Here is a 132,144-nt window from a genome sequence, read left to right on the forward strand (position 1 = left end):
GCATGCCATACTTTTTATGATAATGGATGCTTGTTGTGCAGTTCGTGAGAAATTAAGTGCTCCAGCTCTACAGTACTCTTAAAAAGCTGTGTTTCTCAGGGAACACTGGCTGAGCATGCACACTCTTGTTCGTCATTATTCCTCTCGTTTTCAGCTTGAAGCTGCCCAGTTCAACCAAAGGCTTCTGCTGTGGCCTGTGTTACCTGTGCTGGTGCAGTATGGGTTAATTTAAAGTATTGTTTTAAGGGATGGTAGAATGTTTTCTATGCAAATTTACCAGACAGTTTTTGAGAATTTAGTATCCTTCTGGTTTCACCTTATAAATCCAAAATAAAATAAAATAAAACCCTGGACAAACCTGATTTCAGTGATGAATCACAAACATCCACAGGAGGAGATTTAGGCAAAAAACGGTCAATAGTTTTATTGAAATTTGTTGAAATTCAGTATTTACAAAGAAAAATACAGAATGAAATATTTATGAAGGAGATAAAATATTCTACATTGTCTGAGACTTAAATGAAACAAATATTACATAGTGCTCCCTGAATACACGCACACAGAACTGAACTGAAAGACAGCAGGTCTCAGTGCTCAGCTGGTGTCAAACCTGAGACACTGATGGATTTCCTGTGTCAGCGTCTCTCTGAGAGGATAAAGGCTGTGTAGAAATGGTGGCTGGAGGCAATGATTGTCTTAAACCAGGCCACCTCTCACTCACAGGTCCAGGTGAAAACTCTGCCCCAGGCATCGCCCGCCAACAGAGTCGCATGGCTCCTACACAGAAGAGAGTGTGCTCAAATCACATGAAAATCGCTTCAAATCAGTGATGTGATGCAAATGTATTCTGTTGTTATACATGCAATACGACACATGACAGTGTGAGTTGGTGAGAATTCAGCTTCCGATCAGTTATTTCCAGAAGTGCATTAGTTTTAATGACTTCAAATTAAATGTTTTTCTTTAGAACAAAGAGTTAAAACTAGCTTTAAGTTGTGAAGTGGAAACTAAATTGCTCTTCTCTTTGCTGTGAGTGGGTGCACAATATTTACTGTACCTGGACATGGCCAGTGCTGTGATGGCTGGATTATTCTTGTAGCGCCGTTGCGACGCAGCCTGACTTCTGCTCAGCTCTTGACATAACACCAGATGTCTCTTCCAGCCTTTAACCTGGCATGAGTTGCTCACTGTGGATACATCATCAGAGTACATCAACCTCCATTTATTACTGAATCACAGGGCAGGTGTCCACCCTGTCTGTAACCCTGACCCAGCGGTCCCCACAAAAAACTGAAATGTGCATTAATACAGTGTTTATCTGTGGTCAGCAGGTGTTAAAGGGAGAAAAATCCCTCGAATATAAACGCTTCAGCGTTACGTAAAGACTTGTCTCAATGTAATTTACCAAGCATAATACTCCTATGAGGTGACGCGAGGCTGTAACCAACGTATGCCAAATTGGATCTGGGTATTATTGCTTTCTAAATTATACAAGCACACACACGTCAGCAGAATTACTCATCAGTGTTTACTGCCTCTATGTTTAATAACTTTATAACAACATAATTCCTGCTAGCCCTAATGCTAGTGAGGGATGGGTAAGCATTACAAGCTCTCATCTGGAAACCACGCTGTCTAGCTCGGAGATGAGTGGTTAAAAATAATCATCTCACACTTAAGGATTTATCTAATTAGATAGCAAAGGGGTTCTTTTTGAAAACACAAAACACAAGAATCATTTCTTTCTGTGCAGTCGTATTTTAGTCTAAGAGTTTCACTACTGTCAGCCACTCCCATCATCTGTGTTGTTATAAATACAATACCTATATGCATATCCTATCCTACTGTCTGTAACATTACCGTCTCTCTCTGTTCGGTCTTGCCCTGGGGACACAGGCTCTTCTGGAGGGCCAGGTAATTGTGTTCCGGTGTACTCTGTCTTCCATATCTGTATGAGAGACACATAACGAGTAGCAAAATCAGACATAATTCAACATAATAACGAACACACTCACATACGCACCGGTGCACGCACACAGCCCATAACTCAAGGTAATAATAAAGTAATAATACCATTTGTGTGTGTGTGTTGTGCATGTGGCATAGGCACCCACTCCAAAGTGAAGCCCAATTTAGAGTTTGCAGCTTTGATTGCATAGAGGCGGCATATGCTTCTATGCAGTCACACACACAACCCATATGCTGTTATTAATACCTTGATGGACATCCAAGCTGCTACCTGAGAGGCTAATACCAAAATAATGACTGCTACATTGGAATACTGTGCAGTATACTGTATAAAAACAAAGCTACCTCTCCTGCTGATCTATTAGTGCTACAAAGAGCTGCCAGACAGGGACTTTAAAAAGACAGACATACACTCTCATACACACAGTAACCATCACATTTTTACACGCACAGAAAAAAAACTCACCCGTATGATGCCATCTGCACAGCCAGTGACGATGGCGTTCTTGGCATCCCACTCGTGTCGCTGTGTGAAGCTGACACACAGGACGTCTGGCTGAGGCCCGGAGGAAGTATCAGTGCAGGTCAACAGCTGACCCTTCATGGTCCACAGGTAGAGCACGGGTCCCGCACATGACGCAATCTCACCCTTGGACAGAGTGATATGTTGTTGACGCCCAAGTGCACAAAGAAGATAGATACAGTGCAGAACAAAAAAAGCAAAACACACACACAAAGAGGATAACGCTGTCAACGGTGAGAATTATTTTTTCCTCACGCTGTGAGCTGATTGAAGGGGAACAAGATGACAAAGAAGAGGAGAAAAAGAGGAAAAAGAGGAGATTTTGAGAGGAGAGGAGGTAGAGAATTACAAAGGAGATCAATGTGGTGGACTTACGGTGAGGTCATTGATAGCCAGAGCAGAAATGCTGGTTGTGTGTCCGGCTAACTGGGTGATGTAGCTTAGCTCCTCCATATCCCACAGGATACAGGTGAGGTCATGGGAGCCACTTACGATCATGCTGTGCACCTCGGACACAGCCAGGCATGTCACCGAGTCTGTGTGGCCATATAACGGCTGTGAAGAAAACAGGGTCAGTGTTTTTGTGTGTGCAACTACATTCTGGGTGTTACTGTTAAATCTCACAAGCAGAGAGACACTAACCTGTCTGAGTTTCATGTGAGTGACTTTGTCCTTGTTGACAGCTACATCCCACACACACACCACAGTGCTGGTTCCTGCAGTGACGATGGTTGTGGAGTTGGGACAGGCGGCGCACAGCATCTCCCCCCAGTCACACAAACTTTCACACACAGCAAAGACCTGGAGAAGGACGATGAACAGTTGATATTTATGGCACTGTGATTATGTATGCATGAAATATACGTGATGGAGTAAGTTTATGGATATGCTTTAGCAGTTTAATACTAAAATAAAATCATTATCTCTTAATATTAATTGTACACTTTTTTTTTTATCTTTTATCTTATTGCCCCCCCAAAGTATCTTGCAGCATTGAGCATAGGGAGAGTGTTGGAAAACGCCTCAAAGGCCGAACAAAACAGAAACCAAGATATCGCTGAGATACACAGAGATTGCATTGGCAGGTATGGTAAATAAGTAGTTTATTTTAAATAGTTAACACAGCGGTTTGTAGCACTATGAAGTGAGCGAAAGCTTGGAAGATCATAAAGATGAACTCACTGTTTTGATTGAGCGTGACTCGCGATTGTAAGACTCAGCTGATACTGATTAGTGGACGGTGTGTGACGCTTGACCCACACCCAGTGAGATGTTTCATATGTATGTGATTAAACTTAAAATTCAGTTTCTAGAGACTGAGCACTATCAATAAAGTAAAAGCTGTATATTATTAAAAATGTGTTACATACACACCTTTTCTGTGGCAATGTTTCCAAAGGCACAGCTGTTGTCAGGGAAGCCCCAGCTGAAGAAACAGCCCGAAACAGGCGACAGAAGGAGACGGTTTTTCTCTAGGACGATAACCTCTTTTTCCAGACACAGTATCTGACCTACTGGGCCTCTTGGCAGCTCTGCAGAAAGGTTTACAGTGTTACTGAGTGTGTGGAAGAAGTTATGGAAAAAAAGTAAGAGGGTGTTTTGTTTCTCAGTTGTCTGTTGTCTGTATAGGTGCATATGGTTTATATGCACCCATAAAAAAGTTATTATTAGTTAAAAATAGAGAAAAAGTGACCTCATTCTGCCTTTTGTGTAACTGAATAAACTTACCTGGACAAATAAAGGTAATAGCTCTTCAGAAACATCACATTAAAGAGTTTGGTAGCTCAGTAAACTTCATTAAATTGACCATAGAAAGACTGGGCAATTAAAACAACTATTCCCAGGTTACAACAAGCCGAGGCTCCGTCCTAGGGGGACACCTGCATCCTGGACAGCCCCAGTTGTACGTGTGTGTGTATGAGGATGAGGCAGCGAGAAAGAGGCTGTAATTGTGCCTATAATTGACCTATTCATGCAGGAACAGGCAGAAATCATTATATCCTATCGCCTGTTCTTCTTCTAGAATACACAGAAAGAAGTTGTGTCTGCATTAGTCTTAGCATTCTTCCTCCTATTCATCTCTATCTGCTTATTGATCAGATCAGACACTCCAAGATTTAATATGAAATGTAATTTGCAGGAATCTCTCCCTGAGCATTCGCAGATTCATCTCCTCTCCCTCAGTGGGCCTGTAGGGATATTCAGATTATTAAGTAGGGCTCAGCGGAAGAGTCATCTCCATATTGTAGCTCTAACAGATAGCTCCTTCCACCCTTCCATAGTGTAAATTAATCTATGGACGTTCTCGCTCTGTTTCAACGATTCCCCTGACACACTGGCACATCCAGTATATAATAATTGACATCAAGCAGTGTGAGATAAAATAACAGAGGAACACTACAAAACAGTACCAAATGCAGATGTCTAGAATTGAGTACATTTTGTTTACTCAGCAAAAATAGATCTGGATATAGTTGTTTGGAAATATCCGTTTATAACGCTATATTATGACTTGCTTTAACACCTTCATGTAAAGGAATAGACATTCTGGCTGACAGTACGCTTAATATGAAGCTACAAGCCAGCAGCTGATTAGCTTAGCTTAGCATAAAGACTGGCAGTAGGTGGAGACAGCTAGCCTGGCTCTGTCCAAAGCTTATAAAATGTCCCTACCAGCACCTCTGAAGCTCACTAATTAACACATTTTGTTAATTTTGGTTAATGTGTATAAACATTGCATTGTAAAAACAAGCTTTAGAGGTGCTCATAGCCAGATTTTGTTTTACCTTTGGACAAAGCCATGCTAGCTTTGTCCCCCTGCTTCCAATCTTTGTACAAAGCTCAGCTAATTGGCCACAGGCTGTAGCTTCATATTTAGCGTACAGACATCAATCTTTTCATCTAACCTTTGGAAAGAAAACAAAAAAGCCAAGTTTTTGTCCAAAATGTCGAATAATTCCTTAATATTACGATAACTTATTTGCTGTCTGAGCTCCTCTTTAATTGTCTAGCAATACCTCTGAATGGCTGCGCAGTGGTCTTTAGTTTGTCCAGTTTGAAGAAAAATGGAGTCGGGTGGGGTGGTGAAGATCCCTCTTTCTTAGAGCCACTGCGAGGTGGATGCGGCTTGGTGAAGAGCTACAGGTATGACACAGATAACTCACGAATAAGGATTATTGTTAAAAAGAATAATACACCTACACGCAGGAATCTTCCCCCAATTAGTTTGTTCCTTTTACCTGTTTGGGAACTTGGCCAAAGTTACTGACGTATCCCAAGATTGTGCTCTTGATGATGGGGTCTTTAGCACCCTGGCGGCCTCTCTGAGCATAGAAATAAGGGTGGAACATGTTCACGCTTTCCACAGCAGCGGGGCCTTGTTGCCGGTACCCGAAAATCAGGTCAATCCATAGGTGGAGGTGGGAACTCACATAGTCACTTTCCAAAGCCTAAGGGAAACAGTGCAGGAGATTGTTGCACAAACTAAGACCACCTAGTAAAGTAATATTACAAAACTACTATACATGCACTGTGCAGTGCAGTTCTCATTGTTATTACAGTGCAACCAAAACCATCAGTCAAACTGTTAATATGAGAGTTTAGAAACACAAGAAACTTCTATGAGAATGCACAACCAATCAAATTATTCAGGTACAGTACGATTTCTTCCAAAAGTCAATTTAGAAGTCTGGAAGAACAGGAAGCTGCACAGCTGTGTTATGAGCGTATATTCATGTTTGAATTAAAGAATGATTTGGGTAGAATTAGCCAGAGATTGGTTTTGAAGAGTTAATAAGGAAAAGTGGGCATTATGACCAGCATGTGTATCCTTGCACCCAATCGTAATAAACCTATCCTGGAATATCAGAAACCGAAAAATAAAAAAAACATCATAACAAGGATATATTGTCCTGAGTTAATTTGTCTATGGAAGAAAAAACAATCTTCTAAAGTCACTAATTTTATGAGAATGGTAGGCGATATGAGTAGTTCAGTAGATTACAGAGTGATAACCATCTTAGATGCCCCAGGAATGGAAAAAGGGAGGGTCAGAGAGAAAAAGAACAGAGATATACAATAACCCCACACATGGAAAGAGAAGAAAGAGTTGAGAAAAGAGAGAGAATATTCATCCCATAAAGAGCTGGCAGAAATAATGGCATTATGAGAAATAGAGTCTTGTCCCTGCCCTGAATAGTGTTAAATAGGCTTGTTGTCCTTCAATGTCTGTCATCTAAACTTCAGATACATGCCTTTTCATGCATTTTCATGATAAGAAAAACAACTGGCCATTATATCCGAAAACAGTGAGTACTAAAAGAAAGAACCAAACTCAACGAGACAAAATGGCCTTTAGAGAATATAACAAATGAGACAGTGGCTGATGTGAATAAGATCTGTCTCTATTATACTGTGGCAGCAAGAAAGAAGACACACAGACTGACTGCAACCAACACTATTACAGTGGATACTTGTTTTAAACACTAAAACAATACATCTTCTGTGTACATACATCAACTAGTATTGACAAACATTATTAGGTCTCACGGGAAAAGTCCCTGTATGTAACAGGCGAGACTGGCCAATGGTAACAGACAGGCCCGGTGAGGTCGGGGGTCACTGACCTCTCGATGGACTCTAATGAACTCCTGGGGGTCATCTTTCGCCCATGGAGGCAGCTCCACATCTCCCAGAGTGGTACCATCCTCCATGCAGCCTATAGAGATATGGATATACAGCAAATACAGCATGCTGGGTTACTTAACTGTGTGTTATCCTTTTAAGATACCCTGTGGAGTTTTTGCCACTGGTGGCACTATGGAGCAAGACTAAAACCAAAATAAAATTGTAGAAAGTATTGGCAATGTAGCCAAAAACTAATAAAGCTTATTCCTCTGTGTATTAAAACACGTAAGTGAGCCACATTGATGCACTGGGTGATATATTCTCATTATGATGAACTGTAGATAATTAATAATTTAATAATAAGTTAATTATTATTATTATTATTAGTCTAAACACACCACCCTGCTGCTGTACTCACCACCAAATGGGTGAAATAGTCCAACAACTTCACTATTCACTCTTGTATGAGTATTGTTGCTAAAAACTACAGTGCCCAGCTATTTGAAGAAATAACTGTGCAATATATTTTTGACCAGGTTCTATAATTGAAGTCTTCTAGAAACAAATGGTCTACACAGAGGATGATTTTTGTTCCTGACCCAGCTGGATGTGGTTGGAGTTGACCAGGAAGTCGGGCAGGTAGAAGAACTCTGGGACCAGCTCTCTGACGTCCCCCATGTTGTCTCTGGAGGCCGACTCCCACTCCTTCTTTATACTGTAAAACATCCGTTCTGGGATATCAAACCCTCCCTGTGGGAAGACGAGGCACAACACTGTCAGGCCCCCTGGCACACAGTTGAAGCAAACTTTGCAACAGGCGTATTAATAAAGAGTAGTCTGCCTGATTCAGTGTGGTGAACCATATTTTATATTCTTCATTGTATTATGTAAGCAGGAAATATTTGCTACTATTTGAAGGAAGCTTTTCATCTTTCTGTAAAATTCCATAATATATGATGGAAATCTCATGAGAGAGAATGTAATTTAGAGTAAAACAATTACCTCAATGAATGAAAATAGCATATATACTGGTAAACTTGGTTAGAGATGTAAATCCAGTTATGGATATTACTACACACCCGTTATGCGCTTCAGAAGACAAAAAGGCACTGTAATTCACCAGACTAACATCTTTATTGCTTTATTCTGACTATCAAATATGCATGCCTTTTCATTATAATCAATTGGATGCTGTATTGTAAATTGGTAACATCTGTGGCTATTTGCATTGGCTTCTTTTAGATGCTTTCTGTAATTATTTGCATATATATTGAAATCTCCCTACAATCTGCTTTCATACCAAAAAATAGCACTGAAACAGGATCTGGAGAGCTGAAAATAGCTCATATTAGAGTCATATTATTAGCAAGATAATGTCTGAAAGTAAAAAAAATGACAAAGTGATGAATGTGAATGGGCATGTGGAGCACTGGTTTTGCAGAAGGGTCTGTGGGTTAGTGGAAACAGACTGATACACAATAAGCTGAACTTTCTCCTATTTCTTTATCATGACACAATCTGTAGTGGATCAGCGGTCATTACATTCCTACACTATACCTTTATACATTACATATTATACATTTATCATTTACTGTAACATGTATTTGTGTTTCTAGATGTGTATTCATGTGTGTGAGAGAGTCAAGACTTCTGCAGAGCTCTAATCTATAGGAGGAGCCTTGCATTCACACCAAAAAGACACAGTAATTGTTCTGTTCAGAAACGCTTCATCATTCAGCAAACTTAGTGTATTCATTTCTATCATTCTAAGCTTTTATTATTGACCTTTTCATGTTTGCTGTGCCACTTTAGACTGTGTTACACAGCCTCGTGGACAGAACTGTAGTGTTTGTTTAGTATATTCTTCATGTGATGGATGCATTTAATGCTACGACACAAACCAATTCATACAATGATTACATTTTCAATTCTATGCTATTCTTAACTCTTTTAATTTTGTTGTGGAAATGGGTCAGTAAGCCAATAATTTAGGCCTATTTCTGGTGTCCAAGGCCTCACCTGAAGTGTCCGGAAGGTGTGTGAAAACGGCTCCATCCTGACAAGGAAGGAGGCTACGATGATGGCTGAGGAGTAGTGGGTACAGTAGTGGCATCGTGCTGACAAATCTTCTACAGAGTAAAAAATGCAGTGACTAAAGAGCACACTGAAAAGCAAAGAAATGAAGAAAAGTAAAGAGCTAAATACATACCTTCCCCCTCAATGTTCCCCACTTCTTCATATCTCTGGATGAACATCTGTCTCCTTTTCTCCGTCTGAGCTCCCATTGGCTTAGACAGGTCACGGAAAGTTGCAGGATTTGACAGATTGAGGGTCTAAATCAAACCCAACACTTTCATTACCATAGCCACCCTACAATATGAATGTTCAAAGACAAAGGCATCACTGTGTGTGATCTTACCTCTGACTGGTAGTCAGCTAGGACCCAGGGGTAAACTGGATACTGCATCAGGTCATTGTATGTCCTCCCAGCGATGGTGTTCAGATGCATCAAGTACTCAAAGTTACTTATTTCCCCTCTCTGGAGGACAGACAAGACTAATATGAGGCTGATAATGGCATTACAGTAATAAACAATAATCAAATATAATAGTTATAATCAAAAGTGGAACTGGCTTACTATTACTATAAGTCATATACTCAACATTTAAGCAATCTCTACTGGTGTCAAATAAGTAAAAAAGTGAATCTGTAAGCACAAACAACTCTGATGAGGATGACGTGTTTATTGCATTACCTGCCATTTACCAAGGGCTGTCTTTTCAACCACAGGAGTCTTCCTAAAGCACAATAAAAAAATAAAATAAAATACATTGCATTGAATTAGCATCAGAGGCTGATCACTGAACAGTGCCTACCAACACAAAAGTTTTTTTTTTGCTTGCTCTGTTGCCTGGCAACCGGTGTTGAAATGTAACACAGCAGAGTTCTGAAGCAGCAGAGTGGAGGTGAGTGAGTGAGACAACAATGTGTGTACACAGCTGTAGGAGCAGTTAGGGGATTGAGGTGAGCTACAGCAGGTAGCATAAATAGTGAGTAGAGATGTTCAGGATGATGTGCACGGTGCCATCCGTAGGTTGTGAGAAAATATACTTTAAGTAAGACTGTAACTTGTATCACTAGCAGTGAGCTTTTTAAAAGAGGAAGTGAAACATTCCCTGTGCAGTGAGTTTTTAAATGACATGCAGGGGTTAATGATTACTGGTCAAACAGGAACACCTTTCTTTTAAGTTTCTGTCACAGAAGAAAAAAAGAATAAAGATTTCCTGCTTCATAGCCAAGGTAAATAATATATTTTTTCCAATTTAGCTTGGTGTTTGTTCAAAGATTGTTTTAAGGTGATCCTTTATGAAGAATTCACTCAAACAGGAGGCACACACCTAGAAAAGGTGCCAATTAATCTACCAGAGCATTTGTTCAGCTAAAGAAAAACATCTATACTAACTGACAATGTTGCAACATTCATCAGCATTTTACTCCTGTAGCACCTATCTAACACTTGTTTAATCTAAATTAGGAAAGCATTAAACTGCTCCTGAAATCTCTTTTCCCTCTGTGGCCAGTAACATGGCAATAAAGTCCTGGCGCCAAGCACCCCAGTTGCTAAGTAACGCTATTAAACAAGAGGAACCTTGACTTTCCTTGTTTGGTGTAGGCAGGCTAGGGAAATGTAGATATACACAAACGGTCCATTCCTGATCTTTCCTCTTGACTTCACCACAACATTTTGTGAGATACGACTACCAGGTATTATACTACAACTTCTACATGCTGACCAAAGTAGTAGTTTTGTGCTGTTTTATGGGGCTTTTTTTTGTTGTTGCTATGCTATAACATTACGACTACAGTAATTAAGTTTTTCTGGCACGTAGGTGAGAGGCTTCGAGCTGGTTCACAGGAGCTAAAGCTGCTGGCATGTTCATAAAACTGAAGACAATCTCAACACTTGATTAACGTCAGCTCAGAGAGAAGAAGAAGATAAAATATGGTGAGTACACAATCTTCATTTATGCTGAAAATGTAGATGCAACTTTTAAACAAGAATAAAATAAGATACCAACTGAAGAATTAAATAAGGATGCATACAGTAAATGGGTTGAGAGAGCAAGGGGCTACTTGAAGTGTATCCAATTTCTAACACCTTCCCTCGTCCAATAACTCCTGACCAAATTATTTTGTAAAACTACACTAAATCAATCATTGCATTTGGCCCAGTATGTGTTATCTAATTGCAGGCAATAATTTCATGCAATAGTTTTCTATAGGAGGTTATAATAGGAACAAGCACCAGTGGATAACCTCTCTCATCCTGAGGATGATGAATGAGGCGAGAGAGGGCCTTGGGGTGTAACACAGACACAAACAGACACACACCTTGCTCTTTTAGACAGGGAGGGGAGAAGAGCGAAGCCCTCATCACACTCCCAACACTCCCTAACTATCATTTATCAAAGTCCTGATTTGACTCTTTGTGCACAGGCACACATACTGTAGTACAGTACACCCATGTCTGTCAACACACTTGCATGTGGATGTCAAACACAATCACACACACGCACGCACACACACACACGCACACACACACGCACAGTCTTTGCCTGAAAAGAGCCAAACAGCTCAATCAGTTGAATGGTGAGGGAGCATCAGCACTCATTTGTTTTTGCTGTATTACCCAGTGTCGCCTCTCTCCTATTGTTCCCCAGCATTAGCCTTAATTAGAGAGTCGTGCTCTTAAATACCCCCATGGGCAACACTGGGTGAGCACGCAATAGTGCAGACATAACACTGTGACACACACACACACACACACACACACACACACACACACACACACACACACACACACACACACACACACACACACACACACACACACACAGCTCAAGCTCTCATACCTCAGAGAGCATGCTTTCCCTACTGCCCCAGGCCATACATAAGCCCTTGTATCTGAATAAATCACATCAGCCTTACACACACATACTTACACGTAAACATACACACAACACATTTATTTGCTATAGTACTGTGTGGTGCTGTAGATTAGATAGAATATTGCAAATCAGTCTCTTGGGGGCAACTATCAGAAAAGTGAGGCCGAGCTGTAATTTGAAGCTGATAGTTCAGTAATTCTGTGTGTTGCAGTACCATGCCCAAAGGAAAGGGAGCCAAAGGGACAAAGGTGACCCTCAAGATTGCCAAAAAGGCGATACGGATGACCCCAGATGGACGGCGCAGACTCACTCTTTGCAACATGGGTATAACCATCTTCCCAAAGTGTCTCCTCAAACTGACTAACGTGGATGAGTTGGACCTCAGCCGAAACCTGATACAGAAACTCCCAGATAACATCGGGAACTTCTCGTCACTCAGAGGGCTGGATCTACACAGCAACAGGCTAGAGTCTGTACCCGAATCCATCGGCAACCTGGTGGGGTTGACCCACCTAAACCTCTCGAACAACCGTCTAACCTCCGCAGGTTTACCCTCCACATTGGGTTTTCTCTCCAGCCTCAAGAGTCTCAATCTGGGGATGAACCAACTTGACACCCTGCCTTCCACTATGGTGGCTCTAGAAAGTCTCCAAGAGTTAGGCCTGTTTGATAACTTCTTCATCAAGCTACCGGAGTTTGTGACAATCCTACACAACCTAACTAAGGTCAACATGAAACGAAATCCTGTATCATATGGTCAGGGGGATTGTGAAGGGCTGCTGAATGAAAAATCTGAACCAGAGCAGGATGTGTACTTGGTCCACGAGAGCAGTCTGTGTAGGACATGCCTTAAGAGATGTAAAGAGCATAGGGAAAGGCTTACGAGAGGGGGAGGGGGAGGAGGAGGAGGAGGAGGAAATGGAGGAGACATGTTTGAGGACAAAAGGATGAGGACTTATCCAGGACTGATGGTGCCAAACTCAGTGGCTACAGTCAATCAAGATGTGTGGAGAATAAGAAATGTGGAATACAAGCCAATCAAATGACCAAACAGCTGCTGACGCCATTTTAACCTCCATTTTTAGGCAGCCCTAAAAACTTAATTTTAAATATTTGCATAATATCTTATTATATGTCACACAATTATTTTTTGGATGTATTTTCCATTTCAATTGAAGCAATAAAGAGTATTTACATGTAACTGTCTCGTTATATTGCTGTTGGATGACTAACTGAGGACACTTACCTGGCGTTAGCAATGACCTCAGCAACCCCTCTGCCTTTTAATGCTGACACTACCGTGCACAATCTGTAGGGAAAGAGAGAGAGGAAAGAATAAAGATCAGAGTCATAATGCTAAAAAAATAACTTAACATCCACTTTATATAAATTTGGTACCTTTTATATGCAGACACATGGTCTCTATTCAGGAACACCAGGAAGGCTGAAAGTCCATTTTTCATGAAGACCTCAATGGCATTGTCCTGATAGGGAACAGAGAGACACAGTGGCTCTTTAGTTAGTGTCAAGTAGATAGTTTTATCCATTAGATCCCTTTTAACACGTGTCTTGATTAAAGCAGAAACAACTAATGTACTAACTAAATGCACAACAAATCTGATCTGATGTGAATGCATTCCAACCAAATCCTGTTTAGGAACATGTTAATTCAAGGCATCTGGATTAGGGTTAGCATTTGTATGTCCGACCTCTAAAAGGAAACGCATGAAGCGGGCCTCCTTGATATCCTCATAGAGCCAGCGTCTGCACCTTGCTGATGGCAGCTCTTTACTCAGCATGGTGGAAATAAAGGAATCCCTCACACTGGCAGGAAAGAAAGGGACACAGATGATGTCAGCTAAGTGATTGAGACAACTGAGAATGTAACATATGCTTGTTACATGTTTTGGTTGTACATGCACACAGCTGTACCTGCTGGGGTGGTGTTTCCTGCAACAAACATCTCCAGCAGGACTGAGAGTGAATCCCTCACACAGGAGAAGGCTCTCTTTCCCAAACAGCAGCACCCCCTCTGTCACTTTGAGGCCGCTCACCATCACTACGCACATCTTCGCCTTTACCTACGGAGAGAGAGAGAGAGAGAGAGAGAGAGAGAGAGAGAGAGAGAGAGAGAGAGAGAGAGAGAGAGAGAGAGAGAGAGAGAGAGAGAGAGAGAGAGAGATGCATTAAGCCCCATGTGAGAGGCACAATACACATCAGCACATTTCTCTCCCGGGACATGACATGGCAGCAACGCAGGCACTTCAGGCTTTCCTTGATTGATCATTTTAATCACATATTTTAATCATTATTAAAAAGACACAGTTGAACACTTCATTATCAGAGCTGATTGATGGGGAGGAGAAGGACCTGCCCCTTTTTCAGTCGTGTGTGTGTCTCATCCAGCGCCAAAGTGGACCCACATGCTGCTTTCAGCGCTGGCTGTAGCTAATGCTAACTGCATTGTGATAATGTGTGGCTAATTCTATTGTCTCCCCTCATTTCACAGTGAGTGTGTGCACCTGGCTGTCTCTCTGTGTTGGCCCCTCTGCCGGCCCTCTGGGACACAGCGCCCAAAAACCATATGGGGCCCCAACATACCCGCAGGCCCCTCACAATTTATACTAATCAAATCAGACTCCCTACCCCCAGACACAGAGTCACACACTTGGTGCAGGAGGAGGCCCTGCCTGGCCATTATTAGGAGAATTAATCACTGCCAAACACACAATAGGAAACCTGCTAAGTGATCAGAACCTCTTGTCTGAATGCACACATAGAGATACGCTACGATGCATAATATCACTTGTCATGTGAAAGCGTTTAACAGGAGTCAAGGTGAGCGAGTCTCAGCTACATGGCACAGAAATCTCACATTGAGCTAAATCATGGTCAGATTCATGGCAGTTTCCATCAGTGAATACTAACCGGCATCATGCATACTGTGCCTAACAATAACTAGATTTCAGAAAAAAAAACTAGTTAAATTTATTGTTATCAAAGATTAAATACATAACAATAAACTTGTTTCCTTATCTCCTTACTGTGCTCTGGACAGATATGAGTTATCAGTCTGTGGGTGATTTAGCTGATGATGGGAAGAAGGAGAGAAAAGGAGGACTTTTATTGACTAAGAGCCTAATGTCAGACCATTGATTTCTCCCCACACACATTACTGTCATAATCACACTATTGGCGCTGGCAAGCTAATTATGAGTGGGTCTCCCTTTGTGTGTTACTATGTGTGTGTTAGTCCATGTGTGTGTGCATTTTTCAGAGCTAATGACTGTGTTCATTTGACAGGAAGCTCAGCAGGACTCACACACTGAACCACTGCAAGACAACAGGACACACTTGCACACATCACACACTTACTAAGCGGATGTAAGACAGCTTGCATCACCTCCTACTGTTTTTATTAATACTTCTGTCAGAAACATTAAAAGCCGCGGCTGGTTGCCGGAGCGATGAGAGTCCCTGTCAACATGTGCCTTGGTTTCTAACTCACTGGAAGAATGAGAAGAGCTGAGCTGGGCCTCGACATTAAAACATTACACTAATGAGGAAAGATGAAATTCTGATAGCAGCGCTGGGCTATTGGAATCCCTTAGTCTACATCAGATAATTATGATTGTGAATATTAAGCAGGGTGAGAAGGAGATGTGCTTGTGTTTAGGCATGTTGTTTTTAGCCCAGCATGCCTAAACACCCTCCTGTGCTACAGTACCTCTGCTGCAGGGTGCAGCTCCTGCAGGATGATGCGTATGTCGGGGCAGTCTTGTGTGTGGGAGCAGGGTTCGGGGGTTAAGGGGTCGGGTGGACCCTCAGTGACAGCAGGGGTTTCATTCAGAACAGGGAAGAAGGTCAGACGGTCACAATCCTGTCCCCCTTCCTCTTCATCCTCTTTAGCCTCTGCACCAACTTCACACAGGATCTTGGGCTCTGTTATAAAGCATACACATTTTCCCATTGAGCTTACATCCAACACCCACTTTCAGTAAATTTTAAAAAATCAACTGGCAACGCTTTTATTTACCTGGGTCAGCTTCTATTTTATTTTTGTTCTCCTCAGCCATGCTGATCCTTAAACCCAAACACAGTGTTCCTTGCACCTGTTATAAAAACATAGGACACTGTTAGTAGACTGCAGTTAGACTGTGTACCAGAGCACTAAATAGGACCCAGCACCATTGATCCCGCTCTAAACTTAAAGGCTATACCCGTTTGGATCGTCTCAGAGCCTTCCTGCGGATGCGTAATCTGGTCCTGTTGGGTCCTTCAGCAGCATCTTGCACCCAGTCTCTGCTCAGCAGCACCCCAGGGCCAGGGCCGAACACAGCTCTCTCCCGCAGCAGCTCGGCCTCCTCATGCAGCCACTTAGAGCTCACTCGCTCCCACTCACTCGCTTGTAACTGGGGTGCAAAAACAAGCCCGGGATAATGGGAATACATGAGACAGAAATAAACATTATTACAGATGCAATTTTGGCTTTTTAATAACATTAATTTCAGTATATTCATGGTAACATTTCTGTCAAACCTGTAAGTGGTTTGTCCTCATATTCTCAAACATGCTGTGGCCTCTCTGTCGATGTGACTCCATGTAGGACAGAAACTCCTACAAAAGGAACGAGAGTAACCTGATGGGTGCAAATGAAAAGAGCGGGCAGCGCAATCGCTCTTCCTCTAGCTCATATTGTACACACACAACACACATCATGTTCACAGAGATTGTATATTCATAATGGTATTGTTGTTTCCTTATGCAATTACAATGCATTCATACAATTACATCTGTTCTAAATTGCATTCACTGGGCAAAATAAGCTAGTGGCTACAGTCTTACAATAACCCTGTCTGGAAATGTAATCATTTGTTGGTGTGATCTAATTAACATAAACATTAATATCACTGAGCCACGCCACAGTCAAGGGCAAGGTAACTGTGTGTGTGTGTGTGTGTGTGTGTGCTTTTATCGCGTGTGAGTGAGTGTGTATTTGTGAATTAAAAGAGAAAAGAAAATAAAAAATGGAAAAACCCAAAACAGAGCCGTATTGACACTGCAGGATGCTCATGTTCAGCAGACACACTGGGATCATATTCTGACTGTTAACTGCTTCATTAAGCCCATCATCACAGCAGTGCTCGCAGAGAGACTAGTGAAACAACATGTGTCCATCCTCACAGCTGACCCAGGAAAGCCATTTAATTGACTGAATGAACATGCAGTAACTCTTTATATCGAGTCTTATTTACAGATACTAATTCTGTGTTTTGTGGTATAACCCCATGAATGCAATAATTGATTCCAAGTTCAATAAAAAACACAGCTACTTCTGTAACACAAGAGATGTAAAAATTCAACATGATTTCAGAATAAACCCATGCGTAAAAGTTGACGACAAACTTTGACAAGCCCTCTGGAGAATGAAAACTGTTTCTCTAAATGACTGACTGCCTATTCAAATGAGAAGTTGTGCAGAGAAAGAAATAAAGGAGTAATTTGAGGGGAGATTATAGAAATATTACAGACAAAAAAGAGAGTAATAATGAAGTTTGCGAACTAGAGTCGTGTTGCGACAGATAAACAGCAAGTCGGCGTCATCATCTCCTAATTTCATTCCTTCATTTGGACAAACATAAGTAATATATAGCATTAATTACCCTATTTAGCAGATAGGAACCTCATTGGCTTTTTAAATGCTGCATTAAATACATAACTCATCTCTTCCCTCTGCAATTAACATCAGAACATCACACTCATTTCCATTTTAATGACTTCCCAACAATACGCCACCTTTGATGATAAGGCAACATAATGTCAACTTCATTCTGGGCTGGCAGTGAATGTGTAATGAACTTAACGTGATCATTAGTGCTGTTAATTATCTTTCTAATATGAGGACACAGATATGATTATGGAAACTGCATTCGCTGATGAAATAAATCTCTAGAAGGATTGCACTGAAGCTTGACTGAGGACACAGTCTGCCTATCAGTCTCTGTATTCTCATTCATTACCTACAGTAGGCTTTTAAAATATTTTTTTTGTAGAAAAGTAGATATCTGAGACTTGGAAACTATGCTCAGTGTAGAAATACATTAGTATGGATCCAATGACTGAAAAGAGACTCCCTACAAGCTCATGCATTGCCAACCAAAGGTCATAAGTTGATGATCCAGAAATTAATTAATGACTCACTTGTTTCTTCATGAGGATGAATGGAAAATGAACAGACTGTCTGACCACTACTGATCTTCTTTTTTTTTTTTAACTCTCTGCATGCTGCAACCAACTCAAAGCAAAGTGATGTAACACACAGCAGAGAGGGAGAAGGAAAACGTCCCTCCCTCTTTTTCTCTGCCTCTCAGATGGAAAAACAATTCATCACCCTCTCTGATAGCCTGTCAAAGACTGATATGATAAAGAATAACATCAAATGAATAATGTTTTCATCAGATTGGTACCACTATAATTGCCAACCCGATTTCTGTCGGCAAGAGGCACGCACAAACAAGAACACACACACGCTTTGTGGGGGTGAGACAGACACACAGACGCGGTAATTTCATGCCTGTGTGCCTGAGTAATATGTCCCCGCTCCCTGCTCCAGATGGCTCGACGTCTTAAGCGTTGTGGGGGAACTAATGATGTGGGCCACGTGTTTCGGGGGGAAAAACAACAATAAACGCGTCTTTAACCTTCAGCAGCAAACAGTGTGTTGTAGTGAGTGTTCCCATGGATAGGCCTAACAGATATCAATTACTATGCCCACTCAGGGGCAATCAGCTGTGATAATCCAAATCCATTTAAAGAAATAATCAAACACCCCCACAGGGCTGGACGGCCCACAGCACAAACACAGCAGTGACTTTGGGATGAGTGTTTGGGCACAGCGCTCTGGGATGCAGAGGCACCTGGGAAAAGGTAATGACCCCACACTCCTCAAAAGAGACAGTTACAAGCATATGCATCTCTCTGTTCTGTCCTGTGCAAGAGAACCAAACACTGAGGGAATGTGAGTAAGTTATTTACCTCTACTGTTACTGACTCTTTGCCTAGTCTGCCCAAAGCTGAGCGAAAAGCGCTGCTGATCATATCAAACGTCTTCTGAGAACTGCTGGCCGCCTTCTTCTTCTGAGACTCTGAGAATATATAAAAATAAAATTTAAACACCAAGAACATGGAGCTAAAGCATCTTCTTCTTCTGCGGTTATAATTATAGCGAGAGCTAACCTGTGTGTATCAGCCAAGCTTTGTGTGCCGTCTCCTCCCACAGAGGGCTGATGTCAGTCATGCTGACAGACTGCGTCTCTGCTGTGTGGCTCGCTGAGATCTCTATCTTATAAGTTTCTTCAAGCGTGTGTTGCCTCTCCATCATGACTTTTGACCAGCAGGCCTCCACTAAGGACACCAGCTCTCGGTCATCTGGAGCACACACACATTTCCAACTCCCTGGTGACCCATAAACCTCCACAGACTAAAAAAAAAAATCTACAAAAATGTCAGGCTTGAGTGACGAATGTAAATAAACCATTCACATACCTGTGGTAACGCCTGGTCTGCTGAGGGCTGCAGAATGTCTGGTTTTGGTAGCAAACAGGTAGGATGAAGCTTTCCTGTTGTGCACTTTTTGTGCCACACATCCAAAACCTTCTGGGTAGCTAAAAAAAAAAAATAGATATAATATAATACTGATTTTAACTACAAGTTTGTGTGTATCTGCATATGTAATTTTTTTTTTGCCATTACCTGCCAGAACGTATCAGTAACAGACAACGAAGAAGGCAAGTAATGAAGTTCACGTTTGAATTGTAAGTTGCCATGACAACATCCCAGCGTTCCATGAAGGTCTGTAACGCCCTGATGACCCCTTCCTTTTCTTCTTGGGAATGTCGTGGTTGAGACAAGAAATAAAGCAGGACTTTATTGGTGCACGAGTAGAGGGCCAACACGGTCTTCTCTTTCTGAGTTTGGCCTTTCTCCAGAGCCTAGAAGTATACAGCAGTGTATCTGTTATCAATTAGTATAAAACTTTAATTAAATATTAGTGACCAGTGCGGAGATTTTCACAATTCAGAGCTCCTATTGGATAAAAGCAACGGTCTCCACGTTGAAAATTATTTTTTATTATTTTTAACTTCAATTAACAGGTTTGAAATTTGCAGCTTTATGAATTCCAAATGTCAGATTTATGGTAAATATGTTTTTCATATCAAATATCTATTAGATGTGTGTATACTGCTGTATGTACATGCGTTTGCCTCACCACCACAATCTGATCTGCAAGGAAGTTGAGCAAAGTCTCAGAGTCTCCCAAGAATGTTCCACTGTAAAGTTTTTGCAGCAGCATCTTACTGAAGAGCACCACATTCTCTATCAACGTGCCCATCTGTCCTTCAGGCCTCTCACTCTGGCAGTCTGAAAAATAAAATTATTATTATTTTTATTTTTTTGCATGGACATGATCAGACCAGTTTGGGAAATGGGAGGGCATTTATTGTCATTCTACCTTGTGAGTTGAGATGAGTGCTGTTTTCTTCCTCCTGGCTAAGCATGTGGATAATGTCCATGATAAACTCCAGCAGCTCAGTCTGAAAACTCTGCTTCTGCCCCAGCGATGCACCATCAGGAGAAAACTGTGACATTTAGGGCAGCTTATTAGTTTAAATACATGACTGACAACAAATACATGGAAATTGATAGTGAAGGAAAAAACCTTGTCTAATATCTGAAGTGTGGGTGTTGGTGGTGGTGTGTGTGTGCTTGCTTATCTAGCTGAAAACACCTCTTCCTGGTCTATTGCTGTTCTCTCCCTCCTAGTGGCTAATGATTTAATCTCAACAGTACCTTGGCTCTGTCTTAGTAACTGAGCAAAGAGTGGCACCTTCTGGAGAAACGAGAGTTATGCAGTCCTATAGTATGATGAAGAGTCTTTTTTCGGTGGGAAGGCATTGTGCATGCACGTATGTAAATATTTGAGTGTGATCTGTGAACTAACAAAATACAGTAATTAATAGTGTGTGTGTGTGTGTGTGTGTGTGTGTGTGTGTGTGTGTGTGTGTGTGTGTGTGTGTGTGTCTCTGTGTGTGTGCGCGCATTCACCTCCAGCAGCAGAATGAGAGGATGCGCGTTGGTGTTGGCTGACACATTGAGAAGACTGTCCATCAATAGAATACGGATGAAGTCGCACACTGGCTTCCTGTTTGATTGACTATTGAATGTGTCCTCACCTTCAGTCGTTATGCAAGGCTCAACCACACCCTGAAGGAAGTGAACAAACCAGTGAATAAGACCAGAGAGATGAGAACTGTTTCACAAATCCAGAGTAACACACAAACCTCTAAACTGTCCGGAGGGTACACAACTCCAGCGAGAGCATGGAGGAACTCTGGTGACGCCCACAGTGGGTCTCTGGGCCGGAGGTTATGGAGAAGACAAAGGAACTGCATTACACTTGCGGGGAGCTGCGACTCCCACGATGCATCATTGTCGGACATGTGCTTTGTTAGTGGCTGTTACAAAATAAAATAAAAATGTATTACACATTATTAATTTGTGATGAAGAATACTGATAAAATGTGCAGGCATTACGTTCCTACCTGAGTGACGATGACTTTGACTAATTCCAGCAGTATTATTGCGGCTTCAACACAGAGCGGCTGAGCAGGAGTGTCTGCTTGGCTGTCAATAAATGACTGTAGGACATCATCCAAATTCACCTGCAGATGACACATAATGAAGCATTATGATAGCAACAACGAAAAGGATGATTTACAAAATGAATAATTACTCACTTTCATCTCTGCAGTGTGACTGGCCTTCCTCCCCAACAGCAGAGCAGCCAGGGCTTCATACACCTGAGGCAGGTGAGAGTGCCTGATCAGCAGGCCCTGTAGGACATCAAAGCCGGGACATGTGGTGCTGGAGCACTCATAAGACCAAGAATGAGCTCGAAGGTTGTCTGGCAAGGCAAGGCAAGAAATCAGTGATAGAGGTTGATTTTGGATTAAAGTAAGACACTCAAAATATTCTAATAGATATTAAATGACTTTAAGATGTTCAAACACATTATTAAAACTATAATTTTCATATTAATTTTCATATTCAAGTCATGATGAGGTTTATGTGTGCAAAATCATGTTAACTGATAATATAACTGCTGTTCATTACACTGAACGGCATGAAGCCAACATTGAGATGTAGAACAAAAAACACAAATTTACACATTAGAATTATGCATCAAATTAACCTAATAGCATCACAATGTGATTCCAGTAAAAGAGGCTAAAAAGACAACATTTAATTGTTTCCCTGGTTTGCTGTGAAAAATTAATTCAACTTGATGTACCCATGACTGCAAAAGGTTCCTCCATGCTGTCTATGAGTGTTGCTGGGAGTACCCCCTCTCTGAAGCTGCTCTGCTGGCTGGGACTCGACAGAAAGTGTGTGAGCAGGACGAGACCCAGTTTCAAGGTGGAAGGGTGAAGGTGGGGCTGAAGGAAGAGCAGGAACCAATCACTGCCCAGGGCATCAAATACGGCTTTCCGCCTACTAGTGAGGAATGAAAACATGACAGACTAATTCAGTTAATGTTTCCGCCATGACATTATGGCCATTTAATACTGGGAAAAATGTTTTTTGTTCCAGTTTTGGTTTATTTAAAAGAAACACGTGATACTCACTTTTTGATTAGGAGGCTGTCTGAGTTGAGGATTTCACAAAGAGAGAGTAAAATCTGGTTGCGGATCCAGATGAGGCTGGCTGGATCAGAACTCTGAACTACAGCACAGATAAGACAAGTCTAGGTCAGTGTCGGTAACAACTTGTGTCATCTGTGAGACATGTACTGTGGTTTTGTGTTATATGATGTACCTGGCGTATCTTGTGAAAGATCGCTGTCAGATATCTTGGTGTCTTCATTCAGGTTACTGAGAGGAGGAAGTGTGTAGACCAGAAACAGCCCAAGTCTGACCAGATAGAAAGACAGATATAAAAATACAGAGCTATTCCTAAAACCTTAATTTATCTGGTATCTTTATATGAAAACTGTATGACAGGGCCCCTTTGTTGTGGCTGGTGTAGTCCCCGACTGTACCTGCTGATGTCCAGAGGGGTGAAGTGGGCTTTTAGGAGGGATGTGATGACACAAGAAACGATCTTAACCTTCTGAACAGTCATGGCAGGATCAGAGAGCTTAAACAGCAGGTTTTGTAGCAGGCCCATACTGTGCATGACCACTGCATTCCTGCTGTCACTGCTGAGAATACAGAGAGAAACCCAGAGACCATTAATATCAATCACAATCTGTTCCCACAGACAGAAAATCTAATTCAGCAATCCACACACATGTTCAGTCATGCTCTTCTCTTCAGCCTCTGTGACTGATTCTGTTGAACATTCCCTTGACTACTTCAGTTGTACAATTCTGTGATATTGATGACAGGCTGCAGGACATGTTGACAGAAGAGCCGATAAACTCTGTCTACAATCCTGAACAAGACCCTCTTTATTGTGTTATGCAACTCATTGGCCATGTGAGTTAGTAGTAAATTAGATTAAAGCTACAGCGTATTCTGTGTTGTCTGGTCACATGCTGATAAGCTGTGGCAATTACCTTGAGGAATTCAGGATTTCAGCAAAGTGGTTCAGAACTGAAAGGTCCAGATGATCTGATGTTTTCTGCCACACCTGAAAAGCAGGATGAAAGTATAACGAGAAAGCAACAAAACTCTTCCAAATAAATACTGGGTGGAGATAAAAAAATATGGATTCCCTACATCTGCTAAGTTTTTATGCTAAAATCTGGATGCTTACCTCCAGGTTACACAGCAGGGCCTGGAAAGCAGGTGTGTTTTGTAGGCAACCAGACCCAGAGCTCGGATCCACTGAACTCGAGAGATACAGGACCAACTGAAAGGTTCTGTGACTGACCAGATTGCTCTTCATCTTGAGCAGGAAAGCTAGCAGCTACAAGGAGAACAAATCATATATATAATATCTGAACAGAGCATAACAGATGTATGTTTTATACATCATCGTGTGTAGCTACTCTGATGATTTTACAAGATCTGACACACCTTGTATCCATTGATGCGGTTCATTTCTCGCTGCATGGCAGAGTTGGTCTCCAGCACAGAAAGAAGAACTTTAACAGCTGCATACAGGGAGCTGTCATCTGGTGCCATTGCAACCAGACTGAGAACAACTGCAGGCCCACCGACATACAGGAAACCAATGGATGCACTGCTGGGGGTGAACGTACGCACACCTAATAGAAAGAGGACATGCACTTACCAAATGTGCCTGCAAGAATGAACTAAAGCGAAAATGAAGTTTTCAAAATAATACTTATTTACCAAAATGTCCAACCAGGGCTGCTCCTATTGTGCGAGCTGTACCGCTCAGGTGCTGGCTGATGTTTCGAGCTACAAGCACAGGGGTGGAGTGATCCCGAGATGTTATCCCCATCTGTAATTACACACAATGATTTCTACTCTGTATCAAAACAACAAACACGTAGGTTTAACATGGACTCATCTTACCTCTTTAGCAATTAGCCTGCAGTCTACCTCATTATAATCGTCTCTGATCTGTGCAACAGTTGTCAATGTAGAAATTGCTGGGTTGATGCCAAGTGAGATCCTCTCCTCAGGAACCAGCCTGAGAGGGAGAGACTCAGGTTCTGGATCATGACCTGGACACAAACAGAGGTGAGACAACGCAGGTAGGTAAATATAAAGAGTCAAATGTAACGTGTCACCATAAGCATCACTATTAAGAAAAACTAGTTGTGTAATTCAATTCAATAAAAAAATATTTCAATGTCAAACATATTTGTCATCACATAGCACAAATGAGAAGTATTCGATAGTTATAGTTGATCTGCATCAGTATAGATATATACTCCCATATTGAAGCACATCATCTGTTATGCAAAGAAAATCATGCATGCATGCAATGAGCACCATGACAACATAATTTACTGCATACCATGTCATGGTGGGAAGACATAAATAACACAACTAAGTGACCTGACACACCTAGAAACAGCTATATCTTGTTCTAGTAATATATTTGCTCGTAAATCACAACAAAATACATTTATAGATGTAAACATGTACAGCATGCATCCTATGTGATTATCCAGGATGACTTACAGGAAGTAAACATAAGACCTACTGTGGAAATCTGGTGAAATTCTTTCACAAGCTCTTGTGACTCACCTGTGTTGCGCAAAGCCAGGAAGTTGCCCACATAGGCGGTGCCTTGTGTATATATGACAACCACAGCCTCGGGGCTCAAAGCCTCTTCAAACAGGTAAGAAGGACCCACTCGCCACACTAGAGCAGCATGCTCCTTCCAGAGAGCTGGTGTTCCTATCAGTCCGTACACATCAATCACAGCCGTTGGGTCCATGGAGACATACTGACCAGGGAATGGCTGAATATACTTCATCTAACAGAAAATTCAGAGGCTGTGATACATGAATACATAAATGTCACATTAGACCTAGAATCAGTTTAATCATCAGCTCCTCAGTCTCTTTCCTCTCATCATACCTTTCCTGTCCCAACTGCCTTGCCGTTGAAGTAGGCTGAGGCCACACAGCTTTTCTTCACGTCTTTGGCCATGACCACAGCCAGATGGTGCCACTGGCCTGGGACCAGCATGCTGGAGCAGCGGAACCTCAGTGATGTAGGCAAAGAAGTGGGAGTGCTAACTTCTGGTTCCATCATATCTGTTAAACAGACATGGAGCAAGAAATTCGGTCAATCTCTGCAGCAAACTGATGATGTAATTATTGTGTAGTCCCACTTTAAACACAATTGATAAGGAACAGATGACAATTAGTTGTAAAAGCTAGAAAGCTAAACAAATTCATCTAATTTTATCGCCAATCAATAAATTATATGCAAGTTCACCAAGGGCAATCTTACCCAGGTATGTAAATGCTTCCTCCTCTGTGGAGATAACCAGACAGCCATCACAGGCTGAGAAGGAGATAGACAGACAGATGTACTGTTGTTCAGTCCGGGACATGTGGCGCACCACTGACAGCAGACGGATTGGGTGGGCATCACAGGCTGAACTGAACCTGTTGATCTGGAACCAGCAGGAAAACGAGAGACCAGCTGTAGGTGGAAAACCCCGGCATTCTAAAACATAAGAGGTAGACGATTAGCAATTTTATTCTGATTTATTCACAAATATGTGAGAATTAAATATTTTGAAATATCACTTACCTCCTCCAATTCCACCTGTTGGGATTGAATCAGCTGTCACTCCTTTCACTGTGGCCAGAGAGGGCAGGAAAAGACAGCTGCAAAGGATAACACATGCCAAGAAGTTAGTGAATGAATGACATTCTTACACTGTGATTTCCTCACAATTGAAACCTCCCTGAGGTAATTGCTGCAGCGCATACGTTATGATTATTTAATGCATAGCATATGTACGCACACTTCTGACACTATCCTATACTAAATTCTGAGCTTTATTATGAGTAATACTCTTGATAATCATCTCTTTCAATATTATATGCAACATATATTTTTGCTGCAACATTTAATTCAATTCAACAACATTAAAATTGTCCAATCCAGTCTATTTGATACTGCAGGACAACATGGAGCCAAAGTAAAACAAGGACTCACCCATATCCACTCTCACTCATGTCAAACTCTACAAAGGCAGGTGAGGAGGACACTCGGTGTGGTCTGAAGGTGCGCGGAGAAGTCATGGACACCAGACTGATAATCTGGTGGACAGGGATTGCAGAACCAACAGAGGATTCACTCTGAGTTGTGGACTTTAACAAGCTGAAGGTCCGCTTCAGTGTCTTTACTGGAGATCTCGATGAGGCATCTGCCTCTGAACTGTGACCTGGTTTAGAACACACAAGCAAAATCCAATGTGTGACCTGCTTAATGTCTGTGTTTGAGAGACCATATTAAACCTTGAGAGGATTGAATCTAGCATGCATCAGTAAAAAACAGGCATTAAAACAACAGAAAGATTAAGTTACTAAAATAAACCAAGTATGTACCATTTGTAACAGAAGGTTTGTCAAGTAGTTGCAAATGCACGGCCGTTTTGTCTGCCAAGCACATTAGAGGATCCCCTAAACACAGGTACTTTCTGAGGAGGAGAAAGTAACAAATAGATGTCAGACACATAATACTGTAGCACAAAAGAAAATTCAAAAGCATCTTCATCTTCGGTACAAAAAATAAATGCATGTGTCTGAACCTCAGAGGCTGAGTTTGTTTTACCTGAAGTCTGCATGTGTGATGGCCTGGGAGGCAAGCTTCTCCAGGATCCGTGTAACAGGTAGATGTAACGGGTGATTTGGAGCCAGCAACATGCTCGGACAGTGGGCTAGGAGTGTGGAGATGAGTCCCCCCTCACACATTATCTGGCGGTTTTGCTCTGATTTGACTATGGCCTGGATGTGATGTGCCAGAGAAAATTGGACCTCCATGGACAGCTGGGAAAGAGGGGGAAGAAATTTGGCTCATATTGGGGTCCTATTGTGTATTAAATAGTATGCAACATTAGGGTTTAAGTCTAGGAAGTTACCTGTGGGTCCTCAGGAGTAAACACTGATGGAAGGAGAGTCATAATAACTCTGATTGCTCCTGGATGAAGAATAACATGATCGCAGGTGAACCTACTGTAAGCCAATCAAAAAACACAAAACAAAGATACGAATGTAAAGCAAAATTCATCTTATAGGAATATGGCTAAATCTTCCTCCACCTCCATATGGTTAGAAATATCCACCTGTACTGAGACTCTGTGCAGACTGTGGAAATACTTGGAGCTGTGTTTCTGGATCTTGTATGCGTGTCCTCCATGGACTGCGGGCCTGATCCCAAGTGGACAAGGGGGGACCCTGAATACACTCCTTCAGGCCCTGCTGATCCATTTGGTTTCTCTTTATCTCCGTCACACCCATTCTCAGGCTTTAATTCAACACTTAATTCCAGAGGAGAGTAGGTCCCTGTGGCAAACTGGTCAAGATAGGAGAGCAGCCTTATACATGTCCGAAGAGTGACAGGAAGATTGGGCTGCGGTGTGGTGGAGGGTGAGGTAGGAGTTTCAGAAGTTTCTGCTAAGTCAACAAACTGGGAGAAGCTCTTTCCAGGAGACTGGTTCTCCTCTGCAGACCTGGGACAGGATCCCTCCTCTCTATCAAATTTCTCTTTATCAGGGCCTTCAGTGTGGAAGCAGCCCAGCTGAATTAGAGCCTCTGCTAGTCTTTCATAAAAGCCACCAGTCTCAAAATGGTGTGCATTTACTGTGTGAAGATGCACAGCCAAGGCCAGAATGTGGAGAGTGAGGAGGAGGAGGTCCAGCAGCTGTTGATGCCCCAGGGACTTCCACACTTCTGCCTGAGGAGGGTCAGACAGAGCTCCTTCCATGTCGATCACCAGAGACAGCAATCCGGTGAAGCCTCCCGCTCTCCTGAAAGCGTCCCAGCTGTTGGGGCTCTCCAGCACCTTCAGCACCGACTGAAATACAGAAGAGAGGAGCCATTTGGATCAGTAAGCATCATAGATGTGACAAGCTGATACTGTTTACTATACTTTGTACATAATGTATTTTGACACTAAGCTATGTTCAAAGTATCAGCTTTTAAAAGCATCTCCCTAGTAAATTAAAGAAAATTAAAAAAATGTCATGAAAAATAGATGAAACATATAGATATATCATAAATCATTTCTGGTAACTAGTTTTTGGAGGTGAACAAAATCACATTAGCTTTATTCAATTTAGAGACCTAATCCATCAGGTAGGTAATGTGTGAGGCAGAACGCACAGGGAAATGTGATTAACTGAAACTGGAGTAATCACAATGGCTCTTAACACTTGCCAACCCAGGTCGTACCCAATCTGATTGCCACCTGCTTTAACCGCATTAGTGCAGAGAACACACACACACACACACACACACACACACACACACACACACACACACACACACACACACACACACACACACACACACACACACACACAGACAAGCTCCTGCATGCATGCACAAACAAGCACAAGCACACACACATTGAATACACACAATATCTGCAACTAAGTGCTCTTCTCGCTGCCATCTATAAAAACGGACACATACAGTGGGTGTGTAACTTAGTTAAGCTTAATCAGATCTCTGTCCCATTCACTGATCTGATCGAGGTGGTAATCTTCAGCGTGCCACAGCACAAGGCTGCAGGCCTAATCAAATCGGTCCAGAGTTAACAGCTAAACCTGTTTTAGCAAATCAATCTGCATTTGTCTCTAATGTAATCAGGGTCCCACATGCTAAGAAAATAAATTCACTAGTTTATAATGTTTTAAGAGCATTAACATTTGTTATGATTTGATGTAGAGTGGAGACTACATTTACAGTTCAGCTGAGATCACTGCATATTTGAGTGTTTCTGGATGTGTACCTGCAAAAGGTCCCGTTTCAACCCGAGTTCCTGCTGTGTAGAGGAGCAGAGGGCTCCTATGGCTGTGCTCATGAACTCCTCGGGGTTAATCTCAGCTAGCTGCTCCAAAATGCACAGAGTGGGACCTCGATACTGATCTTCATCCAGGAAGATCTTTATATAGGGAACCATACCAAGGTCTCGCACTGAAACTGGAATACACATATTCAGGAACTTAAAATGACTGCAGATGGGGAAAGAGTACTTTAATTTAAAAATTTGACGTGAAAAGAAGTGAATACCTGTGTTTTTGATCGATCTTAAAGTAAGAGTTGACACAAGTTGAAGCATACAGGTAGTGAGCAGTTTCTCACTGTCCTCCACACATGGCAGCTGCTGGGGATCTATAGATCACAAGAACTTCAGATGCAAATTACAGAGTAAACATACAAGGTGAGAAGAAATTACACACACTGGCAGGCATTTTATTTTAAAATGACTCACTCTGAAAGTAAAAGTACTGCTTGCTAAATCCTAAATTCACTGTAATGATGTATTATGTCAAACAATGGCTCTCTGTCTGCTATTAGTAATTGTCCAATCACGATTACATCAGCGATTGAAGAAACTAATATGTTGGCTCATACTTATTTGAGGGAAAGAGACAACTCCAGCCTTCCTCAGGATCTTAGCTCTCCTACGAAGTTCACCAAGCAGCAGCTCCAGCAGACCCCAGTCACTTAGCACCTCAGCTAGCATACTACTGCGCACTGTCATCCTACAGAGGAGAATAGATAGGTCTTATTCAGCCAGCATCAAATAATCAATGGGTGGAAACAAAATACTTCTTTTCATTCATTTAAAAAGAATTATACCTACAATTGGAAACTTTATCCGGTCCTGTATACATCTGTCTTAATGATCAGAATAACCAAGCGGTTTCATTTGGACAAGATTATGTTTATAACTATTTCCTATTTAAACTAGCTCCCTGAGTGAATATGTCAACTGAGGGGAGAGCAGTAAATTCTGACTTGTATTAGAGTATATATTTAGGATAAAATATTTTGATTATTCTGAGTAATATGTTACCAACTAGCACCGGTCACCTGTGAAAACACTTGAGAGCCACCACTCCAAACTCTATCCCAGCCATTCCTCCAGCCAGTGTCCCAGCCCAGCTCTGCTTCAGCACCACCAGCAGTGCTCGAAGGGTCTCATGGGGGATGTAGTTCAACTTAAAGACCACCTGCAGGAAACCCAGCATTTAATCAGACCTCGTACGCATGTTGTGTCAAAGAAAAAGTATGCACAGGGACTCTGCTGTTAACATTAGAAGTCATACCATCTCTAGCAGTGAAAAGAATAGTTTCTGGACAGGTGCTGGTTTACGGCACACACAGGCAGCCAGCTGAGTCATCGACTGGACAGTCCATTCCAATAGGAAGAAATTGGCTGTGTCCCTCTCCCATATTGTCTGCAGGGTTCGAAGAAGCTGGCAGCACAGCAGAGAGTCCTGAGAACGCAGCAAGGAGGCCTGCAGCAGGTGGAAGGCGGGCAGGTTCTTTACTGCTGAACCTGGAGACAAAAGTACGTTAGGTAAGTATACTTCAGTAGTCAAAGGAGGTTTCAGCCCTTTAAAACAGGTCATATTGAGTAGAATATGCCTGCACATATTGAATTGGGAGTCACTGTATTCTTGTACTAGTCTATGACATAAAGTACAGCAAAACAATATCATCCTGAGGTCAATTTAGCCAAAGGATGTTTTTAATTTGAAGCTCAATTTATCATATTGTTTTGTCTAGCAAGGTCAGGCAGTTTATTGTTTTTGAAAAAAAGAAAACCAATAAATTACAAACAACCTTTAACACTGAGAACATTTTGAATCCCATAAACCAATTGAGTTACACATACATAGATAGATTGAAAACAAACAACATAACAGCCATGAAGGCAAAGGACAAATAGCATAATCTGCCTTGATAGAGTTTGCTCGCTGCATTGTCAAAATATTAAGAGGAGGTCTTAGATTTGGAAGCTTAAAACATACTTGTGTTTGTTGTGAATAAATATATACCTGGTTAGTAATAGGATTCATTTTCACACTTAGTCAAAATTGCATCAGAACCAAATAAGATCAGCACAAAACAGTCGCTGGTCCCTCTGCTGGAAAGAGCTCTACTCCTTGATGTGATGGATGGGTGCTGAGTGTGTGTGTCTGTGTGTATGTTTGGATGGGTAAGTGTGTGTTTATTATGGACACTCTATTTATGAGTGTTGGATGGAGGTGTGTGTGCATCTATGATAGATGGCTGGTTGCTGTAGGCCAGTGGTGAATGAATGTGGGGCATCCTAACAGAGTTAGAGAGGAAGCCTCCACTTCATCATCCCAGACATAATCACCTCAGCTTCCTGTTAACCTAAGGGGTGTTGTGCACTGCTGCGGGGTAGCAGTGGGGGAATGGGGAGTCAGGGTGTGTGGGAAATCAGGGAAAGGGAGTGGTGTAGTTTGGGTGGGTTATATGAGGCCAAAAGTGCAAAGGAGGGATGAACTGTGGTCATTTGGGGGGGCCCACCCCCTTCCCTAAGCCTATCTTTGCTGAGCTATGCATCTGATGATAATTAGATGGTTTGCAGTGTGAATTTGGAAAGGTTGTTTCAGAGTTCATCCCCTTGGTACAATGAACTGTTAGAGATACTTAGGGAGGGGAGGGCAGAGAATAACAATGCGGAACTTAAAGTGAAGATTTCACCTACCTTTGGTGAGTGGCGGGTCAAACTTAAAGCCTGGAGGCTGGGGGTTGGTGACACAAAGAGCCACTTTCAGCTCAGTTTTCCCAAGCTGGGTGAAAGACGCGATGAGAGCCAACAACTCTTCCACAGCCTGGAACTGATCCACAGAAACACCTTCCTCACAGCTTATGATGGTATAAAGACAAAGACATAAAAAGGTTTAAGTTAAATAAAAAGCACAGAGAGCAAACTAATTACGTTTGTATGAATAATTGCACGCTTTGAAGGGGCTGTATATTTAGACCATGAAATTCCACTTGATTTCTAAGAATGCCTGTTTACCAAAAATACAAAGATCTCATTCTTCTGATGGCATTTCAAACACTTTAAACAAGAATGTCCTCTCAAAGCGTACTCTTTGAACGAGTCTCATTTCCTCCTAATCCTGAAATCTCATAGTTGTTTCACTCTGTTTCTGTTTATGTCCTTTTATCTCACCGTTTCAGGATGTTCTCAAGGGCCTTGTAGCCGTTGTTGGTGTCAAACTCCATGAAGAGGGCCGGATTGAGAGCATAGGTGTCTCTAATAAAGCTGAACACAGCCACAGCCACCTCAGCTAGCAGTGGTCCTGAGACATCAGCACTGATGTGCAACAGGTTCTGGGTGCAGATACGCACACAGTTCTTGCCTAAAGACAGTGTTCTTGGTTAGTGAAGCAGTAATTGTTCAGAAATATACAATACATCAGAACAATAGCATCCGCACAGTTTTCCATTGGTGAAATGTATCACCACATACAAATAATGTTTCAAGCACACATCTCACACAGGTCCAGCTACAGAGTTATGTAAACAAAATACAATGCTGGAAAATACTGACGACAATAAATCAAACTCGACTTGTGTTTACCAGAACATTTAAGTGAATTATCTGTGCTGATGGGGGCATCATGTGAAACATACTTGCTGTATGTGTCTCCGCTGCGATGATTAGTCATGTGTCTCTGTATAATTATCTCATCACTGGAACAAAAATATCTGCTCAAATAACTTTCCCCCGATCAAATCAAATTATTCACTTTCTGTTATCTAATGCATTTAATAGTTGTCCTTGTGTGTTCGGTGGAATTGAGGGAATAAAGTCATAACAGGGAAGCAAAACAAATAACCGACTAGGAGATAAACAGAAAAGTTAACTTATTCCAGTAGTTTTGAGTTAAGTCACCTAACAAGTTCGGGACAGTGTTGCTTGTTGCTACAGCAGAGACTGCTTTGAGGACGCGAGAGGCCTGATGTCTCCAGGCGGCGCTGGTCTGGTCCCATAATGATGTTAAGCCAATGATAAGGCACTGCAGTTCCTGAGTTTCCACCAGTCTCTCCACATTGACTGGCTGCCTACACAGCTGAAGGAGAACCTGTAAAAGAGCAAAGGGAAGAAGATTAGAGTAACAACAAAGAGACGATAGGTAAGTAGAGCTTGTGTAATGAGGTAAAAAGTAAACAATGGTGTAAAATGAGGCTGTTGCTTCAATTAACCTGTGTTAGTGGCTCCTGAAAGGCCTCTTCAATGGACACATTCTCCTTTTTAGCTGGAAGGCACACTAGCAGGTACAGACATTTCACCAAAGCAGCAGGGAGCCCTGGGTTTATACAGGACAATATATCCTACAAACACACACATAAAGATCAGTGTTTATATTTTGATTAAAAGATGCTTCATCTAAAAAAAGGAACCATAACCATACTGTCCTAGTCTGGGGAAATCTAATGCATTGTGAAGATACGAGTGGTAATATGATAAATATGACGTCAATCAAAGACCTCACATAAATAAGAGTAATGGCCCCATGAACGAAGTGACTCCAGTTGTAAAAAGGTTGTAAATGCCATTCCACTCCAACACAAATTTACTGAAAGTACAGACACCTGACTTTGAAATTTCACTTTACTGTGAAACTTTGCAAACTGTCACTCACTGAGCTGTCAGCTGTCAGCAACAGCAGAGACTTTAACAGCAGCCATCCTTGATTGTCTCTCGTCTCACAGGTCGTCTCCTTTGTATCCTGCTTCTGGAAGAACCGCACCACCTCATCACGAGCCCCCTCTGAAAACACAAAACATTCAACATGTGCTGAACATTGACCCCGAAGACTGAGGGGTCATGAACAAGCCAAAGACAGCAAGAGTATCTACATGCTGCAGCCGCTTATTATCACAGTCTACTGTCACAGTAATAAGTAAAATCTAAATTTATATTTTAGTCAAGTGTACCAGTGTTTAAACAGAAAGCAAAATGCATAACTTAAAGACTTTGGGTGTTTCAGACATGTTTCACTTCTATTTTTATTCTAGAGGAAATTTGCATCGATTTTCTATTTCTAGTGTGGCAAGTGTATGTGCTAAATTACAGTTCCTTAAAATTAATTTTAATATGGGCGTGCTCCCAAAAAGCGAAGCCATGAAAAGTCCCACTTTCTGCGGGTAAAATAGTTAAGAACTAAATAGCTACTTCATGCTCTTTGTTAGTGCCTTAGCAAACTTGAACCCATACCAGAGCTGCATCCAAAATCACAAGTATCTGTTGTATCTCTAAAAACAAAAAAGCTTCTCCTTCCTCCAGAAAAATACAATTAAACATAAACAACCAGCAAACAAACAGAAAGAAGGAAATAAGACAGAGGGGACACACAGAGAGAGAAAACTGACCGAACAACCTAAGAAAGGAACTACAGATTATAATGAGAGATTACATGTGCTTTGGCATCTCATTTTCAGTAACATTACATGAGTGATACTGAAGTAAGTGAAAAAAAACCAGAGCACATTGAAAATGCAGAAGTAAGACAGAAGAGGTAGAAAGTCCCTCTACCTAGAAAATAAAACCACACTGTGTTTCCTCAAATGAGCCCTTTTAATACCTGCAGTCCTTTCTGCCAGTCTGTTGTGGATGTTATGGATGACAGTGTCAGCAGTGAGAGCTGCAAGCCCCTTTATGTTCAGACCTTCAAGTCTGCCACCATCCTCACAGACCTGGGATCAGAGAGGAGAGAGAGTCCATCATACAAAGATACCAGAGCAATTATCAATACACTGACAAAAATGAAACATGAGATGATGTCTGGAGCCGTCTACTGCAAATGGTATCCAAAGTATCTCTAATGTGAATTATGAACTGTTTAAGCGTGAAATTATGGGAATGAAATAAATGTAATTTCTTACATACACATTAGTCTTTATACCTGTACTGTATATTCATAGCCCTGTCTAGCCTATATTCCTTGCTAAATTACAGCGGTATATATATATATATATATATTTCTACAACATGCCACTACCTCCTGCTGTAACATGTGCAATATTATTTTTTAACTTAAATCTGTATAAAAAGAATACTGTTAATAGTGTACATACAACCCTAATTCTTCTTCTTGATAGCTTGTATTTTTTTTATTTTATTTTGTTATTTAATGTGTATTTCTTTTTGTCTTATCTGCTATCTTCCACCTGGAGCTGCTTTAACAAGTAAATTTCCCCAGTGTGGGGTCAATAAAGTCTATCTTATCTTATGAAATGACTGTATATACTGTATGTACATGCTGAAGGTTTCTGATCAACTGCATTTGATGTGCGTTATGAGTTGCAGTGAAACATATTTTATGATCATATTAAAGTCGGATGCTTGACTGCTTTGGCTAATGCACTACACTATAAATAATAGAAGCCAGTGTAGACTACATATGCTCTTTTCAGCTCTTTAAGAGGATATCACATTTCACTTGAGTTTGCTATTCTTAAGTGAGGCCCTATGTTTGGGTCAAATCTCTGGTCATGAGGCTTACACACACACACACACACACACACACACACACACACACACACACACACACACACACACACACACACACACACACACACACACACACACACACACACACAGCAGACCTAAGAGTGATTACGTCTGCAACTGTAAGCTCGATCAATGGTGTTACACACACACAGATCAGTGATGGAATTTACATAGAGTGTGTGCACGGGGTGAAAAAAAATAAAAGAGGGGAGGTTTCTTCATCAGTGTGACGCAGTTCAGGCATGAATGAGAAATTCCTCTTTTGCCAATTAATCAAAGTGAGGCCCTGAGGCCACGGGTCTGAAGCGCTTTTGTATTTCATGTAACAGCTCAGTAAATACTGTATAGATTTCCTGAAAAAGGCCACATACACACTTATTCAAGGGACAGTGGTGTGATCAGCTGAGGGCCAAACATCTGACTGCCGCCTCATGCTGTTGTAATTGTTCATTCAAGTGGTCTGGAACAGTTTGGGAAACCGCAGCTTCCTGAGGCATCAATTGAACCTTTTCAAAGTTGGGTATTAATTTGTGGCTCCACTTGTTGATTCTCCAGTTGATGTCTCTATTTATTTGTTTGATAACAGAAAAATAAAGGGTCCATACCTGTATGTAGAGAGGCAAGACTTTGACTAGATGCTCCTCTCTCTGCTCTAAAGGGACATGGTCAGTTCTGTGGTCAGGGCTCGAGCATCTGTGGATTCCCAGCTCCTGTAGTTGTGCTCTGAGCTCTTGTAGGAGTTGAGAGTCCTTGCAAGACCCCTCCACTTTGTCCACCTTTAACTCCACAGAGACAGATAACTCCCCTGAAGCACTCAGCTCTCCGGTTTCCTTATTGATCCTTTCCCGATTAGCAGTCTGGTCCTGGGGAGAGAAAAAAGGGGAAATCCTTAAGATTGTCACTGTTTTTCAGTTTACAAAATATCCAAAACATCTTTTAATTTGTCTGTCTCACTTCCTCAGATAAATTAGTTCCTTCCCTACCCCCCTGACCACATCACCAGACAGAAGGACAGACCACAGCAGTCATGTGCCATCCTCATTTACTGCTTATCAACGTCTGTGAGGACTCTGCATGGCGTAATTGATGCCCAATTCTCAGTAATGAGAAGGATTTAATTCAAGCTACAAATGTCACTTCAGGTGTTTTATAACATTGTACTATTTCTGTTTCTTGAAAACAAAAACAGTTACTTAAATTTGACAATTTGAGGTGCACACATGCAGAAGATGAAAAATTTGGGATCTTTTGTTCTTACAAAATCAAACTGATGTGACACTGACTCTAGGACGTCCTGTCCGTCTAAATGTTGCTAAATGTCTAAATGTCGAGTTACTGAAATAATTCTTCTACAGTTCGAAGTCCTTCACACGACAGAGCTGCTAATCTAAGTGTTATAAGTATATATAAATATAAGTACATCTCACCCCAGAAGGGTCAGAGAGGAGTTCACCTATTACTGTATGCCTGAGGTTTGACTACATCATTGTTTCCTCATCAAGATGATATAATTTTGAGCCACTTTCTGTTTACAGACTCATGATGAACAATGAAGAACACAGACTGCTACACTGATAAGCCAGTAGAATCAGTTATGACGGTAAGTAAAGGCAAAAGGCGGTTCACATTCCTCAGAAATTCATAAATACTTTGATGTTTCCTCATGTGAGGACGTCATGTGTCCAATACAAGTCTCTTCTTACTTATGCAATGGAACAACAAATACCTCTATTGAGTTCTTCAGTGACATATAATTAGGTATGTATGCACACACGATCACAGATACAGTGACCCTTCTGTCGCCTTCAATGTGCCTTTTCAGGAGGAAAATCATTCATGCAACACAGTTAAATCCTCTTATTCTTACCTGTACTTGTGTGAGAGCCATCTGGGGATTTCCTAGCTCCAAGAAGACACTGTCATCTGTGCTGTGTTATTCCAACTGAGTGAGTGGTCTGTCTCGGTTTCCATGTCAGAAAGAAAGACAAGCAGAGACCTGCTAAGACATAACTTGCGCCTACTGTGCAGACCCTCCTGTAAAAAAAACTCCCCGCCTCTTACTAATCTGCAACATGTAGACTGAACTTTGAACAAGCAGAGCAACTCACATCAGCTCGGGTCATGTGCCTTCTTACTTCCTTAGAGAAGGAGAAGTGAAAAACTGTTGTTTAGCTGGTTGGATGGGGCCCTCCCACTACAGCTCAAAGAAGAGTCCCATTGCTTTTTATAGACGTGTCATGTAAGACTGGCATGGTGTGAATCACAGTGGCAGGATCCCATGATTCACCAGAGAAGCCAGCAAACACACAGCTTGTGACTTACAGGTGAAACAATAAGAAACAAATTGCATTGTGTGTGACTGTCTGCAGATAAATGGAAAAAAAGGCCTAACAGTGTTTAAAAGGTTTAGTAAATAAAACATTTAACAGTATCAGAAAACATATTTACAGATGTTGTTTGTGTTATCTTTTTTTTCTTACATTTGGCTCAGGTATTGGACGTTCATTCATACAAAGTAGGTTATTGTGATTTGTTTGGTTTGTGGCGTGTAACTTAACTGAGATTGGGGAAACTGCGGTGTTTGTACTGGTGACAGAAAGATAAAGCAGTGCCAACAACATAACTTAGCTAAACGGTGCCATCTTGTGGGTTATAATGGTGTAGAAATATGATGAAAAGCTGCCAGATGGAGAGAAAATCCTAAAAGAAATAATAATAAATAGACAACCTTTAAAACCTGCACTCATGTACTTTCGACATTATGTTCACTTACGACATTTTTAGCATTTAAACAGGTGTAACTAATGACATTAATGATTCAGCCATTTTAAAAACTCATTGGCTTATTTGGGCACTGAAAGTGAATGACGCCGTCGTTTGACATGAAAGGAAACTGCAGACTTTCATTTGCAATAAAAAAAAAAAAAAAAAAAAAAAAAAAGGCAGACATGAAATCCCCTCATTAACACAGAAACAAGCAGACACAGGTGAAGACACCCTATCTGGTCACTCACGAGCTCAACGGCGCGTTATGTCCCCCATTTTCACGCCGTTTTATTTTCCTCTGCTGCCGTCCGGCCGATAACGTTACACCTCACAGCTGAGACAAGAGATTATGCTACCCTCAAATCGTCGGTTGGTTGCCACGGTGATAGCTAACTTTACACTGACAGCACGTGCAATGGATAAAATAACGCGTATGCCCCTCCACGAGCCACAAAAACAAACCAAAACACTTTGAGCCAGTGTCGCAAACGCATACAGTCTTTGAACTCTGCGGGTTTACGCCTCACAGTATTATGACCTCTAGCACATTAAACATCAAAGAAGAATCTAAAGGTGCTGTTAAGACCCAAACAGGTAAATAATCACAATAAATGATGCATTTTTTTCATCTAATAACTTAATTAATTCCATGCTAATTAGTTATTTATAATTATTTTCACCTAAAACTACTCTACAAAGTGTTTAACTATCAGCCCCAATACACACACACACACATATTAGTAAGACACTACTAATTAACTTTTAAGGTGTTATCTTATTTATAGGGACCACGTGTTTTGTTGACCCAGGTGACATCACCGGCCACGTGACCTGCCGCGACCAACCAGAGGGCCAGGGCGTGGTCTGCCTCAATCAGTATAGCACAATGAAAGCTCTCCCCCCCTCCCGTTACTTTGTTGCAGCGAAAGATGATCTCCCGTCTCGGTTTACATTATGATGTTGTAGCGCTTCGTCCGGGGAGCTGATTTTGTTTCCGTTGCAGTTTTTTTTTTCTGTCGGTGGGAATAAGAGCAGGCCGCGACCGTGCGCCCATCATCATGCATCCGATGCCCGTGTGCTCCGTTAGCTGCGGAGACATATTTGACTGTATACAGAGAGGAAACATTGAACAGTGTATACAGTTCCTTCAAAATGATCGATCAGTCCTCAAGCAAAAAGGTAAGCATGAGATAGAATAATAATAATAATAATACAAATAGTCACATTTTAAACTGGTCGGTGGTTTTATTTGCAGCATATGTGGGAAACTACAGGCCACTACTTCCTGCGCTCCTGTAAGCTTACACATAGTTTTTAAGCCTTTAACTGACAGTGATGGTGGTTCCTGATTTCATTATATAGCCAGAAACCTGCTTATAAACACCAACAGAACAATACTGTTATACATGTGTCTTATGTTTATAATGCACATTTTGCCTTTTGAAATCTGTATCAAGCAGATTAAGTTACAAAGTGTAAATATTACAGCATTGAAGAAGAAGAATTTTACATTATGTGATTAAAAGGACAGTTTTAAACTTGCAACAGTGTGTCCTGTGATCTGATTTTGTCACAATGCCAAAGAGGGGAAATGTAACCCTGCTGCTTCTCCTCTGTGAGATAGGCTGGCACAGATCTAGATGGACAGATCCTGTGACAATACGGCACAAAGTCACATTGTGCCAAAAGGAACCCTAACCTCCTCAACTCCAGAGGGTTTTAAAGATCAACAGGTTGACACAGCGTGCATTTGCGTCAGCCTTATATTGTTAGTCGCAGAGACTGAAGCTTCAAACCTGACTATGATGTGTTTGTCCTTATCCAGGCTGGGGTGGTTTCACCCCGCTCCACTACGCTGCCCTCCATGGTAACCGCGCCCTGGTCGACCTTTTCCTTAGTAATGGAGCTGACCCTAACCTGACATGTGACGCGGGACAGACAGCCTTTCATTTTGGCTGCAGGTGAGCAGTGGTTGCATATTTATGCCTGGATTCTCAAGGTGGCAATGTCCTGATGTGATGGTGATTACCCTTTTGTACTAAACCTAAACCTTTGTAATAACAGTTTGTACTTTTAACTCCCATCAGGCAAGGGAACATCTATATAATACACCAAATGATGCAGTATGGAGCTGATTTGCGGCTCATAGACCTGCAGGGAAAAACGTCACTGCATCATGCAGTCACTGGGGGCAACATGTGAGTGAAGGACACAACACATTGTAATGTTTGATGTTTTTGTCTTGTGTTTGCATGGCACTAACTGTTAGATGTGTTTCCCAGTGTTGCAGTGCACTATTTGTGGGAGACAGGAATGTTCCGGTTCTCAGACACAGACATGTACCAGGTGACCCCCCTTCACCTGGCCGCGTCCACAGGCAACACAGAGGTGGTCCGGTATTTGCTCAGAGAACAGGTATGACTTAGGCTTCACTCTCTTGCTCACTCACATGTTCTAGATGACCAAAAGTAAGATAAAACTTTCTCTCACAGAGCCATTCAAATCTTTTTGAGGGTAACATTGAGTCAAATAACAAGTAAGTAAGAATTAACATGCAACAATGTACTGTGATATTACTCAACATTTAGCTCATTGTTTCGGTTTGCAAGCCAATGCATTTACAGTATAGTTAAGTGTTCCTCTCATTAACCCTTCATGTACAACTGTAGGTAGCCATTTCCAGAAAATAAAATCATAATGTAAATTGAGAATACCTGTACACAACCCAAACATAATAGCTACAACCTGACATAAACAGCTATTAAAAGCAATACTAGTGCTGAAGGTACATGACTATATGATTTTCTTTCTGCCCCCCACTGGTCTCAATCCACATAATGTGCCCATGGCCAAGGATAATCTTAGTCCATATACTTGGGAAATGTGACTAAAATGTTTTTGTGAAACAGGGCCAAATGCATGGTGTGATTATCTTTTAGCAGCTGTGCACCTCAACCCTCTGTTTGTGTTTCAGAGATGTGCTGTGGACGCAGTTGACCAGCAGGGAGCGACAGCGCTTCACGTTGCAGCAGAGAGGGGCGGAGTGGAGGTGTGCTGGACACTGCTGCAGAGAACAGGCTGCAGGATGCTCTCTCAGAAGAACCACAGTGGCCTCACACCACTGGACCTCAGCAAGCAGGGGAAAACATTTAGGTGATTCTGCTGTCTCTAGAAATCTCTGGAAAAACACTGACTATCAGGCCATGGCATGGTATAGTAACACTATAGTAACCCCCCCCCAGTACCTTATATATCCAGTATGTTCGCATTTCCAGATAGCTTTTTTTCTCTTGGGATCCTGATGCTGATTAATACATTGCTATACTGTGTATTTTTCTCCAGACATCAGCAACTCACCAAGCTACTGAGTCGGTACATTAATGAGCCAATACACCACAAGCCCACAGAGTCTCATGGTAAATATTACTCTGTAGGTTCCTTCAGTGATGAAAACAAGGTTGATGATTATGATAATAAAGGCACAGTAACATTTAAAGTGCTACATGTGAGTTTTGAGTTTTTCACTGTTCTTTGTGTGTTACTGTGTCTTTTCTCACCAGTTTTGTACTACTGGACACTGTTTTTTCCAAGCCTGAGTGGAGCTTCCATCCTGCTAATAGCAGCCATGTTGGGAGGCTATGGAGGGCTAACCTGCAGTTTGCTCTTCCCTTGGCTGGCCAGAAGCATCTTCACACAGTATCACCGCATGACCACATACCAACGGTTTGACAAAAACTGCAGAACATGTTTATCAGAACATATTTCACTGTTTGTTATATTTCTGTTGAGACACTAACATCTGTTTTCCTTCCAGGTTACCCAACCCGATCTACTTGGGAACCCTTATAGCTGGTCTGTTCCATTCCCTGCTCTGCTTCTATGGAAAAATAATGCCTAATATCCTTAAGCACAACATTAAGCCCAAAATTTGATACTGACAGTCAACAACATTTTGATCTATGGCGATAGGTATTTTAGTCCGGGACCCCAGAGGATGATTGTTTTGTTATCCTCTGACCTTTCCTCAAGTGACACCATCAAGCTACATATTCCACTTGTATTCAGTGAATATCAAAATGTAATAGGCGTGATGCAATGAAATTTAGAAACCATATTCATGCTCCCCAAAGAATGAATACTTTGCATTTTGGGCACTCAACAAGCTTTCTCATAAACATTGTCAACTGGCCAGTGTTCTCCAAATGTAACCGGTATATTCTTGTATATTAGAATGACAAGTGTTTATCCTTAACCTTTTGAATGTGTGTGGCCAACCGGTGCTCTGGTCCAGGTGTCAATGATCCACTTCTCCCTAGTCCTCGGTTTGTTCTGTAAGGTTCTGACTCAGGACCCAGGGACACTGGACAGAGCAGATGCAGATCCTCAGTTCTCCTGTATCGCTGACCTGGTGGAGAACAACCAGAGCCCTCACAGGTTCTGTCCATACTGTGAGGTAAGAAATTCACACAGGTCGTGGTTCAGAGAGCCATGGTGTTTTTGCACGCATATCTTCCTGTGTTATCTAGTTAAGAAGGGCTGTGCATTGGCAAGAACCTGGTAATAAGATACATATCACAATACAGGGGTTACAATTCAATATATTGCGATATATTGGGGTACTGTAAGCAAGGCAATATAAAAAGTAATCTAGTCATAGTATAAACACAGCACCATATGCATAAAATGCACTCAGTTTAACACTTCTAATTGTGGTTGGGGCTTAAACACAAAAACTGATACAGTGTTTTTGAGAATAAATACAATATTACTAAATATCGCGATACAAAATGTTTTGATATCAGTATACCCATCATCTATTTATGGTAAATGGACTGTACTTGTATAGCCTTTCAAGTCTTCTGACCACTCAAAGCGCTTTTACACTACATATCACATTCACCCTTTCACACACATTCACACAGTGTTGGCAAATTGAACAGAAACTAACTCATTCATTCCCATTCACACATACTTCAACATACAGCGGGGAGGAGCCGGGGAACAACCTTGTGATTAGTGGACGACCCGCTCTACTTCTTAGCCACAGCCGCCATATTGTAACTGTCAACTTACCAGTTTCCCTGTTTAGATCTAGAAATGCATACACACCTCTCCCTACCTCTCCCCTTCAGTTCTTGACACGCCCCTGTTAAAATCTATGACACAATGAGTCAATGATGTGACAGTAAATGTAATGAAATATTTATAGTCTCTGTTAAGTTGTTAAATTTCATCCCTTTGTGGAATTAAAAAGCAGTAATCAAAAGCAATAGATGTCTGAAAGGTAGAAAAAAAAAACCTAGATTATGCTTTTGAAAAAGTTAAAGGACAGTCACAGTTTGTCTTTGTTTCCCTTATAGTTGTTTCCTCCTGACTACACCAAACACTGCAAGCTGTGTGACGTGTGCATTAAAGACTACGACCATCACTGCCTTTTTCTCAACCGCTGTGTCGGCCGGGGTAACCACCGCCTCTTCCTCCTCTTCATCCTCTCCATGGTGATTGCGCACCTGCTTTTCGTTGCCACAGCAACAAGTTACCTGTATGACAAGATGCCTGCGGGGAGTCACAGCTTTTCATTGTGGCTCACTCTGTTGGGGGAGGAGTTCTGGGTTGTGGTCATGATAGTCATGAACGCGCTGACGCTCCTTTGGGAGGTGTGGCTACTGACCGAGCAATTCTATGCCATCGCCACGGGAACCACCACCTACTTTAGACAGTGCGAAAGCTCGGCACGACAGAGGTCACTAGTACAGCGCTGGGTCATAGTGCTGTCGTTCCTGCTGGACGGTCGAAGGCGGTTGGGCAGCGGACCAACCGGAGAAGACAAAACTGCCATAGACATTTAAAACTGTCCGTCTGTCTTGTTGTCTAGAAAATTTTTTCATCGTGGCTCACTTACAAGCGTACATTCTCAGTTTACAGAGTCTTTGGTGTGCACTCAACTTTGTGAGAATGTCCTCTTTGAAGTCAGTAACTCTCTAATGCCATATGTACTTGAATGTAAAGTTCGGTTATATGTCAATAATCTATTTTAATATACAGCTAGACTATAGAGTAGATTCATCAGCAGATTTGTGCACAAAGTGGCTAGCAGGATAACTACCACTAAGAGTTTAGATGTTCCCCTAGTTTTTAGAGACCTCACTGAATATTTGTTACTTAACTTCACATAGTTTTGTGCAAAGTGGATATTTCCTAAACTGTGTTTTAGCAGGGAAACACCTCTGAATAAATGCTCACATTACCACCTGTTTTTATATTTCACGTCAGCATAGTTTTTTAACATCGTTGTTATTTTAAATACTAGTGTGTCATGGTGTAAAGCATAGTTCAAGGTTACAAAGATGTGTGTACTCATAACGTAACATTAGCACGTCCTGTGATTAGCTAGTGATAATGGTTAATAGCGGGTGCATTGAAAGGCTTTGTTCCTACCATAATGTCATTACCTCTCTGACCTGCTCATAGTCATTTGGGCCATGACACTTCCTCTGGCTCTTAGTAATGAGACATGCTCTTTTCATGCCTTCAATTAAACACACTCATTTCCTATGTGTCCCCGAGGACCATATTTCTAGATTATAGATGATGTTCCCCACACCCCTCAGAGGCTGGTGTGTCCGGACTATGTGAGTGGCTACGTCACGTGATATTATTTAGTGTCTACTGTGCTGCCTGTCGTACATATTGGAGTGGTTAAGATGAGCGCATATGAGCCTGTGAAACTGAGAGCTTTTACTGTATTTCTGTCCCTGAATCAGTGTTATTGTATTTAACTGGCTTCCATGTGTCTATACCCTAATATATTTTACATGTACTAATGTATTTTATCTGTGGTGACACAGTTTGTTTTTGTTTCCAAGATGATACCGTCATGTTTTTATGTTTTAAGAAAAATATGTTTAATAAATCACTGAAATCTGCCATTTATAAAAAAAAACGTTCTCTTATTTCACTGTGTAACCAGAGAGAAACAGAGCTTTTTCAGATTCAAAGCTTGTGACCTTCCTCCTCGATTTACATAGGCAAATCTCTAACAGCCAGGGCATCGCATTTTACTCTGTTGTAAGCAAGGAAAGTATACAGTAATCTGCAGGAGAAACTTTAATAATATTTTTTCAAAGAAGTCAGCAATTTTCACTTCTCCATCAAGGCAGCTGACTTCCTTTAGTGTGAGACGGCCTGAAAAAGAAGAGGAGCAGAGTATCGCACAGCTGTGTTTTGTTTCTCTGTAAAGCTGTACCTATCACAGCAGCTGCTCTGGACTATGCAAGGCTTTCTTGTGAGAGAGAATCTGTCTCCAGACTGAGAGTCGTCTGGTCTGCCCAGCCGAGATGACATGGCAAGTAATACTCGCATGACTGTCTTTATTTCCTTCCTTCTATCAGAATCTGTTCACGTCAGCATTCTTCAGGCGCACGTCATTGGTGTGTAAATGATGGCAGCTATAGTAGTCCCTTCTCTTTGGGTATGTGGATGTCATTTGATTTGTTTCTTGGTGATTAGCAATTAAGTAGAGGACTGAGAATTGAGTACAGCCATTGTTGAGACCCTGAGTGTGCCTATGTCTGTCTGCCTGGCTCTAGAAATGGCCCCAGTGGAGAAGGATACACTGTGTAGATGCCATGAAACAATCCAGGACTCCTCTGAGCAGTGACAAACTGAAGGAACTGGCAGGTAAAGCTCTTTTTTTTTAAAGTTTGTTTTGCAACAATGATCATAGTGCTAAGCAAGGTGATGATCTACTTTGTTGCTTAACTTTCTTTCAGTTCTCATATAAAGTTAGGCTCTAATTTTAAGATGTTTGTCTGGCTCCATACCAGTTCTCTGTCATATCTAAGTGTATGTATGAGGGTATTAGCTCAAAGTGTTTACAGAATCTACAGAAGTTATGTTATTGTTGTGTACCTTTTTAAACTCCTTTATCAAGGCAATGTATGTTACCATTTTTCATTGATTGACTGTGTGAGCTGAGTATTTTCCTCTTAAGAGAAAGCTTAGACAGCTCTCCCTTCTAGCAGTGTCTCTGTACTGCGTTTTAGTCTCATCCAGCCTCTTGAACTGGAGCATTTATCTGCTTTATCACATCCACTACAACACGAGCAGGCAGAATAGGAACGAGAACATCACACCCTTGAGTGCTGTGGCTTTCACTGTACAGATTGCTGAGTGACTGAGACGTGTGGCATTTCCCCTAAAGCCATAAATCTTAGCCTGAACAAGTTGAGATACTAAATATGAGTGTCTTACTGTGGAGTTTTGTCAGTTTTATACGCATCCACCCACATTTTTCATACATCTGCAATGGTTCATAATCACTTGGCCACTCTGCATCAAACATTAGATGGTAACAATGGTGTCAGTTAAATCAAATGTATTGATCTGAGGTTGTACTTCAGGTACTGAGGCGACCATAATCAAATCTGCATGAGCAAACAACTGGAGGGATTGTGAAGACTGTGCAGCGATGGGGGAGCCGATGTAAAGAAATGGGTGACAAGACAGAGGACACACAGCCAGACATATTTATAGACGGGGAGAAATTGATACTGAGAGTGTGCAGCAGAAGGCAGAGAGACATAGAGCAAAGGAGAGAGAGAGAGTGGGCAGGGCTCGAGGTATGTGAGAACAACAGCACGCCGGGCCAGCGGGACAGACAGTGGGGAGTGAGACGAAAGGAAGGAGGGGAGGAAGAGGAGAGTGTGTGGAAAGGTGCTCGTCGGCGTGTGTCTGTCTGGGTGTGTGTGTGTGTGTGTGTGTGAGTGTGTGAAATCAGACGGAGACAGTGTCCAAGTGCAAGACAGTGAGCTGGGTAAGGAGAGAGAGAGAGATGCTCAGAGAGGATGAGGAGTAACAGGGCGAGGCAGCAGCGAGAGGCGCTGAGTGTGTGTGTGTGTGTGTGTGTGTGTGTGTGTGTGTGTGCTTGAGGAATAGTGTGTGAACAGAGGGATGCAGTCATATCTCTGTGAGAGGGAGCAGCACAGCAACGGTAACCATGCTGAGCCCCAAGATAAAACAGGCACGCCGGGGTAAGCTCAGTCCCTCCTCCTCTTTCCCCATCCCTCCTCTGCGCTCCGTTTCTTTTCTCTCTTTTAATGCTTCTTTCTGTCCCCTCTGCAGCCCCTCTCTTTATTCCCTCTCTCGCTGTCTCTGCAGACCTCCATCTGTCCTGCTGTATACTGTTATCAGTTCTTTCTTTGATTATGACATCAGAAAGGTGTAACAGCGCTAGGTTAGCACCAAATCTGCACACCGGTGTCATTCTACATCCCAGTGACTATTGTTATCAGCAATGACCTGAGTTTTCTTGCATGATGTGAAGTGCTGAGGCTTTTATCTTCTGTGTCCAGTGCTCATTGAGAGTTAATGGGCTCTACTACAGTGATGTAATCCCTCATGTGTCTTGATTATACTGTCCTCATTCCTCGAAGATTTGATCCTGATGGGGATACTGTGAGTTGTAGTAAACATGGCTGCTGGAAGGATAATCCTCCCTCCAACAACGGTCTGCATCCTGACATGTTCACACCTGAGCACATGACTACACCTCTGTTTATTCAGGGTTTATTGGGTTGGATTTTGGTTGGTATGGTTTTGAGCAGGTGACAGACAGATCAGAGGCGGCGAAAGGAACGTGAGGCTCTCTCCTCCTGTAAATCACAACAGCTGAGTGTCAAACATAGTTCCTCTAACACAGGGTGAAATCCACTTGTGACCGCTGAAGTTGGAACGTCCCATATACATGCCTCTCACATGACTGCGTGAAGATGAATAAGGAAGCTGTAAATCACGGCAACAGCTCCTGGCACAGAGATTATCATGATGCAAAGTATAGACACTTGCTGTGCTCTTCATAGCAGGTGGTTGCTATAGACAACCGACACACACTTTTTCAGGTGGCTAGGGGAGTTGTGACAGTTGCCAGCTTATCTCAAGGAAATGCACTAACACTGGTTTTTAGAGAGTATCCACAGAGGCACCCTGACAGAAGATATATGTCTGTGACGATTCCCAATGTTCTTGAATTAATATTGGATTTTTATATGAAAATGATCATAACAGAGAAAAGTGTTTGCACAGCGGCTTCAAGACCCCTTACTTGTGTGTGTGTGTGTGTGTGTGTGTGTGTGTGTGTGTGTGTATATGTTTAGGCAGGGTTGCTGCCTCATTTCTCCCCTGGCAGTCATTGTCTTACTTGAAACCAGCCGTAAAAAAAAAAAAAAAAAGTAAGACCATAAAAGATGATGGGGAGGAAGAGTGCCTCTCCTTTCTCCTTCACGAACACAGTTGGAGAGTGAAGCAGCCACTTCGGTTTCCTTGCCACGTTTTTTGTGCGCTTGCCATCTCTCATTTGCTGTAATGGTATTCTCCTTTGATTAGATTCCCAGCTCTGCTCTCCTCTGACCCTTTAATGCAGCATCATTCAAGGCAAACTCATACAGCACCACAGAGCTGGATCTGCACTCAGAAGCTTATATAAGGCCAGAATACTAAAAGCAGTTAAGAAGTGTTGAGTCTTACGGGAAAACGATATTGGGGTTTTAGGCTTCTCTCCATTATTTGTGTGGCTGAATAATTGTCATTATAAGGACATGTGAAAGAATAATGAAGGGTTTAAGTCAACAAGATATGATTCTTTTGAGACCAGATTTTCATTAAAGAGGCCCTGTCCAAACTGAAGTTTTGATACTGTACCATGCTAATTATAATCATTATTATGGGCTCATTTATATGTTAGTAAAAAATACCATTAATGTGTGTGTGTAGTTGACATTTGTTAATGTCTAATAAATAATATCAATCTAATACATGTATCATTCCAATATTAGTAGAATTATTTAATTCCTGGTGTGAAGTAAGTAGCAGGAGTGACATCCAGATCCACATTCAGAAGTTAGTGAGCAAGTATATTAATTCAAGTAGCATACTGTACTCGTAATGTACGATTTTTGAGGTGCTTTTACTGTATTAGAGTATTATTTCCTGTGGTGCTTGACATTAATTTCAGAGGGAATAAATACTTTGTACTCCATTAAATTTGACAGCTAGGGTTACTTTACAGATTAACATTGTAGAAAACGTGTGCAGAGATATTCATAAAACAATAAATTCTAAATATGGGAGGGAATTTGAATGGTGATTATATACATGATTTTTTATGACTCCAAATGTACTTTCTAAAATTAATACATTGATGAGAGCGGACTGCTGGAGGGAATGTGGTGAGACAAAGGCAAACCAGTTTTAAAATCATTCTGACAGTCGGTCATAATGGATATCATGGGTATTTTTAACAACTCAATAGACATTATTCAAGGAAAACCAACACTAGAGCTGACACAGGAAACGGACCAGTACCTATATAGAATACTTAGAACCGCAGCAATGAACCAAATACCAAGGAACTGGCTAAAACCTTTAAGCCCATCAGTTCTAAGATGGAAAGAAACAACACAGGAGATCTCAGAGATGTGTGAGTGAGAAATGAAGAAGCAGAGACGGTGGTTACGGAGTTGTGGAGTTGTGAGGCCATGAATTAATTTATAAAAATACTACAATTACTACTAATACAATACATTACATTGCAATACATTTAATTAGTACTGTACTTAAGTACAAATTTGAGGCTCTGTACTTGTACTTTGGTTGTGCATATTATTTCATATGATATGAGGCAATACACCTTGAGTAATAATATTCCTGAAAAGATAAGAATTTGATCCTTGTCCAATCATAGTTCTTTGCTGACAGTGGATTAAAAAACAGTTCCTCTCAGAGATTTCCTGCCTCTTTTTTCAAACTGTACAAGACATGGCTCCGTCCGCTGTATTTATAGAGCCTGCTCTGCCGGCTTCTGCTGTCAGCATACAGTTTTGTCAATGATTGCTTCACGTGGTCTCATCTCTAGTCTTATCCCTTCCTAGCAATCATGACTCTGCAAATGAAGGACATCCAGAAAGGGGAGAAATAAAATGTGGAGTCCAGACAGAGAGCTGATAAGCAAGAGGGAGAAAGAGAGAGAGAGGAAACAGGAGAGAGATTTCTGTCCAGGCTCTTGCAGATACCTCCCCTGCTGTCCTCAGCAGAAAGCAAGATGCAATTAACAGGAAAAAAGACGCCATTGATTTCTCTCTCCTCTCCCCTTGCCTTATGTTTATCTCTTTCCTTCTCTCTCTCTCTCTCCCCCTGACTCCCTAGGGATCACTCTACTGTCGCTGTTTTTGCTCTATACCTTCGGCATACCTATGCTAATATATAATCCATGCTTAATCAGTCTGTAGCAGTTAAAGCAGAACCTGATCCAAAGCAAAACTCCTCTCTGTACATCAGTGAAACTCAAAGTAATACATGCCCTCATTAATATCTGAACCACATAATAAAATCTAATGGAAGACACAGGTGGATTTCATCTTAAAGCAGGATGTCTTTGCAGCAAAATGGAGGCCATGCCTTGGTAGATTGACTCAAGAGGAAATCTGGATGCAAGGTCAAGCCTGTGGGCTTAGCTGTGCCCAAAGGAGACTTCAATGAATAATGATTCAGAATCGTAGCAGAACAACAAAGAAAGAAAATCCTGAAATAACATATATCCTCTGTCTTTATGTAACCCTCTATTTCTTCTTCTCTCTGTCTCACTCATTATTCCGATGCTCTTAATCCTGCAAGCTCACTTTATCTCTATGTGTGTGTCCATGCAGCGCGGTCCAAGAGCATGGTGCTTGGAGAGTTGTCTCGGGTTTCCAGGCCCTGCTCTCCTCTGGATCAGGAGAAAGCGCTGAAGGCAGGCTGGCTGAAAAGACAGCGGAGTATCATGAAAAACTGGCAGCTGCGTTGGTTTGTCCTGAGGACTGAAGCTCTGTATTTCTACAAGGACCAGGATGAAACCAAGGCCCAGGTGACACTCACAAAATAACGTATATATATATATATATATATATATACATATACAAGAGAGGCACCTGACGTCACCTGTCACATATATTTGGATTCATTCTGGTTTGAAGCCTGATAGATAGAAATCCCTCGGGGCTGGCCGATCCATTGTGTGTACTCCAACTCTGAAAATGGCTTTTCTTTTTCAAGTAAAATGTAGCTCTTTTCTGCATTATGTGACCATCATTTTTAAAGCTACACGCTCTCATCTTTATATTACTGGTGTCAAACTATGGCCGGATAAATATCCATTCATTTTTCACGCAAAAATCATTAAGACATTAAGACTTCCCCACACTCTCCATTACAGCTGCAGTGTGTTGTTATTGCCCTGACACACACACCGATAATGTGGTAACTAGCTGCCCTGTGGTTCTGCTGTAAGCACTTAGTATGTGACCTTTGACCTTCTCTATGCTGGATGGATCAGAAATGCAAGTACATAAGGAAAGACAAGAGAGATAAAGAGATGAAGAGATGTTTCCCTGAGTCATCCCTCCCTCCATCATCATTACCTCCTTCTGTTGGATGACAGCCCAGAGCCCGGTGTACTCAGAACTCTATAATGTTTTAAATGCACTACACGTCCAAGTCCAGATATACTAATTGATTTGTTGTTTGGCCCCTGAATAGCGGTGATATGGGTATTGCCTGTCTGTCTTTCTATCTGTCGGTCTCATGCCTTTCTCTGCTTTCTCCTGCAGGGTTGTATTCCTCTTCAGGGCAGTCAGGTAAATGAGCTGCCTGCCAATCAGGACGAGCCCGGTCGCCACCTTTTTGAAATTGTTCCAGGTGAGTTGGCATGGTGACAACCTCGGATAGTATGTAGAGTATGTGAGTAAGTCTTGTTCAAGGGATATGCTGAACCATCTTAAAGAGATGGTTGCTGAGTGCCAAACAGAAAAACCACTGGGCTCAACCACTAGATTTATTTATTGAATATTTTATGATCAAGCACTTCAGATATAATTTCCTAACCTGACTGTGCCTGATGTTTTGTTACACAGAACCATCTGGGAAGTTATCGTTGAAAACTATTTGGAAAAGGGCACGCACTTTCAAAATATACTATACTATCACTGAACAGGCGAACTTCAACAAATGAGATCAACAAACCATATATTCAAACTCTTACAGAAGAACAAAAACATCTAAAAGACTTCAGTGTCGTTCTTTGCTCTTCTTTCAATAAGGAAATACTCTCCACTTCTGAAATAACTGATTCTAGCTGCATCTAGATCTATCTTCATAAGCAGCCACCATTGTTGTCACTTCTCCCACATGTTGTCACATACACCTAGTGTTAAACCACGCCTGTAGCTCATGCCGTCGCTGCCAGTAGTTGATAAAACTCCAATTTGTGCAGCATCAGTGCACAAACCACAACCACTAGAAAATGAACTTGAAGCCAGGTTTCCTGTCAATTACAGAAATGATCTCTTTGTGTTTCTAGAAATTGTGATCATACTGCACACACAAGTCCTATCCTCTGTGTAAACCTGGTTGACCCAGTATCAAAGTGAGGAAGAGGAACAAAAACCAGAAGTAAATCATATCTTCATATGAGCCAGAGACTATAACACATGCATGAAAAATGTGGACCAGCAGATGGGATGTGACTGCCACAGCCGTGTGTGTGAGCATTAAACAAGGACTTCATTCATTTCTTGTCTTGACAGCGTGGGGTTGGCATGATTACGGTCAGCACAGTGGACAGTATGTGCCGCACATAGATCAGAAAGATCAGAGAGAGAGACAGAGAAAGAAAGAAAGAAAGAAAGAAAGAAAGAAAGAAGTTGGAAGTTGTGCTTAGATAGACATGAAGTCAAGCATTAAAAGATATAACCCTGTACGTAGTTACTGGCTGTGATGGCAGTGCCTCTGTTTGGCTCTCATAGAATGACATCTGGCATCTTTGGTTATATCAGCGTAGATTCACCTGCAAGCATCCATTCTTCTTAAGGGCTGTCACTGCTGAGTCGTAGCCCATTTTTCCCACTGGCGCTACAAGATCAACATGGGCCATTACTGCAGCAGGTTGACTAACACCCTGACACTTTATCCTGAGGATGGGGTTTCTATTAATGATGGTAGTAAGTAAATTTTTCTTAGCTTTGATATTCAAAGAGTAGGATGTATTGGATTGTGTGTGTGTGTGTGTGTGTGTGTGTGTGTGTGTGTGTGTGTTGTGTGTGTGTGTTCCATATGTAGATATGATTTGTCACATTCAGTAAGTCCCTCCGTTTGTGACCTGCATTCACATATTGTACAGCTATGTTTGCTGCATGTCCCTCTCCTAATATAGTCTTTTGTTTTTTTCATCGTCATTTAACTTATAAATCTATGTGTTCTTTTTTTAATATTCAATGGGTAACGGCTCTGCATGCATTGGTTGGTGTTTTCCTCTGTATGTTTATTTTGGACATACAGAATTCTGCATGCAGGGCCTTTTATGGGATGCTTGTCCCATCTAGTGTTGTCCTGATTATTGAGTGGACCCCAAACTTACATGAATGTCAGCAGATTTAACAGCTACTGCAGGGCTGCATTTTGGATCACACAGCATCATTAGCAGGTGTGTTCACATACTGTATTAGACTCTTGTAGTCTTGTAGTTATGTTTTTAAATTGTATTCAGCCTTTCTGTGTTTGTGCACACAAAGGACCACGCTAGTGTTAACACGTGTTTTAACTCACTTACTATTGAGGGCTACAATCCATTTCCATACAAATGAATGGAGACCAATGACTGCTTAAAAAAACACTTAAATCTTAATGATGTGCTTGCAAACTATTTGTTATTTGCAGTCAATGGGCTAAAACATGCAAATACACCAGTGTGGTCTTGTAATTTGTGAGATGGTGTCTAGTGTCACTTTGTGGAGAAAGTTTGTTAGTGAAAAGATGCAGAGGGAAAGGTCCCGGACAAAAAGAGACTGAGTGGGAGGCATGGTGCAGTTGCTGGTGTCCACAGGGAACACTACACTTTCTGGGTCATTTCTCTTACACACAACACACTATGCACCACAGTGCAGGATTTAGTAATGAATGCAGGTACTGATATATAGCCTACACAGCAAGGCATATGCATCTCTGTCTTTTGCATTGGTTTTGTAAGAAGGTTTTCATCAGTACAAAATGTAAGAACATTTTATTTTTAAGAGCAGTTTTGATGCCTTTATCTCCATCTGTAATTGAGTAGTGCTTCTTCTACCTCTTCAAAAAGCAAGCGAAACACATAAGTCACATAAAGGGAGAGAATTTCACATAGTGTAATCAAAGGTAAACAGAAATAAACTAAAATGTCAAACTAAAATGTCAAACCCGGTGATATCAAGCTGGGTCCAGCCAGAGGAAGGACAGGGGGAGCTGCATGGCTGTGTCTTTGTACTTTACAGGGGTCCTGGAGCTAATAAGGTTATTGAAAATACTGATGTTTGTAGTCGGTAGAACCCACTTGTTTACAGATGATGCAGTTAATGTGAAAAGCAAAGTCATCTGCAAAAGCTGTATCGGTTCTGGTGTATGATTCTGCATATTTGAAGTACAGTGGTTTTGGAGATGTGTCAGTCATTTTGTCCTATCGATCCAGAAAGTAATGTAATATGACTGTGTTTTCAGGGGGGGCTGGAGAAAAGGACCGAACAGGTATAAGCCACGAATCATTCCTGCTGATGGCCAACTCTCAGAGTGACATGGAGGAATGGGTCAGAGCCATACGTAGAGTCATATGGGCTCCACTCGGAGGAGGTGCGATTCTTAAACATATGCATACACATACACACAAATGTACATAAAGCACTGTTTGCTGTAATTAAGCAAATAATTATTAATGTTTTAAAGAGGAGAATTTCTTATGAGCAGTTAATGACCTGATTAGTGTTTATTTTCTGTGTCATGTGGCTGCAGGTGTCTTTGGGCAGCACCTAGAGGAGACAATGTTGTATGAGGCCCAATGTGGCCCTCAACGACTGGTCCCTGTGCTGGTTGAACAGTGTGTGTGCTTCATACGTGAACACGGGCTCAAGGAGGAGGGCCTCTTCAGGGCCCCCGGACAGACCAATCATGTTCGAGAGCTGCAGGACGCGTTTGACCGTGGCGAGAAGCCAGTGTTTGACAGGTGACATGCCGGGAAGAAGCATTTTATCGATAGCAGCATGCCAAGCTATAATTTATGCTGGATAGTATTCTTTATGTCTACTCTCTTACAGTACCACAGATATCCACACGGTGGCATCACTGCTAAAGCTGTACATACGGGAGCTGCCGGAGCCTATAATTCCATTCTCCAAATACACACAGTTTCTCTCTTGTGCTCAGCTCCTTACCAAGGATAAAGCTATGGTAATTCAACTTCTGTTTAACATTTTACTTGTATATTTCCAAACTCTTGCCTTGGCAATAAGCATGTCCTTTTTTTAATTAAGGGTATCTTAGAGCTGGGCAAACAGGTGAAATCCCTTCCTCAGGTCAACTACAACCTCCTTAAATACATCTGCAAGTAAGTAAAGAGTCTTGTCGTCTGTTTATCAGCAGTTGTTAAGCTCACTGATGTGACTCTGATTGGTTTTATTGGTGCCATTTCCCATTCACTGTTTGATGATTGAGGATTTGACACCTTGTCATGCAAAAGAAATAACATTCATTACACCCACACACTCGTCATCAGGGGAAGTGACATCACATTGATTGACTCTGAGTGTGTATAATTTCACGTCCTCTCTCCCTGCCTTCTGCATCTATATAAAGATCATCAGCTGAGCCCACACAGCAGCCAGAATCATGACTCAGTCCTCCTTTTTCATAAGTTTGAATTTTACTGATTGAAAAAGAACAAGGGGGGTTTAAGACCTGTCACTACTGATGATTTTACATATTTGGAAATAAGTTCTGCTTGTTGTTGTGTCTGCTCAGGTTTCTGGATGAAGTTCAGTCTCACTCCAATGAGAATAAGATGAGTGTTCAGAATTTGGCCACCGTGTTTGGACCCAATATCCTTCGTCCCAGAGTGGAGGATCCAGTTACCATGATGGAGGGTTCGTGATAATGTCATCATATATATAAATTTCAATAAATATGTACAATGCCATTAAACATTTCAAGCAGGTGTATTACTCATGTGTATGTGTCTTTGTCATTATAAACAGGAAGTTCACAGGTGCAGCACCTGATGACTGTGCTGATAAGTGAACACGCCAGACTTTACCAATTGGAGGAGCCGGAAACCGAGAGCAAGATCCCCTCACAGCAACAGCAGAGTACTCTACAACGGTGCAAAGTGGAGTGGCTCTCACAAGAAGACACTGACCCCCCACCCTCCTCAGGCACAGGCTCAAAAACCCCTAAAGAAAAACCCCAATCTTCTACCCCTTCTACAGACAGCAAGCCGACTGCACCAAGCCCCATTACAACGTCGGAGAAGGGTGAGGATGGTCAGATTGAAGTGAAGGGCAAAAGTAAAGCAGAGGAGAAAGTGGATGGAAGATCAGATAGCAAAACGGAAGGGAAAGGTGGAAGTGAAGTAGCTGTTAGCCCCAGTAAACAGTCTAAAGCTCTGCCCTCCTGGAGGTGCTCTTTCAAGGGTAATGCAGCATCTGGGGGGCCAAGGGGGAAAATAGGGGGGTCAGCAGGAGATGTGTCAGCAGCTGGGGGGAGCAACTGGCTGATGAATGGCCTGTCGTCCCTCCGAGCTCACAGGCGCACCACTTCATCAGGTGAAAGACTTAAAGACTCAACTCTGTCTCTGAAGGATTCGACCCTCTCCCTTAAAGAGACCACTCTTTCACTTAAGGACTCGCAGAGAGACTCTGATGAAGACTCCCCTCAAACATCCCTGTCTCACAGGGCCCTCCACCAATCCCACAGACTGTCCGCCTATGACAATGTTGCCCCATCCAGTCTAAGCCTGCCTGCGGACACCTCCTCCATCTGGACATCCTTTGAGATCTCGTTGGCCGAGCCAGAAAGAAGCGATAAGGCAGTGAAATTAGGGCAGGGTCAAGAGAGATCCACAGAGGTGAGGGACAGTACAAATACTCCAGACCACAGTGCAAGCGGCACTGAGGACGATCTCGCAGGAACAAATGAAGGTCTCACCAACATGCTGACCGAGCTCAAGCAGGAGCTGAAGAAACAGAGGACGAGCTATGAAACCTGCATTCGCAAGTAAGAGTCACTTATAATTTTCTGTCAAACAACCAATCAGCATGATGTGTTATTTATAAGCTCTTTCTCTCTTTTTTGAGGTTGGAGGAGTCCTGCTCCAAGTACCAATCCCAGGTAAACCGCCTTGAGGAGGAGCTGGACCAGGAAAAGAAGAAGTTTCACATGCTAGAGATCCGACTCAGGAACTCGGAGCGGGCACATCAGGACGCAGAGAACCGAAACATTCTCCTCCAGCAAGAGATGGAGGAGTTCTTCAAAACCCTTGGGGATCTGACCACAGGGGCAACACGGACCAACTAGGTCAAACCAACCTGCCTTCATCTGGTCCATCAGAGGAGGAGCTTAATTACTGGGAAGACCAGCCAGCCCCAAAGCTTTGAAGACCAAATACCTCTAGTGCAGTACTACTTGCCATCGTGTCCTCTTTAGTACAGCCGTCCTGTGCCTACACTGACCAGTGCCGGTGCCAAACGAGAACTCCTCTGGACCAAGCACCTCTTATTTTACCATTCCACAAAATTCCTTATAACTTATGGTCCTTATGACCTATTATACACCATAGGCGATGTAGATGATTATTTATTGACTAAAATGCAGAAAAAGCCTTATTTATGAGGTCTTCCCATACGCACCCTGTTCATTTCCCCTTTTAACTCATATTCTTGAAATAAACGTAAACTTGACAGTCAAAGAAACAACAATGTGAGACATTAAAATTCAACTCTTTTATTTGTTGGAGTTGAAGGTAGACAGTTTCCATTTCTGATGTATATAATTAGTCTGTTAGTGAGGCAATTTCATATCCAAAGGCTAAAATTCACACAACTGGCCTTACCAAGACACACCACAACAGGTTAACTCTTTGCTGTCAGTGTTTGGCCAAACCATCAGAAGACTGCAGCATCACCCCAGTAGAACTGAATGGCTTTCCTTTCTTTCCTCTAAATGTACCTGCACTAAAACCAGATTTGCTCAGAGAAAACTCATGCGTAGTCTATTCTATCTTTTCTATTTTTGAGGAGATGGAGGAGAAGAAAACCACAAAAAAGAGGAAGCCACAGTTGAAATGTGGCCCAGAAAGGGTCAGGACATGCGTCACAATCCCCAAAGTGCATTCTGGGAGCTGATGCTAGGGGTCACTGCCTGGAGTGTCCAACCATGAACGGGCAAAAGGACAGGTTGGGAATTTGAGCCATCAAATACATCCAAAGGTTATCATGGCAGGTAGCAAATGCCTGTTTCCTGACTCTCAGAAAACATACATACATCTACGGTAAAATGTACAGATCAATCACTATACTAATCTATGAATTATATTGCACAGAAAACAAACAAAAAAGGAAACAAAATGCATATAAATACTACTTCTGAATGAAATGTACATTACATACAATAGACGCCTCCTTAGCTTGAAATAAATAAATAAATAACACAAATAGTGGGAAAAAAAGGATCTTTTTTCGCATTTCTTTCAAATGATGTGTGCCATGAGATACATACTGTAACGTGTATTTGAGAGTGTGTGCATGTGTGAGGTAGAACTCAGAAAGACGCACCACAGAAGAGAGGGGCATCTACCATGGAGAGGACTGAAAATCATTGAACTGAGTAAGGGCACTTAAATTAAATATCTTAAATATCAGACAGCTGTGAATAAAGTCTGAAAGAACCTGCCAAAAGGGTAAAGTGACTAATTTAGACTTAGTCTCTGGTGACAGTCCCCAAACACAGAACTCATTCTAGCCAGTGCAGTGGCCTATATTAACTTGTTACAGCGCTAACATTAATCACTGGCTCCTCACTACGCCACATTTCTATTCACTTACATTCACCCTGTTCTTCCTCATCCAACAGACCATCGCCTACAAATCACATCTATGTAAATAAGTTAAAATACAGTCAGTTAACAGTATGCTATAGTAAAAAAAGAAATTCAGTGTCATAGGGTAATAGACCATTTGACTGCTTGTCAAGATGCACACAATCAGAGGTGACATAATACTAAGAAATAAGTTAACTTGGATAAACCAAGGGACGCTTTCTACAAGAAAGATGAGGAACAATATCAAAATAAAATCATCCATTTGCAATTGGATCCAAGATGAAATGTGCTATAGTCTACTGTTAAAGTCTAAATTGGTGTAAATTCATTCAAATGTCCCAAAAATAATACAAAAATGTCAAATGAACAATTCAAAAATATACTCAACGTAATACTGCAGTGCCAACACTAAGTTATTTGACTGTGTAGCAGCAGCTAGAAAACAGCAATGTGTGAAGTACACTCGAATCCCTCTCTTTCATAACATACATCACAGATTCACATCAAAACATACTCTTGATTCTTTGCAGCAAAAATACAGTAATAATGATACAATTTCAAACCACAATCATTTACAGCAGTGTAAGGGGGGAGGGGGAAATAAAAACAAACTGTACATTAAAAGCGCAGTTCTACAAACTAACATGAGAAGTTCCATTGGCCTAAACCCTCTCCCATCACACGCTCTGATGAGGAAAAGGTTTGTGTTTGTGTGTGCATGTGTATTGTATAGTATGTGTGCGTTATCTGCAGCAGGCCAGCGCACCCAGAGAGGTGTGGCTGTCCAAGCTGCTGTCTGTTTCAGAGGTCATGGTGGGGTCACTGCTCGGGTCAGTGGGCTCTGTGGACATGGACGAGACATCGTTGGCCGAAGAGGAGGAGGACGACGTGGGCTGAGGGGGGCTGTCGATCACTGCTGCACCTGTGCTGCGAAAAACACACGTCAACGAATAGGTTTCATTGAAATACACACGATACTGGCATTATCTGATGAGCCACATATGCACGGGTAAACAATGCCTCAAACTCAAAACTAAACCGTAGTTATTTAACCATTTCAGTTACACGTGTGCAGTTAGCTGGTCTGTGTACTGGTTATATGTACATAGACCAGCAGTGTTTCTGCTTGCTCAACAGGCAATACATTTAAAACAATTCTCAAAATCTTTTGACTTTATTCTTAAAATATTTCAATTATAAACTTTAAATATTCCTTTTATTCAGGAAATATTACAACTTTAATCTTGAAATCTGATTATGGCCCTAATACACCAATATACTTCACACTGAATATTGAAATACTGTTGAAACAATAGTCATATGTAACTTAGATGTTTAGGTAAAAACTGCAAATCACCAAACTCTTACAGCCTACATCAATCCTTGGATAAATATCATGTGCCTCTAACAAACAGAAATAGCAGTGATTCACAATAATCCATCCTTTCCAACTCTTCTTATCTCCTAAGTTATAATGATTACTCACCTAAAGGAGATGGCTGGCCTCTTATCACTCCATTTTTTGTCCACTCCTCCCATTCGCTCACTTCCTTGTAAATTAGCACTGCAAATGAAATGAACGGGAGAAGGTTAACTCGGGTAGGAAAGACGGAGAGGAATCCCTGATGCATGTAACACAGTATGTGATACACATTCTGTATACAGTCAGAGCGTATTGCATACTGTACAGTCCAAACAGCATCATGTTTCTAATTTGGACAGGCTGTGCCGGTGTGACCCTTCTAAAAAATGAGCGAGGGGTCGTTATCACCTGGCAGGGGGTTAAGGATGAGCTCATCCTGCTGCACAACTGAAAGTGATATTTACTCACAATCTTAAACCCTTGCATGCTCCACAGAATCAGGTTCCCCCACAGTGGAAAACACTAACCGAGAGGCTTTAAAAGGGGATTTCAAGTCACGCAACGCACCCTCTGGCAACGCTAGTGGAGACACAGACCTCCTTGGGCAACAATGTCTGTGACCAAATGACTGCATGTCTACACATTCACTGGCAGTCCCACTGGATTTATGTAGACATAGTTTATTTCTGCGCTTTCCATGAATAGAAAATAATCATGTCACCACTCATGAACTGCTAATCATAGATCTGACCAACTGGCCATTTCTATTTCATTGCAAACACATCTGATTTGCTCAAAACTGAATGTATTAACTAGTGACTAGCAGTTGCATATTAATATAAAAGGTAGATTAGAACCAAAATTCAGCTATCTACGCTAACTTCTTAACCTATACCTCGTAGTGTTTTGAACTGGTAAAAAGTATTTTATCAGACTTTTCCCTTCTACCACTACTGAATGAAGTAGATCTTAACACTGTGGTTAAATTCTGTGCTGCACTGGGAGCCAGAGGGTAAATAATACACTGAAACTGAATGTGAAAAGTGAAGTGTTCAGTGTAGTGTTAAGAATCTTAATATGCTGTCTAACCTTTCCACTCCTCCACGGTATGCTCCCTCTCATCCAGCTGTTTGTCCAGGACTCTCGGAGGGGGCTGAGAAAGAGAAAATGGCTTAAACGGCGGTGGTTCGAGAGCGACGCCAACTTTCCACTTCAAGTGATGTAATTAAAATCTCATGTAACCCATTTAAGGATCATGCGGTCTGATCGGCGATCCACTTACCGCTTCCACTTCAGCCGGGTCGTACCAAACATTAATGTAGGGGTGCTGCAGGGCCTCATCTACCGAGATGCGCTTGGAGGCATCAATCACTAACATCTTAGATAAGAGATCTCTAGCTTGGCTCGCTGAAGGAGAGAAACAACAAATAGATAAGATGCTGTCCACAAATGGAGTTCTTTATGATTTACGGTCATAATATGATAACGCTCAAAAAATAGATACTACCTTTCAGTTTGTTGTGGTCGGAGTCGGCAGGGAAGAGCACGTCTGGGAAGAGTTTCTCAAAACTGTATCCAGCATAGCGTGGCCTGTTTTCTACGTACGTTCTTACTGACTGGTTCAGCTTCATTAGAAATTCCTGAGTTGGAGTGCCTAGCTGCTCAATTACCTTGTTCCACTGGTCAATGTCTGAAGTGTAAATGTTAAGGGAACAGGCCACACAAACACACACGCACTGTAACACATCATTAGGGCAACGTGACATTTAACTTTCTTTGAGCTACACACACCAACAGCTAAGTAGTCTATACATACACACACACACACACACACACACACACACACACACACACACACACACACACACACACTCTGCAACTGTAGTTATGCTGCCACTTACTCCTTTCCTATGCATCTAATACATAACTACTGTGCATACTCTTTCAGCAACTACTGCCCTTTATTGTCTGATTTTTTACAACAGGAGGGTGCAGGAGAGCAATGGAGGAGGTCATGTTTGTCGGGTGTAAAATTTGACAATGGATAGCAAAGTGACAGAGGGAAACTCTCAGGATGGTGTTGGATCTCTTCACACAGAATGAAGTGATGACACAGTGATCATTCAATGATGGGGAAGGATACGATCAGTGCCGGGGAACAACACGCTTCCCCTGATCATCTCGGCCACTATGCAGCCCACTGACCATACATCCACTGGAGGCGGACGTTTAGGTGACAGGGAGGTGGACATGCAAACAAAATGGTGAGGGGGGGGAGAAGCACAAAAAGTGAGAAGAATGCAAACAGAATGGCAGCAGTGTGAAGACGTGTGGAAATGAAAATGGAGAACATGCAGCATCAGCCAGATATATGATTGAGAGCAATGCAGTGTTGAGCAGATAAAAATGAAAACCGACATGTTGATGAAAATGTATACCCCATAACTGCCAGAAAGCTTTAAATAAGGCATGCAACACTCAGTTATATTAACAAGTACCTATAGCCGGGCACAAAATATTGTATTAGAGCCAAGAACTGACCAGGGAAAGATCTGACAGTCTGCACAGCATGAAGCACAAACACTTTACAAAGACTGCTCAGATGAACAGTGTGAAGACGCATTTAAAAAGACCCAAGGATACAGTCCCTTCCCGGGAAGAGGATTTTATGGCGAACCATTTCCGCCAGTATGCAGCCCACAGACCAGATGTCCACTAGTGAAGTGGAACACGGTAAACAAAGCCAATAAGAGGTGAGAGGAATGCACAACAGGTTAGTTACACGCTGGAGGCTAGTTAGTGAGCATTTTCTTACATAAAAAAATCCCCATTATGTACAGAAGCACCATGCAGCTTAGAGTGTTAACAGCAAGATTTATCTTCAGCTCCCTGTATATGGGTTAAAACAGATCTGTCTACAGTGTAACTGCAATTCATTTTACATTGGAAACCAACAAGGGTTGACACTGTAGATTGACTGATACAGTACATGGATAATCACTAACCATTGGCTTGGTAGCCCATGCCCAGGATAACCTCTGGTGCTCTGTAGTAGCGTGTCACCACATACGGTGTCATCAGGAGGCCTGTGGCAGCCGTCCGAGCCAAGCCGAAGTCCAAAATCTTCAGTGTACAATCTGACTTCACTACTATGTTGCTGGGCTTCAGGTCCTGTAGAGGAACGCAGTCAAAAATGTAACTTTTTAGACACATTGTGAATATGTATGTAAATGCAGCTATAAATACATTTCTCTTAAGAGCAGTGGCATGAAGAAACACGATTCTGAGACAAGATGGACAGATTACATTACACCAGCTGTACAGTTCAAACAAGGATTATTCATAGCTTTTGCTGGTCTTTATGATCATGCAATTGTCTGTAAAAGTCACATGATAACAGACATTATCCATCATGACTAAAATTCAGCTGATGGCCTGCAGGTTCCAGCTCCTGCAGCAGCTGTTTTCTAAAGATTACTTTTGTCTGTGTCATGTTTCTCTGCAGTACAAATTGCTTACTGAGGTGTTTTACTTGCTAGTAGCAAATGCATTTCAAGTTTACAATTTCCAGACGAATCAAGCAGTGGCATTTTACAATATTGATTCAGAGATTGGCTGCTTTTTCATTCTAATGAGGAATTATGTTTTGTTGAAACATTCCTGTAAAAGGCCTTTGCTTAATACATTTTTAAAGAACTAGCCATTATTGAACTATTATCAGCAATCAGATTCTTTATTATGATCATTTGTCGTGACGTGCACATTTCTGATGCTAATGTAAGCTTTCACCTGTCGTGAGTCTTTCTCTTTGTGATTGTAAATCAGACTGCATGCATACATTTTACACCTGCTTACTTTTAATCCATATGGGTAATTATACATTCACCTGCCCTCAATATTGAGGTCAGAAATCTGCATCAGACAAGCAGCTAAAACAGAAATCCTAACCAAAATACTTCCAATATATTTTCAAGAGGGTTTCGCTGAACTATATTCATCAGCCAATAGTGCGTCATTTGACCGTTTGCCCTTACACTTCAGTGTCAAGTATCACAGCAGGTTTAACAGTTCCTCTTCAGGACACTGGCCTGGCGTTAGTCTGTGTAGTCATGGCCAGCTGATGCTTACCCTGTGAATGATGCCGGCAGCATGAAGGTGTTTGATACCACATAACATCTGATAGAGCAGATAGGACAGCCTCTCGTGGTCCAGCTCCATCTGAATGACCTGGCACAGGTTGGCATCCATCAGCTCCATCACCAAGTATCTGACACAAACAGTTTACACAAGTGGTCGAGAAGCATTTAGACAAATGCACAGGGAGGGAGTAATTAAATTTTATGAACGATACACACTGTGTGTCCTAAAAGGAAAAGAAACACACACTTCACATGTAGTTACTTACACATCTTGGAATTCTTCTAATGATTTTTGTGGCGTAAATACATTTAATAGGCCAATGATCTGTGGGTGTAAAATTACATGAATCAGAATCAGAATGATGTCATTTACATGTCAAAATAAGGAAATCTAAAATATGTCATGTGACTAAATATATTTGCATACTCACATTTTTGTGATTGACACATTTCATTAGGACTAGTTCTCTGTACGCCCTCTTGGCATGGGTTTGATTTTGAAATGGCCGACTCAGCTTCTTGATGGCAACATTTCGTTCAAGGATTTGGTCGTAAGCAGAGCTGAAGGGAAAAGTTAGCAAATAATAAAAAAGAATATGGTCACAAATGCAGCGTAATAGATATCAAACATTATAGATGTGACACTTGAATAATCTAAACATCTCTGACATGCGACATTGCATGCAACGCCTCTCCTGAATGATCTGATGACGTATTGGAAAACAGTGACCCACATTTCACCAGTACGGATGAGGTAGAAACACTCACCAGACGATTCCCTGCGCTCCTGAGCCGATGGGTCTTAGATTCTGGTACCGTTTCAGTACTGTGAACGTAGAATCCCCAACGTCTAGGCTGTAGAACTCTCTTTCTCTCTTGTTTTTATTCATGGTGAAATCTTCTATTACTGCTCTCTGTGCATCCACAAATGTCCTCTGTGTACACAAAAAATGGACACATGTTTAAATATTTTGTAGTGCCAGCCTTCTACAGATACCACAATAGCTGCTGAACAGACCAGCCAAAAATTAGAAATTCAAATCCCCGCTCCCAGGAAAAGCAGATTATGAGTAAAGGAGAAAAGACAGTGCTGAATTTCACACTTGAAGTGAGCACTGCGGTGCCTTATCTCAGCAACTCAGCAAACACACCAGGATGGAAGATTTTATATCATCAGCAGTGGTGGCAGAACAGCAGGCCACAGGGAGGTCTACTCCATCATATGAAACATGACTCTCAGAGTGACTCTGTCACACTGGAAAACCTAGCCCGGTGATAATTCCTGTGAGTTTGGACCCCAGCCCAGGACTCCAGTCCAGTCCTACAAGCAGGTCTTCCACAGGCACATGTTAACTGGGTCAAGTTGCACCATGAGGCTGTGAGCCCAGATAAGACACAACACAGAGACGCCAAGTTTGGAGGGGAAATGACATTCCTGCACACGTTTAATTTTTGCATTAAAACAAAAAATGCCTAAAATCCCCCCCTGCCCCCAAAAAGGAGAAAACCTCTAACATCTGCTTCCGTTCCATCTCTTCAATTCTTATATAAGCTACGTAATCACCCTCCCCGTTCTTTCACTCTCCCGACACACAGTCCATATGAGGGAAATAATTGCCAGAATAAAATGAGTCAGCTCTCCTTCTGTTCCTCCAACGTCACAAAGACGTACATCCACCTCCCTCACAACATGAAAATAGATGTGCCGCTTCTTTTTATATTTCAAAAAGGAAAACAATTACGCTCTTCAGGGTTATGATGGCTTGTAGTTAGTGTGCAGATCTGTGGTTACCTGTCATTATTTTCTGTATGGCTATCCATGAGAATAATTAAGTTCAGGTCAGTGCAGGGAGGAAATCACATGCTGATAGTTTTAGTTGCTTCCTATTTAGTCTCAAACTAAATGCTCACTGCTGTGAAATAACTAGTAGCGATGCTTACAACTACTTGCTGCATCAACAAATTCCTCAGAAATCAATTACACAGTATTGGATTGCAGTTATGTGTCAGCTGCAGTATGTTCAAGGAATGCAGCAGCCACATCGGTAGTCTAATGCAGCACCTAAGAGGTCTGGACCTCATGGATGGATAGGTTTTGAAGGCAGTTAGAGCTGTGCCTTATGTACACTGCAAAAAGCAAAAATACCACAGGGTCATTCCCAGACTGCACTATCTTCTAATGACATAACCTCTGTTTTCTCTAAAACAGCTGCTTCAATTTAATGATTTAATGAATGGCTTCCAAAGCACATACTTAAAAGGTCAATTCAGATCCTGGCAGTGGTGCATTAATGGTGTATTATACGAACAGAAACACACACGCTTGGAATCGGTGTCAAACCACATATTAACACAGTATTAAATGATATGGTGTAGCTTTCACCTCACACACCATAAACAATCACATTAAAACTGGTAACACACACTAATACAAACAGCCTAATAGGTATCATATTATTCCCAAGGGTTGAATATCATTTAATGTTTAATTTACATGCATCACTCATAAGGAAAAAAAAGACAAATCTCAGCCATACACATATTTATTATAATCTACATGGTGGGTAAAGTACCTCTTGTCACATATTACCCTCATATATGCTCAATCAAAAAAAAAATCCCCCCCAGTCTACACATGCAAACAGTCAGCAGTGCGGAGAAAGACACACAGGGAAACAGAAGAGGACCATTGCTACGTATTAACAGCACAGACCACTATCGACCCGTTATTTATTTCCATTCGTTGTCAGCGTGTTAACCTTGGCCACACGACCCCCACCCACCCACCCACCCTGGTCTTGCCTTGTCGATGGAAGGTAAATGGCCGCGTAGACTGCTCCATCAGAAAGGAGCCGTGCACGCTGAAAACACAGCCCTGAATAAGGGCCGGACACCGTACAACGGGACATTATATTGCAGCGATAACGACACCCGTATCGTGATATGACAGCAGGGGCCTGGTGGTGAGAAACCCCAGTGCGCACTCGGTGGTGATACTAGCCGCTGCTTCAATCTATAACGCTGCACACATTGTAGCGACATGGAAAATGTGGTTGTGGTTGTGGTTTTTTTTTTTGGTGGGGGGGGATCTTCTGGGGAAAGGAAGTAAAGGCTACAATGAAACACCCCTTAGACAACAAGCACGTCGGTAAAGCAGCATGCACGGTATAGCGACATACGACCCTCCCCCACGGCCAAACAATAAGCACGTCTGAGGAGCAGAGGTGCGGAGAACCTCATCTTACCTCTTGTTGTTTAAATCAAACCGTCGATTCCCCCCCAGCGGTCCGATCAGCGGTGAAATGATCCGGAGCAGCGGACTATTTGTTTATGCCGCCCGGTTGGAGGATGATTTATTCCGTTGTGCGGCTTAAAAATACATGACCTCACCAAATTCACTTGCCTACGTTTCCATCTGGCTGCTACTGACAGGCCGGGGGACGCGCAGTGCGCACGGGGCATGCGTCCCAGCATGCACGTCACTCATCCACAGAGACACACCCACCGCCTCCTCCATCCATCCATCCTTCCTTCCGCCTCCCTATCTATCTATCTATCTATCTATCTATCTATCTATCTATCTATCTATCTATCTATCTATAAACCAACCGGGGAACACAAACTTGTTTTGGCTCACTTCCGTTTAAAACACGACAAACTATAAAGATGTTATTTTATGCTCTTTATGCCTGCAGTACATTTATTGTAGATGGCTGATTTAGGTCTCACTGAAAATATAGACCCTACACTGCATGATAATAAGTCCAGATAAATATATTGGCCATATTTCTGTTAAGTGAAACAATAAACAGCATAATAATAATAGTAATATATCATAAAAAGTGAAAGATGAGGCTGCAGTATTGCGGATCACTGAGCACACAGGTCAAAAAGGTATTCACACTTCTTTTTTTTCCGTAACTAAAACAAAAATGCATTGGAAACTGATGCCCATGTTTCCACCACAAACTGTCCTTGCTGCAGAATCCTACACAGAGGTAAATGGAAGGACATAAAGGGCACATAGTGAAGCTCAGGCACACAGCTTCGAGCTAAATAGTCCAGTATACATGGACACATTTGACATTAATATGTGCAAGAATTTTTCAGTTCTTCTTGGCTCTTCTTCTCAGGTCTGTCTGATTTAAATCAGGATAATTTGTTTGTTAGTTTTAGTATATGAATGCCTTTTAGATTGTTTTTCTTTCTCTTTTAATGTTAACAAAATGGCAGTCCTGGAAATGGGAATGTTATAGGTTTTCTTTTTTTTTTAATCAATGTTTTCTTATTAGTGATGTTGGTGGAACATATGGGGGGAAACAGGTCTATTTAAATTAGACTTTGATCATTTATTAAACAGAAAAAATGACATTTCCACCTAAATTCTGTTTGTATTTCAGTATACTTATGTTCTAGTCTGGATTAAAGAAAAACATATTGACTGGGCTTTCCATAACATTTAACATTTCTATGTTCTTCAGTTAGTTAGTGAGGTAGGAAGTTCATGAGTCCAAGGGCAAAATAAAGCCTTTACAGTTTCCAGGATAAGCAGTGATGCTGCAGTGATCATATAAATAAACTGAGGGCTATTACTTGCATAATCAGTGCCATCAGGGTTAATATTTGGCACGATAGCGCGTAGATCTTATCTCCTGTCCATATTAAACTGTGGGGATCTAGTGTGGACTATCCCATGCATAGGCTCTGCAGGAATCTGTAGCATAGTAGTTAGGGTAACATCCAGAGTTCATCCATCATTCTTATACGCTACAACAACGCAGGGAACCACGCAGCCATGCTCCGCGAAGGCATGTGACTGAATAAGGACATTAGGTAAAATTACGTTAACTTAGCGCTGAGTAGTTTAAATTCTCCCTGCACCCACCTGACAGCCCTGGATGGTTGTTATTTATCCTTGTCCCTGCGCAGATACCCCGGGGCCTGCAGAGACAAGCTGCGCGCAATAGACCGGCATGGATAAACGTCCCAGCACCGACTCCCGCAGCAAGCAGACGAGGCTACTACGGTTTCTTACCCCTTGTTCGAAGAGAGCCCGCAGTGTTATGATCATTGTGGGGGAGCAGCCCGACAGCAGCAGGCTACAGTCCGCTCGTTTGGCCGAGGTCGTTCGTCCTTTCCAGGCTCCTCTGTAGCGCACCTACCGCCGGGGGATCCACCGCACCTTTGGGCGTCAGACGGATTTAGTTAAATCGGTGTAGCTGATCTCACGCCAGCCGCTATTGGTGGCTCTGACCTGTCGCTGTCAAACCGCTAGGCTAATCCAATTATGTGTTTAAAGGCGAGAAGCTAAGAATAGCCCAAATTACAGTAAAAAGTTTCAGATCTTCAGCGTGGTGCTGCCGGTGGCGACAGAGCAAATGAATGGGGCACCATGCATGTATAGTTGGTGTCATTGATGAATTACCTGCCAGAGCGGAGCAGCCTTTGCTGAGAGGACGTCAAAGCAGCAATGCGATGATCACAAGGATTATTTTGGATCCGTGGTGGGAGCACTGAAGATAATACACAGGATCAGACCGCTGGCATAGGTTACATATGGTACCAGGTAATGTTTCCACCTCTGAGCTATTCTTTATCATCTTCCCCCTTCCTATAGTGCTGTTTTATTGGGTGAATTGGGGTGGGTGTCTTCATGTTTAGATTTTGATTCAGGCTCTAACCCTGAGCTAAACATCCACAGGACTGTGCTGAGATTTACCTTTAAGAGTCTGGAGGAGATAAAATGCATAGTACAGCCTTCATATTCAGGCCTGTGTCGACAAAAATCATGTTGAGGGGTAATTTGTTGTTTGTTAGAGGCTCCTTATGCTGTAGCTACATAAATTAAGACTCTGGCCACAGTAGCTTAATGCCCATACTATCATACTTTGTTTTTTACATGGTACCTGAATGTGTAAAATGTATTTGTACTGTAGTGAGAAAGAAGGCTGTGAGAGACCTAGATCCTGAAGAAGCAGCATGTTGTCCCAAATTCCCAAGAATTCAGCGCAGCTTCTCCTCCTGTCTGTGTCTTTACATCATGTGGTTGTCTGCTTGATGGATCAGTAGTTGTCTATAACAGGATTATGAGATTTGACTGTTCACTGGCTCATTGAGATCATGACATGTTATGCATTTTAGTCCAAACATAACGAATAAGGGGTGATGAAGATGTTTTTACTCCTAGAGAACCACAGAGGAAAGATATTGCAGTGGCAACTAGTGTGTAAAATGGACATACATCAAATTATTAGATACTAAAGTTAGACAGCAAACGACATTCCTGTAATTGCATGAGAGATCTTTAAAAATGATTTTCGTTACGCTGCCTAATTTATTCCTAATTATGAAGTTTTAAAGGTTGGTGATTTAGGGGATGCAGATGCTGTAATAGGATTTGGTCCAGCTAATGAACAGATCCAAATGTGCCCGAAATCCACATGACAGTCTGGTGTTGATATAACTAGCAACCAAAATCCAGTGCTCTATGTTGTTCTCTGCAGCAGTGTAGGCCTTCACAACATTGCCCCAGTAGGCTTTACACCTGGACACAGACTACTTTGAGGGGAAACAGCTGCTAAAGTTTTTTGTACAGGAGTAGATGGGTGGGAGCACCTGGCAGGGTTCCTACTTTCATTTTCAATCCTTTCATAACGACAAACCAGCGTGCAAGGATACAGTAGGATGATTTATCAATATATTGATTGGATCTCTCATTTGAATGGCCTTGAGCAGTTTAAGGAGTTTTTTTTTGTTTTGTGCCTCACACTTTGTCTTTGTGTGACTTTTCCGGGTATTCAGGCGACAAACTGGGTGTCATAAGCCCAAGATAAGTTCAGTTTAAGTGAAGGATTTAACCAGGCCTAAAGTAATTAGGTTGGTGTTTATCAGTGGAAGCATGTTGCTCGGTTCAGAACGCTATGTGGTTGTCTATGAGTAGCCTATTGTATTACTGGATCGGGAACATTTAGAGGAACAGACAGTCACAAAAAACCAAAACAGATCCAGTGTAATAAAAAGCATGAAGGTTGGGTTTCACAGCCTTTACGTGAATCAGGAAAACAGATTCTGTCTTTATTAATCGCTTGAGAAAATGTAGTTAAACTTACTAACAGCATGTCAGTTTTTACTCAGTGTTATACTCATGTTGTCTAATCTGTCTACGGTTTCACATCAATGTGTTGCAGTGATTTCTACCATTTGAGACTAATGTAAGTGTTCATGCAAGTTTTTACTGTAGATAGACATTTAATGGTGGGATTGGTTCAGTCTTAAGGTATGCATCTACCCCAGTCAACATGTTTTAATATAGATTAAATGTGTCAAAGTAAAGAAAAAAGAAAGAAAGAAAAGTCAGAACTAGATATAGAAAATAGTCAAAATAACTATTATACATGTTATATAATGGATGCATAGTAAAAAATATGAATAATGTTGAAAGTACGAAAGCTAGTCTCTGTTTCTTTAGTATCCTCTCTATAATTTCTCCTCCACACTCTCAACTGTATGTAGTCGTGGTAATACCTACACAGTATGGGACAACAAACTAACATGGGATCATGACACAGTTGCCTTGGTGCCAGCAGCACAGCTCCCTCAGAGCTGCCCTCCGGTCAGAAGAAAGCCTATTACGAAATGGGAGGAGCAGAGAGAGCGAGAGGCAGTGAGACTAATGGACTAAGATAATCTAATCAGAGTCCAGTGCAAATAACTGTGTTTTTCTCAGAACTCTGTCTCATAACCGTCTTCAAAGACAAAATACTGTTGACAGGGCTGTGTCAACAGCAGTTATGAACTTCCTGGGAGATTTAAATATGAAGTAGAAATGCGTAGCGGGGAGGATGAGAGGATAACAAGCTTGACACCAAGCGTAGAACAGCGGCTCAACGCAGAGCTTAAATTGTTTTCATGAGTGCTGAGAGACATACAAATCTTTCATAAAACTCCCGTAGATGTTCAATTTGTGTAAAGCCAGAAATATGAAACCTCTCTTCAGAATATCAGCTTGGACAACTAATAAGTAATGTTTTGGGGATTTTTTTGTGTGTGTGTGTGTGTGTGTGTGTGTGTGTGTGTGTGTGTGTGTGTGTGTGTGTGTGTGTGTGTGTATGTGTGTTTTTGTATGTTTGAATGTGTGTTACATTTTCAGGTACGTGCTTGGAATGTGTGCAGGATGAGCAGCACATTTGTTACATTAGCTGAAGTATTGGAGGCACGAGGGGGACCTCTGCTGGAGGAGGAGGTCTGGTCCCTGCTACTGGGCACTGCAGAGTCTTTAGTGGATGTCTCCTACATGGGTAAAGCTTTTTAGATAACCTCCTCTTCTTGCACACCATTCTTTACTGCTTTGACCATTACATTATTGCATTGTAAAAAACACAAGTTGGATGTATCTTGCTGTATTTCTGTTGGTTCACTCAGTGTGACTTTACCGTAGAACAGTTTCAATAGAATCATATATATATATATAATAGACTTCCTACTTTTTTTTTTTAGGTCAGAACAATATGTGTAATATCATAAGCCCCACCTCCTTGCTGCTGTCAGCCACTGGTACCTTAGCTTTTAAGAACTGTGGCCTATCAGATGAGGTATCCACCTTCGCCGCTCCAGAGATGCTGCAGGGCCGTGCCAGCTCAACCAAACCTGCCATAGAGAGGGTTAGTGCACACATCCTCACACCTGTCCTAACAGCTCCTGTGAAAGTCGACGGGAGAGCTGTCAAACACTGAAGAGTGTCAGTTATTTTTTCAATCAGTAACTTTGATCTCGTATCATGATGCATCTTTTTCCTTGGAGTGTAAAATCTCTGGATGTCAAGAGTTGAAGGACAACTGAGTTGTAAGCCCGCCATCTAGTGGCTGAGCAAAGGAACCTCTGCCCTGAATTCTGAACTTCAGAGCCCTGATGTATTAACATTAGGGTAGAAAAGCCTCTAAAGAAATAATCTGAATGTTTGTGCAGTTGTCAGATATCTGTGCTCTTGTCTCACAAACAACTTAAAGCAATCTGCCTTGATAAACACTCCATATTCATCCTATTTATATAACCCATAGATAGATGAGCATTTATATTAGAGAAATTTACCATTAAGAGCTGCAGGAAATGTAACCCCCTGTATAAAACATCATAGGCTGTGACCGCCACCGCCAACAACCATTGTAACCTTTGGCCCTATTCTGTTCCAACAGTAATCAATATAATTGTCATTAATTAAACCATGTATAAATTGTTATTAGTTTATGAGTTATTATATTTTGTATTTTGGCTTTTAATTATAATTTGTTGGATTATATTTACTATATATTTATAGCTCTCCTGCTTGACCACAAGGTGTTGTGTTTTAACATAGCTTTACATTTTAACACATAGATCATATCATTTCTGTTGGTATGTAACCATAATGATAACTGATGCTAAGCTTAGGTTATTATGTATGGTACAAGGGTTGAAAATAAATCATTAAAACATTACCATATAATTAAGCACAACAGTAATACATGTATATAAGAGTAAACCTGGTTTTATTTTAGAGTTGGTTGACATTATATCAACATTTCCAGTCGTTAAACAATTCATTTTGTTGCACAGATGCTGGTGTATTCACTGGGTATGACTCTCTACTGGTCAGTTGATTTTCACCTACCTCAAAATCAGGTGGGAACTGCTCATGCAAAGCTGTTTTTAATTCAGTACCATCACAGTCCCCCACCTCCATTATTATAATAATTTTCCACTGTCATTCCTCTCAGCCGGTCCAGTTGAGTGACCATCTAAACAGCCTCCTCCTCAGCATGTGTGAGGACCTGGCCCACCGGAGGGTAAATCTCAACTCCATCCTGGAAGCCTGCGAATCTCAGCATAAAGCCTCCATCCTGCCATCGCCCACCAAAGTCATCAGACAGCTGGTGGAGGAGGTTTTTCATGAATCAGTGAGTCTAGACATCCACCTACAAGCGTGTTCCGGTCTGTAAGCATTTTAGCTTCTCTGCAGGGCATCGTGTTTGTGTGAGAATTTAAAGGCACGTTGCACAAAAATCTGCATAATGACAAAAAATGATTGTAAATGCTAGTGGTTTCTTTTCCTGCAGATGGATCAAGGCTCTCTGCCAGAGAGTAACGTTCCTTTGAGTGGCAGGAGTCAGATGATCAGAGAGAGACTTCATGGTGAGTATTGTAAATACACGTAATTTCCATAGCGTCACATAAGAGAGGACAAAGCTTTTGATGTTGAACATAAGGGCTTTTGACTTACGTAACTGTACATCAGTAAGATTTAGTGCTCCAGAACTCAAAATGACTCACAAAACTCAGAAAAGTTGCATAATAACTTCCGCAGCCTCAGTTCTGACTGAGATTTTTGGCCACATGAAAATGACTGAGATATGTGTAATGCATGGGGGTATCCCACCTTGCTCTATTGCTTCTATTCATCATAAATCAATCTGACCTTTGACCCTACACATTTACATAGTAGTTGCAGTCATTTCGTTTCTTTTGACTCAAGACGGTGTACAGGTCAACAGGATTAAAATCTTAACCTAAAGCAAGCCCAGGATTAGGTTCCTGCGAGAGCCAATAATCAGATACCGAGCGTAGTTGCTTCAGGCTAAACCCTCTTCTAGCCTCAGTTCTGTCCAAACATCTCAGCGTCTCCGGGTTGCACAAAGACGGACAGGAATCAAACATTGCTGTCATCCCTTCATCTTTTCTCTTCATCTCTTTTCCTGGTTGACAGGAAAGAGAGGGCCATTTTCAGACTTCAGTGACGGGAGTGCTGAAGGGAGAAGATACTCAACGGACTCTGACTCAAAGTCAGGTACGCATGTGAAACCAAAACTGAAAAGAGGACAGAGAATGGTAGAGAGAAGGAAAACTAATTCATCTTGTGTCCACTTAACAAAATCCCTAACTCTGGTGTGTGGATGTAATCCTTAATGAAATGCTTCCTTCTTCATGAATAACACCTTTTTAATGTGCGTTCCAGCAGTAAGATGCTTCTTTTGACAATGCAGCTGCTCATTTAATGCCTGTTTTTTAGGGAGTTTACCTCAGAGACCTTGGAGACATAGACCAAGGAGCTCTCCCACACCTTTGTACCAATCTTCTTTAGACAGGTAAGCACTATATGCATGCATACATACACACACCATCACCACCAACACTGTAGTAAGAAAAAGATTTTTCAGTTATCTGTGTGTGCATGCCAACATAAATTAATTCATACACTTCTCCTCCCTCATTTTTTGTACTGACTTTGAGGGGACATGACATTGTCTCAGAGTTTGACTTTTCCAACTCGTCACAACTATTACACAATCCAACCTTCCCCGCCCCCTCCCCTCTCTCCCCTCAGACTCCCTCGTGGGGTTCGTCACAGGGACAGCAACTGCAGTTGGCTTGGTAGGAGCCCCCTCCACGACAGCTCTCCCAAGACATCAGGCAGATCTCACAGTCCTTCCATCACCTTCAGCGAGTCCTCGCTCAGCCTGAGCCAGAGGAAAGCAAAGGTAAGATCAGGGATTTAAAAAAAAATGTTATTATTATTAATAATTATTTTACTTAAAGTGAAAGTTTTTTTTGTAGAACATAAACTAAAAGCGTATGTCGTGGGATCAGAGCAGCTATTCCATCTGTATCACAGGGATATTGTTGTACAGTGTTTAGCTGAATGAGAATGACAGTGAGCTGTGGAGTATTTAGAGCGGGTGAGGGTCAAATTTAATTCTAAGAGCAGACAGCAGAGCATTTAGAAAGGCACAAAGCCTGCTGGATGTGTGCTTATTTATATTTTAATGTTTGTTTTTTCAGGCTTTGGGTCCTGAGTTTGTCAGGATGCCAGACGAACAACAAATTGTTCTCGAGCTTCCAGGATCTATTGTGGTAAATATATTATTCCTATTCATCTCTACTGTTTCAATGTTAATGTAAATAGCTGTTTTTTCACATTATTATTATTTTTTTTTTGCATGCTAAATGTCTGTTTGAATATTTGCATGTACAGTATTTGTACATGTATGTGAGCGTGTCTGTAGGTTTTGTTTTCATGTCAATGTGTGTCTGTGTGCTTGTGTGTGTCCACCACAGTCCAGAAAGGGACGCTCTTGTTCTTCTCAGAGAGAAGTGACTGTAGTGCTGCCTAACGGACAGTACGTGGTGGTTCGCTGTGACATTAAGTCCAAAGCAAGAGATGTGTTTGACATGGTGGTGGCTCACGCAAACCTGGTGGAACACTTCTACTTTGGTCTTGCCTTCCTAGATGGTAAGAGGACATATTATATGGGACCTAACCTAATCTGATTGCACATCAGACATTAGAATAGAAATTAAAAATGTCCAACATGGGCTAAACTTGGGATAATATTTCTATTATTCACATTTTTTATCAACAATAACATCTAAATAATTATATATTTTGAATAATTGAATGTATTGCTTTATGCCTGTTTCTAGGTTAAAGATGTTTTTCTTTTCTTTTTTCTTTGTCATTCTGCAGATGATGAATATTTCTTTTTGGAGCATGAAACAAAAATTTCAAAAGTTGCCCCCGACAGTTGGAAAAAAGGGCAGATATCCTCCTTTTTGGTGTTTCTTCGAGTCAAATATTTTGTTGATGATATCTCCTTCATTTTGTAAGTATTGTACTGTTTTTTTTTACTTATATGTTGTCAATGTATTCATAGAAATACATGGTTTAAATAAATGTGCTGTTTTTTTCCCTGTTTTTTTAGGCACAAACTAACTCGCCACCAGTACTACTTACAGCTGCGTAAGGATATCTTGGAGGACAGGCTTTACTGTAATGAGGAGACAGGCTTGTTTCTGGTTGCTCTTGCTCTGCAGGCTGAGTTTGGGGATTACATGCCAGAGGTACCAAGGACAAAAAGAAAAATATTCACCTCATGCCTTTAAATACCACCATCATCTTTCAGTATGTGTCACAGCAGCGTATTTGGTTGTTTTGTGTGTCTTTTTAGTTGTACGGTAAGAATTATTACCAGCCAGAGCATTACGTGTCCAAGAGGATGCTAGAGAAGCTGGCCTTGCCCACTGTCAAGGAAGAGTTGCCAAGACTACATGCAAGTCATGCCCAGATGCTCCCCGAAGAGGCAGAAATAGAGTACCTAAAGGTGACCAGACTACAAATGCATCTACTCACACTCAAAAACACAGATTCCATTATTCAGTAGCTTACTTTATTCTTTGCTTATTTTTCACTTTGCAGTATATGAAATTGATTACTTGTTATGACTACTTGATTTTAATTGCATAATACTTCCTGTAAATCCAAATAAGTGTTTAAATAAATGCAATTTAAAATGTATTGCATATATGTATAAAATATGTACCACTCAGATTGCCCAGCAGTTACCGGAGTACGGCGTTATGTTCCACCGAGTGGGGAGAGAGAAAAGGCCAGTGATGGGAGAGTTGGTTTTGGGAGTCTGTGCCAAAGGAATCATCGTGTACGAGATGAAGAACCACGTCCGGACTGTCACCAGACGCTTCCTCTGGAGGGAAACCGACTCCATATCCACCGGGGTAAAAAATAAGTGGCATTTCTGTCAGATTTTTCTATATGATATGACTTTGTACAGCTCATTTTATTATGAAGCTCAGAGTAAATGTATGGTGACTTGTGTCTGTCTTTCAGCGGCGTAAACTGATTATAGAGTGTGGCGGGCCCAGCGGGAAAAAGCACAGTTTTGTAACAGAAAGCTCGAAAATAGCACAGTACCTACTGAACCTCTGCTCAGCACAGCACAAGTTTCATAGTGAGATGACGTCACGACAACTCAACCACACCATGATACCAGGTGGGAATATTTCAGTGATTGTGTGCAATGTATTGTTTTTGTATATATAACCAAGAACAAATAACACCTGATTCTTCTCTGTTTCTCCAGATGAAAACATGGATAAGTACATGTCGTACCGGGATCGTAACTTGAACCTGAAGCGGATGTCCTGCTCAGAAGGTATGTTGAACCATGTGGGTTTGACACCCGGTCAACCAGACTCCCTCTCCAAGTCCTGTGACGACCTGACCGCCAAGCTGGAGGCGAGGCTACGTCAGCAGAGAGAGATGAGGAGGGAGATGAGCCGAGAGCTGAACAAGGACCTCCCAGAAACAGGAGACTTCAGGGACATGAAAGAGCGACAGTGTTGGAGGTAGCCCTTGATGATAATAACATTAATACTCTTCATACAGAAACCTATTCCCTGTAAACATTAGCAAAATAGCTTTATAATGCATCTGTGCACATGTGTTATAGCACTCCAGAGTCGATTCCCAGAATGATGTCCAGTGTCTCACTACAGAAGCAGGACTCTGACGCCTCTTCCTCCATACGAGGTGACTATATCTACTTTTTGTGAACACATTCAGTGCAGTGGCAAATTAAAGGAAGAATTAACATTAAGCATCTTTAGTAAGGTGTTGGGCCAGCATGAGCTTCTTAATCCTAATTTTTCAGTTTTAATGGTTGTGATCGAGATCAGAGATGTCAGAAAATCAAGTTTAATTGTGTTGAGTCTGTGAAGGACAATTAACAAGACTAAATTATCCATAGATGTGAATGTGTTTGTCTGTTTATGTGAGCCAAGAGCTGGAAGTCTGACCTGCCAGGTATAGAAAATATACAAATATATTTACAGTGGTCCATTTACAATATGTAAAACATGTGCTTTGCAGTTGATACACCAACCAGGACTCCACCTGAGAGAGAGATAGTCTGTGTGAACCTTAAGAAAGATCAGAAACTGGGCTTTGGTGAGTTTATTAAGGCGGACCTGATGTAAAATTAATGAGCCAAGTGCCACATATCTGATTCTTTAACAGGAGGCTTTTGTCTTCACTCTCTCTCTGGTCCTGTTTCAGGCTTTGTGATCGTCGGCGAGGACAATACAGGTAAACTTGACCTTGGGATCTTCATAGCTTCCATTGTGCCCGATGGGCCTGCGGACAAAGATGGACGAATCAAACCCGGTAGGAAGCACCAACAATGGGAACTGGAAACACAGACACACACTGGCTTACAACCTGACGTACAACATAGCGTTGCTAGAGACAAAATTGGGCTTCACACGACAACCCGTTACAAGGATTTTGTAATGATTTGTTGATTTTTCAGGTGGACGTCTCATATCCCTAAACAAGACTAGTTTGGAAGGAGTGACATTCAGTGACGCTGCAGCCATCTTACAGAACAGCCCTGACGAGGTGGAGCTCATTGTATCGCAGCCTAAACGTAAGATCTGTTCAATGCTAAATTACTGTCAAACCATTACTTTGAATTGTATATTGTCACTTAAAGCAACCTATATGTGTGCTGATGTCCTATATCCAACCTGTTTTTTTTCCCTATCAGAGTCTCTGAAGGACAGATGTGGTTCCTTGAGTCAAAGTACTCTCGGTTTGACGTTGGAGAGGGGCTTTGGGTCACAGACCACACTGAGTGGCACAGAGTACCGTCCTGCCATGGAGGAACTGGAGGATGCCATCAGTCTGTCCAACATGGCGACCCCAAAACTGGGCAAGAGGCTTCACATTCCTGTCGTGCGAATACATGATGCCCAGGTCAGAACCAACGCTCTGCTAACAATGATTAGAGATAGGTGACTTTGTCTCCATGGAGGCAAAAGTGTCAACATGAGGTCAAAGCTGATGAAAGAGTTGAACCAGTACTAATTGTTAACTGGATTAAGTGCTCTAATTAATTAAATAACTCTGAGTTGTTGCCATTCACTTGCATCACAAGTGTCCTGAAAACTCTCACTAGCTTTTCCTCATTTATGCCTTTTTCAATCTAAATGTTTCTTCTTCTTCTTCTTTCTTGCTGTTTTTCAGGATGTGTGTTCCAGGTCCCCGTCTGTCTTAAGTTTGAAAACTGGGGAACGGTTTATGTTGGAGCTGAAAAAAAGCAATGGCAGTCTTGGCATCAGTGTTGCTGTGAGTTAAGTGTTTCACTTTTGTTAAATAGTACAGTATTTACCTTATAAACTCACCAGTTTATTAGTTACAACTAGCTCAAACTAATGCAGTCTAATACAACAATAAATACTACCTTTAATTATCAGCTTTTGTTGAGAGGTGTTGATTCAACTTTTCTAAAGGTGGCCCTCTATAGGGGTTTTAGGTTAAGTTAGTAAGGTATGTTTTGATTATGTTCTCCACTCCTCACTATGACTAAATCAGTGGTAACACGCAAGTTGAAAGATTACTGCTCTGTTAACGTAGACTTGTGACTCATTTCATTGTTGACATATCGAAACCCATGTAAACTGTGCCATGATCTTAGTGACATTGTGAGAGCGAATCGATTTATGGGACTAAATTGGAAAGGCCAAAAGGTGACACGCTACGATGCCAAGTAACTTGGATCCTTACACACTGAGTCAGTCTACATTTCCAGGGCTATTTGAGGCCTGCCCTTTGACATTGACTAATCACTTCTTTGTAATATTTTTTTTTTTTGCCAAAAGGGAGGAATAAACACCAACGTGCGATATGGAGGCATCTACATCAAGAGTCTGGTGCCTGGAGGTGCTGCAGATCAGGATGGAAGCATTCAGATAGGTAATCTTTTCATTTGTCATTTCAATATGTGCTCACAAAAGGTTCTGTAAAGGTTGGATTTAGTGCCATGATGGATGTTCACTCAACTTCTGATTAAGTAAAAAAATAGGAGCAAAGGTAACCGTCAAAGGATATGATAACACTATAAAATGTGTAGAAAATATATGCCACATTCGTCCCAGATTTATCAACTTCCTAAAACAAGATATTAAATAACTGAACGTTAATTAAACAAAGGTGACCTGGCCCTCTAAGACGAATTGTCCAAAACCTGTAAAGAAGCTGTTCTGAAAACATTTTGTGACAATATTGAGATTTATTTTTTCAGTTATTTGCATATGGTTGTGCCACTGTGCTGTATCTGCTCGGCCCATGCTTCAGTGAGCAGGAACGACTTTTAGATTTGTTGACATGCCCATCAACCACGATCAACACATGCACACACACACACACACACACACACACACACACACACACACACACACACACATACAAACCGTTTATGTACTGATGTTGCTAATGATGATGAGATTTGTGTTTGTGCATATGACAGGTGACAGACTGCTGGAGGTTGATGGGTCCAACCTGAGGGGTGTGACTCACCATCAAGCTGTGGAGTGCCTGAAGAGGACTGGGGAGGTACACACATACACACACACATGCACATGAAGCAAACAACAATTAGACACAAACATTCTTTCTCTGATATGATAGCATTAAAATCAGTATAATATGATTTCTTCTCCAGAAAACTGTTTAAAACAACATATTTTTATGTTCAGTTTCCAGAGTCTAGGGTTCAGATCCTATTTCTTATCCACAGTCAATGTTGATTTCCTTCAACCGAGATGCCAATCCTTCCCTAATCTTACAGAATTGAATTACCTAAACTTGAACCATAAAGGGATAAGAGATCCGGCCAATTTATAATTTAGTTCCAGGGACTTGTTGGACTCTTAAAACCTTTTTGACCTTATCTACAGTAATCTAGAGAAAGTTTTGCAATTCGCTGAATTTAAAGCTGATTATTAATATACACAGAAAAAAACAACAGTAGCTGGTGACACTGTACAGTATTTTCTGTACCCACAATGATGGCACATGTTGAAAGGGGTGTATGTGCATCTGTTCCCCATAGGTGGTGAACCTGCTGTTGGAAAGGGAGCCCACAGTAATACTGGAGCCCAGACCTGACTTACCCTGCCCCCCCTTGGCCCACAATCCATCACACATACAGCCCCCCAGGACTGAAGTCTCCATGGAAACGACCTTGAGTGGTCGAGCCAAGGACTACAGCTTTGTGACTGATGGTGAGAGGGTAGACGAAGGGGCACATACGCTCACAAAAGAAGAAAAAATAAAAAGACACTCACACACACACTTGCACACATGGCCCAGAGGTGACTGTGAGTCATCTGACAGCTACATTGTGGTTGCTGTCAGAGTCATCCAGAGCTGATGCTCCTTCAGTCCCCCCGAGACTACATGCACTGAAACCTTGAAGCTGCCTGTTCAGCTTGGTTAAAGGGACAGTTCCTCATCTACAAAGCCTTCCTTTCTTTACTGGAAAGGGTGTAAAGGAATGTGAAAAAGGTCAGCTTTTTCACATTTTGTCATTTATGCAAAACTAAATACTTCTCATTGGAAGATATGTGTGTTGGGGGGATTGATAAACATTTTTTTTTTTTTTTTTTTTTTTACAGATTTACAGATTAAAGATTACACAACACACATTAATGCGCTAAGATCCCCCTCCATCTCTCCTCTTTCCTAGAAAACACACACGAGGTGGCACTGAGGAAGAGCTTGTCCGGCCTCGGCTTCAGCTTTAACATCTCGCAGCTGCGCTCGGGACCAGACCGTGGCAGCGTGGTCCGCATCAAACGCCTGTTCCCGGGTCAACCAGCGCTAGAGAGTGGCCAGCTGCGAGAGGGAGACATCATTCTGTCTGTCAACAAAGTGCCTGTCAAGGATCTGTCTTACCAGGTAAGGTTTGGGGTATTTAAAATGATCCTTACATATTTATACCAATGAATTTCCACATTCATAGATAAGGCTTGTTTTTTGCATATAAGTAGTTTTGTTGTGATTTTGTTTCCAACATTATTTGAACAATGAAAAATCTTAAAAGAATAGACTGGTTTACAAGCTGCTGACTACAGCCTAAAAATTGTTTTACAAACTTTGTTCACTAAAAGCAGCACAGTAGGTAATTTTGTCTGTGGATAATTAATTGTGAATGGGCTGGTGAGGTTGTGAGCAGCTCCAGTAACCCTGCTCTTTCTTAAGATCTCGACCACGTCATCAGTTCACTAATCCTTTAATCTCGTACTCCCAAAAATAGAAAGCTGGTTTTAGTGTTTGATGTGTCATTTAATCTTTTGTGTACTGCCAAGGAATTACAATGGCATTCACACGAGTGCATTTTAACATTTAACAGTTAAATAGATTTGCACATTCTGAGTCTGTATCCAAGCCCTCTGTATTCTAACACACTTTATTTGGTGTTGTTTCAGAGGGTTTTGTTCCTGCTACGTGGCGCCCCATCTGAAGTTCATCTGCTGATCTGCCGACCAGGTCCTGGACTACCATATGATGTAGATGACAACACACTGGTGAGCTTACATGTTGACACAAGTGCACACACATGCAGAAAAAACTAGTTAGGACCCAGTAATCCACACTGATCCTGAACCATCTTACCCCCTGTCTGACTCTGTAGAGTCCAGCACCCTTCCGTGAGGTTCGATCTCGGTCTCTGGACATCCGACTAGGAGAGGATTACAGCCAGCTCCTGAAGTTTCAGTATGATTTCAAAATGGCTGCCCAAAAGCAGGCACCCACCCTGGAGGAAGATCTGACAAACACAGCAGAGGAAAGCCCAGAACCTCCCCCAGAAGCTCCATCACTCCCAGAGGCTGAGGAGAGTTTGGACAGTGAAGTGCAGGCCGACCAGCCTCCCCCATCTCCTCCTCGCTTACCCCCATCGCCCACCTCACCCACATCACCTCCATCACCAGTTTCACCAGCCTCACCGGCCTCCCCAGCATCACCCACCTCGCCTGCCTCACCAGGTTCTGGCTCTCCACCGCCGCCACCAGAGCCACAACAAACCGCTGGGAAACCAGAGGAACAACAGGAAGTGGAACCAAAGGAGAAGAAGAAGGACGGGGAAGAGGATGTGGCAACGATAAAGAGCTCAAATGTGACGCTTATGGATGTCTGTCCAAAGACTGCCTCGAACAATGTATACACCAGGTAATGTATCAGATATAGACACTATTACATAATATTGCATTACACAGTGATAAAAGGGTTTATATGAATTTGTATTATTATCAATTATTATCTTGTAGTCTGGCATGCCAAAAGAAAAAGTTTGTTATTTTCACAGAAAATAGAGCCACTAAATATTGTAGCCATTTCTGCAACAATGGATTTTACTAACTGTAACTGCTTTAACTACAGGAATCAGCGGTCTTCCATGTTCAGTACTGCATTACCATATTCATATTCATATATTATATATCATAATAATGCATGCTCTTCTACTTGAATATTGGCACAATTAACAATTTTGGCAAAATCGTGTCCACCTGCCTACACTCACTCAGAACTCATGCAATGGCTGGAATGAGCTGTTTGTGCCATCAAAATAATTTTAGACATTTAAAATGTTTGATTATAATAAAACAAATTAAATGTATACATACAAAAGCATTTATGAATTGATGAAGATGGATACAATTAACTCTTAAGATTATTGAATTTTATTTTATTTTATTGTATTAAAAGTAATACTAAAATTTACTCAATATTTAATTATTAACTTAATTTCAAAATAGAATTACAACACAGCTAAGACATGTAAGCTGTGTGCCACCTGAAAATTTATTTGGTCCAACCCACAAAACAAAGGCTAACTGTGTTGGTGTGAGTTATGTGTGGGCTCAACCTGCTTTTTTAATTGGACATCGTTTAATTTCTAGCAAAGAAATGTTTTAAGTTTTGGATGAAGTATTATTTTATGTAAATGTTATGTGCTGTTTGTTTATGTGCAGTGGAGTCAGAGAGGAGGCAGATGGAAGTGTGACCTACTGCCTGATGGGAAATGGACTGACAATCATGGCAGATGAAGAATACCTGACAATCAGCTCCACACTGGACCCTCCTCACAGCCTTCCCTCCAGTCTGGGCACTCACACTCCAACAACCAACCCCGCAGCCCTCCACTCTCAAACCTCCACAACCCCAATCTTGCCGCTCAGCCTCATGTCTGACACCCCGACCACTTGCTCTTTTGCCCACCCATCTCCGCCTCTCACAACCCAACCACCAAAAGCCAAGCACCACCCGATCCAGCAGGGGCTTCTCCCAAGTCAGTACAAAGTCATCTCCAAGAACGGTAGGCCTGTGGTGCCTCCACCCCGGCCTCCTGCTCCAGCATTGACCCCCATCACAGCCCAGGTCATGTCCTCTGTGCCTGCTAGTGTCAGTCCGCCTGCCTCGACGCTGCCCACCCCAGTGCTGCCTCCTCCTGCCCAGAGCCACACCCAGCTGAGGGAAGAACCAGAGAGGAAAGAAAGGGAATATAAGGATGATGATGATGATGACGAGGATGATGAGGACGAGGAAGAGAGTCGAAGAAAGGCAAGTTTGTGATGTTTTTCGTGTCCTTGGCTCACTTTACCTTCATCAATAAATATAGCTTCTTAAAGTATTTACCGGAACATTTTCGTTTTTAATTGTATAACCAACATAAAGAGACAAGATGGCAAAAAGTATTTCAGCTATTTCTATATAATGTTTCCAAATTTTGCTCAGCATAAATCAATTTAACCAAACACACACTCATATCATCACCTACTGTGCTATATCATGCTCAATAAAAAGCTATGTGCTATATGCTACAATATAACATATATTAAAATGTTTACTTTATATATAAGGTGTCACCATTTCTTTATCCAATTTACAAGAAATCTGTGATTAGAGGGAAAGGATCTCATGGCCTTTGTCCAGGGGGTTCATCAATTAAGTATTTACGCTTAAGCTTAAACATGAAGTGATGGAAATTATGTCTTTGTTTTAATGTTATTTTGATCATTTCTGTAGCTGTTAAATAAACAAATTGTCACTCTTCCTTGCCTGTCAGGGATTGGTTAAAGAGTTTGAGCTGACAGTGAGTCTGACCAAGTCCAGGAGTGGAAGCTTTGGATTCACCATCACTCGAAGCAAGCTGGACAATTGCTACTACATACAGGAAATACTGGACAACCCAGCCAAGGCAGACGGGCGACTCAGGGCAGGAGACAGGCTTGTCATAGTACGCACAAACACGCATCCGTACATTTCTGCACATTTTAGAAACATAATTTTGTTGTTTGTGTAGAGTATGTGCTTCCAAAGCTGTCATTTCTTTCCAGGTAAATGGGCACGATGTTACCAGTGTGGCAGATGATTTTGCCATGACGATTCTCAGGTCATCTCAGAGAAGGTTGAATATGACCCTGGGGAGGGCGGTCACCAACCTGGTGGCCCCACCTTCCTGTGACAGCCTGCCTGATATAGTTCTCTACAAGACGCCTTCAGGACAGCTGGGTGGGGCACTGATACACATATGTACATATTCTCACACATTTTGAACATACAGACAAATTATCGGTATTATCTGATTGATCTAACGTGTGTGTGTGTATGTGTGCCCTCCCCAGGTATAAAGCTGACAGGAGGCATCGGCAGCAAGTGGCAGGGCATCTACTGTCTGCAGGTGGTGCCAGGCTCCCCAGCCAGCGAGGAGGGCAGTGTCCAACCCAATGACAAGATCCTGTACATCTGTGGCAGGTGCACCCTAGGAATGACCCTGGAGGATGCAGTCAAAGCCTGTGAGATCGCCCCTCGTAAAGTTAAACTTAAAATCCTCAGGTATCTGTCCTCAAAGGTTAAATAGATATTGAAATATGTGTTTGTTTCTTTGAATGACTCTACTGTTTGTGTCTTTTAACAGAGACGAACAGCCAGTGACCCCCAAGGCTAAGTGGAATGGTAAGGTTTACTGAAGGATTTATGGGATGGTTTCGACTCGCTTGAGTTAACCCAAGGACGCATAAACAGGATAGTTTGGTTGTTATATGCACTGATGGATTGCCTAGAAACCAGATATGTTTGTGCCCAACTGAAGGATAATTTATGTTCAATCATTACCAGAAAACATTCTCTGTTCTGGGAAGACAATTACTGTAATTATTTTTTAGATTTAGCACCTGTAATCCAAACGTTTCCTTGCACAATTTATGCTAGTGCCTCTTCAAACACGTTTTTCTGTTTTAGGTCTGTTTGACTGGAAAAAGGACAGGAAGTTCTTTGCTCGTTTTGAAGAGCCTGTCTCCCCAGAGCAAGAATCTCCTACCGAAGATGGTGAGTTTGTTATTTCTCTCCCCAACTCATTCCTCTGTATATCTCCTTCATGTTCTATCAGCGCCATAACTGGTTCCCTTTCACCCTTTTGCTTGTTGTTCTTTTGTCTGCGTGAAGCCGGAGCTCGGTGCTGAAAGATAGTTCTCTTTGCAGCTGTGTGTGTGCGTGTGTGATCTGAATGCTGACAGACAGATCCTGGGCTCTCACAGCAGGATTAATAATTAGCAAGCCTCAGGCCCTCCACTGGTGTATTGGACTGCAGGACTGTAGCCATCACACACACACACGCACACACACACACACACACACACACACACACACACACACACACACACACACAGTGCCATACAGCCAGTGGTCCACAGGGCAGGTAGCTCAGTTGCCTGGTGACGGTGCATGCAGAGGTAAGGGACAGTGGACAGGGTCAGTCTGAAAAGACCAGCCTTGTTCACCTGTCATAGAAGAGACGCACCCATCAACACTTCTCTTACAAAATGGCCGAAGAGGTGGGAGGTTGGTGTGTGTTGTTTTTTTTCTCTGTGTCTACTACGGAAATTTCATTGGCTGAAAATGGTCGCATGGATGGAAAATGGCACAGAGGGGAAGTTCCGTTGTTAGTTGTTAGCTTAGAGCTAATCTGTAACTCTTCTTGTTTTTTTCAGTCGAAACTGTGTATAGAACTTCTGGAAATTTCAGATGTGTCTCTCTCGCCCAGGAAAAAGATGTAAGTTTGTTGAAACACATACTGTAACATGAGTCTACTGTGTGTCAATCTGCGAATGCATTCTCTGCTGGGGGGGGTTCACTGTGTGTGTGTGTGTGTCAGTCAGGCTTTTTTTTTTTAATATCTGACTCATGTATTAACAATATAATGGCATTTTCCTGGAGAATACAAGGTGCTCTTGTAAATACACTGCAATAACACTGAGCTGATTGTTCCCCCAAATTCTTTTTTCTTCTCCTCTGGTCCCTTTAGAGTTGCATCATGCAAGTGGAGTTCACAAAACCAGAAGGAGGAGGCCTTGGCTTTGCTTTGGTTGGAGGAACCAATGGCAGCACGCTCAGAGTGAGGGAAATCTGCTCCGGTGGGGTTGCTGAGCAGGACGGTCGGCTAAGAGTTGGAGATATTCTATTAGAGGTAACAATTTATCATACATGTACAATATTATTACCCCCATATTGGATAAAATCTAGATCCTCACTGTGTGTATATTCTAGGTGAATGGTGTGATTGTGTCCGGACTGAGCCACAATAAAGTGGTGGATATCCTACGTAAAGCTGAGGGCAGTGTACAGCTCACCATCTGCAGAGACATCCTACCCCTGACCTATTCCGAGTCACCTACACCGCTCAACATGTCTGCTCAGACTGAAGCTATTTTAGCCGAGCAGCCGGCTCCTGTGTCCAGCCCTGATGCCTGTTCCTCACCTGACGCCATGCTGAATAAGCCAGTTGAGCGCCCCCCTGGTACGATCTCTTGACAGCCGTCTTTCCTTTTATGATGAATTTTTAGATGGATAATAATGCTGAAATAAAAATGTGAAAACTTGAGACTCAAGTCCAATTTTAGTCACAAGAAATATGGCTTTTTTTTTATCTGGTGAAAACCACAAACAATAAGTAAAGTATAAGACAGAACAAGGCAGGAATAGCCTAATTGTAAACTCCTGCTTAGTTATTAAGACTATACACTGAAAACACTATTGTAAATACAAAATCTGTCTTTTAAATGGTCAGCATTCAGAGACTATGGCTTTAGGAGACTTGCGATTTGACTTAGACTTGTGCCGGAGGACTTAAAAACAGCCCTAACTAAATATATTGTGTCCCACTATTGTTGTTTCAGAGGCGACATCAGACCCTGTGGTCAACGAAGCTGGTGTGTGTATTACCTCCCCACCTCCTCCACCACAACGACGACTGACTATTGTAACAGATGAGGCAACAACTGAGCAGGTAACATATACATTAACAAGCCTACACACACACACACAAGTACATTCACTATCGTGTAGAAATTATGATGTCAAAGTTTGTTTGAATTAAATCATTAAATGAAATTAAATCACATCCCTCCTTACCTCTTTACTAACATCTACTACTAACATCTTGCTCCTACCATCTGTTGCCTCCTCTGGCTGCTTGTCTGTGGAACAGGAGAGCTGTAACAGCACCCCTTCTCATCAAGCTTGCTGCCCATCCCTCAATGTCACTGACATGTTGCATGGAGCTTCTGACAGGTAGTAACTTCCCAAACTACTCTCTTCTTGTATTGTCTACTGATTTTATCTCCTCTCCCCTCTTCTCCACTTCCTTCTCCTGCTTTTTCTTTTGGTTTGCTCTGCTGGGCTTCCACTCTTAACCACAAGGGGGCAGCAGAGAGCAATAAATAAAACGCCACCTTGGGATAAATGCTGTAGCTTATGGCCAATGAGAACACTAGTGTAACAGTTAGGAAGTGTATAGTAGTATTCTCTGTGGCCTCAAAACAAAGAAGAAGTATTAAAGATATTTTAGCCTCTTGTCTATACTGTATTTTAGGTGGAAAAGTCGCAGGGAAAGGAAGCTCAGCCTTGCATGATTTCATCCCCTCCTACCGAAGAGTAAAAATGGTCTGGTCTCACCCCTGCCCCCCTGACTCCCCCAGGAAACAAATTGTCACCAAACTTTTGGACCAGTCCTGCAAAGACATCCGGAAAACCCAGTCAGACGGCTGGAGCAGCGAAGAAGAAGATGATGATGTATTTGACGCCACTGGTCAGGAAATGACCTCACCGCAAACAGGTGTCTTTTCCTCTACTTCTGTGCTGAGTTAAAAATGTATCAATGCTGAGCCATACAACCAACCCTTGCCCCGCTCTTTTCCTCTTGTGTTTCCTCAGGCCCACCCATAGTGTCAGAGGAGGAACTGGCCAGTTTAGCTCTCATTAGCCCCGCGAAGACCAGCCAGTATTCAGGCTCCAGGGTCAAAGCTCTCATCCAGATTCTGCAGCATCAACTGGACCAGCAGGAACTGGTCAAAGAGTTCATGGTGTGTGCTATAATGTAATCAATTGGCATAATTCATACTTTAACAAAGGGTGAAATTACACATTGACTAGTTAATGTGCCGTTCAACCCTTCACCGCTGTGACACATTGAAATAAAAGCACTGAATTGTGTTTTTAAGTACAGACATACTGTGATCCAGCTTCATTTTTTAGGTGATAACATTTTTCTTTTTGTTATTGTGTCGTTCATTTCAGGCTCTGGAGCATCTGAAGCCCTCTGACAACTGTCTGGTGGGAAAAGCCCCTGAGAACAGAGATAAGAATCGCTACAGAGACATCTTACCATGTAAGTCTAAACAAGGACTCCTGTTTACTTTTACTTTCTTCAGGAGGAATCTAAACTTTTACTTTCTCCATTTGTTCAAACCCCTTGCGCTTCATTTTATGTTCCCCTGTTGGAGTTTTTTACTGGTGAGCTAAAGCTTGTAAAAGCTGGATACCCATAGACTTGGCATTTACAGGGGAGCCTGTGTGTTAGCACTTTCCTTATCCGCTCAGTTTAAGCTGACTGTAAGGGCTTTACTGAAGGGAATAGAGATACTTGTTTACAACACTACGCAGCAAATCACTCCCTACATTACTATCAATAATTCATTAGTGCTGCACTTGTAATTTTCTTGGAGTCAGCCAAATATGTAATGATGAAGATGTAATTTGTTAGCAACCTTTTAATTATCTGGGATTTATATTTTTATTAAATGAAGCAGCATTAGGAGAGAATAATATTTCAAGCTGTATTATTAATAGGAACTTCAGTTTGCCTGCGCCCTGGTGTGTAATGCTTGAATCTGGTGAACACTGATGATGCTCGGTAAAATCTGTAGGTTAATCTCTCAAACATGTTTTACTGGGGATATTCTTAATATAAACCTAGCTGGATAACGTTAACCTGTGCTGGAAAGCACATGCAAACACAAACAGAAACATTTAGCTCTCACTGTGTTTGGGGGCAAAAAGGGTCAGAGTTGAGATGAATGAGTGTGATGAAAAGGATAGTGACCCCCAGTGGAAAAAATACCTTGTTGCCTGCAGCCTGTTACAACTGCTGTTTGTGCAAAAAGGTCCGAAGGAAAGAGGGCATGTTATTTACCAATCCGATCCATTACCTTTAACTATTTTATTTAAAAAAGCTTGATTTCCATCTGTGGCTTTTTTGACCTCACAAGCAGGAGGTGTGGGGCTAACCCAGAAAACATTCCTAATTGCTGTTGGTCTATCACCCCTCTCATCACCAACAAACTTCTTCACAGCGCTGGTTTGTTGAGCCCGACTCCAGACCTCAGAGCTGTTTACTCGGCTTTATTTACTGTACACTTAGATTGCGTGCTTTTGGCAAAACAACAAGGTGAGCAGTGTGTGTTGTTTGTCATCAAGAGATGAACGGATTCATCAGACATAAAAAAAAACATGAGGAATGTCTGTCGTTCTGTTTGTGGGAGGTTGGCGGTCTAATTTGTTTATTTAAGTCATGAATTCATGCACTTTATGTGTGTTTTTTCCCTCTGTCTCTTTCATAGATGACAAAACCCGTGTTGCCATTGGAGAAAATCAGGACTACATCAACGCCAGCTACATCCGCATGCAAGTTGGCAATGACGAGTTCTTCTACGTCTCCTGTCAGGGCCCTCTGCCGTCCACAGTGCCGTCCTTTTGGCAGATGATCTGGGAAAGCAAATCTGACGTCATCGCCATGATGACCCAGGAAGTAGAACGGGGAAGGATCAAATGTCACAAGTACTGGCCAGAGAAGGTGGGCCTGCCTCTGGACAGCGGCAGGTACCAGCTTCACCTGGAGAACCAACAGTACCTGGAGTACTTCCACATTAAAGTCATCCGCATGGTGGCGACAGAGGTGAGGGATTTGTGAGGGATACTGCCCGCCGGTCTGATGTCGTTAATATTATGGTTTGCTCTGAACTTTAATGGAACATTTCTTATTGTTATTCCAGACCGGTGAGACCCACTTTGTCCGTCACCTGAAGTTCACACACTGGCCTGACCACGGTGTGCCGCACAGCTCAGAGCAGCTGGTTCGCTTCATCCGCTACCTGAGGGCGGTGCACCACAAGGGACCAGTCACTGTGCACTGCAGTGCCGGCATCGGACGCACTGGAGTTCTCATCTGCACTGACATTCTCCTCAGTCTCGTTGAGAACGACTTGCCTGTGAGTGGAAGCCATTTTTTCTTTTTTAAGCCATGCTAGTGCTACTTTGATGATCATCAGGTCAAATTCTTAATTTGCCCAATACTTTGATTTATACCCAAATACTTAAAAAGCCCTTCAGTCTCAGCTGTACTTTGTGTTTAGCGCTACGTAGCAAATGTTAGCATGCTAACACATGGTGAACTCGGTAAACATTATACCTGCTCAACATCAGCATATTACCGTGCTGTAGTTGTGCACAGCCTCACAGAGCAGCTAGCATGGCTGCAGACGTGTTAATTTATTATTATTAGAAATAAATGTAAAAATAGACGAGTTTACCCATATGCTGTAATTATGCCTAACAGGCTTCTGTCTTTCTTTAGATTAATGTGAGCGACATCGTAAAAGAGATGAGACTTCAACGGCATGGGATGATTCAAACCAAGGTCAGTGCCAAAAAAGGGTTGAAGTTCAAAGTTCAAGCTTTAAAAAAAGGAACAGTTCCCAAAAGCTAGACGTGCCCTTTTGTCTCTCTCGTTTCAGGAACAGTATCTCTTCTGCTACAAAGTCTGGTTGGAGGTTTTACAGGGCATTTTACAGCTTCACGGCAACCAATGGCAACCGGAAAGTCCCCGAGACCACAAAGTAGTTTGAATGTTTCCACCTCCGGTTCACCAACCTGTGAAGCACAGACTGTGTTTGAGTAACCACGTGCAGTCTCTGACAGCACTGATACCTTTTTTCTTTGGCTGTAGTTAGTTTAGTTAGCTATAATATGAACCCTGTACTTCTTCTGTTTTGATACTTTGTGTTGAGGCCTGTTGTTTAGTTACAATGACTTCAACTCTACTTGTTTTGTTCTTGTATGTGCTCTCGGTGCTGTGTCATGTCAGTTTAATTTAGATCACTGAGGTTGTTTTTTGCCTTTTCAGGTTAGTGATTTGCCTTCTGTCTCTAGCATCTTTTTTAAATTTTGTGTCACTATTTGAATGTATCTCACTTATTTTTCCTTTAATTCTTAAATTGCATTCATTTTTAAAGCACATTGCATGAAATTTAAAATCTGGTAATATTCACACCTTTTTTTTTAGGCAGTAATGTCATCAAACAGTAAGATCATCATACCAAAGGGAGTATCTGTTTGTAACCTAGATGAGTAGCATTTGATTAAGCATTGTGTTATCATTTCATTAAGTGCATTTGTACCCTGGAGAAAAGGGCATTAGCAAAAGAACACTATTGATTTTTCAGTTCATCATCTAAGGAAATGAAAAGAATCAAGTGCCTTGGAATGACTCACACCGCTTGCTCCACATTGACCCCGAGCCACTTGTCACAAGCGGTCAGGGACAAAGAGCAAGAAACTGATTTGAGAGCACCCGGCGGTGGTTAGATTGAATGTGCAGCTTTCAGTCTGTTTGTGGTCTGAGTTGGATGTTTGGTTGATCCAAACCAGAGGAGGATCTCATCTCACCTTTTAGTTATGAGTTTTAATTGTAACTTAGAAAACAATGTGAAGTTTGCACACCGCCTGTCAATCTTTTTTTGTTTGTGGGCCCATTTTATACAAAACACCTGTCACAGTGAAAAGTCTTACTACACATAATCACAACTTGCGCATCCAAATACAGATAAAGAATGATTCAACATAATAAATCTTTGGATAAATTCATACATTTTCAATTCACTCTTTTACTAAAATTTGGACAAGGCGACACAAAATATTCAATTTTTTTGTAAAATGTAAAAAAAATTGATTTAAATGTCATTTAAATAATTAATTGCTGGTGTTTTAAGAGTAATTTGTTATGTGAGAACATCCTTTATCTGTATTCCATAGCTATTTTAATACAAACTCAGCCAAAATTGCAAAAAATAATGAGGTTTACAAACTTTCCATTTTGCCACTTTAGATATATATGATGTGCAAAGCAACACAGCTGCATCTCCGAGTCACAGATCAAAGATGATTTATAGCTGCTGGTTTGAACCTCAAACTTTGGATGTAAATGCTTATGAGCTTTGTTCTTTTAGCTGCTATCACACACACACACACACACACACACACACACACACACACACACACACACCAGCTCTCTTATTGCATGCAGACTCTTACAGTACAGAAGTCTGAGCCTGGAGTTTGAGCGAATGACTTGATCAAAATGTTGAATGTAACAAAGCAATACTCTCCACAAGGAGAGGAGATCAGAATGTCAACCTCTTACCAGATAACATCTTCCAACAACTGTGGAGCATGTTGGTAAGACATATGCAGTACTGTACCTTTGCCATGTGGATGGCTTTGCAGAGCCATCAGCCTCTGTACTGTGTATGCAACATCTTTTCATTCGATGCTGGTCGGTTGGTTTCCAGCAATAGGTAATCCTCTGTTATGTGCAAGTTCACGTTCTCTTTGAGATCCTGTTGATATGTTGTTGTTTCCTCCCCCCCTCAGATCTTGGAAAAATGATTATTCTTGAAAGAACAAACAAAAAGCACATTTTGCATTCATCTGTGAAAAATGCATCTTGTACAGTCAAGCAAGTGCTTATGCAGTAGCATTGTGAAATGTAATAACCCTTAATTGCACAACTGCTTATTTATGCTAAATTAATATCTTGTCACTGTACAAGCCACTATGTAACCAATAACTGAGAACAATGTAATACCTCTCTCTTTAATTAAAAACTATTGTGAAATTTGTTTTGCATATTATGAAACACAGCTTACCCCCTCGACTCTACGCACGACATAACTCAACTTGAACAACAGAACAAGAGCAAGCAGAGTGGGTTTTCCCTGACGGCACACACAGAACAGAGAGCCGGAGGCGGCCCTAAATCTAATTCCACTGAGCCCCCTCTCCACTTTTACTGCAGGGTATACTCCCTCTCGGGTTTTACTGCAGGCTAAATAAGCTGGTCTCACAGGGGTCTTTGTGACAGCATGGAAACCCCTGGAAACACACTGCACACTCCGCACACATATAAACCTGACGCTGGGGGGAAGCCACAGAGCAGATTTACTCCCTCACCTTCTCTGTACTCTCTCTCTTTGTCTTTCTACTCCTACTGCCCTTGGGCACTATCTCTACAACTGCCCCACTCACACGCACAAACACAAACCCCCTCCTCAGTCACCCCACCCGTCTCCTTCCACTTTCTCCTTGCTCCCCAACTCAGACCTTGTTATTGCTGTAAGTTATAGCAGGAATGACAGCAACTCAGTTATTCAAGGGCCATTCACATTTACGGTTCTATCATTTTATTAAACAGTCGTCCTTTGAATTTCAAACCACAAGACACGGGAGGAATTACTGACTGACTCAACTCAAAGGTGAAAGGTACAGGGAAAGTCAGCTGGCGACTGCTGCATTAGAGGAATATAATCAGTTTCATGCAGGTCCTGACAATACAGCAGTCAGGAGGATGCACACAGACGGGAACCAAGTTGGTGGTAAAGTCATTAACAGAAGGCCGTTCAGTCAGAGAGTGTGATTTAAAGACCCGAGGAACGTGTAGAAATGAGCTCATATGCTCTCAGTAAATCCTCCTGCTCTCTGCTGGGCTCACAGTGCAACACAGACACAAGCCTGTTTTCTCTTTTTCTCTGTGTACTGATTAAAAATAGCACAGAAAATATGAGCTGCGGCGCACACACACATGCACACGCACACACACACCTACCCTCCTGATCCCATTCTCCTTCACTGCTTCCCTGTCCTCTCCTGTCAAGTTTCACCTTCAACAGAAAACCCCAAGTCTTTGTAAGACTTTACAAATGAAGTGGAACTGTTTTGTTTTTCGTGTAAAAAATGCAGCCCACATCCTTTTGTTTTTCACTTGTTAATGAGGGTGGAGGATATTCTTAAACGTTAGGATCAAGTCGCCACTTTAACCAGTGTTTTTATTCAATTTCCATCTTTAATAGACTCAAAGTTAAAAAAAAATTCTCACAGTACAACACTTCAGTGTCTCACTGCTTACACAGAGTGAAATATTCAAACACTTTATGGCTCAGACATTAAATAGAAATAGACTTTGGGATCTTAACTTGAATTTAGCATAAAACCTTATGTGGTGGGTTAAGATAAAGTCTGGACGCACACCATGCATTTGTCTCAATGATTCCCCTGAAAGGTATTTTAGGTTTGAAGAGGTTTTAAGTGTGACCCTCCCAACTGCAACTGAGGTCAAGAGGGCTGAGAGTTATTACCCTGCAGGATGCTTGCAAAATAGGCCCCGTCATAGACCATTGGGATTCTCAGAATAACACAGGGATGAATTCCAGCTCGTGTTTTCTGATCAACCAGCAAGATTAAACTCGAGCTGATAAATGAGAACTATCAGAGACCAGAAAGCATTCATGGAAGCTGGAAGATAAGGTCGCCCCAAAACAGGGGTTGGCACAGAGAAGTTAACATACCCTTACAAAAAATCTGAATTTTTTTAAAATGACATATTAATCAAACATTTCACATGTGATAAACGCACATGTGCAGCAGGGAAGTTGTTCCCCTTTTGTAAGATGTCACATGTAAAAAACGTCAACATAAAACTGTGCTTGTGAAATACTGCATGCACATGTACAATCAATTCAAACTTGTGTGGTCTTTCTCCATTTTAGATAGGAATTGTAACATTTTGTTGCTGCCCTTTGTGACAATTTTTACTTTAATTAAATGTATTCAAAATAATTTATTTAGTTTAAACCTGCAAATGATTCAATTTTATTGAATTTAATTTTTTGGCCACTTGGGGGCAGCCGAACCAAGGTAACACTCACCTTTTTAAGCTGATATGTCCAACATGTTAGCAAACAACTGCTCACAAAGAAACATTATCATTCATTTGCAGTCGTGTTTCTGGCTACCTCAAGTCCAATACTTACTCTCCTTTTATCTCTATCTTTGGTCTCCACAAACTGCTGATGTGACTCTTTAGCTGCTCAAGGAACCACTATTTCTACCAGGTAGACTCTAACTCAAAACAAGGAGCTGGAAAACACTATAAAACCCTGTCGAGGTTACTGACTTCTCCTGAGTAAACTTGTGAGTTGTTTCTGTGGAAGTAGCCACATGTTGAGCGTAAGCAGATGATGGAAGGGAAAGTGATGTTGATCTACTTTCGTGTTACACAGAGTGGAAGTCAGCAAATACCTCACTGTCATCAACACAGCGAGAGAGCCTGAAACACTTCTTAAAGGTTTCTCCATGCAACACATTGGCCTACCAATCGTATTACAGTACGGGCTTGTGTTCTCCAAACCGAACTGTCTCTCTATTCCAAAATGTGGTATTTGATTGAGTTTCAAGCAGCAAAATAAATGAGCATTAATCTGTTTTTTTCTGAGTTGTTGTTGACCATGCCCTTTGTAAATCGACCCCATAGGCTCCTCTGTGTTGACAGCCCGCTGACAGAGACACAGAGAGCCATTCATCCCCCCTCTCCGAGCAGAATGTCACTTTTGTGGCTTTCCAGACTTTCAAAAACCACAGACTTGTCAAAGGAAGACGATTATGATTACGGTCTCCTCTCGTATGTTCACTTGTAATTATCTTAAGTTGGTTATGTAAAGGGTTAGCTGGGCTCGCCGTTGGGTTTTTGCTGTGGTGTGTTGCAATTGGGGTCTAGAATTACATCCAGTGGGGTTTTTTAAAAAAAAGCAAAGAAAAGGATTTAATTTTCTGAGACTGTTAACTTATTTTCTGGTCTGTTCTATTGTTTCTGGTTAAATATGAAAAATACTAAACATACAACACAAGACACACTACAAACCACATCAGTACACTTTGGTTTGTAATCGCTATCATGTTCAAGGGCATACGAAATACACTATGTTTTCCTATAATTTGTATATTTGGTCTCATACATATGTACATGGAAATCAATAGTCTGCCTTGTAATCTATTGATATCATATCTAAGATGCATTATTATGTTACTTACAATCTCTAACAAAGTAAGAAGAAGACCTGTATGTAAAATTGCGAGCTGACTGTAGTGTAACTCCATGTGGTGATAGTGTGACTCCAGCCAGCCACTGATTTATTTTAATCACACAGCGACAGCAGAAGCAAACAGCAACAGTTATTTATTTATCCCTCTCAAAGTTGAACAACAACAATAAGTCCACCAAGCAGGACTCAGGAAAAAAACTTTTTTCCGCGACCATAATTCACTATAATTATCATGTGATCTCTTCAAGCAGCCAGAGTAAATAAGCACCTGTCAATGGGCATAAACTCTGGTTTTGCTGATGCTCTGTACAGGAGGAAACATCAGGATTTGACACGACTACTTTAGAAAACCAAAAACAAATGATTGCATTAAAAAATCTGCTAAATGTAGGATTAATGATATCCTCATATGTGCTTATAAGTGATATTTTATTGAATGGAAAATGGACAGTTCTGCAAAAATTGCAGAGTGCAGCAAAACGCCCTCTTTGTGAACTGAATGGTCTGTGTCACTGAGTGGCAAGGACGATCTTCTCTTTGTCAAACTCCCTCCTAAATCACGCGCCACATCAGAGCAAGGTTGATTAACACCTGCTTTCAATTAAGTGACTTTCTCATCAAGCTTCGGTTGGAAACAGTATGAAAAAAAAAAAAGAGAGAAAGGAGGCTCACGCCTCGTCACGTCGAAGATGTTCCTGAATTAGAAAGCTATTAAATCAGAGGAGTAGACGCACGGCGTTGCGCAGGGCGTCGTTTATCTTCATTTGAGCGGGCCCTCCATGATCATCTCCACAGGGGCGGCTAATTGAAAAAGGGCTTCAGAAATGCGATTGTTAGCGGCGATAATAATTTATTACTCTCAGCTTGCGGAGTCCTGGGAGTCATTTGTATTCATTAGTGTAAATTCAAATTATGTTTGCGATTAAAATGTGACTTTGACAGGCAGAGGGGCCTCAGACGGGGACAGGCACTGATGAGACCTTTGCTCCGGGTCACTGCCTCCCACATTTGCCTCTTACTGAGCACGAGGAGGAGAAAGCCTCCTTTGCCTCACCACCATCAATCTGTGTCTGATTCAAGTTGAGACGTTAGCTTTGATGGCCTCCACTAAGGCCTGTGTGTATGTGCAGTAAGCAAATTAACCTACCGTCTGAAAGACAACACCAATCAGATGCAGGATCAGACACAGGCGCTACTTAGTAAAGAGCCATTCTTCTTCTTTTCTCTTTTATTTAGCCAGTAGTCGCTGTTATTATTTGCCATGCCTGACTAATACTGACCAAGCTTTTTCTCCAAATGTCAAGCAGTGATTTCTTTGACGTCCAAGAGGAGGTGGCAGTTAAGTAGGTCAGTGTCATTGTGATGAACATCAACCATGGCGGGTCACTGACTGGGCTGCTCCTCCACTTGCCCGCCTGTCACAAACCACTGAGCCAGAGGAGGTTAAGAAGCTGAGTGCTCCTTTATTGAAAGCCCAGTAAATTACTCCCAATACAAGACTTGTCACCACGTAAAGTGAGGAACTTTATCAGATGTACACTGCCAAAAGGTCATATTTTATTGACCTGACAGGTCTCTGGCGGGGGCTGGCTGGAAAGGGTGACAAGGCTGGAGCAAAGGCTGATGGTTGAGGGCTGTTTGTGTTGGAGATGAAAATGTCAAACACAGCAGTTTGGAGGGAAGAACAGCTTTTTTTATGAACTCAAGCCATATGCAAATTTCAGTGAGTTAGTAAAGGGTTTAGTCCACATCTGCAGGATGGTGGTGCAAATATTTAAACATGTGGGTAAGGATTTTGTCTAAAATCATTACATTCATCATTATGCAAATTACGTGCTCTCTCTTCTCACTGATGATGATCTATATGTCCTTAATCTCCCAATTTAATGCTCACAAGAGTAAACTACCCTTGTTTCATATATCTGCATAAACCTTTTTAAAGCACTATTATGCTACTTTACATGCATCATATAATTACAGCCAGATCACCCTAGACCTTTTGTTAGAAGCAAGTGTGAACCTATCGAGACGTCACCCACTGGTTTGTGGAGAACCGTTTTGAAGCCACAAGTTGCCACCATGACAGTAAAACGGAGCCAGCGTGAGCCAGCAGACATGGCATACTGCGAGTTGATCTGCATTCATTGGCTGCGCAGTTTTGACTCATCCGTAGCCAGAAACAATGGCGGCTTGCCTGGTCACACACAATCTCGTATATCAGCTACACAGTTTACTAAATATATCTTTCTGAAATGATTTTAGTTGAGAAATAGGCAACGCATTAACAGAATCTAGCTTCGTATTTGATCAGCACTGCCTAGTTTCACAGTTTGATCTGAGTTTGGTGCGCTGCGAGTGACCTGTCAATCAAAAGGTAGCCCCGCCCAAAAGCATACGCGCCCTAATCGTCTATTTTACTCTAAATTGGACCATTATTTACTTAATGAACATCACATTGTATTGAAGAAGATGTGAAACTAGCAACTGAGACCCTAAACTCATCAGGAAACTGTTTACTGAGCTCATAAAGGAAGTGTCAGGTCGGCTCTTTCTCCATTGAAGTGAATGGGATCGGTGTGTTATTGCAGCCAATGGAGCTCCCCCTGCTGGCCTTTACAGAGAATGCAGGTTTTAACATGCTTCTGTGTTGGCTTCACTCTTTTTAGACCCGGAAGCACAGTCTATTATATATATAGTCAATGATTAGAAAAAAAAAAACATATTTCATAAGCTATTAGCTACTTTCACACTAGCTGTAATGCTGCTGTACAGTAAGTTTTTTTCAATAAACCCTTTAAAAGCTGTGTGTTAAAGCGTCTCAGATCAGCCATAACAACTCACTCTGAATCATCCTCCTCCGACACAGGGCCTACAGAGGGGCATCCATCCCCCCGCCTGAACCTCTGCGGCATGAAAACAGATTTCCCCTCTCAATTACGCATGAATCACTCACTTTAAAACGTCATACATTTCTGTGCAAACATGGGAAACATGCAAACACACGCATACATACATACACAACCGTACACCTGTGGAAAAATCCCAGAGTTTCCTACTGACCCCGGTCCACACTTGACACGGGGACAGGAGCACCAGCTTACATCAATGGAGCTTTTCTCTCAGGCGGAGGGGGAAACCTCATATGCACACACATACACAGCGGCGTGCACAGGAACACACTTACAGGGCAACCCCCTTCACATACTCCCACGCTCCAGCCCTCTGTAAATGTCAGACCGTGGGAGAGAGGGTTTATCTTGGAGCGGTATGGTATTTTTACACCTTTCATTACTGCCTCACACACACACTGGGTCTTCCAACACTGCCCGTCCACCGAAGGGCAAATCTTGGCCTTGGTGCGCTACCTCACTGGGCATAACACAGAAATACCAAAAACACTTGAACATTTATGCTCTGAGACATCCTTTCATGTCTTTGCAAAGTTTAACCAAATGTCAGCATTGGAGCCGGTGTAGTAAATGATGGGTAACAGTACTTGAAACCAACGGTAACTTAAAGCCTTATGATGCTTTTTATTTGGATTGTAGTCGTTGAATTTATATTATTTTGGATTTATGCGTTTTTATATACCCTGTTTCAGTTTTTTGTTTTCCACTTAAGGTTGTTATTGCGCACATTTGTTGTGTTTCTCATCCGTTATCTGCGTCTCTACAGCTTTTCTCTGCTTGTACCATTAGCGAGCTCCACTGGGGACTGGCTGACTTCCTCTGTGTTATACAAACACCTTATCTGGATACTACACAGTGTATATTTTGGTAATAGATGGCCTTTCCTAGGTAGTGCTTTCCTTGTCTGGGCTGGTCTAGACTTGGAAAACGACACTACAACTCAGAATACTTGCCTTCTGAATAAAGAATAAAAATATTATTGTAGCTGTCAGCAATGTATATAAAGTACAAGTACATATAAAGTTGTAAGATGCCCCAAAACACCCAAATCTCATGCAGGTGAACAGGTTAAAAATATATATAATTTAATAGATTTTACAATGAAACTTACCCATTAATCCTTTTTTGTATTAAAACATTTCTGAAATGTTATGCTTAAATATGCAAATTAGGTATTATATAATATAAATGTGCAGATTTGTGTACACTTACACAACAGAAATAAGAACATTGGATAAAGCATTGTTCAAATGTTTTGTTTCATATATTATGAAATAAGAAATTTGATTGTAAACATTTTTTGCTTTTGTTTAAATTTTGGTATTAATGTAACAAATTGTTTTTTTCTAAAAATTAATTTGAAAAGTAACACCCATTTTAAGACGTCTGTTTATTTGTTTAAACGTACCCAAACATGGGGTCATCCCTATGTTCCCCCGGGTCCTATGTTCCCCGCTAAGGTTAGGGTTCCCCAGTCCCATACAAAGCGGGGAACATAGGACCCGGGGAACATAGGTACGCTCCCTCGGTGAATATTCTAAATTTGATTTTATAATCAATTTGCAAAAGAAAACGCACATTGATTGTGAAACTTAATATTAAGTTGAGGGTGAACAAAAGACAACTGGTCTGTCGCTTGAATTCTCGACTGCATTGAAACCAGTGCATGACTAAATCGTTAGCTTTTGCACGGTGTGGAGCTGTGCTTCCAATTTGAGCCCTGTATTCAACACAGCAGATAAACTACATGTATTACCTGTACTATTATCACTAAAGGAGGCAGTGGAATATTTAAATATTGTACACACCGAACAACGGACAGCAGGAGAGGCAGGAAGAGATAGAAGAGGTTGCCAAGCATTCACTTTTGTATTTATTGAACAGATAATACAAATAAAACACAAAACAAACAATCTGAAATCTAAATAAATGTACTATGTAACTATATACATAACTCAAGAACAAAAGTTTGTGTGTTTATGTATCTGTACAGAAAGTTAGCAGCTCGGCACGAACATCCTCCGTTGCTCACATTAGCTGGCTGCGGACACAACTCTTGATCATTCTTCAAACTGTGTGTTTTGAGGGACCAAACCTCACTGATAACTGTACAAAAACACATATTTATCACTTGTACAAAACTTCATCTGTGATTTGGGAGAAACTGGATCATATTTTATGGAGATAATATAGTACGATCCGGCTCAACTCAGCTAACTGCTAATGTAGCTGCCGTTAGCATGAAACCGAACGAGGCTCCATATAGACTCCTTCAGACCGTATTTAAAAACATAATTGGCATATTTTAAAAATGATTAAAAACCTGTTATGGTGTGTGAACACATTAAATTAATTTACAAATAAATTAAAAGCATTTATATACATTTATTATAATATTTACATCTCTCAAACAGACATTTGTTGATCTCAGTTCTGCTTGTGGATTCAAAGTTTTAAGACCAACTTTCTGCCAGTCCGAACAAAAATCCACTTCACTAGTGTTTAAATGTAATCCAATTTAATAACACAGTGCAATGGTGAACAGCTGCCATAACTGTTCTCACAACCACTGTGGGATCACTAATGAAGTTATAATCAAAACACACTGCTACCGATACCTCCACATACATGACTACGTTAGCCAAGCAACCGGCTGCCTGCATAGATACATTACTAATCAAAGAAATTGGTCCGGTAGACTAATTTGTTATGAGCTTGGTTGTGTTAGCTTATGACAATACCACTAAATATTTTGCCTACTTATTTGGTTTCTAATTACTGTATAATTTGGTATAATAGTGGCTTAGTATACGTGCTTTCGAATTACAGCTGGTGTATGGTTGTTTACTGTTTTTTTAAATCCAATTTCATACAAAGTAAGGCTTGTTACTAACTTGGTATCTTATTAATGTACTGTAAAATACGCAAAATACGACCAAGAAGTCTTACCAGTTTGGTGAAAACACTGTTGAACACAGTCTTGTGTGTTGCCATACATGGATATCTTAAAACATGTGTTAATTACAATGAATAACTGTTTTATAGCCCACACAGTTACCATAATGTGAAAAACCCATTATTGTAGTATTGTTTTATACAATTACATATTATCCATATTCATTTCATTTATAACAAATACAATAAAATATATTATATAATATAAAATATTTATTTACATAAATTTATTATTATCATCATTATTATTATTGTTATTATTATTATTTTACATTTTATTGTTATTATTTTTATTTACATTCCCCAGAGACCATGCCAAACCATCAGTGTAGCAACAAATTACAGATGGATTTAAGTAGAATTACTACGTCACTGTTAATGAAATCTGTGACTGCGAATTTATAAATTTGGGGCGACTGTGGCAAGGAAAACTCCCTATTGGAGGAAGAAACCTCGAGAGGAACCGTGGGTCTCTGGGGGAGCCCATCCTCCTAAGGGCTGGGGGGGATCTGCCGGTGGTCCTGGCCATGGGACATGCTCCTCCATCCATCCTCTGCTGGAGGTGGTCGTCATCCGTCCTCCGCTGGGTATGCAGGTTGGTCATCTCGATCCTCCATGGTCATCTTCACCTAGAAGAGAGAAGAGCACTTACCTTTTCACAGCCAACGGTTGGTCCCCTGGACTCCCTTCTCCTGGCACGGTGAGTTCAGGTCCCCACTCTTGCCGAAATCCTCAAGGAGCGTCCGGCAATCTAGTTCTGAGAATAGAAACAAACTTAGTAAATGCAGTGGTCTAAAAATCCCTCTTCTCAACCGTAATCAACCTGAAGCATCTTTTCTACTTACCTGTCTTCTGTAAAACAGGATGTAAACGGTCTTTTTCCGCTGGTCACACACAGACGCACCAGTTGTTTCAGTGACCTCTGCGTCGTTGTAGGTGAACCAGCGGTCAATCGGCACCTCCTGCAACACATCTGGATCCACCCCGTCACAGATGTAGTGTCCTAACATGAGAGGGAATCATTGTTACATGGGTTGTCACAGGACTCAGTGGTGTGTATGTGGTTACAAACAGCTTTATACAGTGAACAAAAGCAGCTGCTAACTCAGCAATGTAAGAAACTTGTTGGCAAATAAGGACAAATATTTAATATTATAGATTATCGTACCACTTCTTGCTGAAGGGCTGCAGTGACTGATGGTGCTGACCAGGCTGTAGCAAGCTCCACCCTGAGAAAGAACACAGTTAATCAGAGTTAGTACGCATGTAGTCCACATATTTATCAGCCTCAGTATGATTATTATGTTTGCTATCAGGTCATTTAGCTTTTCCTTACCTGGCTGGAGGGTACCACCATGTCTCTGAGGAGGAGGATGGGGTCGTTCACCTTCTTGAGCTGGAACGACCGAGTGAACCTGAAGCGCTTCAGATGCAAGATCAGCACCCTGTAGGCAGAAAGAAGATATATGAGCACCAGATGAAAAGGATAAAACATGGCATTACTAACTCTTTCTCGTCAGAGGAGCCCAGTTTGATACTGCAGGGTTTAAACCTGAACACTGCGGGCAGGAATTTGTGATGGATTTGATGTCACTCACCTGGGAAGGGTCACAAATGATGAGCGCTGGCCGGACGTGTTGGCGCCGCACTCGCATTTATATTCCAACTCCGTCTCCTGCAGAAAAACACACAACCAACGTGTTTTTACTCCAAAACAACTACTGTCTATCCTTACACATATAGTGATAATAATCTACGTCATGTTAGTTCAAGTTGGGAATGAGGGGAAGTGTTTCTTACGGCCAGATGATTCTCGAGCATCTGTTCCACTGAAGCTCTTCGAGGTATCATGTCCAGAGAGAGGTCCATGTATTCCTGCTCTCTGATCGATCCAGCTCCGCATCTACACATCAAAAAACTGAGTTATAATACAGAGTTTTCATTGGACTTTTCCTTGTGATTAATTCAATCTTTTTAATTGTTTTGAGGTTTGGACAATTAGAAAGTGAAAATAATCCAGAGATTAATTTATAAGGGGAATCCTCAAACCAACAACAGTACAATTGTGATTAAAAACAATCAAATAATACATATTACTAGTCATTTTTCAGCATGAAGTACATTTTCAATACAGAACTTGACTTGTAGCAGTTTTTACAGTGTGGTATTAATAACATAAATACTTCCTCCACTACTGTATATGAATGTGTGCAACTGTGTAATCGTACCTCTTGCAGGTCCTGGTGTACTGCATCTTAAAGACCAGATGATCTACCACCGGACACCTGTAGGCTCTGCCCATGCTGGTTGCTGTCACCTGCAGAAGTGGGCCCAAAGACCTCATCCGGCCCAGCACGGCGGTCAGGAACTCGTGAGCGTCCTGCAGAAAGACAGAGAAGTTAATACACAGAGGACAATTGGGAAGCGGAGACACAACAAATTATAGAACCAGTTTACGTACTTTCTCGTTGAGATCCTGGAACTCCGGAGCCCAGACAGAGACCGCCTTCTTGAACGCAGAAAGGAGGCGTATTTTGTGATGTGGATCCCTGGAGAAGTGAGACCTTTTAATGTCCATAAATGATCTGGAGAGGAGGATAAAGGGTTAGAAGAACTGTCTTTGAAAGTGTCTAGAGTAAGACTTGCAGACAAAATGATTAGTAGTGTTCCGACTAGGGTGCTGTACCTCATGAGTGCTGCCTCTGACACCGAACTCCAAACCAGCTCCTGGCAGCTGATGGCGCTAACAAAGTCCACCAGTGTCAGGAGACTCTGTAGGCAGGAGTTCATATAGCAGATCCGTGCTGGGTTGGGGAACCTGACACACAAAAAACAAGTCAAACACGTTAGTATCATTAATTCTCCTTTAGTGGCTCTGTTTTACTTAGATTTCATGTATCTACAGGCTTTTTTCTTGTGTGTGTGTGTGTCTGTGTGTGTGTGTGTGTATATACATGTAGATGTACTCACCCGAGACACTTGAGGTGCTGATGTCTGAGGATCTTCGTGGCAGAGATGGTATCTCTTGCCTCCTCTTTGGGCACAGCTGGAAGAACCTTCTCATCTTCTACCAGTGGTCTTTTCACATCCTCTTCTACCTGCGTTCTTTTTTCCTCCTCCTCCTCAGATTTAAACTCCACCACCTCGTCCTGAGGGGTGGAGCACCGCTGCTCCTTAGGGCTCTGGTCCTCAGGAGCTGGTGCGACACGGTATCTATTCTGTTAGAGTGAAGAAATACTCTGGTTAAATCATTCAAAGGCGCACTAGTCGTCTAATAAATGTCTGGGCTTATGTTGAGTTCTGCACTTTGTGTCAAACATACATACCTTGTTCCACCAGTGAGGCTTCTTAGCCCTTTTCTTCGACTTTGCGGCCTTGTCATCTGAAGCGGCAACACTGGTGACAAAAAGAAATGATCAAAGAGAAGTTATATTATTGTGAACACATTGTGGGCTCAGGCCCTTCTTATAAACAGCCTCTATATTTGTGGACCAGTCTAGTGTGACACCCAGGTACATGTAGTTTGTTACTATGTCCACATCTGTCCCATTGATGCTGACAGGAGAGGGAACAAGCTTGTTCCTACTGAAGTCCACAACCATCTCCTTTGTCTTTGCCACATTCAGCTGCAGGTGGTTCTCCCCACACCACCTCACAAAGCGATAATACACTGGATGTGTTACTTAACAAAAGTAGTCCTTACCATTGCTTTTTCTTTTGGCGAGGGAAACAAAATATAGGGGAAAAAATAACAATTAGAATAATATTAAATATCTTTGATGGCATTTACGATGTACAAGTGCAATAATTTGAATCTAATTTAATATGAAGCAATTATACGTTATGTGAAACATACCAGTGGGCGACCAAAAAGTCGATACCTCCATGGGATCTTCTCATCCCTTTTGATGGTGGCAGCAGGAGCGTCTTGGTTGGCGACACTGTTAATGAAGAGGAAACATTGTTGGTGTTTTTGTTGTGTAAGATCATGAATAGCTCATTTTAAGGACTCAATCGCTCTCCAGTCAGGGCTAAATACAGCATTGTACTTCCTAGAATACGTTTTAAGTCTTTCTTTAAAAGATGAGTACCTGTCAAGTCTAAAGTCTTACAGATGGCAATATGCATGTGTTTATTAGTCCAGTCTCAGATGGACCATGGTTTGTGTCTCCTGACTTTACAGGTTTTGTTTTTCTCTCAGCTATTTGTGTAAAATCATCCACCAAACTGAACAAGGAAGCTCATCAACCTGACCCTGAGATGAGTAAATAGTCAGGACAACACTGTGATAACAATTAGAGATCTCCTTACCTCTGAGAGCCCTCTGTCTTCCTGCTCTCATCTGCTACCCCTTCTACAACTGTCACTGATTTCTGCACAGAAAAAAGACAGGATGAAAACTGATTAAACACTGTGAACTGAAGTCTAAATTAAGTTTTATAACTAGGCTCAGGAACAAAGACCACGCCCTGAACTCATCTCATTTCCGCTCAAAACATACTTAAGCACACCTTATCCATTCACTCCCTCCTTGACTCATTTTCTACATCCCTCCCCCCAAACCCCTTTTTTTTCTCTCTCTTACCCAAATACAGGTATCACTGGGGCTTATCAAGAGATAAAGAGATGGCTCCCCCACTCAGCATCTCAACACCCACTCTGTTCCCTCTGACCGTCTCGCCAAACTCCTCCATCCATCCACCTACCAAACCCGTTTTCCTTCCTTCCTATCAACTCTCACTCGTCTTCCCATACCCCCTCATCCCTCAACCCTCGCCCCCTTCCCCTCATCCCTCGACCCTTACCCCTTCATCCCTTCATTCTTTCATCCCCTCCATCCCTCGACCCTTTCCCTCCCACAGTATTCCACATTCGTTCATAATGTGTAATAAACTTTTCTTATTCCATATAGCCGTTGGTGTGTTCTTTGTTAGTGAAATGAGGCAAAGGTCCCATTAACAGTGGAGAAACTACAGAAAATGTGTCGTATATATCTAGAAGACAAACCTTTCCACCACAACCGAACAGACGAAACATCTTGGTAAGTCTTAAGAAGTTAAGAACTTATGAAGTCGATGAAGTTAAGTGTGGCTCAGACTGACTGTAAACCTGTTGTATCCTGCAGGTAAATGTATTCTGGTCTGGTTCTGAACTGATTCTGTGACACAAGGTCATCAAAGGACAATTCTGGTTCCAGTTCTGATTCCAGTTCTGGTTCTAGAAACTCATGAGTCATCACGTGAGGTTATTTTATAAATTTAAATGTAAACATGTTGTATATGTTATAGAACCTATATGAACGTAGGTACGTACGTCTTTAAAAAAACCCATCTACAGATATGTGATGTTGATTAAGTCAATGTATGTTCATAAACCCTAACTGTAACCTGCTGCATTGGACAGTTTTAAAAAATGACATATTTTAAGGCATCCTGATATCTCACCTGGCTCAAATATCCTCTCTACACTGAGCTGAGGCTGCTCAGGAGCACGTTCAGCCACAGACTGACCCAGCCCCGAGCTTCGAAGCGGTTTGGAGGCTGTTTGTACCATCAACCATCCATGACTCCACAATGCCACAGCACCCAGTACCAACCCCCGCAGACAAAGATTGGTTTAAAACTCCTACCTACAACGCAAAAGCCTTTTGCACTATTTATATTTAATTTCCACTTTAGTAGTTTAGTAGTTTTAGTTTTTTAGTTTTAGTCAAGTTTAATTTTCTGCTTATATTTTGCACTCCATCGCCTACTTGAACAATGCATAGTGTATATACTTTAATTTATAGTTTTATATCTTCTAACATTAATAATATTAGTAATATTTTTATTGTGACATTCTTTGTTCTCTGTTTTTGCACTACTTTGCCCCATTGCTGCTGTGTCAACCTGAATTTCTCCTAAGGGGGATAAATAAAGGAATATCTTATCTTATCTTATCTTATCTTATACAAAGGCCTTGCTGCAGCGGCCATGGGCTTCAGACCAGTGGCCCTTTGCTGCATGTCACTCACCTATTTCCTTCAGCTGTCACTATCAATTAAAGGCAATAAAAGCCCAAGAATATATATATATTTTTAAATAACATATTAGATTAACATATTATTATAGGAATTAATATAATATAATTATAATTAATATAATATAAATATAATTAATGCCTTATTTGATTGTTGAGGACATTCAGAATTGAGATCTGTGCATTTGAATTATCTAATGAGGCTAGATGACTATGATGATGATTACAGGAGTACATATTGCGGCGTTTTTACGATCAGAGTGTATTATTCATTGGCATCTGAGGGTGAAGTTGGAGATTTAAATCATAAGACTACAGCTCAGCCTTACAAACGTGTAGGAGAAAATACAGTATATAGTATATACACTAATGAAAACATACTTGTTAATAAATATTGTATTCCGTTTCTGTCATATGTCCCCCTAAATGTCACACTGGATCTTTAAAGTTGTATTATTTCAATTTTGGATATTTGTGGGGCAGAAAAACACTTACATCCACACCAGAGGCAGTACTTTAGTGGTGTGATCCATTCAATCTGCGGTGACTCCATCCTCTGTTACAGCATCTCTGTCCTTGGAAGCAGCAAAGAGGACAGCTAGAAGGCAAATTATCTTTACCAAGCTGAGGAACATCAGCAATTTACAAGAGTATAGTTAGAGGATACATACAATTAGCTAAAAATGCCAACATTCATTATTTTCTTAAAAAAAAAACAACACACAGGTCCAAAATATAAAATTTTGCATTTTTTGTCCATAAACAAATACATACCTACTGACCAAAGGATGTGACCCCCTCTGATGTGCTACTGTCCGCATATCATTTGCTCCTGTGTTGCTGGTTGCTGGTAGCGTATGTTTGCTTAATTTCGTGATATTCTTCATAACCCTCTCTCTCTTTAACAACTTTGTTGCTAATCCTACAGTTGTGTAGCTATCCAGTAGTGTAAGTTAGAATATTCATTGACAGCCCTGCTACTGTAGGCCCACAGTGAGACCAGAAGCTCACAGTGAAATATCATCACAACATACATACACTATGGGATCTGTGTGATTTGAACATTAAAGTCGAGATCAAATAAAAAAATGCCTCTTGGCTATCATCATCATCATCATCATCTTCATCATCTTCATCCGCTTATCTGGGGTCGGGCCCCAAACTTCCCTTTCCCTGGCCACATCAGCCAACTCTGACTGGGGGATCCCAAGACGTTCCCAGGCCAGTGTGGCGATATAATCTCTCCACCTGGTCCTCGGTCTGCCCTGTGGCCTCCTCCCAGCTGGACGTGCCCCTAACACCGCCATCGGGAGGCGCCCTGGAGGCATTCTCACCTTGCTAAAAAGTTTATTTCAGAATTTGGTGAAACTGGATCATATTTTATGGAGAAAAGGCTCAGCAGCCTCCTAGTGAACACTAAGACCAAAGCCTCCAAGACAGACATCCAGCTTAATGACAGCAGTATCAACGTTATTTAAGGAGTTTCATGATGGACTGCAGCTAACTGTAATGTTAGCTGCCATTAGCTTGTTTAGCAATGTAGACTGAACATCAAAATGATATCAGATATCAGGTGATATTTTCTGGCTTCTGCACTGGTTCTTAATAAAACATAGATCTCTGTATCATCCTCTTAACAATGATAATGAATTTTGTGTTTTAGATTTTTTACAGCAACAAGTAGTGTGACCAATTTCTAAAAATGTCTCTAATTTCAGTAATAATATTACCCCCCAAAAAAGTAGCTAATTAGAACCTTACTTTTTTTTGTCACCCGTACTGATTTAAAATCTAACAAAAAAATAAAAAATCTATCTTGATTTTTGTGATCATGCATGTCACAAAGCAGGAAACTAGCTTGGAAGAAGGAAACGCTCACATTCAGCAGCTGGAAATACTCACATTATTTTATTTTAACAAACAAAACAGGATTTTAATCATGGAGGCAGGCTACAAGAAACTGATGAAGCTTGTGCATGTCTCTAAATAACAGAAGTCGTTTGAAAGATTGTGTCTGTTCAACAGTTTGAGTCAGATGTGCTATTCATCTAGGCTATAACTTCCTGATATTCACACATGTGAAGTCTGAATTTTGGGGAGAAAGGATGCAGTTACATTTTATGGGGTGTAGCAAAGAAGTAAGTAATTACTTACTGTTGGTAAGGAATAATAAGCAATTCAATAATATTACTTTTGAAAAGAGTAACGAGTAATACATTACATTTATTGAATAACGAGCCCAACACTGGTGATGAAGCCTGTACGTACATACAACAAAAGGAGGCCAAAGATGCAGCCTTGGGGAACACCACTTTAAATGCATATATACACACATTCATACTGTCACATACGATTGCTATTGCAGCACATCAAAAACATGAAGCAGTGATGTAGCAGTGGGACATGAAGTTTAGTCTTCACTTGCAGTGGATGTTTCATCTTGGTTGTTTCTGGGTAATATGAATGTGGGGAATATTAAATTTTGATTATCACAATAAGCATATGCCAGCATGTGCAATTAAGCAACCAGACCTAAAATAAAACCCCCAAAAAAGCTACAGCTACTTATGTGGATGCTAAGTTGCGTGTTCATTCAGCATCAGTTCCAGTGCACCAGCAGCTGTTGTTTGTTTCTTCTAACATCCTCCGACTGGCTGAAGGAACAGTGGTGGCTGGCTGTGATAGGGGTGACGGGGGCCACGACAATGCCTGTCTCCCTCCCTGCTGTTCCACCCAGGAGCCTAAACTACTAATGGCCCCCTAATGTATAAATACCATTCTGTAGGCATTAGTCACACTTTCTCTCTTTCTCTGACACACACACAAGCATGTATGCACACACTCAGAGAGGCCGTCTATAAGGCATTAGTCACAGTGGCAGCCCTGCCTATGGTTGGATTGCAGATGAGGGCCAAGGCCAGGGGCTGGAGGGTCTAAATTCTCTTGCACAAACAATGCATGTCAAAGAGGCCCATCAGAGGCATTCTTTGAGAATGGGAAGATGTTGTTTAGAGCACAAAGAGAGGGCAGCAGGACCGTGCCAGAGACTGGTGAAGATAGAGATGTGTATATCTTGAAGCACAGGTTGCTATTGTAATGTGTGTGTTTTTCCTCCGTTTGTATCATGACTGTTGTGTGTGCATAGTGTCCATTGGGAAGGGGTGTGAACAGAGCAATGCTGACAGCTTTGGATGTATAACAGAATTAGAAACGTGCACTTTGAAGCTGCGCGTGGATGCGAAATCTGCGCAGGAGAGTTTTCTTTTTATTTGTTGTGAAGTGAGACCACAAGCAGGGGAAGACAAAAGCTTCCCCGATCCCTGGGGGATTTGTTGACAGCCAAATATCTTCATTTTCACATGACGCATTACGGATGCAAATTGCCATTTAGGTGCATGTATGCAAGAACAGCGGAGATCATTAATGCCTATTTAAAGCATCATTTATCAGAGTTATATAAAGACTGTATGAACAGCCATTCATCACTGGATATTGAGTCAAAATGTTGTGTACAAAAATGTGTGTATTTTTATGCTTTTTTCTTTATATGTATGTATGTGTGTGTGTGTGTGTGTGTGTGTGTGTGTGTGTGTGTGAGTGTGTGTGGGCGGGTGGGTGTTAGTGGGTGCATGACTGTGACCTTACCCTAACTTTCTGACATTTTCCCACACGCATCAAGGAAGCTATGAACTGACAGCCAAAAAACACTTTGATAAATTCATCATCTTCCTCTTCCCATACACGATCAATCAAATTCGCTCAGTTATCTGACTGTTGAAGAACTAGTAGGGGCCCGTAGAAAAGTCAGTTTTGGTTCTATGTGCAGTAGCTTCTGTGATTTTTGCAAAAAAAATAGCTATATACAGATTTAACAAATCCTTTGATGCCGGCAATCCCAGGAAAGTCTTTAAAAAATTTTGCTGAACCTAACAGATGGTCCTGGGTCAAAAGCCTGTCATGCTGCTGCTAAAGTACAAACCCATATTTCAGTCTATTTAACAATTAGTGAACCTCACAGCATGGGACATGGAGATCATTATTGGAGAGCATCAATCAGACTTCTGAAACCAACCGTGGCCATGCAACTATTACCGAGCTGTGACCACTCTGTGCCTGTGACCTTATAACAGAGGCTGTAAAACACACAAGGAGGCTTTTATTCCCTTCTTTTTTTTTTAGTTTCACTGTATTCTCCTATCACATTGCTTTAACCAACCTTTAGTGAGCAAACAATTTAACAGTCTGGTCCATGTAGACACTCTTCTGGTCTATGCTGAGCCAGAATCTGATTACAAGCCAAGACAAAATTGAGAACATTAATGCCTTGTTTTCATCAAAAAGGTTGTGTATGGTTTGGCGCGTTTATATTCGTGTAGGCTGTTATGTTACTGAGCAGGAATGCGTGTGTATTAAAATAACAGTGTTTTCTCTTAAGTGGCTGGAAACTCTAACGAGCTAGCAGCATGCGGAGGGGGATTCCATGAGAAAACACCTCACCAGGGCTTTCCTCGACATCCTCTTCCTCCACCCGCACAGGCACCCATACTTGTACATGCTAATAAACAGTGACATGCGTACACACAGAGAGATTGAGGCATGCTAATTTGTGCTTCTCTTGGACAAAGATAAAACCAGTCGGGAGGTTGTTTGAATTCATTTGTGTTATTAAGACATCAAATAGCTGGAGCGTAGGAGTGTGAATGCACCGCTGTAACTCTCTTTCATCCTTCAGAGTACAACAGACACCTGAACATGATTCTGTCAGCTCATACTGAAGCTTTTCCAAGTGAACCAGTTTGTTTGTGCATTATATACTTCATAAAACTCACCATTATTAATCCCTCCTCTCTCTCATTGCATCCATATTTTACTCCTCATTTCATTATTGTTGTTCATACTGTGGTCTCCAGCTGATGTGGTTAAAATGTTTTATACCTTTGCAGAATTGCTGGGCAAAGAGGGGAGCAGTGCTCCCCAACATCATGAGGCACATTTTCCACTGATTTAGATGTTTCTCCTGTTTACCAGGTAAAGACCCCAGAGAGAACACCGACTGGAAACTTAAACGAGGAAGCCTGTTTTAACGAGAGAGGGAAAAAAAAAAAAACTTTACAATTTGATTTCACATCACGGCAAAAAGAGTTGGCTTTAAAGAGTGCATGGAAACCACCAGAGGTAGTGGAACACAACTGCTTCTGACCTCGCAGGGTAGCAGACAACAGTGAGGGTAGCATTTTGGTGATTTTCATTCCAAACGTGGGATTTTAGATAAACAGAAAGATTGGCACCCGTTGCCCATAACGGACTGAATCTGGACTGAAATGTATTGAAACTGAAGTGAAACATCTCAGCACTAATAGTTTCCATAATGTCACACACCCAGACAGCAACACAGGATGAACTGGGTCATGGAATATCATGGATCATTTGGCCGTTGATGTCATGGGTTACTAGACAAAAGCTACTTTTTTTTCCTCACCTGTGATTTGGATGTATGTAAGAAAGAGTTTCTGTCTCATCAACTAGGATTGGATGATTACAGCCCTCGGAAGGACATAACTGACACTTTTGGTCTAAATCTGCCAGTAACTGATATTTTGCTCTTATATACAATGTCTTTAAATGAGTTTTTATGCCTGCAATTCCACCAAATTACAAGGGGCATTAAAAACTCCCACTGAAACCTTTCTAATCTTTTAGATGAGCTCCTACATGTAATGTGAAAGGTGTTAGTTGTAGCTCTACAGAGCATCTTTTAGTTCAGTTTTTCATTTTACGGCTCATTTTACTTCACTGTTTCACTCTTGCCATTTGTATCAGCCTTGTTTTGTGCCGCAGAAGGCAGCTGCCTGCTGTACACTACCTGCCCAGTGCCAAACAGCAGACAGACAAAGTAAGCATTAAGCTTTTGAATAAAGCAAAGTAATTAGCAGGTAAAGAACCAGATACTGGACTTATATTCTGCAGGAACACATCCCCAAATGAATGTTGACGCTGCTGTATGTCTGAGTTAATTGGCAACTGTTTGCTAACACATTAGCCATATCAACTTTATGAGGTGATAATATATATATATAAGTGATGTGTACGTGTAGCCAAAAAACAATTAAAGCCGGTTTAAAGAAGTTCAAATATTGTCAGTTGTCTTTATCAGTTGCTTCGGGGCTCGCTGGGTGAGATAGCTGGCAGCATCTGGTTTACTACCGTTTATTAATGTTCTAGTAGCTTAGTTTTAAGGCCTGTTTAACCATTAAATGAGTGAATGGAGTGATACACACTATTTCCAGTTTCAGAGTGCAGGTACAACTGACTGAATTCATATCATGTCCAAGAAGTTACTGAAGTTTCACTATAAGTCAGACAGAGGCAGGTGTTATTTTAGGTTTTACAGACTGCTTAGTAATATGACTTTCTCATTGCCTAATTCTTTTAAATGTTCAAAAATATACTTGGTGATAGGTAAGGCACACCTGTTGGATGCTGCCACGTCCACATCTGACAGCCATTACCTCCCAGTTCAAATCTCCACTCCATTACGCTATTACACTGTTACCATGATACCACGATACCACCAAAGACGACAGCATCATCAATCTTCTGCTGTCTTTGAACAAACACACACACACACACACACACACACACACACACACACACTGGAGGCAACTGACAAGCCTTTCTCTGCTGCACTCAGGCCTCCTCCTGCAGGGAGTTTATTATTCTTTCTCCTCTGACATGTTATGTGCTCTTTTATCTTTGAATAATGCATGAAGCCTTTTTTGAAATCCAGTTGTACATTTGGCACCAACAGTCGGTTTATTTGGCTTTACTTTTAGATGTCGAGGTGCCCCACGCATTATAGAAGTCTGTCAAACCTCAAACCCCTGCTCTCTTTCTTGTTCTCCCTCCAAGTAATGACACACACAATTTACAGAACTTTCTTCGGTTGACTTTGTGCAGCAGGCCCCATGCCCCCTGCTTTAGCATTTATAACACTTATTTCTTACAGTAGATCCTACTTAGGAGTGTCCAAGCCTGTGACTGGGATCTTTCCCTCCCTTGTGTATTGTAATGGTGTCGGCCCGATAATGTAAAGTGTTAGCAGCGGGCCGGGTCACTGGCTGCTGTTTTGAGGCCTCTGTGTTCTCTCAGGCCTCTCCTTTCCCAGCTCCTCTCCCCTGAAGCACTGTGGGTGTGTTTAGAGCATGCCCAGCAGGCCGCCCTCAATCACAAAGCCCTCTTCTTCCACAGTCCGAGGCTGCCAGCTGGTGAGAGTGTCCAGTGTAAGTGTGTATGTGTGTTTGAGGAAAACAGAAAATGTCTGTGCTAAAAAAAGTAGCGACTTTATCTACTCCTCCCTGCTCCGCTGACCTAACCAGACAGGAAGAGAAGGGAAGAAACAGACAAGAGAGAGAGAGAGACTTGCAGGACTTGGATCTCGACGTGGAATAAATCAACAAGCTGGACTCATTAGACCCAGCGCTGCAGGTTTTTTTTCCCCAGCAGGCAAGCGAGGCTGATAAAGCTCCTCCACTCAGTAGCAGCTCCACAGAAGAAAAAAAGGAACATAAAACACAAAGAAAGAATAAAGTGCTGGCTTTGGGGTTTCAGGAATCCAAATTAACTGTGGGTCATGTCATGTGAGAGCCTTGCTGCGGTAAAGCAAGAAAATGAAACGGCTGAACTGCATCACCTTTCTGGAGCAGTGGACAGATCAGCCCTTCCCATGGGAACTCACATGGTCCCGATGACCCGCCCACCATGAAGGCCTTTATCAAAAAGACCCGAGTTCTCAAGCAGAAGAGCAGAAATAAGATAAAAGACGTGGGAGTGTGAAAATGAAGGACACAGTTTCTCGTTTTCTTGAGGCCAAACAACACACTGCACGTCCTCCGGACCTCGCTCAGCTGTGTTCTGTGAAGGAGACAAATGACAAGTGGTTGATGAGCATCACCCTCCGATCTAGTCCAAGTCCTCAAACAGCACCAGTGGCCACCAAGAGCGATGCATCTGTCAGCTGTCATCTTCCTTAAAGTCCAAAGAGTCCACTTCCTTCCTCCCAGGCGTCACGCAGCAGCCAGGTTTCAGAAGAAAGACATTCTGGTGCTCATCACACACCCCTATGATTATTCACAATAGTACTGGAATGCTGCTGAGGCTGAGAGCTGCTTGAGATGTGGCTGTGGCCAGACCGACTGCAAAAAGACACATTTACTGATGGTACAGTGTCCAAAAACAATCAGACGACTTCTGTCAGAGCTGTCAAAACAGCTGGTCGTGTGCCATGTGGGTTTATACAGTAAAGGCTACAAGAAGGAGTTGACCCCACTCTTCTGGCCCTTCACCAAACTCTGCTGTAACACAGTGTTACCCTCCTTGTTTGTTTGTTTCTTCCCTCCACATGTCCTCTGTGACTTGTTTTTTATTCATACACATTCATAATCTTCTCCAAATAATTTGCCTTTGAACAAAAATTTCATCGGTTTTCATAAGGTTGATACAAAAGGAAAAATAAAACTAGGGTCAGTGTGCTCATGATTGTGGTTTTACTGGCAGTACACATTTCCCTTGTTTTTTGGTTTGTTTTTCTGCTTTGAAGTAGGAGGGTCCGGTTTGCACAGGGTGGTTGTGATTGCCTTCTTGGCCTCAACTAATCACAACTTTAATCAGTCCTTGTGTTCCATATTTTCTTATATGCATATTTTATTTTATTTGTCAGGTAAATTATAAGACAGCACATGTCTTGGGTATTTCATAATCTATAATCACTTTCAAAACTACCCTGTCTGTACTGTCTGTATGTTTCTCACAGGACTCCGGTGTAGATGAAACTCTTGATGTTGGGAGTAATGAAGAATGAAACTATATTTTACAAGAGAATTCTTTCCACAGCCTTGAACTTGTGGTTGTTTTAAATAATTATAAAGGGTTGGTTTGCCAAAATTAAAAAAATAAAAAAAATCTTAATGGTGTCTAGAATGCAAATAGTTTGGGGCTTATTAGTTTTGGTTTTGGGATAACCATGAGGTATCTGCATCCACAAAAGTGCAAGGGAGGTGAAGGGGATTTTATTTGTTCAGAGCATTTAAAGATATTCAACAACAACTTCCCTTTCTAGTCTCCATAAGTCTGGATAACCGTAAGAACATGCTGTCAGTAGTTTACGTCTGAGAGAATGTTCTCTCCTTTTCCTTTGAGCACTGCGAAACTGCTCTGCACTACTGCAGTGACTGATAACTCCAAGTCTTGGTAAATAAAACCAAACTTATTTGAGAATATATGCTGAAAATACTCCTTTTTCCTTTTTCCCTTATCTTTGCAAATATATATTATAACCAGACATTTGGAGTGGAGCAACCTAAATGTCCTGAACACACATGGATCAGACCCCACATTCTGTCAAAGCCGGTTGTTGTGGTCGGCCAAACTGCAGAGCAACGGACTAGAACTATTTTCAAAGACGCTCATGCAGATCTCTGCTATTAAAGCAGACACTTACAGCGCTATTTCAGGAGCAGGCCTAGGGGCCACAATAACAGTGTTTTATTGTTGTGGATGGAGCTTGAAATTAAACAAGCCACTTTTGAGCTTCACTGAAACGATTTCAGTGGAACAAGGAGAGGCTGACTTAATGAGGTGGATTTGGGTGGATAATAATAGGAACGATATGAATTCAGAACACATACTGTACTGGCTGAACAATGAAATCATAGGCCTTTTTGACTCAGGAGGCATACGGAAGCACTTCAGAGAGGATCCTGCTTGGCTACGGTTTCAGTTTTCATTCCCCAAAACCATGATTATTCTTTTGAATTTCACCCCATCAAAACTGCACTCAGACCTCAAGGCACCACAGCAATCCTCCGGGTCTATGATTTGCATTTCAGGATTTATGGGAACACGTTTGAAGATTGCTAGATCAAATGCAATATTAGAACACTGAACTATTCCTCTGGCTCCATAAAAAAAAACTGAAAATAATTACATAAATATAAACAATCCTAATGATATATTGAGATATGATGAGAGACGCAAAACAGAGTATTGGATTGTTTTTACCTTAGGTGCATGAGGCCAAATAGGGGGGAGGAGGCCCAGAAGGTCAAGGGCATTTTAAGCCACAACTTCACACATGCTAGAGGATGAATGATGGTTTTATTTCCTGTTTATGCACTAAATGGATCCTCTTTGACCCATGACCCCAACTGCTGCAAATGTGATTGTTTTGAGAAAAGCTAAATGGCCACATTAACGACTGTCACTGACGATTACTAATGTGTTAGTCACTGAGTAGTGCATTAACAATACTGATGTGTTTGGCCCATAAGGAAACAATATTTATTGGTTTGTTGAATGGAGCGAGTCCCTCTACAGCAAGTAACTGCTGGTGACCACAGAGAGGGAGAGTGACTTATTGGCCTTTTCTCCTGTTTGTCTTTGCCTGTCCAGGTTTGTATTGGCAATGTGGTGACTGAGGAGAAACACAATCGGGCCCAGAGTGCTGCTCTGTGCCCTTTATTCATCCATCACATCAAGGGCTTTCTGAACGCAAAGCTCCTACAAGCAATTAATGCCACTGAGCTCCAGCGCTGGGTGCTGCTCAGTGTAAAGGCCGCCTCGAGGCACAGACCATAGAGGTCACAAAGCACTTCCTATATCTCACCCGTGTAGGGGAAACAACAGACAGGCATCAAAGCAGTTTCAAATCAAGATAAAACTTTCTTATTAAGTTCACAAACCCCCTGGAGCGACTTTCTCCTCACAGTGTTTCCCACTCAGCCACTGATTGCACACAAGGCTTGATTTCCTTCATACAGCTGAGACATTTCTTGTGTCCTCAGCAGAGGTGAGGAGTAGTTCAGCCAGAGCTTTTCTGTGTTTATGGCAAATCCCTCTTTATCTTTTTAAACAGACAATCTTGCAAAGGTATTTGACCAGAAACACGTTGCCAGCAGATCGCCCTCAAGTCTGGCGGCATGTTTCCTGTTTGGAAAACTACATTATATACATTTTTCTTGTAAAGTTGAAGTTAGGGTTAGATAAGCTGTGAAGTTCCACTTTTCACCAAGCGTACTGAAAGGTAAAGAGTAGCTCAGAGTAGTAGTCCAGTGAAGTGTTTTCCTTGGCTCCGGTCAGAATGGGTAACATGGGAGAAAAATATGCTCCCAGGATATACCATGACATGCTGTACTTTACTTTATATTACAAATATAAACAAGTTTTAAAGACTAAATCAAACGGGAGTTTACTTCATCTGTTGCTCAGAGGTTAACGTCCACTTAAAAGACCTGCAGGGGGGATATTTAGTGGAAAGAATATGTGTGTGCATGAATGTAAAAGCAGAAATGCACACGCAAACACATCTTTCCTCTGACTGCCAAAGACCTTTACTCAATCATGTTTCATGTTTCGTGAAAGTTTTATCATGCCTGCTGCCTTCAAGGCACATCAAACTAACACAACATTGTCCATGGGAATCTGAGAACTGCATTTCAAGTTGAATCTGGGGTTTTATGCTCTATAAAATGGATATTTTATAAAGCATAAAACCAAAATCTTTGGTTGGATAAGACTCTTTTGGCATGGCAGCTGTGACAAATGCTCTGAAGAGGCATGGGTCTTTTTCTATACTAGCAGAAAAGTTAGAGGATAATAACAGACAAAGGTGTAAAGGCCAGATAACCAGGCATCTCTTCAACTCATGGCTCCAGAGCTCCAGTGTGGTGTGGCTCTATGCCACAGGGCTATAAAGAGAGATGAAATAATCTGGCAATGGTGGAGGTCCACTGGAGAGTGTATTGTCTGTGATGAAGCTAATAAAGTCCAACCATGCTGTCTGATCCTTGATATTTGGCCCATGTCCAGAGCGGGCATACTGCTCTTGTCTCTCCACTTATCGTATCCTCTCCGCCCCCCCAGAACTGTGACAGGAGGGCTTCCAGGAGCAGCTTTGATCAGTGTCTGCCTGTCATTCAGCATTAGTCACCCCAGGAGTGGGGAGTCCTCTCTGGGCCCGGGATGGACCGGAGAAGGGCTGGATCCTGAATGGAAGGGCCCATGGCTGTGGAACAATCAGCTCTGTGTGGCACAGCAGACGTCTGGGTGTTAGCAGACATACTCTGGTGTGTGCCACATGTCTCACCCCTGACACTGTCATGACCCAATCTGTGCTCCCCTTACAGCTTTATCTCCCTAATATGGCCCCACAACTCTATTAAAGGGGATGTGTTGGTGAAATCATAGGTACTGCTGACACTTACACATGCTCATTTAACGACAATTTAATTGATATTTAATGAGTTTTCCAGGGCAAAACTCCAAAAAAGTAGTGAGGGCATCAAGTTATACTCTCTGCATACTGAAGACATACAGATTCACAGTGTTTCAAATCCAACAAATTAGCTTATTTCCCATTCCATTAGAATAACTGTACTAACGACTTGTTGGACAGAATATTGTTCTTGCTCCAGGCTTATTTAGCTGCCAAGAATGACATCAGACGTCTCCTATTCAAATCTATCATCTGCCTCTACCTCACGTCTCACGTAGAGGGAAGTACAGGAGGAGGAGTGTGCATTTGTGTGAGTGATCAGGCATACACATTTTCATAGTAGAGCCTTGAGGTCACTGGGACTGATAGGAGCTTTTTCTTTTTGACTCCCATGGTTTGGATGCTTTAAGCTGAATGGGAGGATTGTGGAGTCAGTGTGTGACGGTATGAGAGGTTGAACAACAGACATAATGTGAAGACCCCATGGTCCATGGCCTTGGAAGTCACAAGTGCAAAACAAACACACACAGACACATACGCATACGCACACACTCGGTGTATACGCACGCGCTGTAACATCTGACACCGCTTCCCTGCTGCTCCCACCGTGTCAGGAGGGGAAGTCCATTCATTTCAGAAAAATGCCTTGTGAATCAGAAAAGACTCTGAACCAGGACTGAGGTTTCAGTTTACACGGAGGCTGAATGTTAACAGCTTGTGTCTGCAACATCCGAAACCATTCATAAATAATATTTATATTTTATTTGCAAGGGCTATGATAAGGTGGACTGGGACCATCGATCACGAAGCGATGTAGACTCCAATGAAACATAAAAGTAAAGTATCATGAAATTTGAAATTTAAAATGTTCATTTTAACCACTCAGTTGTCAGACTGAAACTTTAGCAGCTAATGTCTTATTCTACACAATCTGCTGCTCTCCACCACTCAGCAGCAGTCACACAACGAGCAGACATATCAGTTATCACAGCCCGTTTAGCATTTCCTGTTAACCAAACCAAAAGTTGAGCTTCATCCAGAGGCAATCTATCATTGACATTTATGTTTTTTTATGGACAGACACACACACACACACACACACACACACACACACACACACACACACACACACACACACACACATACATACATAGTAAAGTCAAAATGAGAGGATTGCTGTAGGATTCCAGCTTTGAGAAAAATATAAAATATAGTCACATGCAAAGAAAAATGGATACGAGCCAGAGAAAGACAAATAAAGAGTGGCTGAAAGAGAAAGAAATAGAAAGGACTGACAGTCAAAGTAAGAAAGAAACATAGGGTGGACAAGAAAAGAAGTCATGTCGAGCTTATTTGAATGATTGCAAAGGATTTCACAGTGCCTATATCCTGAAACAGTGAAAGAAAGTGACCTTATAGGAGAACAATAGGCCTCACATCACCCACAGCACATTGCAAAATGGAGATTCTTTTAAGTTTTGAAACAAAATACATGCATACATTTTTACAGGGTGAAATCATTTATTAATCAATCTTCTGCATCTCTTTCCAATTTCCAGTGTTCTTACGTTATACTGTGTATTGTAATATTGATATTTTAATTATTATTTCATTAAACAGCATCCGTGCAGTACCACAAATCTCCCTATGAACACTTTTTCTAAAACATCTTGGTGTATGTCCTAATATGTTGTGGTGCTGGTTCCCTGTGTTAATTAAAAAAATGTTCCCCCGCTCTTCTAATCTGATGCCAGAATGGAAGCAATAACGCAGTGAAACCTGAAGGTTCACTTTGTTTAAAACCAGGAAGTTATCAACAAAGGACCTTCACTGATATTAATTGAATCTGCGTTCCTGTGATATTGGCCACCGCTGCTCTGGCCTTGACCTTACAGCAGGCTTTCTAGGGCTGACAATGTACATGGGTCTCTCATACTGTATGTTTGTTCTGTGGGCTGACCTGCCTGTAACTCCACCAGAGACAATAGATCGCATTAGACTCAATGGATGAAATGTTTGCTCTTGTGTCAACAATTGCCAGAATCATGAAACAAACAAATAGAACAGCATGTTTCTTTTCAATCTCCACGTTCACTAATCACCCGCTTACCACTACCGGGCTTTTCTGTTCCTGAAACCCACTAACATGACATCACCGGAGCGATGGTCACGTCCAATTAGAGGCCGGGGATCGACAGGAGGCCTGAACCCCCACTAATGGGAAATAGATATCGCAGTTATTACTCTGCAAGGAGGGCACATTTATTGGGAAATATCACATACCGCCTTGCTAAATGATGGAGACAGAAGCAAATTAGAGCAAGGGTCAATCTGACAGATCCATCAAGCTATGAAAAGACCCTGCCATCATATTCCCAACACGTATTACATATCTGCTTTCTTTACAGAGCCGGAGCTCTGGGATAACAGGCTTTTCTTTTAAGGAACCTTGAGGCCATTGGGTAAAAGTCAGCCCAACAGAAACAAACCCCATGTAAATCTCAGCAGGATATTGTACTGAATGTGTGTGGGCATATCACATTCTGGTTAAACACCCATGCATGCGTGAACAGAATCATCACATCCCGCTGAAGAAATACACTCCGTCTATTCTTCCCATCTCAGACCTCAAGTTAAAAACACAAGAAATGTGAAGTGAGGAGGAAGTGACAAATAAGTGCCCCTTTGATTTGTTTTATAGTTAAAACACTCAAGCTCATTCCCGAGTGTTTCGTCTCTGTTTTCGGTCAATATTATGAAACGTGCTGCAATTCCCACACTGCAAATAAAACCTCAAATTTCACTTGAATTTTAGAATTAAAAATAAATAATTTTTTTAAAAAACAGAGCGTGGTCTGTCGAGAAGGCCAAACATTTCCATCTTCGTTCGACACAGTCAACTACCAAAGGCACAGTCAGTCAGGCCCCATTGTGAAATCGGAATAATTAAAGGATTTAGCCAATCAATCTCCCAGCGTAATTTCCTCCATCCTGGCTCCAGCCCAATGGGGTTTAAGGGCAGCCTGTGGAGGTGAAGGTCACGGGCCTATGGGACGTGTTCAGGAAGTAACAGCACACAGCGCAGCCTGTAATGAATATCATGGGCGTCAGAGTAAACACAACACCACCAGTCACAGCTCAGATCACACTCTCTCTAGAATATTCTGCATTCCCAGCTAACACCGCACAGTTACTGCAGTGTCTGAGTACAGAGCTGCTCACTTACTACTGTCTGTAAAATAAGTCCAACTGGAGACTGTATTGTATGAATGGATAAGCACAAACATATTTATAGTATTAGAAAAAGGCTTTAATGGAGGCAGTTAAAGCTGGTATGGAAAACGGTGCACAGAAACACAACAACATGAATATAAACCACAATAAATAATATGCTATTAGCTATTAGTCAAGGTACAGAGAACGACATTGACGTTTCTGTCAGTGAATAACAAGGTCATTGAGAGATGGAAAGACACAGAACAAAGGCTATATGTCAGACCTGGGAAAGGACATCAATCCTGCAAGTGTTTGAAAAACACACACACACACACACACACACACACACACACACACACACACACACACACACACACACACACACACACACACACAAATATTCCATTTATTTTCCTTAATCACCGATCAGCCCTCCTGTCAAGTGGTTTGAGCCTCGCTCAGAGAAAATACTCAAGTCAGTCAGAGAGATCTTAAGCACAATGTGTCTCTCTATACCTTGCCATGGGCTGTGAAGACAGAAGTGAACCAAAATTAATCTGAATCAGTCAGATGTCAATTACACATGAAATAATACTCCCTTTGTACTGTGGGATGGTTTTTCCATACAAAAGTCTGGATGTCACACGAGGTAAAACTGAAGAGAGAAGAAGTCGACTTCTGTTTCGGCAGTTTTCAACCTCGGTTTGAAAGAAGACGTCCAATTCTGCCATCTGAGATTACATGGCCACCTGTGTGTCCAGGAGTCTTCTATCAAAGGCAAAGAGCCAGAGGAGAAAGAAAACCCCAAAACACAAAATTATTTATTGAGACAAATTCGGAGCAGGAAGGGAAATATTTGGTTAGCTCGGCGGCAAACGGTCGGCGGTGTTGGAGCAGTCCACGGTTGAAGTAGGGGGGGAACAGCCGGCCCTTTGTTTGCGGACAGAATGGTGCACTCCGTGGGGTCACTGCAGGAGGCCCGACATCACAGACACAAGCAAACACACATTCTCCCTCTCTCACACACATGCATGCACACACACACACACTCACATACACACACACATACACGCATGTTTGCCCGCACATGCATGCACACTCACACAAAAACCATAACATTCCTCTGCTTCTATGAATGTTTTATTAACCATGTGAATGGGTCACAGAGTTACACCCCCTTAGCATAACTAGAGTCTCCATAGTCACAGTCTTTCTCACACTCACACACCTACCAGGCGAAGTGGATGGCAGACGCATTCTTGGTCTTTCATAACCATCCAACCTGTGACTCCTTGTTAGGTCACTCTGAATCTGGCCAAAAATCTTGGCCAGAATCTCCAGTTGTAGGCAGTCTGTGTTTTATCCTGATATCAGTCTTACTGCTGAAGCAGGGCTTTTTATTATTTATTTTTTTACCACAAATAAAAATTGGGATAATGATAAGGATTACTTCACCCAAATACCCTCCCCCCCCACAAAAAAACCAACAACATATTTTCTCACTTACCACAAGTGGTATTTAACCATCAAATACTTTTGGTTTCACTTGCTGTCTTTCAGATTTCGGCTTCCAGCCACTACAATGGATTGTTGTTGATGGGGTTTACAGCAGTGAAACATTCAAAATATAATAAGTCCCTCCAGAAACAATGTCATGGTCACTCTGGTATAATCCATAAGCTTCTCTGCACTGAACTCTATCAACCCTTACAAGAACGTGTTGACTTCATCTTGACTGGGATTATTCAGAGAAGTTGGGATGCTGTTTCTGAAAAGACACGTTGACACTGTTGATTTTTTTATTTTTATTTTTTCATGTCACTTTACTGTCTACTCCACTACATCTCAGAGGAAAATATTGTACTTTTTACTTCAGTTACTAGTTACTTATACAAATTAAGATATTTGTACTGTTGGTTGGACAAAATAAGCACTGTGAAGGTGTCACTGTTGGCTCTGAGTGATTGTGATGGCGTCACTTTTTTCAGTATTTTTTACAAACAAAACCAATCAAATCAATCTATTAATAGAGAAAATAATCATCAGATTAATCCATAATGAAAACAATCATTAGTTGACCCACCTCAACCAACTACAACAGTAAAATTCTGTTTTTTCATTAATAAATTAGTATTAGTAATCTAATGATATAATAGTATAACAGTCAGGGGGACATCTTTCTGCATTGAGTACCTTTACATTCAATACTTTCAGTACATTTTCCTGACTTACATATTTTTACTTAAGTAACATTTTCATTGCAGGACGTTTACTTGTTGTTCAGTATTTCCACAATGTGCTACCCTTAATTTGGGTAACCTGACCCTTTAATGAAACGCAGCCAAGAAACAACAATGTAGTGATTTATATGTGGCAGCAGTTTTAGCCTGGATGTTTTTTCCCCCTAACAGGAACTTAAAAGTCTTAAAACAGCCTTTAAACTGACACTTTCCGCTTTAAACCCAACACTCCAGAGTGACTTCTCGAACATTAGAGTGTGACCTATTGTTTTGTCCACCCATAAAATATTCCTGAGGTACACAGGAAAGTCACTTATAGCAGCTGTAAACATCCTGGTACACAACATGAGAACATTTGGCTCAAACTACCCTCTTTTTGTTTTTATGAGAACAAACCATTGCCAGTTAGTCCATCCCCCTATACTTGCACAGCGCTGTTCTTTTTGGACAAAGCATGACAGCATCAGTCACTAGAGGATGACTAGCCAATAGTTGATCCATTGCAAGTCCCTTGTGCCCACACACAAACATCTATCAGACCCCCACTGCTGAGTTCTGGATCCAGAAAGTCTCACCCAATACCATGCAAAGGTGTTAAACTAGGACCATTTCCAGGACCAACCATCAATCCTTGCACCACACACAGACACAGACACACACACAGACACACACACACACACACACACACACACACACACACACACACACACACACACACACACACACACACACACACACACAGGCATGTTAATTCCTCAAGCTCCTCCATACCCCCACAGAGAGCAGAACACAACTCCTGTTTGGTTTGGATGGCCCTACGAGGAGACCTCCATGTTGAACAAACTGTAGCACACCGTGGCCCTGTAACACAGTTTGAGTAGGAAGATAGAACAGGCTTCACAGTGCAGTGCTGCTGCAGAGATCAATGGGCAGAAGCAGCATCTCACAAGACCTGCATTATAAAACAATCATTCACATCCGGCAATGACAAATCATATTCCATCCTACAAGCCTTGAGTCAGTTCAAGTAGTAATATATCAGTTATGCAACAATCCACATTGAATCCATTTGGTGATTTCTGTTTCGTGTCTCTTTCAGCTCTATGGTGCGCTGATGCATGCTGTGTATCATTGTGGCTGCAGTTTCAGTTGTCCGTTTAATGTGATTTCTCAGTATAAATATCGTATTTCTGCATGTCCACACTTGGTCTGAAAGTGTCTGTTGTGCATCTGATGTGGCTGCGTTTATCAGAATCAAAAAGGGTGGGATTCTGCTCTCAGTGTGAGCCTGACTACTTCCACATGTAGCTTTGAAGATCCAATAGCAACATAAGCAAAATCCAGTTTTTGTGCGCTGTGACCTGTCACTTAATACACCCGTGCTTCAGACAAAAACATTAAAGTCGGACTGAAATGACACGTGTAACCATAGCCTTAGAATATGCGCCTGGTTGAGATCTCTTGAGGAGCATTTACCAGTGGTTTCTCTGTCCTGCTGTTTTTTTTTTTTATCTTACTCGATCTAGTTACAGTAATGCTGTTATCCTCACAGCCATGATGGAGAGAGCAGCATTATTGTAGATAATGCCCAACATTAATCTCACACTGCCCTACATATTAAGGGTTAGAGGTCAAAGCCATTTCATGTTCTCGTCCTCACGCTTGAACTTGTATTGGGCCGTCTCCTCCCCAGGACTATTTATTATGACCCTAATGCCCTGGTTTCAGATATCACTCTCCCTCACTCTCCCCCTGCCCACACATATGTTGGGTCAGAATTTCGAGGTATTTCAGTGTAAACTCCTGCATTTTGTTGAATAGATAATGACTCTGTAAAACATAACAATCTCCTTGTTTATTTCCATGTGCTACCTCATAAAACAGCAAGCAGATACACTCATGTTGTCATAATGACAAGGGGTTTTTAATTGCTTATTAATAACAGAGAACGACAGCTCATTGTTTGGCAATTATTGTTTGGTTTTTCCAAATGTTATTTATTCCAAAGAAACAACTGTATATCTTTCAATATCTGTTTGTGTATCCTGGGGTTTTTCTTTCAGAGATTGGTCATTCTCAAATGCCACTATAAAGTCTCGCTGGATTTCTCACAAAGACGACACTTAACCAAGCGGAAAAAAGCATTGCATGTATTCAAACAAATAACCACAACAATTAATCATATTTTGTTTTTCAGGCCATGGTATGGGCCAAAGCATGAATGTGTTTGTGTGCTATGGCAAAACCATAGAGCACTCCACTTCAGCCGACTCCCTCATAATGCTCCTCCGCTATCCCTTTGTCACACTCACACATCCAAACACCATCTCCAGAATAGTCCAGATTTAAGACCTGTCGCTGCTCTGGAACATAGTGAAAAGGAGTATCCTGTGGGGCCCTTGGGGGCCAGAAATGTACTATGTAGCCCTGTATGTGTGCTCGTGCATGTATATGTGCGTGTGAGTGTGTGTGTGTGTGTGTGTGTGTGTGTGTGTGTGTGTGTGTAGTAGCAGAGAGTGACCCGAGAGGCCCAGCTAGTTACAGCCTCTCTGCTGGAGACCACCACTTCCACAAAACAAGCATTGTTGGTACAGAGCTCCAGACACCAGAGACACACACTGGAAACAACTCCTGTGCACACACACTTGCACACACACATACAAAAATACATACACACAAGAGACAAAACTCTGCTGAGTTTGAAACCGTCAATCCCAGCAGAGATCGTGTTCTGTTTGCCATGAATAAAATCACAGTAAGTCCCTCGAAAGAGTCTCACCTGACAGCTACTCCACAGCCTTTCACTACAAAAGTCTCTCTCACACATACACAAACACACACACACACACACACACACACACAAACACAACACACTGTACAAAATGTGGATCACTGTCGCTAACAATAGCCCTTGGGTGGTTGGTCAGACTATTATTGTAGGTGTTTCTATGCTAATTATGTGTGACTGAGAGCATGTCAAAAGCAGTTACTGGAAATAATGTGGTGAGCTGGAAATTGTGAGGTGGAATTACTTTGTCTGCAAAAAAAAAAAAGAAAGAAAAAAGAAAAGCAGAGTTTGTTGAGTTTTAACAGTGGTTTTGTCTGACCA

General features: G+C 41.6%; 6 protein-coding genes across 22 annotated transcripts; 4 read left to right on the plus strand and 2 right to left on the minus strand.

Annotated features, from left to right (window-relative positions):
• Positions 1 to 398: 398 nt before the first annotated feature.
• wdfy4 (WDFY family member 4) lies at positions 399 to 39,284 on the minus strand. 6 transcript variants are annotated; one of them, XM_051416690.1, is made up of 66 exons: positions 39,098 to 39,284; positions 38,192 to 38,783; positions 37,951 to 38,038; positions 36,689 to 36,946; positions 35,155 to 35,266; positions 34,213 to 34,340; positions 33,773 to 33,901; positions 33,462 to 33,651; positions 32,736 to 32,925; positions 32,262 to 32,422; positions 30,847 to 31,079; positions 30,611 to 30,750; positions 30,149 to 30,279; positions 29,804 to 29,905; positions 29,523 to 29,713; positions 27,853 to 28,583; positions 27,649 to 27,742; positions 27,342 to 27,556; positions 27,116 to 27,207; positions 26,724 to 26,952; positions 26,313 to 26,389; positions 26,007 to 26,225; positions 25,629 to 25,807; positions 25,293 to 25,524; positions 24,612 to 24,763; positions 24,426 to 24,537; positions 24,147 to 24,337; positions 23,884 to 24,036; positions 23,684 to 23,757; positions 23,165 to 23,326; positions 22,942 to 23,036; positions 22,752 to 22,848; positions 22,418 to 22,620; positions 21,864 to 22,030; positions 21,669 to 21,788; positions 21,408 to 21,581; positions 21,172 to 21,330; positions 20,579 to 20,705; positions 20,336 to 20,487; positions 19,819 to 20,057; positions 19,612 to 19,730; positions 19,303 to 19,494; positions 19,102 to 19,211; positions 16,606 to 16,683; positions 16,287 to 16,478; positions 16,103 to 16,178; positions 15,794 to 16,008; positions 13,999 to 14,147; positions 13,776 to 13,890; positions 13,465 to 13,550; positions 13,313 to 13,375; positions 9,873 to 9,915; positions 9,537 to 9,656; positions 9,327 to 9,450; positions 9,137 to 9,246; positions 7,717 to 7,867; positions 7,117 to 7,208; positions 5,731 to 5,940; positions 5,509 to 5,629; positions 3,866 to 4,023; positions 3,134 to 3,292; positions 2,867 to 3,046; positions 2,435 to 2,617; positions 1,861 to 1,948; positions 1,058 to 1,187; positions 399 to 777 (listed from the first exon to the last, which is right to left on the minus strand). In XM_051416690.1, the coding sequence occupies exons 3-66, from the start codon at positions 37,969 to 37,971 to the stop codon at positions 714 to 716; spliced, it is 9,759 nt and encodes a 3,252-aa protein (XP_051272650.1). In that variant the 5' UTR covers positions 37,972 to 38,038; positions 38,192 to 38,783; positions 39,098 to 39,284; the 3' UTR covers positions 399 to 713. The 6 variants fall into 6 exon arrangements, with proteins under 6 accessions (XP_051272650.1, XP_051272659.1, XP_051272681.1 ...); XM_051416699.1 differs by lacking the exon at positions 38,192 to 38,783; XM_051416721.1 differs by lacking the exons at positions 38,192 to 38,783; positions 39,098 to 39,284 and having other exon boundaries at positions 27,649 to 27,739; positions 37,951 to 38,185.
• lrrc18a (leucine rich repeat containing 18a) lies at positions 10,065 to 13,267 on the plus strand. Of its 3 annotated transcripts, none has more exons than XM_051417531.1 (3): positions 10,065 to 10,083; positions 11,008 to 11,123; positions 12,278 to 13,267. In XM_051417531.1, exon 3 carries the CDS (start codon positions 12,282 to 12,284, stop codon positions 13,110 to 13,112), a length of 831 nt encoding a protein of 276 aa, XP_051273491.1. In that variant the 5' UTR covers positions 10,065 to 10,083; positions 11,008 to 11,123; positions 12,278 to 12,281; the 3' UTR covers positions 13,113 to 13,267. The 3 variants fall into 3 exon arrangements, with proteins under 3 accessions (XP_051273491.1, XP_051273482.1, XP_051273473.1); XM_051417522.1 differs by lacking the exon at positions 10,065 to 10,083 and adding an exon at positions 10,176 to 10,417; XM_051417513.1 differs by lacking the exon at positions 10,065 to 10,083 and adding an exon at positions 10,486 to 10,882.
• Positions 39,285 to 39,695: 411 nt separating the features above from the next.
• Positions 39,696 to 45,792, plus strand: si:ch211-223a10.1 (uncharacterized). The gene is made up of 10 exons (XM_051419297.1): positions 39,696 to 40,028; positions 40,675 to 40,810; positions 40,937 to 41,047; positions 41,132 to 41,264; positions 41,824 to 42,002; positions 42,192 to 42,265; positions 42,410 to 42,572; positions 42,664 to 42,746; positions 43,112 to 43,302; positions 44,210 to 45,792. The coding sequence occupies exons 1-10, from the start codon at positions 39,908 to 39,910 to the stop codon at positions 44,696 to 44,698; spliced, it is 1,680 nt and encodes a 559-aa protein (XP_051275257.1). The 5' UTR covers positions 39,696 to 39,907; the 3' UTR covers positions 44,699 to 45,792.
• A 483-nt stretch (positions 45,793 to 46,275) lies between these two features.
• arhgap22 (Rho GTPase activating protein 22) lies at positions 46,276 to 59,400 on the plus strand. Of its 3 annotated transcripts, XM_051419269.1 has the most exons (11): positions 46,276 to 46,320; positions 46,439 to 46,529; positions 51,551 to 51,747; positions 52,490 to 52,577; positions 55,407 to 55,535; positions 55,695 to 55,905; positions 55,997 to 56,129; positions 56,213 to 56,286; positions 56,700 to 56,821; positions 56,933 to 57,950; positions 58,031 to 59,400. In XM_051419269.1, exons 1-11 carry the CDS (start codon positions 46,288 to 46,290, stop codon positions 58,248 to 58,250), a joined length of 2,316 nt encoding a protein of 771 aa, XP_051275229.1. In that variant the 5' UTR covers positions 46,276 to 46,287; the 3' UTR covers positions 58,251 to 59,400. The 3 variants fall into 3 exon arrangements, with proteins under 3 accessions (XP_051275229.1, XP_051275237.1, XP_051275245.1); XM_051419277.1 differs by lacking the exons at positions 46,276 to 46,320; positions 46,439 to 46,529 and adding an exon at positions 47,473 to 47,881; XM_051419285.1 differs by lacking the exons at positions 46,276 to 46,320; positions 46,439 to 46,529; positions 51,551 to 51,747; positions 52,490 to 52,577 and adding an exon at positions 52,603 to 53,878.
• Positions 58,661 to 70,491, minus strand: mapk8a (mitogen-activated protein kinase 8a). Of its 4 annotated transcripts, none has more exons than XM_051419317.1 (12): positions 70,310 to 70,491; positions 66,043 to 66,209; positions 65,706 to 65,835; positions 65,541 to 65,599; positions 65,264 to 65,402; positions 64,141 to 64,306; positions 63,279 to 63,350; positions 62,643 to 62,825; positions 62,418 to 62,542; positions 62,225 to 62,288; positions 61,259 to 61,336; positions 58,661 to 60,694 (listed from the first exon to the last, which is right to left on the minus strand). In XM_051419317.1, exons 1-12 carry the CDS (start codon positions 70,343 to 70,345, stop codon positions 60,516 to 60,518), a joined length of 1,398 nt encoding a protein of 465 aa, XP_051275277.1. In that variant the 5' UTR covers positions 70,346 to 70,491; the 3' UTR covers positions 58,661 to 60,515. The 4 variants fall into 4 exon arrangements, with proteins under 4 accessions (XP_051275277.1, XP_051275266.1, XP_051275288.1 ...); XM_051419306.1 differs by lacking the exon at positions 63,279 to 63,350 and adding an exon at positions 63,779 to 63,850; XM_051419328.1 differs by lacking the exons at positions 63,279 to 63,350; positions 70,310 to 70,491 and adding exons at positions 63,779 to 63,850; positions 68,520 to 68,733.
• A 34-nt stretch (positions 70,492 to 70,525) lies between these two features.
• ptpn20 (protein tyrosine phosphatase non-receptor type 20) lies at positions 70,526 to 96,170 on the plus strand. 5 transcript variants are annotated; one of them, XM_051419228.1, is made up of 47 exons: positions 70,526 to 70,840; positions 73,424 to 73,571; positions 73,771 to 73,934; positions 74,866 to 74,931; positions 75,027 to 75,206; positions 75,366 to 75,441; positions 76,013 to 76,093; positions 76,316 to 76,391; positions 76,631 to 76,784; positions 77,086 to 77,157; positions 77,362 to 77,536; positions 77,771 to 77,906; positions 78,006 to 78,144; positions 78,252 to 78,404; positions 78,631 to 78,816; positions 78,929 to 79,091; positions 79,182 to 79,446; positions 79,551 to 79,630; positions 79,970 to 80,047; positions 80,156 to 80,263; positions 80,409 to 80,525; positions 80,646 to 80,854; positions 81,125 to 81,226; positions 81,760 to 81,853; positions 82,407 to 82,492; positions 82,992 to 83,163; positions 83,628 to 83,839; positions 84,370 to 84,468; positions 84,576 to 85,111; positions 85,915 to 86,503; positions 87,009 to 87,179; positions 87,280 to 87,454; positions 87,568 to 87,778; positions 87,861 to 87,898; positions 88,184 to 88,270; positions 88,933 to 88,994; positions 89,247 to 89,408; positions 89,489 to 89,738; positions 90,118 to 90,227; positions 90,429 to 90,511; positions 90,919 to 91,055; positions 91,154 to 91,302; positions 91,517 to 91,607; positions 92,839 to 93,173; positions 93,271 to 93,486; positions 93,852 to 93,914; positions 94,012 to 96,170. In XM_051419228.1, exons 2-47 carry the CDS (start codon positions 73,448 to 73,450, stop codon positions 94,120 to 94,122), a joined length of 7,143 nt encoding a protein of 2,380 aa, XP_051275188.1. In that variant the 5' UTR covers positions 70,526 to 70,840; positions 73,424 to 73,447; the 3' UTR covers positions 94,123 to 96,170. The 5 variants fall into 5 exon arrangements, with proteins under 5 accessions (XP_051275188.1, XP_051275200.1, XP_051275193.1 ...); XM_051419240.1 differs by lacking the exons at positions 90,429 to 90,511; positions 91,517 to 91,607; positions 92,839 to 93,173; ... (1 more) ...; positions 93,852 to 93,914; positions 94,012 to 96,170 and having other exon boundaries at positions 91,154 to 91,249; XM_051419233.1 differs by lacking the exons at positions 91,154 to 91,302; positions 91,517 to 91,607; positions 92,839 to 93,173; ... (1 more) ...; positions 93,852 to 93,914; positions 94,012 to 96,170 and having other exon boundaries at positions 90,813 to 90,938.
• The last annotated feature ends 35,974 nt before the right edge of the window (positions 96,171 to 132,144 follow it).

The sequence above is a fragment of the Dicentrarchus labrax genome, unplaced genomic scaffold, assembly GCF_905237075.1.
Source record: "Dicentrarchus labrax unplaced genomic scaffold, dlabrax2021, whole genome shotgun sequence".
In the NCBI taxonomy this organism is placed as follows: Eukaryota; Metazoa; Chordata; class Actinopteri; family Moronidae; genus Dicentrarchus; species Dicentrarchus labrax.

Bases quoted from the DNA above. Each gene is read 5' to 3' on its own strand.
- lrrc18a (XM_051417531.1), top strand. From the start codon at position 12,282: ATGCCCAAAGGAAAGGGAGCCAAAGGGACAAAGGTGACCCTCAAGATT.
- wdfy4 (XM_051416699.1), bottom strand. From the start codon at position 37,971: ATGGCTCTCACACAAGTACAG. The intron at 30,280-30,610 runs GTGACCGGTGCT...TCTCCTCTGTAG, and splicing joins GCTCTCAAGTGTTTTCACAG to GATGACAGTGCGCAGTAGTA. The intron at 13,891-13,998 runs GTACAGCTGTGT...CTTTCCTGCCAG, and splicing joins AGGAAACACCACCCCAGCAG to TGTGAGGGATTCCTTTATTT.
- si:ch211-223a10.1 (XM_051419297.1), top strand. From the start codon at position 39,908: ATGCATCCGATGCCCGTGTGCTCCGTTAGCTGCGGAGACATATTTGAC. The intron at 41,048-41,131 runs GTGAGTGAAGGA...TGTGTTTCCCAG, and splicing joins GCAGTCACTGGGGGCAACAT to TGTTGCAGTGCACTATTTGT. The intron at 42,266-42,409 runs GTAAATATTACT...TTTTCTCACCAG, and splicing joins CAAGCCCACAGAGTCTCATG to TTTTGTACTACTGGACACTG.
- arhgap22 (XM_051419269.1), top strand. From the start codon at position 46,288: ATGATGGCAGCTATAGTAGTCCCTTCTCTTTGG. The intron at 55,536-55,694 runs GTGCGATTCTTA...ATGTGGCTGCAG, and splicing joins ATGGGCTCCACTCGGAGGAG to GTGTCTTTGGGCAGCACCTA. The intron at 56,287-56,699 runs GTAAGTAAAGAG...GTGTCTGCTCAG, and splicing joins CTCCTTAAATACATCTGCAA to GTTTCTGGATGAAGTTCAGT.
- mapk8a (XM_051419317.1), bottom strand. From the start codon at position 70,345: ATGATCATAACACTGCGGGCTCTCTTCGAACAAGGG. The intron at 65,403-65,540 runs GTAAGTAACTAC...TGTTTGTGTCAG, and splicing joins TTAGAAGAATTCCAAGATGT to ATACTTGGTGATGGAGCTGA. The intron at 60,695-61,258 runs GTGAGTAATCAT...TTCGCAGCACAG, and splicing joins AGGCCAGCCATCTCCTTTAG to GTGCAGCAGTGATCGACAGC.
- ptpn20 (XM_051419228.1), top strand. From the start codon at position 73,448: ATGAGCAGCACATTTGTTACATTAGCTGAAGTATTGGAGGCACGAGGG. The intron at 77,158-77,361 runs GTAAATATATTA...TGTCCACCACAG, and splicing joins AGCTTCCAGGATCTATTGTG to TCCAGAAAGGGACGCTCTTG. The intron at 90,228-90,428 runs GTAACATATACA...TCTGTGGAACAG, and splicing joins ATGAGGCAACAACTGAGCAG to GAGAGCTGTAACAGCACCCC.